Source organism: Nelusetta ayraudi, unplaced genomic scaffold (genome assembly GCF_046127955.1).
Source record: "Nelusetta ayraudi isolate G7.1 ecotype Tasmania unplaced genomic scaffold, CSIRO-AGI_Nayr_v1 ptg000135l, whole genome shotgun sequence".
Lineage (NCBI taxonomy): Eukaryota > Metazoa > Chordata > Actinopteri > Tetraodontiformes > Monacanthidae > Nelusetta > Nelusetta ayraudi.
Window position 1 is genome coordinate 20275155 of NW_027466185.1, and position 127346 is coordinate 20402500.

Sequence of the window (127346 nt, forward strand, 5' to 3'; positions counted from 1 at the left end):
TAAGCAATTAGTTTGTAGTTTTGAGTCTTAATGAATGCACACACACACACACACACACACGAGCAAACGGTGATTCATCTGTGACGAGGCAACGGCAAACTTTCACAACCTTCTTGCCGAACTCTGATCCAAAGAGCACAGAGCGACTTTCTAAAAGGTGCCCTTAAAAACCGCAGAAGAAGAAGAAATACAGGATGTGAGTGCGAGGCCTCGCTTGCTGCTAATGAGGTTAGCGCACACGCCGCAGCATCGGCCGTTGAATGAGATCTGAATGAATGGTATGAAAGGCTTTTCTCAGTGGAGCGACCGCACAGAACCTCAATCGTTCATTGGTCTCTTTCACTGAGGCCCGTGGCCCATTTAAGTCTGCTTAAATGTTTGGCCAATCGCAATCCCCGCTCAACCCGTTGTAAGCAGTAGTTAATTAATGTGTCGTGACTGCGGCCTTAATTCCGACTGGTTCTGGCAGGAGTTTAGTTGAGCGCTGACCCTCACTGGGGCTGCTCGCTACCCGGCGATGAAGCGCGTCCTGCGCTGGCGCTGGACTAAAGTGCCGCTAGGAAGCGTTCCAGCTCTTTTTTAACCGGCCCAGCCGCAGAAAAAAATGACAACAATCTGGTCGATTTTTTTTTTTTAAAAGGGATAGACGGAGTCATCACGGTTACCCCCTTGTTCTCTCATAAATCAAGATTGATTGATTACTTTTTATTGTCAGAATTCCTCCCGAAATTTGTCTCGCATCCGAGGCACCTCTTTCTTACGCTGACAAGAAAACCCCACGAAGCAAATCGCCACCAAAAATACAACATATACAACAAAAACATAACTCAAACATCAGACAACGTATAACGTCAGACATGTAATGTGTTATAAAAAGCAAAACATCAAGTCCCTGTACTAACACCTATTTAACATTTTAATAGACTGAGGTATGAAAAGGGATCCTCAGTCTGTTTAATCTAACTCTGGCTGCTCTATACCTCCTGTTGGATGGCAGTAACTGATACTCCTCAAACAGAATGTGTGTCGGGCCGGGCAAAATCTTGCCTGCCAGGGACAACATTGTTTTAGTATGCAGCTAAGATTGGCTAAAGTGTTTGACTTACTGTCTTTGAGCAGCTACTTACCAGTCTCACCAGTTGAGATTATGAGGTTGGATTCTGTCAGGTGAGGAAAGCAGCACTAGCATGCAACTGTAAACCTATTCCTAACCCATGCCTTATTTTTTATTTTTATTTTTTTAGATTAGAATAGAATTGAATGCCTTTATTTATCCCACATTGGGGAATTTTGCATAACTACAGCAACAATATACTGCAAAGATAAGAAAATAATTACAAAGAAATGAAATAAAAGATTTATAGAGCAAGAAAGGAAAAACAAGATATTCACATTTTATGCACAGATGGATTATTTAGACGTTATCTACATGACATAGACATATAGTTAAGTGTTTTATTGCGCCGTTGTGAAATGCAAGTGGTTGAAAAAATGTTTTATTTTTATTTTGGATACATTTTTGTCGGCTGAGCGGCCTCAGATCTCAGCAGCCCTGTGGGACGGTGGGTCAGACACTGTCTATCAGAGGAGTGTTTCTTGTAAAATACGATCCATCATCGCCTCCGACGCACCCGCCAGGCCGCATTTCCCAATAAAGTAACTCTCGCCGCCGGTGTTGACGGACTGAAGATCTTATCCAGATGTTGCTTTGCCTCTAAATTTGCGAGCTAGCGCGTGATTAATCTCACAACCACTGAGTCAAGTGCCGCTGTGCTCCACGTGTGTGACGCCTGCCATCTTCTCGGATGAAATAATCACTTTCACTCTGATGGAAGCGCTGTGTAAGGGTGAGTCAGATTTGGCATCTGCGCCGGACCCGTTTTTGCCAGTCAGAGTTTCCATTATGCTGCGGCAGCTGCGGCTTGTGGCGAAGTGAAGTGTGATGTTCTGTGTGACTTCTCGAATCGCACTCACGCGCTTTTCACGTCTCACGCTTCCTGTTTGGTAGAATCTTTCCGTTTTCTCAATGTATTTTTCCTATCTTAGGTTTCCTGCAGTATTGGGCTTATTCAACATGTTCTTTATGTACAGAACTTGTTGTATTGGGACATTAAAGCCGGGCTGGTTGCATGTTTATGTTGACTTTGCAATCATTGGCCCTTCTCCTGGCATGTCTGTAAACAACAGCTTACAGTTGCCAAAAACAGACATGATGCATCGATCAGGATTATTAATGATGATGACGAGATAATAGGATAGAAAAAGCAATCGCCACATATTGTCATTTGGAGGATTTTGTCTTGTTTCTTGACTTGACGATGTCGACGACCTCAGATTGGCTCATTTGCTCAGTGGACGTTTAGTGTGCACTATGCTGGTGCCTGCGGCGGTTTGTTTTGGTGTACGTACACTGCAAAGATGCAACATCTTCCTCTGGTTTCTCAGATTATTACAACAGCTTTCTGTATGTTTTGTCGTTCCTCTGCAGTTTCTCCAGCTCTCTCAAACAAATGTTTGTCTCATCTTTTCTGTTTTTGCTGGTGGGTTGGGTACTGTACGTGCCTGTTGTGTTTTATTTCTCCTGTGACTCCCATGTTTCTCATATCTCAGATTCCTGGACTTCTATGTCTTTTCTTTGGCAAGTATGTCCGGATTTTTTTTTTTTTCTTGTTGTTGCTGCAGAGCCAGGGTGCCAGTGTTCAGGTCGTAAAATGTCTTGTCTGAAATTTAACAGCACCCATATAATTGAAGGGGACTAAATCAAACGTGAAATATGCTGTCTGGACATTAGGGGTATTTTCTGACATGTTGTCGAAAACACAAGTGAGTGACATAAGATCTTTATCACAGGAGATATGTTGAGAAAAAGTGCCTACGTCTACACATTATTGCAGTTTTCAACCTTCTGTTCATCTGCTTCATAAAAAAACAATTCTCTGCATACAACACAAACACAACTATTTCAACAAGAACTGATGATGAAGCTGTGAATGAGGCAGACAATTAAGAGATGTGTGTGTGTGTGTGTGTGTGTGTGTGTGTGCGTGTGTGTGTGTGTGTGTGTGTTTGTTGCCTCTCAATATATGTCTTCAAAATTTAATTAGCCATTTTTACCCTCAGTTTTCAGTGTTTGATTATGTGTGAGCTGACCAGTTAAATATACCTTTAGGCAATTGAATTTGAGTAGTTTTTGAAGCTTGTCAGAAACAAAGGAATTGGACTCATTTTAATACATAGTAAATATTTACTGCTAATTATTCAGTAATGTCAAAGTTAAATATGTGTTCTCATTCATAATAATCAGCATTTTCACAAAACAAATCCGTGTCTTGATTTTGTATTTATCCGTCTGTTTATTTATATAGCTAGTTAAAAGAGCTGGGCAGAAGACGGTGCATATTAATGGACTTTGAAAATGTAAATATGCCAGATTTGGTCCCTGTGGCATTAACAATGAGGAGTACAATTCACAAGGACAAGTTACAGATATTACTGCACATACAAGACATTATTAGTAATTAAAAAAAGAAAAGAAAAAAGACTTTGTCTTTCACTATAACACAGTGGGACCCGAGCAGGAAGCGACTTGCATACAAAGTTTCCGGGGCTGCTGAAACGCATCCAGGGTTGATTTGCATAGTGTCTCCGCTCTACGCCCTGCTCAGCTGTCAGCCCATTTGGTTGATGACGCGCACTGTTGACAGGGAATGTTGGATGGAGTCATAAAGTTGTGAAGGGTGCCTGCCGTGATTGCTGTGTGCTTAAGCTTCGCTGGCCTGAGGGGGAGTGGCGCTGTGGGGGAAAATAAAAAACCTACAGATTTGCACGGATCCTCCCACCCCCTTCTGGCAATCTGCGTCTTGACGAGGACTAAACGGAGAGCCAGGTTGCGCTGCCGTCACCTCAGATGAGGGCCCTCCGTCACTTTGCTCGTCTGGCAACAGAGGAGCGTCAGAGTAGCGCGAGGTGTGACGCCTGTTGTCCTCAAGTGAACATCAGGGAGCGCCAAACGAAGGGTCGGCAAGCCCACGACGTACCCGTCCGAATCTCCTACATGACGCGCCTTTCTGCTCCACCCTTGGGACCCCCCATTACTTGCCATGGATTACCATGGATTATGTAAATCTCCAATACATCAAGGAGGAGAGGATTCCATGACTTAGGTTCTCCAGCGGCGCTCAATAAAACCAGAGCGCACTTCAAATTCCCGCTGATTTGCTCATTCATAATGCATGGCGGCCAATTTTCGTAACGAGGTGTTTGTGGAACGATTAGTAGCTAATGTCACGCATCGCGGCGTCCACGTAATGGCGGGATGAGATCTTCCATACGAGGTGAATACGGGTTCCTTGGCGTTTCCGTCGGCGCCGTCCAAGCGGAACCAAAACTCTGCAAGTAGCGTGAGGGACCCTGTTCTGCCGCAGTGCGTCATGAAATTATCTCTTGGGCTGATTAGCTTCAGGCATTCATCCACCAGCATATGGTCATTTCTACTGGGATTAGCCGGACAAAATATGTATTCATTAATTAATTTCTTTTTGTGTCACGTCGCCAGTGCAGGTTGCTTAAAAATCTGTACCCTGCGATGGGAGCCTGGATATGAGCACTTCCCGGCTTCAAACACAGAAGTCTGGATAAACTTCAGGAGCCCGAGGTTACGTTTACTTGAGGAGTGGGTTCGCAATAGCGTCTGCGATGGTTGTAGCTTTATCCTGATGGGATGGTGTTTTGCGGTGGAAGACTCCTGATTGGCTTTGGCAAGAGTTTAAACACCGCAGTGGAACACAGCTCGCAAGTGTTGCCCCATCATACAAGCATCTTTGCTGTATTACCAACTGGCTTAACTTTTTCTGTGTTTTTTTTTTTTTTTTTCCCTAGCTGAATACACCACTTTTAATGTGGATCATGTGACTTTGCCCACTGCCACATCCACATTGAAATACTTAACAAAACAATGATCCAAGTTCAAATTGTGGGAGGCCGTTCTTCCGAGCTCCAGCTGTTGACGACTAAACAACAGAACGCGTGCTTCTCAGCATCCAAAATCGACGTACCCTCAGGGTTCTACTTCGAAGACCCTGCAGCTCAGACTATTAACAACCTTCCTGCTGATGCTTCTGTATAATTTTGCCACATGAAAAGATTCCAGAGAAAGCGCGCCATGCCAAAAGTGTTGCTAATATATGACAAAATTCTGTGTTTTTCCCTGATTAGGCCAAATCCCCCCGCAGTGCAACGCTCAAAGCTGCGGATGATCATTACGTGGTGGCTAAATTCATTATTTGATGTGCTGCATGTTGTCTTCGCTCCAAATTAATTTCAAATGTTCCAGCCTAATTGCCCGGAGCGCCTGATGAGTGTGACCTGCGCCGCTGCATTCACATGGCTCGCGCTGATGCCGCCGCTATGTGGGACTTTGAATTAGTCCTTTTCACTTTTGCGCGACTCTGGCCTCTAATGAGGCGACTCGACGAAAACAAACTCAGCTTATTTGCCGAGCGTGTGAAGATTCCTCCCGTCGTTCCTCCCCAGTTCTCGCCTCTTATTACCTGGAAGGATCCGGCAAGATCAATCAGTGATTAATGGGCTGTTGTGATTTTGCTCACTCGAGACTTCATTTCCATGTCATCAGTCAGCCAGGGCGGAATTTTCGTCATATAAATTAACATCTCCACGCTGTCGGATGACTCCCCCCCACCCCCCCTCCTTCAAGCAGCGCCATCGTTAATATACGGTCTGACGGCCGCTCGTTGAAAAATGACTCCTGCCGCTCACCCCGGCTGCACTGGTTGTAGCTGCCAGATTATTTTCACTTTGCTGAAGTGTCCTACCGGCAGCTTGATGGAGGCCTCCACACAGATCGATGGCAATGGGCTCCCGCGGTGCTGATGCTCTCCGTGGGAGTCGCCGGCTGGTCTATTTTCTGTCCTCGGAGGGTAAACGGTGCTCACAAGGTCCGTCCCTGCGGCACGACTCGCCCCCGTGGCTTCATCCTTCAAAACAGTGAAATGAGATATTATTTGCACGCTTTGAGCGGGAAGAAAGGAGCCGCGCTGCGTATCAATACTCTCATCTTTCTTTCTTTTTTTGTAAGAAAAAGAAGAAGCACTTGTTGGATTTTTTTTACACATCAAAGTGAGCATGACTCAGCTTGTCGAGCGGTTCAGAGATATCGTCGGGTTTTTGATGTTCAGCAAAAAAAAAAAAAAAGAAGAGGGGAGACGTCAGATGTTATACCTCATTACACCATCAATGTAGTTGCACATTAAAGGCATGCGTGTGCAACAGCTTTGCCGGCAGTGCGGACCCTGCCGTCGGAAACGCGGTCGGGGCTCTTCTCGTTTCTCCACTAGGCGTCTCCTCGTCTGCTCTGTGGCTCCTGTGACCCGTGAAGCAAGGATGTCTTGCTTTTCAAAGTGCATCTGGAAGGCAGAGGATCAGGCGGGCGGGCGGGGGGGGCGTGCGTGCGTGCGTGCGCGCGCGCGTGCGCGTGTTTAGGTGTGCGTCACTTTTTGCCAGAAATCCTGTCAGTGATGTAAAAGCGGTGCACAGCTGGAAGGCACAGATATGCTCCCCCATATGAATGTTTCCTTAGTTCGCCAGGGCCACGTTCACACTGGAAACCCCATCCAGGATTGATGGAGATCAGATTTCAGAAAATGTGAAATGCAAAAAAAAAAAACCAAAAAAAAAAACCATTCAATCAGATTTTTGCAGGACGGAGCCTCGGCACATGCTTTCGGATAGGATTAGATCCAATATTTATGGATGCTTGATGGGTATGGAGATGTTTAGATGTGAATGGACTGTAAACTGATGGTGTTTGTAGAAGATGTAGAAAATGCGTTGGTATAGACCATAAAAATGGACGAATCTATTTATTAAAAAAAAAAAAAAAAAAATCTCACCCGTAAACATCAATCATCACAGTTGACACCACAATTTTAACTCAGAATCATTATGTTCATCAGAATCGCTGATACCAGCGCCCCCCCCCCCCACACACACACACATACACACACACACACACACACACACACACACATATACACACACACCATTTATTTCAGCTAAGGTACAGCATCTTCTTGCAAACCGATGTTTAGTACCAAAGATACAATGGTATTAAAATAAACATGGATGCGTTTCGCTGTCGCTGTCCAAGATGAGCCCTGCGCACCTTATTAAGTCACTCTCTGAACACATTGACATTTTTAAACATCCGTCTCGCATGATTCCAATCTGAAGTCCTTCAGGACAGTGGGGAATTAAACAGCCAGTCCTTTAAAAGGGAATAAAATGGGAAGCATTGGCGTTTAGGAATTTAGTTGAGACGCAAACCTGCAGCAGTGCCGGTGCATTGTGACAGCAGCGTAAATGATGCTGACGTGAACGAGACAACATTTCCCCTCAGTATTATCTTGAGAGAGGAGCCAAGGTCGGCACTCTGGACTTTAGTTGTTTAGCTGTGTGTCTCGTGTCCTGGTTCACTGCTGAGCTGCGATCCCACGAGTGTTGTCAACTGGCTCTGCTGCTCGTTGAAGCCATTTGATTGGCCTGATTTACATGTGAAAAACAGAAAGCTGATTTTTTTTTTTTTTTCAAGGACTCGCCTCTTTCCAAACCATCTCGACGGACCCTTTACCAGATGGACGTGTAAAATGGCTCCTGTCAAACACTCCGTCTCGCATTCCCGAGTCAATCCGCACACGCGTGACCGGTAAACAAGATGCTCCGAGGACAGAAGTGAACCCTCGTACGAGCTGGCAGAGCGCATGTCTCTCTCTCTCTCGAGCTGGAGTACAGACTCAACAGCTGTCAGTAACCTCAAAGAGCTGCCGCCTCGAAACAACCACAGCTGGAGACTGAATAAGCACCGCTGGTACGGCTCGAGCAGCAGCGGGGGAACGTGGCTAATCTGAAATAAAAGGCTAATGTCGTAAGAGAAACTTGCTCGAAAGCTTTTGTAGCCTTTTCAGTTCGCCTGACGGAAAAATTGTCAGCGTCGTCGTTACTGGCGATGCGTCTGATCTGTCGCTCGGGGGGCAGGTGTTTGTTGACTGCGTCCCCGTCGGACGAGAATGCGACCCAACGACCCCTGCGGCCAGCGGGAGGCCTTCTCTCTCGGCGCCGTCCGCGTTCCTTTGAGAAGTCGAGAGGTGGCGAAAGGCCGCCCCACTCCAGCGCAGATGAAGCACGGCGGAGGGCGGCGATCATCCAGGCCTGGAGTGGACCGACCGCGGGCGAGGCAGCGGGGGTCATTAAGCTGTTGCTCGTTCAACTGCAGTGCCTCTTTGTGGCGGGGCGGTGGGGGCCCAGGTGGCATCCGTCTTAGGCAGCTGGTCGAGGGGATTCGTGCAGGAAGGAGGAGGATTGAGAAACTGAAAACTCTAAGTAAGTGGTGGTGAGTTTGTTGGCTATTTTTAGATCACAACAACTTTGAGGAAAACATAATTTCCAAATTTGTAAACCAATACTTTGTTTTTTTTTTTTCCTTCTTCTTTTAAACCGTTCAGATTTTATTCAGTGGCTTGTTCTTCTGAGAAGGTGCTGGGCAGGCAACTCAAGATATATGGTCCAACACCAGGCCAGCAGGGTGCGCTGTGTCAATGGCGGGCATGCCATTTTCCCTCTTGCAACTCAGTGAGTCTTAAAAAAAATATTCTGGAACTTGTATTTTGAGTTAGAAAAAACCTCTTGATGTTGCTTTAAAACAGTAATGAGGGGTATCACCCTATTGCCGCTTCTTTGCCAGCTGTCATTTTTATGAACTTTGATTGCAACACTTTTTGCCACTTTGGCTTGATGCACTGGCACGCGCCAGAATGTTCTTTAACCGAATCAGCAGTTCTCAAGTTCTTAAGTCTGATTAAGGTATTTTCTTCTGGCTTGTTGCCGTAATTTGATCGAGATGGTTGAAGATGAGGCGGTGAAAGTGCAAAGTGAGTTTCAGGCTGGGGAGGATAAGTGAAATGTCTTCAGACTTCAAAGCTTGAATTCTCATGTAACTGCCTGGGAATGTTAGTTTGTTGTCGCTGCAACTGTATCGGAACAGGGATGGTTCTACATTTAGAGAGGAGCAGAAATACAAGGTTTCCACTCCCTCTCACTGGTTCCTGCAGGAGTTTAGTTAAACACTGTGCCTACATATTGTACTATTACCAACTGACTGCATTAGCAGTAAAGACATTTGATTTGCCCATATTTCATAGAAATGACAGAAGGTTGTTTGATAACCATTGTCAAAAAATTAGAATTATACTCGGATCATAATTATTATTATAACATTATTACTGTTTTATCTGCATACATTTTCTTTGAACTGTCTTAGAGGTAGAGGGCCCCGCCTCTTTCATCCCCTCTCCCTGCTAAGCCGGTACCTCTGACTCGATGTGACTGGTAAAATGTATTTGGTCTCCGTTAAGTTCCTCAAACAGTTGATGTGAAGTTGCACTTTGGTTTGTTTGAGGAGAAACTCAGTCCCCTGAGTATAGTGTATCTGCCGCTCAGCCTCCCTGACTGATTGGCTCTGTTGTATTATAATAGATGGATTTAGAGTGAAAGTAGTATTATGCTTCTAAACAAATGCTTTCCTACCTTTTCAAACTTGGATTTTGTGCTCAAGGACACGGATGTTGCAGATGAAAACAATACAAAAGGGCGGCAAGGTTGCTGCGTTAAGCTGAGGCAGAATAAAAAAAAATACAGTAGAATAAAAAAAAAAAAAAAAAACACAAAGGCACAAAATGAAATTATTATTTTGTCTGACTGCTCGCATAAATGTTTTTTCATTTTATTGAAACAACTTACTTGGTAAGAAATCCGGTTGAAATTGCTTCAGTGTTTAACTAGAGTTTGAAGAAGCAAAATGAACCGTAACTTCATTTATTGCCAGAGTTCACGAAGAAATGACTAAATTAAATTGAAGGCTTAACTATATATATATATAGAGAGAGAGAGACAATTTTGCAAAAATCTCCCTACATCTCCTGCCCCTTTCAACTTAATTCCTATTTAACACCTGAAGATCATTGACACTTTTTTTTGCAACAGCCTGCCAGTATAACCAAATGAAGAATCTAATTCATTCTATACAGGCACACCACTCAATGGGAACCTTATTTCAAGTCGCACTAAAACTGTCGGGACATTTCCATCAACGAGGCTCCTGGGAGACCTTTGAACCGCCGTCACCTGAATAAACCGGCTGTCGTAAGAAAAAAAAGATGTAAAAAAAAAAAAAAGAAAACCAGACGACAGCGTCGCAAGTTTGTGACATTCGCCTCCCCTCGTCTCCTGGCTCCTCTCTGTGCCGCCTCTCGGGCCGTGAGTCAGCACGACACGGGGACCGCAGCTGCCAAACTGTCGGGTCTTCCTAGCGGCTCGGGGGCTCGATCCAGAACTGCCCTCCCCGCTTAAAACTCGAGGGGTCGTTTGTCCGCGTGCTGCCGCGAGAGCTCCGACGGGCCCGGCGCATCTCCACGCCGAGCAGCTGCTGTTAATTCTCCCCCCGCTTGGACCCTGGCAATCATCTCCCAATCTGCAGCTCGCTGGCTGTAATGCACTCCCACGCGGTCTTATCGCGGCCACTTTATCTCGGCCGCAGAAGGAAGTGGGAGTGTGTGGCCTCCCGTACGAGTTGTTGCCGCCGAACACAGCGGCATGAAATCAGCGTCGGCGGTGCGCTGCGCGGTGTGTGGTCCGCGAGCGGTTTTGCTTTTTTGGATCCGCCAGTAGTATCTCTGATACTAAATGCGGCCCCATCCGCCCCGGAGGATGGGAAACAGAAACGCAGCACTGAGCCGAGGTTGGAGAATAAACCTACAACAAACAGCCAAACTGCCGCCGCGCTCGCGGCGCTACCCTCAGTTGTGCGCCGCGTCGGGTTTTATTTTCTCCAGTGATTATTAATTTGTGTTAATCGAAAGCACCGCGACGAGAGGCTGAGTCATGGCGGGACGCGCGATACGCAGCGCGGCGTTCACTTGTGGGATTGACGTCATTTGCATGCAGGTGTTCAGCCTCACAAAGAGATTGCGCCGCGATGATTTACGCGAGCTCAATTGGTTTGGAGTTGCTTCATAACCGACGTGGGTGTCCCACCTCGGAGGGTCCCGGCGCGGAGGAGCCCGGCCGATTAGTGAAGGTTGGCTCCGGGCTGCTGGAGGTCGTCGTGATCACGAGGCCCCTCGAACTAACATGACACGTCTCAATCTTGTAGCAACAACGGGACAAAAAAAAAAAAAGACATCGGTTTGCAGTGACCCTTGGACTGCAGGAAAATATATCCCGTTACCCGTCGCTTGGCCGAGAGGCAGCAGGGCACGTCGGACCAAGTGTCACTTTCTCTGGGGGGGGGGGGGACCAGGGTTCATAGCGAGAGCAGCGCCGCAGTCTGTTGCTTAGCAGCGCTCAGTGGCCATATTTCCCCAACACCGGCCGATGAGGTTTATTGCGCGGCGCCTCGCAGGGGTTGCAGAGTGGCACCTGGGAAGCTGTGGCAGCGTCGCCGTCGGAAGGCCGGCCGCGCGACTTTCACCATCCGGAGATCCTGACGGCCGCGCTGAGCCGCAGCTGCCGACGAGCGCATCCGGTGTAATAATCTCGGCGGAGGTTTAATTGGCTTTTCACAGGGAGCGCGAGGAGATTACGCTTTTTGAAGTTAATGACAGTTATCAACGCCGAACGCCGCCGCGCAGTCGCGCGCGTTCCTCCTCCCCGCCGCCGCCACCGCCATCCGATCGCTTGAATCCAGCCGGGTTCTGCGTCTGCGTCTGCGTCAGCCGAGCAGCGAGGAGGAAGATTATTGGTTTCAATTTTCGCTGGGGGTTCTGTCACAATCGGAGAAAACCAATATGGAGGCACTTAGCGAATGTAAACAGATGTGACACCCGGGTTCCTGAGGCCACGCGGTAGTAATACACTTAACCAATGAGGAGGAGGCAGTTTGGAGAGGAAATGATCACCATGCGCCTGCAAATGAAAATAAAATAAAAAGCACTCAGTGAGTTGAAATCAAGTGTTCGTGCATCTCTGAACGCTGTCCCGATTGCTTTATCCAATCATTTGTGCAGTTTTTCATCGTCTAAGCTGATTGTTTAAGGATGGAAATACCATCACTGGTAGCATATATGCACATTTGTTGGGAGGCACGGGTATAACCATTTTATGATGCCGATTAGAGCTGCACAAGAACATTTTTCGTCCTGGTTTAACATGCGGTAAAGCTGTAAAGTCGTAAATTGGTGCGTTCCAAAAATCGCAAACTTCTATTGTATCAGTACCACTCGCACGTTCAAGTGGCTGTTGAACTTCAGACACTAAATGCTCTCAAGGAATGATTAATTTATGTAACAGACATGGCGTGAGCCTGCTAGTTAACATTATGGTAGTATTTCTCTGTGTTGTCAGCAGACTCCTGCCGTGTGATTGGTTGTTTTGTAATAACGCACCTTGGAATTGGAGTGATACATAAAGTCAGACGTCCCAGTGCTGTTGTACTCTGTCAGCCCTTGTGTTTGCCTCCTATCCAATCCGAAGGCCTCATTAGAACTAGCTTGTTTATCATGACAAATATGTCATGGAATATTATATGATCGCAGAACAAAAAGAGCATAGGAAAACCTTAAAGCGCCGTCATGCCTCATGAAAGCAATGTGGCCAAACAATGTAACATGAAATACACTTTGGTTGCCCGAATCCCTGAACTGCCGTCTACATTTCTCCTCTTCCTTCTATTAACCCTGCATGGGGCGAGGAACCACAACTGGTCATTACCAGAGAGTTTTTATTTCACACAATAATATAGTATTAAGCATAACAATCACTGTTTTCACGCTGCAGGTTGCATGAGGAGGTTGAAGGTGCTTTGTTTCTTGGTTCCGTGCAGCAACTTGCTAACGTTCTTGAAATCTATCTCGTCTTGCTTGACTAATGAGAAGTTCCTCGTGACTAATGTCTCATTGTCCAAAAGGAAATTACGTACACATTTGGAAATAAAAACTCTCAAATGGGCTTGGAACATTGTGTGGAAACTTGTCTGACTGTGATTTAGCTTGAAAAATGATCTTTCCCCCTGTTGACTTCCTCAAAGTTTAGTTTATTAGTGTCTCATGGTTGCGCATGGTAGTCTCTATAAGACTAACACACTGAAACACAGCAGTGAACGTCTCTTTGATGAACAAGGCCCACAACTCTGAATAGTACTGCCTGGTACCATACTAATAAAAGTACGCGGTGTGGAACGCAAATATCTTTTTTTGCTTTTCAATTTCTTAATGAAAAAAAAAAGAAAAAAAGGCTTTAATTTGCACAACATTCTCTCCGCTTAATAGCCCCGATCTGTGCCGTAAGCCGCTGCAGCATTATGAGGTAATGCCTCATTTTTATTCCTCGCCCAATGCCGTTAGCGCAGTGTTGCTTTCGCCCCGTCTGACCAATACTGCTGACCTGCTGAGAAAATAACGGCGGCCGGTGTTGACGCAAGATTGAAAGTCTCCCCTGGTGTGACCTCACGTGCGAGCGCGCTTTCTCTGCTACGAACGCGGCCGAGGGCAGAACCACACTCACACACACACACACACACACACACACACTTGGAACAGATGAATAATTTAAAAACACACCAAAAAAAGAAGAAAGAAAAAAAAACTTGCTCCCTGGTTGAACTCCCAGCAAAATCCAGCAGTGGCTCCCACGCCGCCTCTGGACTGTTTGGCGCTCAGCAACTCAAACGGCTCCGATCAGAAAATATCTCCTGATTCACCGCCGGGGCCTTCGTGCCGAGAGCCGCACTGGCCGTCGGCGTTTCCTCCGGTAGCTCGGCTCGCTCCGCCCCTGCCTTTCCACCATCTCCGTCTCCCTCGTTAGGCTGGAGTGGAAGTCTGAATCATCTCATCCCTTTGTGTACACATACACGCACGCACGTACACACGCACGCACGCACGTACACACGCTACAAGTGGAGAATCATAGAATGGAAGCTTAATAAGAAAATAACCTTCCACCTCGCAGCTCAGATCTTAAGCTGCCAGCTCAGGAGCTGCTTCGCTTGTTTACACTGCCGGCAAACTCCTCTGTCAGTCTGTGTGTGTGTGTGTGTGTGTGTGTGTGAGTGCGTGTGGGGGGGAGGGCTTTAATGCTGCATGCTACGTCACGGCTTTCTGCTGGCGGCTGAGTGGGAGTGTAAAAAAAAAACCCGTGGTGAAGAATGGAAGAGGGAGGGGGGGGCTGGGGGGAGGTAAAAAACCCTCTTCTGTTTTTGGTGTGACATGCGGCAAGGAAAAACTTCAGCTCCTCTGCGGCGAGAGCGGAGCTCAAAACAGCCCCAGACAATAACTGACAGCTTTAAAGGGAGCGAGCCTTCGCCGCGCGCTGCTAATTGCCGGCCTTTCCGTCGTTGACAGTCATTTGGCATTTCCAGCGCTCGCTCGCTTGCTAGCTCTCTCTCTCACTCTCTCACGCGGCTCAGCTGTTGTTTAAGCATGATTCAGCCTCTGGAGGCAGCGTTCGGCTTTTTTCACGGTTTTTCAGAGGACGTCCTGGAGAGGCCCGTGGGCTTCGTCCAACCAGAGAGGAACTAAGGAGTTTCTGCAGAATTTTTTTTTTGTTGTTGTTGTTGTTGTTGTTTTTTACTTCTACATTTTATTGGACATTTCAACCAGACAGAACCAAAGAAATTGTTTTGTCAACCATTTGGAAAATTGCACGCTGAAGTTTGAGTTAAATTTTCTATAGTTCGAGTTAAATTTGAGTTAAAGAATGTTAAGCTCCGGGTTAGGGATGGGTTTAAGGGGTTAGGCGAAAGTTCATGGTTGGCATTGGGTTAGGGTTTCACTCTCAGCTGTAGCAAAATTGAACAAAGGAACAGAAATGGACAGAACATCAGCATTTTGGGAGCCAAATACAAACAGCTTTGACTCTGCACGGGTCAAACACTATTTATGACCCATATTCGCCAGTTCTAACACCACTGCCACCTCCCCGTGGACCCTGGTCCTAGAGCAGCAACAGTGGCAGGTCGCCGTGTCCCGTTCGTTGCAAGTTCTACACGCATTGTTTGGAGTAGCTTTTACAGCACCGCTGACTGGCTCGGCATATGTATTACAATGTAGTCAGTGGTTTTGTGTGGAGAAACACCTTTTGTGAGACAATGCAGTTAGTTTTCCACTAAAACTTTGTTTCATGATCACATGAAGGTGGCTGTTGCAAATCCTGGCAGCTTTATGTCCAATGAAATTGCTGCCTTTGGACTTTTGCAGAGGTCGCTTTTCTACATCAGATACCTCTTTTTCAAAAAGTCTAAATGCTCTTGTGTGTAATACCTCTGGAAGCTCTGCTTCACTTCTGATTGTAGTTTCTGAAATGCATTCATTTCTTTGCTAGAGTTTCCTTCATTTCTTTAATTCATCATGGTATCTGACGTGGAGGCTATAAAACTGCATCGGCCGAGTGGTTTACGCTAGAGACATCTAGGAAGTCTTCTGGATAATTGGAGCCTCATTAAAGGACATGATAAACCATCCCAATGGGGACCCTGGAGGATACCTTTATTAACACACTGTGCACATCAGAGGGGCCCAAAACCAAGTTCCAACCATTAGTTCAAAAATTGCGAGCCGCGACCCGTGATCACAGGTAAGGAACAGGATTTTGGAGACGTCACATTTATTTAAGCCAAGATGTTGGAAATGCAGCTTGAAGAAGAGCCGTCAATGTAAAAAAAAAAAAACAAGTACCCACGTGGCAAAACACTACTTGCAGAACCACCCGAACCGACGCTGCTCCCTAGTGGCCCATCGTCTCCCTCTGGGGCCTTTTCATTATTTCACTCATCAAAACAAATAAAGACACAAGCTCGTATCCAGATCACCCGCCCTCACCAGCGGCCGCCCGTTGCGAAAACCTACAATTATCACTCGCGTCTCGGTCTTGACGTCCCGCAACGCCTCCGCCAGCGTTTATCTCCGCCGCCGCCGCTGCTGCGGGTCGCCCCGTCACTGGCAGAGGAGCTACACAAACAGCGGCGGTGAGGGTGGGTGGGTGGGGGGGACTTCAAAGACGGCTCCCAGCAGGGGCTCAGGAAAAAGAAATTAGTCCCAACATCCTTTGAAATGAAATACACATGGGGGGAGGGTTGGGCGGGACCGCGATTCGCCTTGAAGGTTCTTTTCTTCTCCAACGCACAAGTCGCATTTGTTAAGCCCCCCTCCCCTCCTCCAACCCCCCACCCCACCCTCCAACCTCCAACCCCCCCACCACCCCTCGCAGTGTTTTATCACTGAAATTGCTCCTGGTGTCGTGTCGGGTCCTGTAGTTGAGAGGGAGAAGATTGAGGAGCAGCGGCACAATTACTCTGATAAGGTGCTGGCTGGCTGGCTGGCTGGCTGCTGATTGGTAGTTTCTCAGGTGACAGGTAGGCCTTTAAATCCGCTCGCTTACGTAGCACGCGTGCATGCGTGTGCGTGACTCAACACCACGAGAGGGTCACCAGGAGAGAACTGTACTTTTTTGGGGGCTATTTCTTTGGAGTAGTTGGCTCCACTTGAAGGCCCCTGTTTCAAAAAAAATATAGAAATAAAAAAAACACAAGGAGTTGGAATAATCTCCCTGATGGGAGAGGAGGGGTGGGGTTGGGTGGGGAGGGGGTAGAAGATTCGACTCTTTGTCCAGTGATCCTGAACTGATCCGGCTGATCCGGCGCCGTGTGTCCATTAGGTGTGCTGAGAGGGCAGAATCGGCTCCGGCGCTAAGTGATGAAGCGATGAGGAGTAATACGGCACATTTAATGCCCTGCTGAACGCCTCAGATTGTAGCACTCGCGCTTCGCTCGAGTACGTCCATTATGCGTCGGCCTTGGGAAAAAAAAAAAAAAAAAAAAGTGCATCGCTGGCTGCGTGTGATAGGCAACTTTCACTTTTCAAACCGACCCGTTTGTTCAAATAGAACCTGGCCTGAGCGCTCGCTTAAAAATGGTCTCGTTTCACACAAAACAGAAGACGGGTATGCCACCATATTTTCCATCGTGTTTAGCAGCTACAGCGTCTAGTTCATGACCAAAGGATTTATTGTCACCGATAGTCTACACTGTTTGCCTGTTGGCTTGAGTCCTTTGCTAATCACTTCTCCCGCTCTCTGCATCAACATAAACATGGCTGATTCGCCTCTTCACGAGTCATGGCAATAAAACAAGCGCTGCTCAGAGTTACTCCATGGACAATATGCCAGTGTGTCACAGGTCCAATGCAGAGAGACAAGTCGGTCCTTCTACTCATGCACATACATTGGGAACCCCTGTGTCTCTTCGCTGTGTCGGCTCACAGTCACGCGCTTGAAATTCCAAAACACCATTGGCGAAACCCTGCTTTGCTCAGATTACCAACCTGAATTGTCGCTTGTCCACTTTGCCGACCCTTGAACAGGCCGTGTTTTCTCTAATTTTGTGTCAACTTCTTTTGCGAATTAAGGAGGGGGAGGTGTGACTGAGAAACTCTGACGAAACCAGGAAGCAACTGCAAGCTGAATGGATCCTGCTGCAGTCTTTTTGGTTGATTGATTGATTTTTTTTTTTGATTTGTCTGTTTTTTTTTAAATCATGACTGGACAGCAGTTTCATTTAAAATGATGAAGGCAGAATGGCACATGGCACATGGCACATTGACTGGCTGTCAGAGTGTATCATGCAAGGCGACAGCACATAGTTGTGGCTAATGTTACCGCCAGTGCTGATGAGGAGCCTTTAGTATTAGGACCAAACAATGAAATAAAATATCCAATCAGTCTGTCACCTTTCCAACGTTTTTAAAATCTATTTTCATGCTTTACAAGATGGCTACAGGAGATATTTAAAGTTCGGAAAGATCTGAGATCTACACAACCATAACTTCATTTCTCATGTTTCTTTCAGTCCTCCTTCCCCCAAAAATCCTACTCCCGCTCCCTCTACCACACACCACTGAGACAGTTGTCAAGCACGAGGCCTCTGCAGCTGCTTGACTGACTCATTATCGGCCACGAGGAACAGGGGAGGCAGACGTGATAAATAATTCACACCAACAAAAAAACAAAACGGGGAAAAAAACGACCTTGAAGCCTCACATGGCGAGTCCCCCCCCCAAAAAAAAAATAGAGGTGTTTGTTTCGCCGTGGATGTGTTACATTATTCAATTTAATGAGAGGCTCCAGAAAATAGATCATCCGCGGACAGATTGTCATCGGTTTTGTCGCGCTGGAAGTTCGGAGCACAGTGGCAGCCTTCGTGCTCGTCGGGGCGAGTTGTTGCTGGCGTGCATCCGATGCTATTGGCTGTGATGTTTATTCAAGGAAAATGTGGTGTATGTCATCAACTGCCTGGTTACTGCGGTCAGAAAATGTTTATTTAACATTGCGACGAAATCCAAAACAGTAGCCAAATGTCGGTCCTGTCGTTAAGTCTCGCAAACATTCCAAATCTGAAAGAAGAGCTGAACCTGCACCTTTTTTGTTGGTGTGTTGCCAGATACCCCCCCCCGATCCCACCACCACCGCCAACCCAGGCCAGGATTTATCTGCAAACGGAAGCAACAACAAACTATTTAGTTCTCTGAATTGAAAATGTACAATTATCACAATGGCAGTCAAGGACTTCGCCACTCTTGAAAGTTGATGCAGCAACAAGTGGAAAGTTTTTTTTGTAACTCTGGCCACAAATGGAAAAACACAATCAAGTATGCTGTAATCCTCCCTCCCCCAAAAAAGGGCGATTTCCGACTTGGATGCCACTCAATCCTGTAGCGACTTGAGGGCACAACTCCAAGAACTTCCCTCTCGGATGGAATGACTTTCGAATAAGTTTGTGGGTAGTTGCTGTCGTTAAGGATGTGGATGCTGCAGTTTTATCTGGCATTTTGGCATTCAAAAAAAGAAGAGGAAACTGGTTCTGCTTTTACCCAAAGCTAGGCTAAACACATCTTCAGCCATAATCCACATTTGGTGTCGAGCCTCACACCGCTAGGAAGCCTCGGGCTGCTGCTATGTGACTCAGGTGGCAATAAAGAAAAATCGGATTTCTCTGTTTTGAACGTTTTAGAATGAGGTTTGTCCAATCACCTGCCAGGAATAGTTTGAAACAGCTTCTTATTATTGGCCGATGTTAAATGAATCCAATCGAGCTGTGGTTAGGAAATCCCTCTACTGGACAAATTGTGCTTCTGCATCCCGATGAAAACAATTTACCTGCACTATGCGAGTAGCTATACAAAAAAAATATGTAAAACAGTATTGCAGAGCTGGGGTCCATTTGTATAATGGTCAGCAGCACTGTGATTTCTTAGAAAATTAAGTTTGGGATTTGTAATCTGGTTTCCAGCAGTTAACCAACAAAACAGTCCCAGAACATTTTGGGGTTAATTGAGGTGAACTTTACTGTTTTGTTTTGTTTATTACCCGATGGATACCAGTTGGCAAAAATTGCCAAAGTAAGATTTTGAGTTGTCTCGAATTATTGTACCTTTCTCACTTCCTGCTTCTGCTCAGCTCGACTTCCTGTCAGCTCCGCTACTGTATTCTGGTTGCATCAGATGTTTTTTTTTCCCTCTGCCTCACTCCACACGGCCGTCTCTCCGGCTCCCTCGCTGTGATGGCTCCTCCCCTGCCGCGTGCTCTCTGCCTGCACCATAACTCGGTGGCATAACTCGGGCTCTTCTTCTTCTTCCTCTCGCAGCCTCAGGTGGCTTTGCTTCCAACTGAATCATTCATTGGGGGAACGCAAACGTAAGAAGAACCCGCTTCCAGAAAATGTAATACCCGGAGCACTTTCGGTCATGAAAAATAATTAATCTACATCCCCAGATGCGAGTTTAATTAAAAGGAATTGCAGTTGGTAGATATTTGAGAAGTTGCTTGTGAAGTGGATTACATACCTGACATATTTTGGCTGTGCCTCACACTCCTGAATTCTCTGAGGAGGAGCAGCATCCAACTCTCACGGGCGATACTAAGGATTACCAGTTTCTATCTCCAGGGCAGTTCGGCTTCTCGCTCAAACATTTTTCTTTCCTCGTCTACCCTCTACCTTGTCCCTCTCGGAAAAAGTGAGCTCCCGGAAAACAAACAGCCGACCGAAGGACTAAATCAAAGCTGCGCCGTCCTGTACTGTTGACTTTGCGAGGGCCTAACTTGAATTTCTTACACATACTTGGCACCCAAACAAAATGATCCGACACGGAGGGGATTTATCCCTGTTTATTTAGCCCTAATTGCTGGTGCAGTGCAGCCCAAGACTTGCTAATACAGTAACCTTGAGGACTCCAAACTTACTTTGACACAAAAATGTGTAAATGAGGATGTGAGTGGCGCAAGTTCCCGGTGCTGGGATACCAAACAAGTCATCAACAGGCATACCAACATGTTTTCAACCTTGGAAAAAAGGGATGTGCAACACATTTTTTCTATAACTATTAACATGGGTGTGATAAGGCTAAAAAAAAAAAGAAGAGGGAGGTAAGAACCCACGTGAACGTCTGGCAGAATCGATTGTTGTTTTCTTTTGCCTATTGTCAAAGTTAGCAACCAGCTAGTAAAAAGCGGATTGATCCGCAGACGGCCGGATATTTCCCTCAGGTGTTAGTGGAGAGATAAGGAGAGTGCATATTGACGGAAACACAATGGCAAATAGAGGAAGCATGTACACGCAGATCGTTTAAGTGAAATGTGGGTGTTGGATTAAAAGGTGGGTTCACTGCCCTCGAGTTGCCCCCAAAATGACTTTGTGCCTTCAGAAAAGTTTGCCGATCCGGAGCAATAGGTGCCAGTGTTACACCTTTGAGACATTTCATCAGGCCAGTAGGCAGATGGATATGACTTGTTAACCTGTCGGCGTGTGCACAGGCACATCCATACACTGTGCACGTTATTTTTCGATTTGCAAACAGGCCATCGTGTGCCTTTATTACCAACCACTGCATCTGGCCTTGTTTGAAGTCGTGGCCAGAGGTGTCAAAAGTATCAACATTCTGCACTTGAATAAAAGTGGATAAAAAACAGAAATCTGGTTAAAGGAAAAGCACTCATTCAACAAATTTACTCAAGTAAAAGTAAAAGTACAGGTTCTGAAATGTACCTGTGTAAAAAGTTAAAATTATTTTCTTTACTACAGTGAATGACACAATACATTTGTTGATAAGCTAAGGTACTCTAAAATGATCTCCCTCCAAAATGTCAACGACACAACAGAATAGTTTGAACAGGCTGTATGTCTTTTGAAAACGTATGAACACACAAATGTAAATGTAAAAAGTGGACTTTGGGTTCTCGACCCGGTAGCCTTGAATCAAAGTCTCTGTGTCACACTGAACCCTCACTAGTTGCACATCTTCTAGAAGACAGACAAGCCCTTGAAATGTAAATGTTATGTTGGCCGATTTGCCTCCCAGGGTGGAATCGCATAAGACTGAGTGGTGGAGCGAACGCCATAAACACTTACAGCACCGTCACGAAATCCTTCCTGCTTGGTCGGTTCCCTGCCTCGTCCTACTGTAACCATGGTGCCGCCTCCAAAACACATTAAGCCCCTCGTCAGTGGCGGTGAAGTCGCAGGCAGGCAGGCAGCTGAACAACATGTCCTCACCTCCACACTCCCTGCTCTCCCCCCTGACCTTCATTAAAATGCCACGGTCCCCCGGAGCAATTAATGTCGATCGCGGTGGGTTGGGGGGGGGGACACGAGCCGGACGAACCCGCAGATCAAATGAGCGAGAGGCGTCGCTTTAAACAAGCGCGTGCCACTTGTTAACCCCGTCATATGTGTCTTTTGGCTCATTGATTTGGTTGAATAGTGACGGAGGTGGTGTTTGGCTTCCGCTGTCATCCCTGCCACGGACCACGCCGGCGTTTCCGTTTGCCGTCTAACTCAGTGGCTCTCAACTGGTGGAAACTCAGGAACCACTGTTTTTTCTTTATAATTAGGTTGCGACTCATTTCTATTCCACAAATATAAAAACACAAAACCACTTTGTATCATTTCATTGAGTTGTGTTTCATGCAAAATAAATGCCCAACAATTTTCTCTCTAAATATATTTGTTTTAAAATCCCTTAAAGAAAAAGAAAAAAAAACAAGAGTCACGAGCCAATCAGAACAGCCCCGCAAACCACTTTTGAACCACGTTGAGGAACTTTGGTCTAGATGTGTAACCGTTTGTCAGTTTGGTGTAAATTTCCTTTGCCCTAATTTTTTTTTTTCTCCAGCCACCTCTTGCTAAGACTAGTTTAGAAAAATTAAAATGAAAACAAATTAAACTCCTACTTTGGCTGATTCACAAGGTTGGTAACAACAGACCCATCGACAAACAAACAAACCAAAACGAAAATCACTGTTAAATCTTTTGGGGAAGGAAAAAGATTTTGAAAATCTTTACTGTGGCGTTGTGAGTCCATTGTCTATCGCTCGACTCAGTATCATTGTGTTCTTTGTCAGTTTGTTGGCTCGTGACTGACGGACGCCGAAAAAGTGGCGATTACGAAATGTAAAGGAAACACAATGCGCGACATTGTTTGCGGCGCTATAAAGCGCGACGTGTGTTTACGTCGTGACAGCCGAGCCGAACTTCATCCGGAAAACTCGCTGAGTGGCAGCAGAAAGTTTTTTGCAAGTTACGCGGCGCGCTTGCGTTTGTCCAGTTATGGAATCAGGCTGCTGTCACTGTGTGACATAACGTGTTTGTGTGTACGGAACCTGAAGATCATATGAGGCAAATTACTTTTGCGTACGTGCGCAGAATAAATATGTCTGCGCAGGTCCTCAATCGGCCAGGACGTCTTAGTAGCGCTTGAAGAATATTTGGGGCAACTGGACTGTTTTTTTTAAGTAGAGGTGAAACATCTTTAAGAACCCCCTAATCCCCCCCCAAATAAAAAAAAAATAAATAAATAAAAATGTTTTGCTGCATCTCGCAGGAAAAAAAGGTCACACATTTGTTGTTACCGCCCCCCCCGGATTGATTTTTTTTTCCAAACGCAACACCCCGCTGTTGCGCTCGAGTTACCACGCGTTACGTAACATTTAAGTGGCCCCGGCCTCCTCCTCGCGCTCTTAACCTTTATTACGGCGCGCTGGTCTCTTTCCACCGACACATGTTGGCCCGCACGCGAGCGAGCACGAAAGGCACCTGCTCATGTCAGGGCCATGCGCTGCAGAGTAAATACGTCTGTTCCCCAGACAACAGCAGATAATAGAGTCATTATAAGAGGACAAACAGATTACACAGCGTGGCGCCGTCACACCAAAACACATCCACATTAAAGAAATACTTGAGTAGCGCAGCCCTGAACCGCACAACTTCATCATTTTCTCCTTTATTATTTATTTGGGTGGGAAAACCCTTCTTCCATTGTTTCTGTTTTTTTTTGCCTCTATACTGTATATATATCAGAGAACAGAATGGCTGCTGTTTTCATTCAAAAAAAAAAAAAAAAAGAAAAATCAGAGCAAAGTTTCCGTGGTTTTATCTTAATATCCTTTTGCTCAATCCGTTGAAAACACAGCCGGGCGGCGGATATTTGAGATGGAAAATGTCACAGACGTTTGCTTTTACAAGCAGACGAGTGTTGTCGTCAGGCCCGCGGGTCAGTCGGCTGAGTCCCGGCAGATCCCTGTTGATCTTTGTGTATTTATTGCCCGGAGGGTGCGAGGACACGGATGAGCGCTGGGGGACGAGGCTGAAATGCAAGTACCAGGCCGATATGATATCGCCCAGGGTTTAATTTATTTGTGCTTTACCTCCCCAGCCACACATTTATTATATATATATTTTTATCACTAAACTGATTGACGGCGGCTGACTTCAACACACTGCACCGCCTTGAACCATTGCGGACAGATTTAGACGTGAAGATCAGGGAATAGGAGGTAGAACGCTGGCTCTTATGCCAAAAAAAACCCCAAAAAAACCTTACTGCAGCAGGAGGGGGCGGGGGGGGGGGGGGGGGGGGGAGAGATGCTGAGAGTGCCAAAAAAGAGCTAAAAATAATTGTCTTGCGACGTCATGATAATTACCTTTGGCACCTTTGAGCAGAAAACATAAAGTTGAGTCAGTATCTGAGTTCTGGTTGGTGGCAAAATTCAGATGACAGCCGTTAACTGAAATTCACGATGCGTTTTCCTGTAGGTCCGAAGATATTAAAACTAACGCTAAATCTTGATGATAGATAGAAAGTAGCATTGTAGTCAGGGGTCACTAACGTGGTGCCCGCGAGCACCAGGTAGCCCCCAAGGACCTCATGAATAGCGTGCAGACCCCTTCAAGAAATTGCACAGCTTGTTGAGCTGCGTCTGAAATTCAGTTTTATCCAACCTTGTTAAGTCATTTTTGATAATTATTGAGAACTCATGTGCTTGATAAGTGTCTTAACGTAGATAAATATCATTTATGATAATATATAACTCAGAGAGTTTGTTATTTCAGGAGAATCTAGAGAACTGGTAGCCCTTCATACGGCTCAGGACCCATGAAGTAGCTCTCAGTGCCAAAAAAGTTAGTGACTCCTGGACTAGAGAGTTTCGAGTTTGAGACAAGACCAAGACTACATATATTCAATTCAAGTTTGCCCCTAGATTGCCTCTACAAATTGACTCGAAATAAGGGGTCGTGTCACTGTGGGTGTCAAAACCAGAGCGAAACAGCTGAAGCAGCCGGATTCTTCTCTGTTATTATCATGTCATTGTAGTGTTGGCTGAGTCTCGACTGGTCTCGATCAAAAACCTTGAGTCTGCCCAGTCCGATATCGAGACAAGACCGAGTAAAAAGCCTTGAAAATGGTCTTGAGAAAGTGCTTACAACAAATTGGTTTCCTTCACTGACAGAGAGGAAGGGGGTACAAAAGAAAATAATTGACTGTAAACAGCTGCTAGCATAAAGTGCAAGGGGAAACGATTGTACTGGGCTGATGTACTAGGAAGCAGGACTAGATGTTATGTCGACGATTGAGTTCTTATCAAAAAGCCTCATCACAAACCCACGCTTGAAAGGCTGCGCTTGAGATTTAGATCAGCGGGTGTTCAAGCGTTGACCTCCGACACTGTCAGGAAATGACATCACCTGGACGTAGACAGCACGGGCCTACCTATGTTTCATATCCGATATTATAACTTCATAATAACTTTGGAGGCTGGTACCTTGCAGCTCTCATCTCACGCTGTTTGCATGAATTCTCACTCGCCGCTGATGATAACAAGCCGCTCTGGCCGGAGGTCCGTCTGCTGCGCGCTCGTCCGCGTTGGTTTCTCGGCTGGACGCTGATAAGGCCACCTGTTTCACGTGCAGGCTCTGATGACTAGATAGGACAAACCCAGGCCGAGTCGATGAGCTGATAAAGCAGCGTCGCTGCGATGCCCGGCGCCATCGAGGTCGCTGGGGTAACCGAGCCAGACCGCCGGAACATTTGCCGGGTATGTTGACCTTGCTTTGTTAGAGGAGGCCACGTCAGAAAGCAGGAGGTAAGAAGGAACCGCGATGAGTCGTAAACGTGGCTGCCGCTACAGAGATCAGCGTGGAGACAGTTTAAATATTTGGACTTTGACTGAAATAATAATAATAATAATAATAATAATGATAATAATAAACTTAGCTTTTTTAAGTGGAAAATATGTTTTCGGTTGGCTGTGAAAATCGCTTTGGGAAGAGTTGAGTGAAACGCAGTGGTAGCACGGGGCAGTGGCACAAAAGAAATTGTGGGACCTCACACCCAATAGGAACACTCGGGCTGATTGAATCACAAATCTGATTGGCTGGTTTGAGTGCAATGGACATTCTCCTCGGTTGGATCGCAAATGTTGCCACCGCTTTCCAAGCACTCTTCAGAGTTCGCTAAAAGACGGACTTGTTATTCCATTTCGACGTACTTCATTAATCCTAACTTGTGGAATTTCATTTCAGCACTCTTACCCGAAGAAGCTGTGACCGACCTTTGATGTTGAGCATTTTGGTATTGTTTTTGGTTTGACCTTCTAGTCCAACGGGTGGGCAAACTTTTTGACAGAGGGGCCGGAGCAGGAGCAGATGGATGTGTTTCGGTGACCCACTTCATGGAGGAAAGAAATCTGTCATGGGATATGTAGAAAAACGTGCTTTAATGTCAATTGAAAATGATAACAAAATGTGTGTCTTTGAAGGCCCACAGTATTTAGCTCTTTATTAAAATGACTCTTAAAACTGAAACAAATGATGAAATACAGCTATTTTAGGACTTACTTACCGTTAATACAATTTCGTCAAGTTTGGGGGGCCGGATTAAAGAAACTTAATCGGCCACATATGGCCCCCAGGCCATAGTTTGCCCATGCCTGTTCTAGTGTCAGGGCAGGCAGAGCACCACGAGGCCACCAAGATCACATCACATATCGTAAGAAATGCGAGCATATTTTAGTATTTCATTCATTACGTGCACCAAGTGTAGGCTGAATTCCACACAACCCACTTCACACAGGCCGGCAGTGGATTTGGATGAGTGTATGTAAAATGAAATATGCCAGTTTGACAGCTGGAAGGACTGTGGTTGCCTGCGCTTCAAACATTTTGAATTGAACTCCAATCTCGATGGAATTGCTGATTCTTTGATCTTTTATTCTTTACTTTTAAGTTGCTACTCATCCAAAAGGGAAAATTTGCTATCGATATTTTGAAGGGATTGGTAAAAAAATAAAAAAATAAATAAAAACACAGTGAACCAAAAAAAATACTGCGTCTCCATTTGGCAGGCACCGGTGGGTGGTAGCGGTGCGTCCGCCAGCCAACGGTGGGAGTCTCTTGGCTGTGGTCGAGGTGTTTAATACACCCAGTCATGGGCTGCCATGGAAGAAACATGATCGATACCACCGCCAAACACCCTCCCCCTCGCCCCTCACCATTCAAAGTGCTGCATATTTAAGAGCGGCAGATTTCATTCATCCCGTAATCCCTAATGTAACGTCGCTGCCCCCCCCCCCCCCCCCCCCCCCCCCCCCCGGAAAACCGCCGGGTATCCTTCATTCTTGAAAATGCCACGCCGCGACATAATATACGAAGGCCATTGTTCCCTCTCCCCCACCCCCACCCCCACCCCCACCGGTTGATTTCCACCAGCCTTGTGTGTGTGTGTGTGTGTGTGTGTGTGTGTGTGTGTGTGTGTGTGTGACTCAGCAGCTTGTGGCCTAAAGATAAAGTTTAATTAAGCTAAAAGCTTCACTGGCTCCCCCGTGACTCCTTTTTCAATCGCGCCCCCCCCCCGACCAAACTCCTCTACCTCTCCGGAAACTTCCGACTAATTGGACGATCCACTCGCCGTAATCTTTGAGTCCCCAAATAAGATTAATGAGTGGACACATTTCTGCGGCGGGGGGCCTATTTCATATTCCTCCTGGCAGCGCTAGCCCCCCCCCCCCCCCGCCCCCCCGTGTCTCCTGCCTTGTCGTGTTTGTAAACAAGCGATGATCCGGGTGGGTGAGTGTGGGGTTGTTGGTGGCGTGGGCTTCCTGTGACATCACCGCCGCCCAGCAAGCACTTCAGCGTCAGCTTTTTCCCCCCACGCAGCCAGCAGTGTCGAAAGTACAGAAAAGAATTAGGGCCACAAGAAGACAGAAAAAATACGACAAAATACTTCTTTTTTTTTCCCATTTTGAGAATAAAGATGAAATTTCGTGATTAAAATCTCATGAATAAAGTCGAAATTTTGAGATTAAAGTTGAACTTTAATTATTAAAGTGGAAATTTCGAAAAAAATAAACTCAAAATTTCAAGGTAAAAGTAGAAATTTTGAGAATAAAGTCAAAATTTCATGATAAAGTGGAAATTTTGAGAATGAAGTCAAAATGTTGAGATGATTTTCTCTGTACTGAAAATGTACTGAACAGCAACCCCAATGCTGAGCCAATCAAAAATAATCCGCCTCTAAAATATGATCCACTTTTATATTGAACTACACAACAGTTAACAATTAACAATAAAACAATTCAAATGGCTCCACTTCAAGCAACAACAAATACAATAAAGAATAATAAGTGGATTATCTTGAACATAATTTGTATCTTTTAAACACAAAAGTAACGAGTGTTTTTTCCAAAGAAAAAAGTAAAAAGTGCAGATATTCGTGTACAAATGCAAAAGTAAAAAGTTGTCAGAAAATGAAATAGTGAAGTGAAGTGCAGCTACCTGAAAAATCCACTCAAGTATTTGCACTTCATTACTTCCCGCCTCTGCCTACGACTAACCCCCCCCACTCCTCCGCCTCCTCTCTCTCCCCAGGCTACGGCCACGCGGCACCGGGGACGGACGCCGGCAAGGCCTTCTGCATGTTCTACGCCGTGCTGGGCATCCCGCTGACCCTGGTCATGTTCCAGAGCCTGGGCGAGAGGATGAACACGTTCGTCAAGTACCTGCTGAAGCGCATCAAGAAGTGCTGCGGCATGAGCATCACCGACGTCTCCATGGAGAACATGGTGACGGTGGGCTTCTTCTCCTGCGTGGGCACGCTGTGCATCGGCGCCGCCGCCTTCTCCCACTACGAGGACTGGAGCTTCTTCCAGTCGTACTACTACTGCTTCATCACGCTCACCACCATCGGCTTCGGGGACTTCGTGGCCCTGCAGAAGAACCGGGCGCTGCAGAAGAAGCCCCTGTACGTGGCCTTCAGCTTCATGTACATCCTGGTGGGCCTCACCGTCATCGGGGCCTTCCTCAACCTGGTGGTGCTGCGCTTCCTGACCATGAACAGCGAGGACGAGCGGCGGGACGCCGAGGAGCGCGCCTCGCTGGCCGGCAACCGCAGCAGCATGATCATCCACATCCAGGACGAGTCGCTGCCGCGGGGCCGGCGGCGGAGGCGACGGCGGCGCTGCGGCGACGTGGCCGACCTGCAGTCGGTCTGCTCCTGCATGCGCTACCGCTCGCACGACTTCGGCAGCCCGGCGCCGATGCCGGCGGTGGCGGCGGCCGGGATGATGGGCGGCCTGGGCGGCCTGGGCTGCGCCTTCTCCCAGCAGAACTCGTTCAGCTCGCAGCTGAACCCCAGCCAGTACTTTCACTCGGTGTCCTACCGGATCGAGGAGATCTCGCCCAGCACCTTGAAGAACAGCTTCTACCCGTCGCCCATGAGCTCGGCGTCGCCGGGCCTCCACAGCTTCACGGACAGTCACCAGCAGCTCATGAGGAGGAGGAAGTCTGTCTGAAGACGCCGGAGATTCAAAAAAAACAAAACAAAACAAACAAACAAGGACAGACGAAAAAACGAGTCTCCAACGTTTTATACACACAAACGTGATTCAAGGTTGCTCCTTACCAAATCTTATTTCAGCACCTTTTTTTTTTCCTCCTTCCCCCTTTTCTCCCCCCTTTGAGTTGTATGTAACATAAAGAGGAAGCGACCAATGAAGGAACCCGTGCGGAGCCAAAGGGGGGGACGTAATGGAATGCAAAGCATGAAGCATGGATGTCTATTTTTTCAAGAGACTGCTTCATTTACACAAACTCTGCGATTATGCCAGATTTCCAGTACAAAAATTGATATATAATAACGCTGGTTTCATACCAAATGATGCACACAGGGGGGAGATGCTATTTTTCAAAAAAACAAACAAAAAAAAAAGCAAGTATGCTTGTTTCACCTTAACTTGAAAAGAAGAGGAAAAATCAACTAGAGAGCGTCCGGTACTATTTCATTGCCTCACTGCAGACAGAGATTTTAAGATGACTTTAAGCATCAGGTACCGTTGTTTGTTTGTTTGTTTGTTTGTTTTCCTTTCCTATAAGCAATCATATATTTCAGTGGTATCACAGCGCATCAAGCCAAAATACCGTTGCCAATATTAGCATGTGCATTTGGTGTCATTTAATGAGTGTGCCATGTTTTTTCGTGACATTCTTTAGTCTGTCCGGGGAGCCGAGTCGTTCGGGGGCGTCAGTCTTCGGAGGATCGCGCTGCTGTCGCCGGCCCTCCTGTACAATCTGGTCTTCTTCACGAAGCACAGGCCCACTTTTTAAAGTTAGTTGTTGTTTTTGTTTTTTTTTTTACATTCGATTGATTCAAAAAGTAAATTGTGACGGAAGGAAAAATCCACCATTCCAAAGACCCTGCTGCCATTTGAACATTACATTAAAAACACTACCAGTCGAAAGTTTGGACACACCTTCTCATGCAATTTTATTTTTTATCTTTACAACTTTCTACACTGCAGATAGATACTGAAGCCGTCAAATACATGAGCAAGATATATGGAATTATGCAGCAAAAGAAAAACACTTGAAATATGAAATTTGGATTTTGGAAGAATTGAAATATAAGACACGTTTGAGTTATTTTACACTTGTATTGTTTATTACATAATTCCACGTGCGTTCACACATAGTTTTGATGCCTTCAGTGAGAAGGTGGACATGAAATTTATAGGGTGTGTCCAAACTTTTGACTGGTTTTAAATGCATGAGACAGAAAGTTAATCAGCAATGCAGCCGAGGCAACACGACTCAACTTTGTGGCATAAATTATTGATCACTTATTAATCTCGTCAAATTATTGAAACACTTACCGCACCTCAGCGATTGCAGTAAAGGTTCCTGTCTGCACTGTCAGTCCCAGTGATGGACGTTGCGATAGCATTATGCCTGTCAGTTCCCAGCGGCTGCTTTACTTGGCGGCGCCTTTGTGTCTGCGCTCACATGACTGTGTCAGAGGGTTCGGGCGGTGGTGGATTTTTCTCCTGAAATCTTCCGGAACTGAGAGCAGCTGACGGAACAGCAGATCGGCAGGGTTCGATCTTGAATCTATTGGGCAACCGCTCAAACACATCGATGAAAAAAGAAAAAAAAGGAGCTGCAAGCGAAGGCGATTGGACGGCCGGCGACGTCAGCGTGATCTTTCCACCTTGTGTAAAATATCAGAGGCATTATCAGGTTTATTTGGGGGGGAATAGAAGAAGAAGGGTGTTTGAAAAGTCTGGGAAAAGTGCATGAGCCTGTGTAATGTTGGATGGGGAGAGAATTTCAGAAATAGTTTATTGCAGAGTACCTCAATTGCGAATATCCACACGATGACTGCGTTTGATGATTTGCTAAATTCTCCCTCTTCATTGTCATCAAGTGAGGTCTCTTTGTCCCTTGGTTCCAATTGTTGGTTTGAATCACTTTCATTTCTATCTTGAGGGTCCGCGCCTTGGCCGGAAACAGTCCCAGATGTCCACAAACGTCGGTCTACCAATACGATGTACATATCAAATCTTCCTTTTCCTTCATGTATAGGATTTTTTTTTCCCTTGTGGGGGGTTGTAAGGGAAACTCGAGATGCATCATCTCACTGTGGCCTGCTCCGCGCGTGATGCCGACGTGTACAGTTGTGTTTGTTTGTTTGTTTGTTTGTTTGTTTGCACCGTACGTAAGAGGCCATAAACTACAACCCGTCAACTCCGGACGTTGATGGCGGGCTTGTTACTGACGCCCACTGCGCCTTCTTCCACCCAAATGTCCCAACGCGTGGTCTTTTCGATGACCCTCTCCCTGTCTGACCTCCCGGAACGAACAGGACTAAAAGCTATAAGCGCCGTTTTTTAAACGCGCAATTTCAACTGTAAATGTATTCAATTCTGTATAGTTTTGCAAAGAGTTGCGCCAAAAGGGGGTGTTTTACCCCCTTGTGTCCGTCAAAAAGCTACACACTACCAGTCAAAAGTTTGCACACACCTTCTCATGCAATCTTTCCAACTTTCTACACAGCAGACAGACACTGAAGCCATCAAATATATGAGCAAGATAAATGTCATTATGCAGCAAAAAGAAAAACACCTGAAATAACTCTAAATATGCTTTTTATGAAAGGTGGCTATTTTGAAGAATTTAAATATAAAACGTGTTTGAGTTCTTATACACTTTTATTGTTTCCTACATAATTCCATGTGTGTTCATACGTTGTTTAGATGCCTTCAGTGAGAAACTGCAATGTCAATAGTCATGAGAGTGAAAGAAAAGACATTAAATTCATAGGGTGGGTCCCAACTTTTGACTGGTGGTGTATTTCTGGAAGCCAACAGTTCCTACACAGACTTTTATTTTCAGTAAACATGAATGCATTTAGCAGCCTTGTGCTTAAAAAAAAGAAAAAAAAAGAAGAAGAAGCCTTCTGGTGATTTCCTGGGTAGCTTAACATGCCTCGCCAGACGAAAGCCGGTTGGGGGCCAATGGCGAAATGCCACGGACTCCATCCAGACAAAACGTCAGTGGAGTGGGAGATAAGAGGCTGGGACGCATTGTTTTCATTACCGGTGGGGGACGACAGCGACCGGCCCCCCTAAGATAAATATCCTGTACAATATGTTTATAACAAACCTTTGGAATAAGAACGCCTTTTAACGGCTGAGATGCATTCTGTATTTTTACACATTAGCATACGTGCCTTTAAGAAACGAGCGGCGTGCGTTTCCTTGCCGGTTCCGTTTGTGCGAGCTGAAAGCTGACAGCGACGTACTGTACAAGCTCCGCTCCCCGGGGGGAGGAGGGGGTGGGGGGGCGCGCTGCCGAGAGCATCGACGCACACCCGGCCACCTGGAAAAAAACAACAAAACAAAACAAAACAAAACAAAACAAAAAAACGAGCTCACCACACCATGAGGCTTGAAAATGAAAATCTGATTTCGTAGTAGTAGCTTCCGTATCCACATACACGCAGTGCCAAAGCAGCTTTTGCTCACTTACCTTGCATCGGAAAACAAAAATAAGTCATAGCCATTGAGTAGAAGATTCCAGCGTTGCAGCAGCTTGGGTCTTTTTTTTGTCCATCACTTTTATTATGATATGGTCCTTTTAAGATTATGATGTCATGTTTTTGCAACGTATTTTTCATTTTAACGTACGTTTTGGCCACGTTTCCCCAACGCAACCTCCTCCACTCTTCCTGTTGGTCACATGACAGGAAATCTTCACTTCCCCGACTTGAGAGTCACATCACACTTTCAGGTTTTCACAGTTTAACAGAGTCACAGTTTCCTCTTTCCGGCTAATTACTTTGGTATGTTAATCAGCGTCTTTTTTTTTCTTAGTTTTTTTTCTTTTTCCGAGAAAAAAAAAAGGCTGTTGCAATCAGGTTATAGAGAGTGGGACTTAAAAAAAAAAAAAACTCAACAAAACTCATCCAAAACGCAGTGCGAGCAGTCAGACTGACGGGGAGCAGAACTCGGAGAGAATTCTGTTGTTGGTTTCATCCCTTTTCTCTTTTTTCTTTTTCTTGCCATTTTAACAAGGAAAATAAGGAAGTTTTCATGGTCAGACAAAGGCCCCTGGTTACTTAGAATTAATAACCTGACTTAGAAATGTATTTTAAAAAAAAAAAAAAAAAAAAATAGGATGCCTGTGCTTCAAATTTGACTAAATCTTTTTAGGATTCCAACTTTCAGGGTCGATTTAGAGTTCATGAATTTCAATGTCATTACCGCAGTGGCTTCTTCATTGGAAATGTATCCGTCCAACCTTCTCCTGCACTCAGGGTTGCGGGGAGAGGGGTGAACCAGCTGTCTCCAGGCCAAGGCAGGACGAGTCGCAGGTGTATCGCAGGGCCACATAGAAAACCTAAGAACCATTCGCACTCACGCTCAGCGCTACAGTCAGTGCTCGTGTTTTTAGACCGTGAGAAGGAAGAACCCGAGAGAGTGCGGGGGACCCGGGAGAGTGCGGGGGACCAGGGCGCGGAGTAGAAAGGTTCGAACCTGCAGCCTTCTTGCATCCAGACTTGTATCGCAGTTAGCAAAGACCAGATTTCACCCCAGGGACCAAGGACCAAATTAAAAAAAAAAAACTCCACCCACTTGAGGGTCCGAGTCTTTGCTGATCGGACGCATATCCATGAAGAGTGATGGTCAAATGGGAAACAAGAAAAGAGACCCAAGCTGAGGGAGCATCTGAGGACAAAGGGGTCGATCCGCGTCAAAGTCACGACGGGTTTGGGGGGGGTCGGGGGGGTCTGCAGTAACGGATTGTCGTTTCATGAGACGAATGAAGTGCTGAGCTTCTCGCCTGCGACTCGCCGGGCGGTTTCTCCTCGCAGCCGTCCCTCCCTCCCACGCGCCGCCGCGCAATATTGCTCAGATTTGTCTGCCGCGGCGCCGCGCACCACGTCCTGGCGCTCCCAGACCCAATGTTGCTCCGCGGAGACAGATGGCGCACGTCGTCGCCCTCAACAGGAAAAAATAAATAAATAAATGAATAAAAATGCATTTTTTTATTTTGTGGCATTTTTTTGGTCGAGGTTTTCGCTGCCGCTCTTGGCATCGAATGATGAGAATGTCTGTTATTTTTATTTATTTTTTGCTCAGCCGTGTGTCTGTCAACGCTGCCATATTAGGGATGCAGCGATATCGAGGTGTCGCGGTGCCCGTAACGATGCCTTGGCGGGTGTTTGTTTGAAAACTGAATGGCATGTCCGTCATTCCTACAAATTTATGAAGTTTTACGGTGCGTTAATGCGTTCGTATTGCTTTAAAAAAAAAAAAAAATACAAATGTATCAATTTTTACGATGTCTTACAAAAAAGTTTGTGATGCATCGTGCACAATGCATTCATATGTTTTTTTTTTGTTTGTTTTTTTTAAGTATGTTCACTGTCAAACGTGCAAAACTTCCAACCATATTTTTTTTTTTTTTTACTTTTCATCCCTCCATAATTTAAATATAAAACATTAAGAATTATGAGCTTATAACACTTCACGTCCACCGCTTTCGGTCCTTGATGGGCCTCGGTTCTATGTTGTCGTGTTTGCTTGTGAACATGTACGACCTTTGTGTTTTCTTTAAAGCATTACAAATGCATTACGATGCCTTCTGAATGCTCTGTCTCAGAGGCATTACGCCAAGACCTCCGTACAAAGTTCTACCAAATGAGTTTTAAATTTCGGAAGTATTTGCATAAAAACTGCTGCAGTCCCGCATTAGTTTCAGCAATATGGCGCGCCTATACGTGACATTTTTTTCTGCTGTGTATTTCACTCCTGGAAACGGGGGGGGGGGGCAGGAACCGATGCAGCCTCCACCCTCTACAGCTAGATCTACGACAGGCGGGCGGGCGGTTTGCAAAGAATTATGGGGAGCCGCGGCGCGTATCTGGCTTCCGTTCGCCCTTGAAGAGCGATGGCTGGAAAACGGCCGTGCATCCGCGGCGACACGGAGACTCTTTGTAGCAGCGATACCGTGAAATTGATGATACCGTTACATCCCTAATCTTTCTCTTTGTTTGCTCTCCGCAAAAGTACACATGGCTGCTCCCGCGACTCCCGCCGAGGCTGCCGCATGTGGCAGGCCGTTTTTTTTTTTTTATTTATTTATTTTTTTTTCCCCTTTCTTTTTACACCCCCGCCCCCTCCCCCACCCACCTCTGTCAGTGGCGCCACGTATTCCAGCGACAGGGACACAAACAGAGACACAAATTGCACTAGTATCTGTTTCCCCACCAAGGCTGTGTTCCATTACTTCTATTTAAACAAGAGGTTTCTTCTGTCGGTCCAATGAACAAATGACGTTACGCACCATAATCCCCATCGTCCCAGGAAGTGACCCGAGGGTTGTGCCGAGCCCGACCCGTGTCCTCTGCCACAGTCGCCAACCTGATGTCAGTACAGTTGCATTCAAAAAGGCAAGAAGGTGGAGGTTTGTTCCAAGCCTGAACATTTTACATTTGTAAGTTTGTTTATTTTTGTTTATTTTGTTTTGTTTTTGTTCTTCCTGTTTGTTCGTATGTTTGTTTCTTTCGGTGCGTGTGTGTGCATGATTTGGTGTGGGTGACTCACTGGGTTTACTGGGCCTGGGTGAAGCCATAACACACTTGAATAAAACTGATGAGCCTCCTTATGAAAACCCTCCACGTGCGTGACGTCTCCATCTGTTCGCCACTAATGTGATTTTTTTTTTTTTTTTATTGCACAATTTCACCAAATAATTTCTGAAATTGATAGAAAACTTACCAATTCATTCAAACAGTTTCAATTATCTAATGACAGCGCTCAGCATCAGATTTTCAGACAAAAATGTAGATTTTATAAACAAATCTCTTTTCATCCCACCTCCCTGTTCTCGACACAACTTCAAACAAACAAATAACCAGTCAGCCAAGTTTGGCCTTCTAACATTTCAAACTCGGGCAGCCTAACCTCCGAGCACAGCTGCTGATAAACACAAAGAGACACTGCGAGCGGAATCAAATTATCTCAGCATTAAAGAGTCAGAAATTCAGGCGAGGATCCAATAAGTGCAGAAAAATCGTAGCTGCGAGGGAGCCGTAACCCAATCACCAGTGCCTCGTTCGGCTTATCCAACTTTCACTTTATTTCACAAGTTCTGCGGAGGATAAAATGGCTACTGCAGATGTGCACTTCAGAGCAAAAAAGAAAATATGCATATCTGCTTTCCTGCCAAACGTTCTAAGAGGATTGAGTGTCGTGGCTGAAGAGTAAACATAAAGCAGCACCTGTAGCCACTTATCTTGGCTTAACCTAAAGATCTGGAGGATGCGGTGGGAGAAGCTAACCTGCCTCAGTCCAGAAGCAGTGCTAATCTGCTTAACCGCAGCTTTAAAGCAAACATTACACGACAAGAAATCCCACTTACCCCCCCCCCCTCCCACCACCATTCTCCACTTTAAGTAGAATCTTTGAAACACAACTAGCGAGAGGACGTTTTCCCAAAATTCTCCTGAATTGAAATGTTACTTAATTAACTGGCTATTGAATTGTTGAATATAAATATGACGACGCACATGAGACTGGCGTCTGTAGGGTCTTTAGATGTGCAGGTGCTGCCTCTAGTGGTCATCACTAAGGAGTGCACTACATAACAGATAGAAACCTAAAGAGTTGGTCCCTATCACGTCAAACTAATAATATGAACACTTGCAGCATATATGAATGTATATAGATGAGTAAAGAGGATACAATTGCATTTATGAGACAGTTTTTAACAGGGGAAGGATGTTTTCAAACAGCTGTGCCATCATTCATGGAAAACCATCTCTAAAAGGGAGTCATGCCAATGCCGTACTCATGAAAAATATATTTCCACCTTCATTCCTTTAACTTAGTGATTTGTCTGCACTGTTGTACGCTTTTTCTGAAAACCAAAACTAAAGTTTAACATGCACTTGAACAGCAATTGTCTGTAAAAGACGAAGAAGCCTTCCAACGTTTCAATGTACTGATGCAACGTGAATCCGAAATCTCGGAAAAGCTACACGACAGAAACAGACTGTCAAGTTTTTTTTTTTTCCAGTTAGCTTTTTAACAGCATGTTAGCTGTGCTAGCAAACGGGTGCACTTTTTCTGTATACTTGACCGCCGTTTGGCTCCTCGAAACACACACAAAGGTTGAAACCCTTTCCGCTCGCTGATGCAATGCAAATGTGGAATTGCATAAAAATGCTACATGTCAAAAATTCCAGTCAGACGGCCGTCCGGTGTCCGCCTCCTTCTCTTTTCAGCTAGCCCTTGCAGTGCAGCTGGATGTTCAGTAGGTGGGAGAATAAGCAGGCAGCATCCCTTTTTATCCCCCTCCCACACCGCACTAATTATACTGTCAGCTGTGAACGTCAGGCGAACGCAGAGGGCGACACAATAAGAACAGTGGAAGAGAGGCGTTGGGGCCAGGCCTTGGCGCCAGGCCTGTAATTTCGCATCTCAAACGATCACGTAAGCGCCGCCAAGCTGCTCGGCACCGAGACCATCACCAACATACCAATGATATGATGAAGCTGTGCAATAAGCAGGTGCCTTTTTTGGTGGGGATGGGGGTGAGGGTGGGCGATGGTGCTGCTGGCGGCAGAGGCGGCGGCGGAGGCAGAATGAGACAACAGGGGAGCAGGGGCAAGCGGGGAGATTTTCAACGATGATTGAGTGCGTCTGCCGGATGAAAAATTGATCCACTGTAGGAAGCGCAACTGCCCACCGCTCTCATCCATCGCGGCCAGAAACCCCCGCGACAGTGTGTCTCCGAACAAAATGAATGAGGCCGACGCGGAAGCGGCAGGGTCCCGAGATTTAAAACAAGCCGCTGTCTGCGGGTGATTAAGATCTGCAGATACCCCCCCCCCCCCCCCCCCCCCCGGGCAACACTAACGCTCTATCTCAACTTGTTTCGAGATATTTAGCACCGAAAACAAGTTGCAAAGCCGTGGCTTAGAGCACAATTTGGCCAAAATTGCATCCCAGAAAATGTCAGCGCTGTGGAAAAAACAACAACAACAACAACAACAACAACAACAACAACAACAACAACAACAACAACAGCTATTGGCAGCAAATTGCATCGTCTCGTGCAATTCGGAAGCTTTAAAGGTTACACATCTTGCGGTAACTTTTCTTTCCCCCGCTTCTCGTCGTTTGTGTATTTGCATTAACGTAGAAAAAGTGCTTCTTTGAACACCCGTCCCCGTGTTTGAAACATACGAAGAAAGCTGCAGTGCCGACGGAGGATTTAATAACTCTGCTCTTTCGGTGGGGGGGGGGGGGGGAGAACAGTTGTGCACTGAGGTGTTTGAAGGATTTCATCCGCTGAGATGTCAACCCTCGCGCCGTGATCGAAGAGGCGCATTTTCAGAATTCCGCGTTCATGTCTCACTCCGGAAATCACTCCGCTATTCCCGAACAGAACGGCCAAACGCGTCCGTCTCCAGACAGGAACTCCGTGGTGAATCCAATTACGCTGGTATCCAAGGCAAAAGGATTTCCTGCTCATGTGCAAATGCTGTCTTCCTCTTGTGTACTTGTGAACTGGGAGGTTTTCGCGAGAAAACAACCACTTTCTGATCGAGATGAGGAGCTCAAAGTGTTTGGGAACTTATCTTATCCCAGGGGTGGGCAAACTTTGTGGGTTCTAAAATTTGACAGAGGGGCCTGTAAATATGTATGAGGGATGTGTAGAAAATGTCGATTGAAAATGAACACAAGCAAAGATACAACAAAATATGTCTTTGAAGCGCCACGGTATTTAGCTCTTCATTGAAATGAGTCTTAAAACACTGAAAAATAGATGATTTTATGACTTACTTACCATGAATATAATTTATTCGAGTTTGCCGGGCCAGATTAAAACGCTTAAAGGGCCGCATATGGCCCCTGGGCTAGTAGTTTAGCCAGTAGCAAGTAGTTTGCCCATGCCTGGCTTATCCTGAAGCACATATCCACATAACCAAAGGAGGGAGAGATGCAGATACAGGTAAACTCCACGCGTATCTGTTGATAACTCTATATAATATCGTTACAATTGCACTGAATTACCTCAACATGAGTATGTCTCGTTTCTGATCCACCAGCTCCAGGAAGTTCTCTCTCTCTCTCTCTCTCTCTCTCTCTCTCTCTCTCTCTCTCTCTCTCTCTCTCTCTCTCTCTCTCTCTCTCTCTCTCTCTCTCTGCGCTCCACCGAGGAGGCCACACGTGCTCCGCTTCACCCGCTGAATATGCAGAAGAGGTCTCTGGCACCATCTGGCGGCGAGTCCCGGGCACTGACTTGCTCATTTGCATTTTCCCACTTGCCATTTGTTCTTCCAGCTCCACCGTGTGGGGTTGGAAAGTAAAACAAAAAAACAAAACAAAACAAACAAAGTGATGTGCAAAACGAGGCTTCGCCATAGGCGCGTGCGCGGCGGCTTCCGTGCTAACTGGAGGTGGTTGGAGATCACCGGCCTGATCACTCTGACCCCAATCTGCACATAATTACGTTAAGGCCGCTTAAAGGCCGCTGCGAGTGGCAGCGTCACTGGCTCTGTGGCCAGGTGGCACCGAGCGAGCAAAACAAACACACACGTACACCCACTGAGCACACGAGGAGGAGGAGAAGAAGGCGTAGAAGAAGAAGAAGAAGAAGAAGAAGAAGAAGAAGCGGCGTTCCTGGAGTGGCGGGAGATGTCTGCCAAACCTGCTGTGAGTATTCTGACTCTAAGGCTGATTTTTACCGAGTTTTGTTTACAAAAAAAAAAAAAAAAAAAAGACGGTTATTGGCAGCGGACGTGGTGGCAGATGTTCGTTGCAGTGACCTTGGGAGAAAGTGTGGGAACAGTCTGTGTGTTGTGAGGAAAAAAAAATAGGAAATAGAAAAATGAATATGAAGTGGAACAGCCAACAGATTTTAACTTCGTCTGGTTATTTTGAGAAGAGAACCTCCTCAGCTACACCCACGAAAAGAAAAGAAAGAGGTTTGTTTTGCTGTTTAGCTTCAGATTTGGAATTGATTGCAACTTTACAAGGAAACATGACTGTGCATTACAATTTTGGGGGGTTGCGGGAACCTTATGAAAAGCTACAATTTTGTATCCTTGAATAACAATTTGCCATTGAAATATAATTTAAAATGAAAAGCTTCTTCAAACTGCTTCACTAACTATAACAGAAAAACAAAATAAAGCAATTTGTGTACTTTCCAATGCCAATCTGTGGCAGAAACCCCTCGTGGGGTGTGAACTAATAAATCATTTATTGTCTTTTTTTGATTTTGTTTTGTAATATAAGCACTATTCTTGGATCATCCTTGTTGTTGTCACTGGGAAGCTCCAGCAAAGCAACACAGGGTCTTGGCCAGGCGACTTTGCAGGAGGAGGCTGTCAACACAGGGCTAAATATGCTGCTCTCTGGGGATCTATATTTGTACAATTAATCACGCTGAGGTTTTTGAAGAATGAAAAATGAAGAGCTAAAAACGGTTCTAATATGTAGCCTTGGTAACGGTTTTCAGGATCGTGGCCTCCGCTGCATTTGATATGTGTGTCGCTGTCTTTGTTTAGGCGGCTTCCCACCAGGACGAAGCGTCGGCCGGCCGGGTTAAAAATACCATGTTGCATCTGAACGGCCAAAACCTCAAACTGGCGGCTAAAAATGGACGCGCCTTCAAAACACCTGGCCACCATCTGTCAGCGAGTCAGGGCAAGGACCCCCCGCTGACCCGCAAGGCCGCCCCGCTGCCACCGCCGCCGCAGCTGGACACCCCGGGGCCCCGGCTCGACCGGGGGGTCGAGAAGGAGCGGGTCAGGCGGCCGGCGGCCCTCGCCCCGCTGGAACTGCCGGAGAAAGTGCGAGAGGCTCAGAGGCAAAAGCTGAAGCTGTGGACCGAACCCGAAGGCCGGGCCGCCTCCTGCAAGGCGGACGCAAGCGCCAACCCCGAGACCCTGAAGAAGAAGGCGAGGTCCTGCGCGAGGCAGCGAGTGCTGAAACCCCTCGCCTGCCCCGCCGCGTCCGTCGAGCCTCTCAAATCCCGCAACAGATCGCCGAGGCCCCGGCTGAGCCGCTGCCAACCCGCCCAGCCCGACAAGGACTGGAGCCTGGAGGGCGTGGTGTGCCGGGGAACGCCGGCCCCCCTGCACAACAAGCCGCCCTCCCTCCTGCCCTCCCTGCGGGTCAGAGCCGCGGGCGCCGGCCGGCGCCAGAGTCCCGACGCGGGACGGCGGAGCTCCAGCCCCAGCGCGCTGGAGGCCGGGGGGAGGCGGCAGAGGCTGAGGAGGGCCCAGCGCCTGGAGGAGGATCAGCACCCGGGATTAGCTGCGAAGCCGTGCCCGGGCGTCCAGGTGAAAGGACAGGGTCACGCCGGGAAGGGCGTCCAGCAGCCTCCCATCCCAGCCGACCCCTGGGAGCCGGCGGGGGTCCGGCGGGGCCGAGCGACGGGGGGCGGTCCGGGGCCCGCGAGGATCGCTCTGAGGAGAGAGTCGGCGGAGGGCGGGAGCGGCGACCCGGCGCGGGAAGGTGTAAAGCCGAGAGTTCCCCACTGGGGGGCGAGGGCAGTAAAAAACGCAGCTGCGAGCGACAGTGCGGAGCCCTGTTAGCTCTCCCGCCCTGATCGGCACATGAGTTTTAGAGCTTTTGCACTTTTGCTACAGTGAAGAGTGGCAATGTAAATATTTACGGCAAAGCCGTAAAGCACTTGTAGGGAAACAATGCGAACCTGCATGAACCTCTGACTGAAAGAAGGAAAAGTCCGACTTTACTTTTTTTTTATTTATCTATTTATGCTTCAGTTTGCTCCAAAATGCAGGAAAACAGCCCTTTGTGACATCATAAAGGGTACAATACACTGACTGGTACCTTGTGTGTGTGTTTGTTTTTTTTACCCAACCCTTACTGTATCACAAGCACCTTGTTTTTGCCCTCTTTAGAGCAAGTGGAAGGTCCAACAGGGATCTAAGACTGAAAACAGACTGAAAACAGAGGGCTAAATGTCCTGTCAAATTTTTTTTAATTAAAGATTCAAATGTCTTTTCTTATTCGTCCCAGTTAAAGGAAAAGTCAAAATGCAACATGACAGTTCCACATAAGACTGACCTGACTCCGTTCAAGGTTCCCTTGGCAAAGCATCTCACATACATCAAATGTATTAAGTGCATTAGAAAATGACATTTTGGATAATTGGATATGCAATTCCAGGCAGTACATAGTTTGGACCTGTGTAGTGCCTCTGCATTCAACTGGACTCAAAGCGTCCTCGAAAACAAGGTCTGTCAGTTCATCTTTATCCACCCATTGACATTAACACGGCAAAGATGTAATGTGTACACACACACACGCATGCACGCGCGCACACACACACACACACACACACACACACACACACACACACACACCCCAATGGACTTTGGGGTTGGATAAACAAAGTTGTGGAAGTGGTTTCAATGTTAAACTCAGAAAGTCAGAGATTTTCAGTTATTTAGATGTTTGTTTGTTTTTAAGCAGTTCTGTTTTAAAGCACAAGCTCAACAGCAAATAAAGCTATTTTCCCAAACTTTCTTTGTAACGTTTCTCTCTCCGACGTCTCACTCAGTAATATCCAGCCGCTCTCTTATTAAATGGAGTGCGGAGCGCGGCGCTTTGTTCCCCGAGAGGCGAGCGGCAAGCGTGGCAGGGATCGCTGGCTCTGAGCCAGAACAATCTAAAGTTCATTAATGGCCCGGCGCACTTTCCCTCTCAGCCCCCCCAAGCCCCCCTGGAAATAGAAAGTAAATCAATGAGCGAGCAGCGTTTCCTGAAAGAGCATGCCAGGTCGATCCAAGTCATGAATTGTCCCATTTCCAAAGACACTATTCCCAAGATCAGGGAGCTGCGCTGCTTCCATTTGGACAAACAGGCAGAATGAGGCTTTTGGCGGTTCAATCGCTCACTGTAGATGGCCGGAAAGAACAGATTTGCAGAAAAGGAAAATTATGTAAACAGAGCTGTCATGTGGGGAGAGGGAGAGGCCTTCCTTTATTGGCAGTTACTGACCAGTTTATTATTGTCTGCTAAAGCCGCGATGAAAAAGAACACCAGTGCGATGACAGCCGGAGGGATTCGCCTCTTCCGTGTGGCCACAATCGCGCGCTAATTACTCCACTGTGGCCTCAACGATAAAATAATCATTGAACGTCTCTGCCTCTGTGAGATAAGACCTGAGTCAATGCTGTCTCATTACGTCAAGTCCAGTTTGTTTCTTGACCACTATCAACCAATGGGAGGGCTGGGAACTGAGCTGCTCATCTCCTTTTTGTCGCCTCATTACTCTCCACTCTTTTCAAACAAGAAGAAACTTTGCCCTCTTTAAAGCAACACTCTGTTTTTTTGGTTTTTTTTAAATTAATATCTACTTTGAAATTTTAAATCGTAAGACACTTTTTTTAATTCAACTTCTGAGAGCTACATTTTTGAATGCACATGTCCAACAGTAATTAATTAAATGCAAAGGACACAGACGTGTGACAGATTGTTGTATCCATGAATGCGTCGCTAAATGTTGTGCTTCAACAACAGTTTGCATGTCAACCGTTCTCTTCTTCTGGCAGTTTACCTTCTGACTCATTCAGACCAAGACGATGCTGGACATAAAGGTAATGTGATGTCATTGAGACACTGGCATTTTTGTTGTTTGAGCTACACCACCGGAGTTTGGTGTCAATACATTGTTTGAGGTGAATTATATCACTGCATGAACTTTTTACATTTCCTATGCATGTCACCAAAAAGTGAAAAAAAAATTATGCCTAAGATCTTGTGAGCAGTGTAGTTTATAAATCAACTTTGTGATTGATTGAACTTGCAACAGGCAAAATGGGACCACTGCCATTGCGCAGTGCACCCTGCTGGCCTGGAGTTTGGTTGCCTGCCCGACACCCTCTTATGAGAATAGGCTTTGCTTAATGCTATGTGCCAACATCAACTCCTCCTTCCTGCTTTGAGAAGCCTTCTGCCTACATGAATTGCAAAGAGTGTTTGTTTAAACTGATTTTGATGTAGGAAAAACTAAATTTTACCCTTTTAAACCTATTATATCGTAAGTTATTTCAAAACTGGTTTGAATTCAAATACTGAAAATGAGACTAAATTAACTCACTAAGTCACATAATATGGATTTATGAGATGAAAAGTGATCAAAATAAGTTGCTCACATATTTACAACTGTCACGTGTATTTTTATTTTACGGAAAAAAAATTTAAATCATAAAAAAATTAAAGTTTAAGGGGAAAATCAAAGGATCAAAGGGTAAATGGGGAAAAACACAATGTGAATATTGAGTTGATAACACTCTCCTAGAGCGGCACACTCTGCATTACTATGAAAAGCTATTTTTGTTTTAAAATGCCAGTCCCAAAGCAAACCAGTAGGTGGCTGACCTGGTACAGGACCACACAACTTTGCATATGAAAGCTAGCGATAAAACGCTAACAAAAAAAAAAAAGTGATGCTTTAAAATCAATTGAATGAAAAAAAGCAGCAAAAAGTGTCCTCTCACTATTTAATCCTATGATGCCGAGAGCCAGACACCAGACGAAGCTTAGCAGTGCGCATCTGTCGACTGTTGTGTAAAAATAAATGTGCCTGTGTGTGGCGAAAGCGCCAAATCAAGGTTGCGAGCGCGCGCTCGTGTTTCAAAATACGGCCACTTGCGGTCGTCTCCGCGCCGCCGCCGATTGTCCCCTTTATTGCGCCGCTATGTCGGATGAGACGCCCCGTGCGGCCGGAGGCTGCAGCCAACAGGTGGCGTTTCAGACTCACACTCACCTCTTTAACCCTCCCGCACAGCGACGACTTCCTTTGGACTGACAACCGCGACTCATGACGTGCATCTGCCCCGAACCGTCAGTCGGCCCTATACATAGCCCGGCCTGCGCTCACTTTCCCCCTCCTCCTGCAAATCGGCCTGGCTGGACGCTTGTTTCCTTCCCTCCAGCAGTGGGATATTGACACTGTGTTTCAGAGATACTTCCCCAACTGTCAGAGCTCTTTTGATAGGGTGAAAGTTCACCCAGGAGCAGGTTGCACAAAAACTCCACACAATGGGTTCGAGGCACCGCGGCGATAAGAACGGCAGTCCGCACCTGGAATGCGAATCACAGGCCCGCTGTGGGGTCTGCGATTCTAATCAAGAAGTGGATGTGGTGGTGGGGAAATCTAAAAGAAGAAAGGTCGTAAACTGGGAATACGATTTGTTTAAGCATGTGGTTTTCAAATTGGGGGCCGCAGCACTCCAGGGGGCGCCAGAGGGGCCACAGAGGAGAGAAGATAAGAAAAATGCAAATAGATTAATGTAATCTGATTATTGTTTCATCAATATTGAATGTAATCTATAATGATATTTTACGTAATTGGCTTGACGTCGAGTGTGTGGCGTGCTGGCTTGCGCCCCTTGTTAAGCTGATTTACTCCTCAAACTGGCCTTGGTAGTGCAAAATGGGCAAAGAGACTAAAGGAACAGACAAACAGCCCAACTGTGGAAGACACTGCTGGAAGAAAACCTAAGAATTGGCCAACTACAGCAAGAAAATATGAGGCAGCATACGTAAGTATGACTTTACAGCCATAACAAAAATGGGCATGATTATCAACATGTGAGTTGATGGTATTCTTATTCTAAACAAATGTAAAAAATGATTACCGTAAACATTCTAAAACTTGATGTCTCTTTAAATATTCTGTCGCACTGTCTCTTGGTTTTGCAAAGGGGTTTTGGTTTTGGCCGTGTTCTGGAAAACTTTGTGAACTTCTGATTGAAGCAACCTTCTGCACTGTGCTTCCTGGTAAAAGACTCCAGCTTTATGTGTGTGTGTATGTATGCGGTGAAAGTGGCCACTTCCTGTCCCAAACCACCACTTCAGGGCACCTAAACCTTCTGGCTGCTCCCTGGGGGCTTCAGTCCACTGCCTATATGATGGCGACCAGGATGGGTCAAACTCCGAAAAGCAATTTGTTTTTCCCAAGCAAGTTGGTTAAATAAAATATATAAAAAGCCCTCTGGGCCAGATGCTGACGCTGGAAAGAAAGAAGCAACAAGCGCTTCTTTGCCTGGCTTTTAAACGCGGACGCCGATCAAAGGCGGGAAACCCTGATGTAATGGGAAACGTTTCGGATGCGACACGAGATCACAGGGACAGACTCATGACACGGAATCTGCACACATGACCAATCTGTAATCATCCCCCCCCTCCTCGCACCCTCCAAGAAACTTAAATACAGCTTTCCTAGTGAAGGCCCAGCCTGGCCCAGCCCGGCCCGGCCCGGCCAGGCCTGTTACCAGGCGAAGGGCGTTTCCGCTGTGGCTATCAAGCAGTGGTGAGGGCCGGACAGTGGAAACTGGGGGCCCTCTTTGTATTTATTTATTTTTTTCCCTCCAGCACTTCAGATGGGTGCAGCTGTAGAGAAGAAGAAGAAGAAGAAGAAGAAGAAGAAGAAGGAGGAGGGAAAAAAGGGACTAAAATACCCAGTTCAAGTCGAGTCTATAATTGGCTGTGCCTCTCGGAGCGCCCTTTTTTATGCGCGAGTGGCAGCGGCCCCGCGGAGAACACTAGAAGCCCGGGTGAAACCCTACACCGCTGCCTCCCTGCCCCCCCACCCCACCCCACCCCACATCCATCCACCTCCCTCCCTCCCACTCCGTCCGTCCGTCCGCCGCATTTCTCAGCGTCTGTCACTTCTTGACAACAGGGCTCGGCGGACTGTCACCCCTGGATTACAGCGATAATGAGCTCACCTTGATTTGCTGCACCCGCAGGCTGTGGGGGGGGAAACTTTTTTCTTTCTCTCTTTTTTTTTTTCTTCCATTAAGGATAGTCACCATCACCTGTTCATGATGCCGACCTGCTGCTGAGTCAGACGGGTGAGCGCCTGAGGCAGAAAGAGGGAGAGAGTGAGGCTGACGGTCCAGTGGCGCTGGCTGAGTGACAGGACAGGTAAGTGAAGGAAACACTGCACCAATCCCAGCTCATCTGTGTTTGTCTTAAAACTCATTCCAAGTGACTTTTTTGAACACGTTTTGCAGCCTCTTTGAAGCGATGCCTTTTGTTTTGTACATCCGCATCCTGTCCTCAAACGTTCTGTCTTTTTTTCCACACCTTGGGACAGATGAACATTTCTGCTTCTGTTTTAGACATCTATGCTCTAAGTCCCACTGCAGTCGTTGAGACGGGAAGTAGGAAAAAATGAACCTGAGCTTGTGCTCAAGTGTTGACAGAGGAAAAAACAGAGCTCGACTGTATCTGTTGGTCAAACAGCGGTTGAGAGATGACTTGGTAAAACTCGTTTTAACCTTTTTAAACGGGTCTTTTCATTGTGAATGCACTGCAATTGGAGCAATTATGGCAATTTAGCTCATTTAGCCTTATAAATAGCTCCAGTAAAAGCAGGTTGTAGAAGCAGTCGGAATAATCTGATAGAAAAGCGTGCAGCTTGAGGCAAAATCACTTTTTCCTCCAGCCAAAGTGAATAACGCACTCTCTGTGCCACACGCCGGGACAAGTCACAAGGTTTCTGCTTTTAAAGCCTGCACTCCCAAAGTCTTCTGAAGTGTGAAGCTCATGCACTATATGACGTGTTTTTAATAACAAAATGAAACATGTTTGGAGTCTAAAGTCTGTTTCTAAGTTCTTATTCATCCATAACAGGATAAAGGGGAAAAAGGACATCTTTCTGCTCCTATTTTGACATATAGTGACTGACTAACTATTTGAATGGACTCACACTGACTAAAGCTTTTTCATATATATGTAAATACAGTACTACCCAGAAAATTAGAACATCCTGAAAAGGTTGTAGTATTTCTGCAATTCAACTTAAAAGGTGAATTTGACATATTATATAGACAAATAATATGCAAATCAGTATATTTCAAGTTTTCATTTCTTTGGATTTTGCTGATCAGGTCTTGCAGCTTAAAAAAAAACTCAAATTCAAAAACTCAGAAAATTAGAATATTACATAAAGTCAAATCTTTATGAAAATCTTAATCAGCAAAGTTACAAGGAACTGCTTGAGATATGTCAATTTGCATGTAATGGCTCGATACAATTTGTTAGTATCATCTTTTATGTTAAATTTCCAAAATAAAACAACTTTTACTTGATATTCTAATTTTTCGGGTAGTACCTGTATATATATATATGTAAATGAGAACAAAACAATCCTTGTGACTTTGGAAATCAAACTGCGTCCCTGATGGGGGGCCTAAGGAAAAGCATGACAGAGTCATTTTTAAAAAAAAATAATCTAAAAAAATATATTTGAATTAAAACTGATATCAAAATTGAGCTTTTCACATTAAAACAAATTAAGACAATTTTATATTTTTTCTCCTGAATATGCATGAATGGGAAGCTTTTATGGCCTCTCACATCTTTCACTGAATGTACAAGTTGCAATACCTGTTGCTGCCGCAATGACAAAACCTACTCAACAACATTGTTCCACTAAAGGTCAGCCCACTAAACCTCAACATGTTCTTCAAATTCAGATTTTTGTTGAGTCAATGAAGAAAACCAACTCTAATTGCAATGATTTCTAGACTTAAAGTTTGAATAATTTTGTTTTCAGACAAAGTCCTTTTGCTTGTTCATATTTAAATGCATCAGTGGCCAATTTTCAGGTGCAGTGCTTATTATGCCAACTACACAGGTAAAATTAATTCATGCGTAACAGTTGTTTGGCACTAAAAATCTGAGTGTGAATAGATATTGACCAATTCCGTGAAAAGCGCACAGGAGCAGGAGCCTGACTATAGCGACTGTTATTGCTATTCAAGCTGTGCATAACTCAAACTTCCCTGGTGACCTCCCACAGTGAGACCAGCCTGGACGAGTCGGTGTTATGTCTACACGCAGCCACACGTTGTCCCAAATGGCAGGTGACACAACCTCCAGTGTGCAATGGGAGCGACAATGGGAGCAGGAACAGTTTCCGCTTTCATATGAGTGGCTTCTGTTATTGTCATCAAAGCACGATGTCATCAACGTGGCTTCATAAGACAGAAAACAGAGGGGTCAGACATTTGCACGATATTCGTGTGTGTTGTTTTTTTTTGGATTCATTACATTTGCCGAACAACTAATGCCATTTTAAATGCCCTGTGCTGTGATCTCCCCGCACGACAGGAAGTGCTTTACCCAATTTGTTCTCGCTGTTGTTAAAAAGAATTCCACTTTGTGCTTTTTAAAGCATGTTGTTTCCTTTCCACTGGTAAGTCGCCAAGCATCAGTTCACGCACATGTTAATGTCTTTCGCAGTTTGGACTCCTTTATGTGGTAGTAAGCTGAGAGAATCCAATCAACAGCGAGGCCAAGATGAAGTTTCGACTGGGATTTAGGATCACCCTGATCTTGGTTGTCCTGGCCTTGACTCTTTCTGGTGAGGGAGTTGAAGCACAGAGAGCAGGTAAAGTGAATTAAGACCTCATATTTCTTATGATTAAGAGTACAAGGTCTCGTATGGGATGATTAGATCATGCTGTCGTTCTCCCCCTCTGACAGGGTGCAAAAATGTCCACTATGACTTGGCGTTCATCTTGGACACGTCCTCCAGTGTTGGGAAAGAGAACTTCGAGAAGATCAGGCAGTGGGTGGCCAACCTGGTGGAGTCTTTCGATGTGGCGCCCGACAAGACGAGGGTCGCCGTGGTCCGCTACAGCGACAGACCCACCGTCGAGTTCAACCTGGCGAGGCACAGGACCCTGGAGGAGGTGAAGAGAGCCGCCCGTAACATTCGCTACCTCGGAGGGAATACAATGACCGGGGATGCTATCAGCTACACCACCAACAACATCTTCACGGAGCGCAACGGAGCCAGGTCCAAAGCGAGGGGCATCCAGAGGGTGGCCATCCTCCTGACGGACGGCCGAAGCCAGGATTACGTTCTGGAGCCCTCCAAGGCGGCCGCCCAGGCCGGCATCAGGATGTTTGCAGTGGGCATCGGGGAGGCGCTGAAGGTGGAGCTGGAGGAAATTGCCGCTGAGCCAAAGAATGCCCACGTCTTCCACGTGACGGACTTCAACGCCATTGACAAGATCAGAGGCCGGCTGCGGAGGAGGCTGTGCGAGAGTAAGTCAGCCGGCAGGCTAATTGCCAACACACAGCTCCAGAAGTGCGTGCCTTCTGTTTGAAGCCGGCCTCGCCCTAAATGTGCACTTAATCAAATGGCACTCTTATTTTTAGCTCCCTCAAGCGTATTCGTAGGAAAAGACCCTGACCACAAAACCCCACCCCGACCGCCTGGAGCTGCAGCCCATGCACACACTGGTTTCGTGGCTGCCTTTTTCTTCTTTTTTTTTTAAGTCAACCTGCAACGTGTTCGGGGGAGCTGTTGCAGTAACTGGCCTAAAATTGAGAGTTCTCTAACCAAGACATTTCTGTGGTGTAGCAGGCTTTTTCAGCCGCTGCCTCGGAGTTGAGGTGTTTAGCACTAGAAAACTGGTTTCAGTCTGACCTCAGTGTTTTCTCACTGGGGCCCTGTACAAAAAAAAAAAAAAAAAAAAAAAAAATCCTGGACACGTTGTACAGGATACGTGTTAGGAAGCAACAGGCTTTATACGGCCAAATTAATTACACAAAATACTCTCTAGTGTCCCATAAAGCATTGTTTCTAGCAACGTGTATAACACTGTGTTGTCCAGTAGGTGAGTAGAGTGGAAGTGTGAGACCGGAGAAGATGGATGCCTGGCACTCCAGCACTTGGAATTCCAAACTAAAGTTAGCCAGACAGGAAAAAATAGGATTCCATAGGTCTAGGCCGCAAACAGTAAAAGCGGAAATGACATAATTGCACGCTTCAGCACGCCGAGATGAGCTACAGCAAGACAAAGTCCATGCTCTGGCTCAGAGATGCCTCACATTTTGACAGGTTTGCAGAGGTACATAGTGGTAATGTTTCATGGCAAAGTGTTGGTTCTGACTCCTCCAGCAGGTCAATTTTTCATTCCTTATTTTTGAGGCCATACCGTCGTGCAGAGTGCTACCGGCATCGCAGAGAGTCATTGACCTTTAGCCTTGACACCCAGACTTCAAGCCATAAACCAATGATGTAGGTTATACCTTATATATATGTGTGTGCGTGTGTGTGTGTGTGTGCATATATATATATAAAAAGTGCCACACACAAGTCTGAAGCAAAAATCTTCAGAAGAACCAACAAAGGCTAAAATTAACACATAAAGACAGTTCTAGTGTTTTCTTTTCTGTAATCTCTAAAAATCACTATGAGTGGCCTCTAAGTATAACAGTGGTCAGGACAGCTGCCCCACTGGGAAATGTAAGTTATTTTCACCTAGAAAATTATAGCTGCCATGCTTTAAGTTGGTCCATCGCAGCTGGTCCAGTGCTGGAAAGAAAGCGTTCACCTTTTTAATCTAGCTATCTTAGCAGAATAGTTTGGCCAAAATTGGAATATCACCCATCTGGAACCCACATTATAGATGGATGCTCTGGTTCTAATCCATGTAACCATTCTGTAGTTTCACAGAGAGAATTCAGACATTAATGTTCTGTCTCAAATGTAGCGTCTTAGATTGGAAGCATGTTCTTGTAAGCATATGAGGTCGGCTGGAGTGAAGAGAGCAACAAGCCAACAGTCTATTTTGACATCTTACAACTGTCTCATGTCTTGTTTGCTTTAGTGTTTGAAACACTGTCACATACAGTTCTCAGGCTGTTTTCTGCCAAAAAGAGAGAGAGAGAGAGAATTGTAGATAACGTAACTGCATTATGTTCTTGCTGGTCTTGTCTGGGATCACATCACATCACACACTAGCTTTATTTTTTTCTTCATGAAGCAGATGAAGAAACAAATGCCTGTAAAACTCCAGAATGGTTATGTTATTAAAACTAAAGAAGTGAATAGAAAATGGGTGATTGAAAATGTAATTTTATCAACAAACTATCCCTTTAAAATATATACATTTTATTGCAAACACAAGTCCGTATCACACAAGACTACAGAGCCACTCAATTTAGAATCTTTGATGGTCATACAGCTATAAAACCCAAAGACGCTGATATATCAAAAACACATGATGTTGCACTCAACATCTGCTGGTGACCTGTGTGAGCACTGGTTTCAAAAGAAAAGTTTTATGTTGCTTGCATCTAAACTCGCCACCGCGTCCTTGAAATTATAGTGCTGGAGCCGCAAGTGCAGGGAGTAGCTCGGCAATGTAGCATGCTTAGTCTCAGGTCTATCGCAGGTCTGTCAACTCTCTGACGTACCTAGTTCCCTGAGTGGTCATTTTGTTGTAGACTAGCCGTCATTATAAACATTTAAAAGGTGTTTTTTTTTTTTCTAAAATAAAAAATATGTTCATAAAAGGAACACTAAACATAGAAACAAAGCACTTCCTTGAAAATTACAACTGTATGAATGTTGGGTTGTACAGTTCCAGCTCTTTCCGTTTTTTATCAGATGCGCTCTTTGCTTTGCGTGGGACCAAAGAAGGAACAAAAATAAACTCAACTGTCATCACACTAAAAACTGCAAGAGTTTTAAAGACTCTCACTCCCTCAAACTTGATGTTTATGGCGGCTGTATTTTAAGAAAACTGCGGCTTTCGTACTGACTGCCCTGATAATAAAAAATCACTGGGACAGTTTTAATGAGAGGCTTCTCTCACCGGATTGATTACAAACTGATGAAATGATCCCGCTTTCGCTGTCACACCTAATCAACAATCCGAGCATATGGCGCACAGGGTGCGCGGGTTTGATTCATGTTCAGTTTGTCGGCTCTAAAATTAATGCGGGGGAACAGATCACAGATCATCATCATCAAACGCCGCGGGTTTTTGCCTTTGCGCAGCTTTAATTCGATCTCTGCTTGTCGGTCTAGCGGCAAGAAGGGGCATTATTCAGTCTGGATGAGGCTGGAACTGAAACACAGACAAACCACCAATCAACCAGACTGATGAGTCCGGCTTAGTTATTTTGAAATTTGAAAACTGTGCGGGTAACATTTGGCCCTTGCTGTCTTTGAAGATCTATTCTTTTCGCATTTTAACCTCCGGCATTGTGATTTGTCAGTACAATTGGGAGATTTGTTGCTGAAGGAAGCACACTGTGACAACGCTCGTTACTTGGGAAAGCGCATTGACATGCACTTTGAAATACTCAAATTATCTGGGCCTGCCCAAGCAACAATTTGTCCACTATGTTAATGCTATCTTGCTAATCAGTACCTTTTAAATGTTAAGCCAGTCATTGGCACGTACAAATTCAACACTGAAAGCAAGGAAGCAAACTCCGTGGGTAAAATCAACCATGTGGCAAGTTGCCCTGCACTAACCGACAGCCGACAGACTCTTCTTCATTGGGTGGAAGGGAATGCCTTTTTAAAACAGCAATTTGCTTGATGAAGTGCAGTGTGTGAAAGCAAACTCGAACGAGTTGTTGTAGCCCCAATCGAACTGTGTCTACCAGACTCAGACGAGGTGAAAAACAACCTCAAATGGCAAGTGGTAAATGGACTGCACTTATTTAGAACTTTCCAGAACCTTCATCGAATGCCAACGTGCTTTTGCAAAGGCCTCTCCTTCATCCCTTTCACGTGCATGCTGTCAGTGTTCTGACCAGAGCCAGTCCGACTGTCTGCTCAGATGCTTGACACTTTGCCGCCTCCTGGTTTAAACAGAAGTAGCAAACATCTTGACCCCCATGATGGCGGCACATCACACGAGAAAATAGACCATATCAGGTGCCTCATTTGCTAGAAAAAGAGCAGTTGCCATGTGTTGGTTTTGTTCCATTCAGCAAAGGGTTGGCCCCCACTGAGTAGGACTGAACTATAGTACAATTCTGACTCCACACACATACAGGTGATTGTTTTTGTCAATTTGGCAGGGGCATTGTGACGGCTGTGCATGACTGTACAAACTCAAACAACGAACAATGACTTCGCCCATTGAGCAAGCCTTTTCCTGAAGTGTAAATGACATTGACAATATAACACCAGCGACTGCCAAAAACAGAAAATGACCTAAGGCTAAAAGTCTTTCATGCATTTTGACTACACAATAAGATACACTACACTACATACACTAATTGTTTTATTGTAAAGTCACAATGTCAAAATAATATCAACGCCATGAAAGCCATGTCGTTAATATCACCAACCCTGCAGTCACCTCAAAGGGAAAAGTACATATTGCACTCAAAACTATTTCGAGGTTTATCCAGTTATATTGTTTGGTTAAAAAAGCAGCTAGGACGAAGCAAGCGGGGAGTCGGGGATGATGGGGTGGGTGAGCTGGTCAAGCCAAGAAAAGCTCAACTTGTCACAGTTGCCTTTCCTTCTGTCATCGCCATCCAAGAAGTACGTATGTGTTGAAATATTAAACCGTTCCAGCGTCGTCCGCGCGCTTGTAAACGTGCCCCCTGCCGCCCGCGCGGTCACCCTCCGCCGGCACGCCGCCCTCGCCAGGCGTCAGACGGCAGCGACGGCGGGAAGCGGCTCTCAGATATCAAATGTCAGTGTCAAGGCTTGCGGTTCGGTGGGGCCACCGTTGCCGAAAACAACCCAGCGCATCGCGCGTCGGCCGACCCCTCGTTAAAGCCCGTCGTTTCTGACAAAACGACGATGCAAGAGTTATATTTCAAAGAGGGGCGGGGGGGGGCATCCGGTGTTTCTGCACGTCGCTGCTCCAGCCACATGCTGGTTCCTACAACGCGTCCAGCTGATCTATTGTTGTTGCTTTTCTGTCTCCCCAGATGTGCTGTGTCCAAACATGAAGTTTCAACCCGACCGGTTCAAGCCCAACAGCACCAGTTATGGTCTTGAAGAGGTGCCAGGTATGCGCAAAGTGCCGCTTATCTTGCAGAAACACGCGGCACTGCACCACGCTTGACAAAGTGTCCTCGCTGAACATTTCCTGCACTCACTCCCACACTCAGCTTGCTTAAATTTGACAAACCGTGAAATGGGTACTTTATATATTTATTTATATGCAAATGAATACATTTCTTCTGCAGATTTTTTAGTCCAATCTGATTTGAACTTGAAATTTTTGTTTTGTTTTGTTTTGTTTTACTCACGTCTTGTAGAATCAAAATTTCTTGGCACATTCAATTCACTTTATGGCGCAATTATCAGAAGCTTAATGTACTTTCAGAGAGAAAAGACTGTCAGATCTTGTATTACTCCAGTCTACCCACATAATATAGAGCTAATTAGGTAATATCTATCTATTTCCTGATTGATGATAGTCGCGATTTAGCACACTGAACGACTTAAACTCAGCGCAACTCATTACAAAAACAAATTAGCAACTTGTTGCAATGGATGGATGGACGTCGTTATGAGCTAAACTTTGTCACCAATGTTAGATTTTTTTTTATATAACTACAGGGACAACAGATAGTGGCTAGTTAAGTGAAATGAGATGTAGTTCCTATCTGTTTTTTCAAACATAAAATTTTATATTTTCGCTTTTTTTTTTTTTTTTTAAACCAACCTGAGTGCAACATTTGCTAAACTAACAGGCATGTGAATCAAGCTGCATTCCTCTCTCTGCTTTCGTTCTCTAAATCCAAGCAAGACGGTGACAGGTGCATCTCCATCAATTCAGGACTATTTTAACAAACGGAATACATTTGTTTAAATGCATCTATCCCCTCCTCCCCCCTTCCTCGCTACAAGATCAGTGGTTGACCCAGTCATCTGCTGAGCGAAGCAATACATTGCTTTCCCCTTTTCCATTTGAAGTTTTTGTCCTCCAACTTCCAAGCTGTTCCGAGGCGTTCTCAGAACTCAGAATAGCGTTTATCCAGAAAGGTAGGATGTTGTTACAAGAATGTCTTATGGGGGATCTGAGTTCCTGTCTGAGCCTCCCACACGCATCCATCACACTGAGAGAAAAAACAGATGCCCAGTCATAGCTGTTTTTAAATCCCTCTATGAGAAACTTTGTGAAGAGAGACGGAGAGGGATGCCGAAGTGCTTAAAGTTGTGTTCAGCAAAGTTTGACTCTTTTAAACATTTGGCCGTATGTTGACTCCATCCACTCCAAACGGATGTTGTGCCAGAAGTTAGAAATGTTCTGCTGTCAGCCACGATGAAGTCTTAGTGTAGTAAAAAGACAGTGCTTAGTTTTTCTTTTCTTTTTTTCCTGATAACATCAGTTCTAACTGCAGCTGCTATAATAAATAAGTCACTTTTGAGCAGTTGGTACAGAAGCGCATTGATGCCATACTAAAAAAAAAAACAAAAAAAAAACAGGGCTCAGTATCATGTTGTAATGTGAAAATGATCACGAAAAAACCTGATGGTTTCACGTTTTAATGTACAAAGTATAACGGAATTACGTGATAGTTTCACGTTATAACGTGAAAACTATGACAGAAAAAAATGAGGAATGATGTAAAGTCAATGGGGACGGATTTATTCTTCCAACAGTACAATCCCATGCGTCTTAAAATCCTCCTCAAAGTACACATACTTTGTTGAAATATTGATGAAATATTAATTTCATCAATGATGCTCAGTAAATTGAGGATCTCACCATGCCTCAAACCAAGTTTAAAGCAAAGTTCAATAGAATCACGATCGTGCCTTTCTTTGCCTTGCTTTGTTTAGTTTGGATTCGTTATCATGAAATGATGTGAACATTATCACTTAAAAACGCGTAAAAAAACGTAAAAACGTCAAAATTATCACAAAATTATGTCATAATTTCACGTTATATCGTGAAAAGTATCATGTAAAAACATGAAACTTTCACAAAATAACATTTGTTGATCACTTTCGCGTCAAAAGGTGAAACTATCACGTCATTTCGTGATAATGTTCACGTTAAAAGGTGAAGCTATCACGTTATAACGTAAGTCGGTGATCAGATGTCTACTGTCTAACCCTCCATGGCTCTTGACAAACGTTGTTTAATGAAAGCGTCTGTCATGTGTACTTCACCTTTAATTTGTATAGTGTGATTGAATGGTCGTGAAAGCACGTAAAAAGTTTTGCCGGTGAAAGTAGTTTCCTCCCTCTGTCGGCAACTTCTTTCGAACGCGTCACCTGACATCTGAGGCGCGTCAGTGCTTAGAAATGATCACCAGCCGTTGTTTTCTCAGCGCTGATGACTACCGCAAGGTTTTTTTACGACTTCTACGAGGATCGCCGTCCACGATGTAGCAGAGCAAGTAGCAGGAACCGTTGATTTGTGCAGTAACGTTTTTGGTCTGACGCTGTCTGACACGACGCTGTTAAACTTTCACTGAGTGAAGAGGTTTACGAAAGGGGTTCCAACTGATTTATTTTTTATGGTAGTAAGTGCCATACATCATACAGCAGCCCCACTTTGCACCCTCACTCCCAACGTCTGGCTTAGACAAGGCCGTCGTAAATGCGTTCCGCGCTTGTGCAGACAAAATAAAATGTTCTTGGCTAAATGTCAAGACTGTTCACTGCCAATTGAGATTTGACAGCAGAGAAACAGAGAGAGAGAGAGAGAGAGAGAGAGAGAGAGAGAGGAGAACTGAGAGCTGTCTCAAGGTGCGGAGAGCTGCGCGGTGCGTTTGTGGCCATGTGCTCGCTATCTGCTGCACGCTCTAAAAAAATAAGTTGCCATCTGCTCCGATCAACAAAAAAAAAAAAAAAAAAAAAAGAAAAGAAAAAAGAGCATCTATGCCTTTCCCCAGTCAGTGAACTCATCTGGCTTTACCCGCAGATCACCCCATTGGTCCGTCCAAAATAACTTTTTGGGTTGATTATACGCTATCCGCTGCCAGTCCAAATTACAGCCCTGAGCTGAGATGGGCCGCAAGTGGCCGAGGAAGCAGCCTGGCGAGCAGAAGTGCACCGTGCGAGCGCCGTGACAAGACTGGATTGAGGCTTCTGCGACTTCGCAGCAAGATGTCTTCCTCCCAAAAACGTGCAGCCGGCTGAGGCCTATAACGTGTCCTTGAGAAAGCAGCGACGCTCAAAAGATTGGACATACAGCGACTCCACCGTGTTTTTTTGCCCGCTGAGGTTTTGTCACACTGGCCTGATTTTGACCTCAAGTCCTTTATTTTTGGCTTGTGTGTCTCATGTATGTTTGGCATTGGTATTAGTGGCCTAACATGTTTTTTTTATTTTTTTATTAACGAAACAGGATTTTTATCTCAACAATTGCATTCGTGAATCAATCATTTGAAGCACTGGGCACTTCAATGGTGGATAATGACGCATTTGCTGTAAATCATAATCAATAATTAATGATCGAGACCAAATCAAGTGCCCAAGTTGGAGTTAATTCCCAGCTGCAGTCCTTGCAAGGCAACCATGAGGGACCAACAAGGCTGCAAAATCATCACTTTTACAAATAAACAAGGCAAACCTTAGATACCACTTAGGATCACGAGATGTGACTTTCACTCGTACTGCTTATTATCTTCTTCTTTAACTACGGGCCAGGATGCTAACAATATGCTGACCCGAGTCAAAGTCAACACCACTTCCTTGAGTTGTCAAACGGGATTGCGACGTAAGCAGCATGTCAAACGGGAAACAACACGTTTCTGTCATCAAAGAACGGTTGACAGGAAACTCATGGATTCGACACAGCCGCAGACTTGCAGTGAAAGTCAGGGCGCCACGAAAATAAAACAAAACGATGAATTCATGAATAAGTTTGTCTTCATACGTGATGAACGCTGACAATGTCTGATTCATTTTCACACCAGTGCAGGGTCTGCCCCACGGCTCCCGGTGAGTTTGGACAGTAACCCGAGTTCTAGGTCATCTTTCATCGCTAAAGTGTATCTGAGGCACCTCGGGGCGGCTTCACTGACAGAGTCGCGGTGTGGAAAGGCCATCGTCTAGGAATCAATGTGTCTTGCTTCTACTGTTATTTTTTGCTCTGTCGCTAATGACAAAGGCCTGCCTGTCTGGCCTCCCCACCTGTTTTTCCCAAGCTATTTCCAATGTCACCCGCTAAGCTTGTGTCAGACTCTCACGTTACCACCTCAGTGCTCCTCCTGAGTCCTTTTTGGAACGCATTAGTGCCACGGTCTTCATTTTTTACTCTTGGAGAACTCATATCGCCGAGATTTTTTCGTTTTTTAATCAAGGGGAGCAATCTGCTCGGCCGGGAGGGTGAGGTTCAATCTGGGTAACGTCGTGAGCCGGCCAGCTTTCAGGGCGATCCATTGGGCTCACTGACCGCATCAGAGGTGTTGAAGCTCCCGTCGTGCTGGCATTGCCATAGTTACAGCACTTGTTTGCTGTACAAGGGAGTGTCCTCCCAAACCACAAAAATATGGTCTGCAGTAACTCCACTTCAAATCACATACAGCTGAGCACCACATGCACGCGTTCACACACACGCACACACACACACACACACACGCACACACACACACACACACACACACACACACACACACACACACACACACACGCACGCACGACAGGACCCTACCAGCATTTTATTGTTATTTACTGCATGCACTTACTGCACATTCGCGCAAGAAGGAGTACAAAGACAGCGTTTGCAGGGCCTGGTGGCACCAACCCAATTTAAGTCCATTTTTCCTCCAGAAATTTCCAAAAAAAACAAACAAAAAAAAACACATTTTAACATATTGAAATTTTTGCAGTTTTTCCTAGTTGCTTCAGCACAACTTTGTTTTCTCCATTTTCATACCTTTTAAGATGTTGTACACCATTATATAGTATGACTTTTGTATGACATTTTCAGACATTTTTGTTTTTGTTTTTGTTTTTTCATTTTTTTTTTTTCATTTTTAGACATGTTGAGAGTTTTCCTTCAGCACTCCGTCCCATGCTAAACTATGGTAGACATAGTTTCGTGCTGATCCGCGATCCACCCCCTTAAAAAAAAAAAGTGACTTTTTCCAATTTTCTGACCTGTTTAGATTGTGCATCCTATCACTCTATTTCATTTCAAACTATCATGTAATGGTCACCTCAGTGAGTTTCGAGTTGATCTGTGTCATTTTCAAATGTACCCCTCGATATGCATGTGAGTTGATGTCTCCAGTTGAAATAGAATTACTGTTCTATGTTGCCACAGGTTTCGACCTAATGGAGTTCTTCAGTGTGAGGGATATTCTTGGAACCAAGGAGGATGATGGGCAAAGTTCTTACGTTCGCCTTGGTGCTATGCCTATTGTGCAGCAAACTGAGTGAGTGACTGAGCTGTTTTTACCCATTACAACAAACCACGTATCAGCTCAGAAATACTTGTCAAAATGTAATGCAGCCCTGCTGAGTAATAAATAGGGGAATCAAAGTGATCTGATCTGACGTCTTATCAAGGATGTGACATCAGGGAATTAGAACACTGAGCAAATCCACGTTCCTTATTTGCAGCAGATACTTGGTGGAACTATATGGCTGAATATTTACCAGTAGAAATGAATTAATCCCACCAAAATTTCGAAAGCGTTCATATTGCTTCCATGCCAATTGATCATTCAAAGAGTTTAACTCTGGGTCTTTAAACCGATTCACCATGGAAACAACTGGCTGCTTAATTATTCCAACATCTTTGACGCTATTATATTAACACAGAGTCCAAATCCAAGTCATAACTCTGCCTGTGACAACAATATTATTGCACTATTTCTTCTGCAGAGACGTGTTTCCACAAGGGCTGCCTGATGAGTACGCCTTTGTCACCACATTCAAGTTCAGAAAGACATCAAGGCGAGAAGACTGGTACCTCTGGCAGATCTTTGACAAATATGGAATACCACAGGTGATAAGCAATACTTTTACATGGAGTTCTTAACAAGCATCTTAGAACACCACCCAATGTAAGGGTGATAAACAGGTCTTTCCCATGGATGCCCTGTATTTACAGCTAAAGTAATTACCAGCATCATTCAACATCATGGGAACTGTGAGTGGATCAGCCCCATTTAAAGTGAAGGACTCACAAAAGATAATCGATTTAGATACTTTTAATAGTCTAATGCGTTTCACCAATTTCAACAATAGCAGTCAGCCATCCTTTAGATTTAGGATAGTAAACCTCTAATAATTAATGATATCAAAGGGAGTTCAACATTTCTCCTCTTCGACACGTCATTTTCAAATCCCACGTGACTCCCACTCCAGTCCTGCTTCCAGCTCCTCTGGTTGACGGCCCTCCTCCCCCCGACTTGACAGGTGTCCATCCGTCTGGACGGAGAGAACAAAGCGGTGGAGTACAACGCCGTGGGTCTGACGAAGGACGCCGTGCGGGCCGTGTTCAAGAACGACAGAGTCGACAACCTGTTTGACCGCAACTGGCACAAGATCGCCCTCAGCGTGGAGGCCAAGTCGGTGTCGCTGTACCTGGACTGCAAACACATCCAGACGCTGCCCATCGAGGACAGGGAGGACATCGACATCCAGGGGAAGACGGTGATCGGGAAGAGGCTGTACGACAGCGTGCCCATCGACGTGAGTCCGCAGCGGATACGTCGCCCATGTCTCGTAACTCTCCCGTATCCCGTTTGAACATGACCAGCGGCCTCTTCATTCCCCCCGCAGTTCGACCTTCAGAGGATGATGATTTACTGCGATTCCAAGCACGCCGAGCTGGAGACCTGCTGCGATCTGCCCAATGGACCGGTGAGTCTACGCGGCGTTGCCAGACAGATGGAGCAGCCAAGATATATATATATATATATATATATATATATATATATACAGGACAGGAAACAAAACAATACAAAAAGCAGTTTAAAAGCTGAGAGTTATCAAAAAATAAAACATGAATGGAAACAAACGAAAAGAAGCATCTGACACAGAATTATAAAATTTATAAAATAATAAAATGAAACACAACTAAAAGAAGAGGTCACAAACAAAAAAAAGAGAATGCAGGCAGATTTACACAAGCTCATCTCATCACAACAGGGGCCAGAAGATTTAACCTTGAAATGAGGACATTTGAGAAAAAAAATTCATACCACGGAGACCAGATAGTTTTCGATGGCCCTTAAGTCACAGCTCCAGACTGCAGACTCCTTCCTCCTCGCTCTCAAACTACTGGAAACACTCACCGTTTTTATTACGACCGCCAAGGAAATCCAAGCAAGCCAAGCTTATCGTGTTTTTTCAGGTTTTAACTGCAGTGGCCGAGCAGAAGCGCTTACAGGGAAACCGCTTGTAGGGTATTTAGCTTAGCAGTGGAGCGCGGCTAAAAGTGACGGTGAAGTTTCAGATGTCGGTTGTGCGAAATTCGAGTTTGTGCGAAAACCTCTCAAAGCTTTATTTTGTCACAAAGCATAAAATGCCAATAGATACAGGAGACTTTCGAAATTCGTCCTTTTAAGGTTAAGTGTGTAATATTTTGAGACGTTGAAGCGACATCAAGTGGTTACATTTTAGAGTGCAGTATCTACACTCACTCTCCCCCTCCTGAGCTTGCCCTCCTAAGAACCTTTCTCAGGGTAGGAAAACCAATTAACTTTTATTGTATTGCGATCATACACTTTTGTTAATGTGTTTATGGGCAGTATATAAGTTTTTACCAATATGAAAATCATAAATCAAGCCAAATATTACACAGTGGGCCTTTATATTGCTCTTTTTTCTCTTGTAACCCTCCTGCACTGGTTTGTTGTTTGCTGCTTTCTTTCCAGTGTCCTAAGGTTGTGGTTACCGAGGCCCCGCCAGCGCCCATCCCTACACCAACACCCACCGCCGTGGAGCAACAAAGGGGACCTCAGGCGAACTGCTCCTGCCCTTCTGGAGAGAAGGTAAAGCCACCCGGATTTGCTGACCTTTATCCTCCCGCCTATCGTTCCGAGCTTGAGCGCGAATCCTCCTCTGCGACGGCTTTCGGGAGATATTTTGTTTTGTCTATCTCTCACAGGGAGATACAGGAGCAAGCGGTGTTGCAGGACCCAAGGGTGAAAAGGTCATCTGATGTTGCTTTTTGTACTTTTTTTTTTTTTCATTCGTGTGACCAAATCCTGCAGAATTTTTTTTTTATCCCCATTTGTGCTCTCAAACAGGATTTTTTTTTGACACTCTGACCGTACATTTGCAGGGCGACACTGGCTCAAAGGGCGGCGCAGGAGCGGCCGGGGCTAGAGGACAAAAGGGAGAAACTGTATGACAAGTGCACATTTACACACATAATTTAGGAGGAGATAGGAACTAAATTGAATGTTTGGGGTTTATGGGTATTTGCAGTATCGTTGAAAACAACGTCCGCATGCCTCCCCAGCTCTCATTCTATTCTCCTGCTTTCACTCTCAGCCTCGATAATAATTGATCCTTGTTGATGAATTATTTGCAGGGCACTGTAGTCTCTGTCAAAGGTGACAGGGGTGAGAAGGTAAGTGAATCTGCTTCCTCCCCGAAGGCGCACGCTCCCTCTGCATGTTGTCGCTCAACTTCCTGTTTCTTCCATGGAGGGAAAACAAAGAGAAGCATCGAGTTTTATTCAGCCTTTTGTTTTTCTTTTTCACTCTTTATGTCAGGGAGTGGCAGAGCATATGCTAACAATAGTAGTAGTCGTTTGATATATATTTTTTTGTTGTTGACAGAATTACAGGACAGGTCACCACAGAGGATGTGCAGCAGAGAGCCGAGGCTACCACCTAGTTCAAATCACAGACTCTGTGCTGCCGGCCAGTGCCAGCAGTCAGTCTCACAGTGTAATTTAATCAGTGAGACATGAAGTGCGGCTTGCGCAATCCGTAGTGGGACACTTAAAAATGGCCACACGAGGTCTGGGCGACGTGACGCGGCCGCCATGCTTTGTGTTATCTAAGTCTGGCTGTCGCAACTTTTTATTTAGTTCTCACAGGTCCTGAAAGTAGATACCACTCACAACAACGTTTGGGGTGAAAAATATGGAAGATTTAAAAAGTTCATATGCTACAGTAAAGTAACGCCCAATTGTTTTTAATTGATTCATTGCTTAATTGTCAGTCAGTCAGTCAATTAGTGAGTCAGTTAACTAGTCTGTTTTATTGATTGAAGGATTATTACATCAATTAAGTAGAAGTGTGCGGTGTCGTCCCTTCAACTCAGAAACAATTTACTGAAACAAAAGCTAACAAGGGCGGAGAGAAAACCGCAAGTGCCTCAACTTCCTTGTCATGTCGACCTTTTTTTGCTTGCGATTGTCTCATGGTCTCATGATGTCAACATGTGAGCAGCATGATGAAGAGGACTCTTTAAACACAAACTGTCACCGAAGCGGAACATTTAGTGGTGGATTTATGGATCCACCACCAAACCACCACTAATTACTGAAACGCTGAGCAGCTGTACATTTGCGTTCAAGAGCTGAGAGAAGGTCGAATTCAGTTCAAGTGTCAAGGCTTTAGTGGGTTTTTGATGCATACTCAGATGCCATCAGAATGTACTTTTTTGCAAAGGGGTGTAAATCCATGAAAAGTAGCTTTCTTAAGAAGAAGCTTTGGAATTCAGACACATTTAACTTCACCTCTTGTTGTTTGGAAACCTTAAAACTGCGTTGAGCCGAGTTTCAATGCGTCGCTCTCTCTCTTTTCCATTCCCTACCTCCTCGCATGAACGTCTGGCTGCACTTTCTCCCGCGATGGGACTGTAATTTGGTTTTGCAAACTGCGCCGAAGCCGTTGCAAAACATGACGCAAACCCACACGCCGAGGTTTTCGCGGTCTGAAAACGGCTATGCCAGGCACGGCGTGGGCTCCGTCCGTCTGGAGTTTCGCTGCACCTGACTGCTTTTTCCGAACTGACTCCAAGAGGCGAAACCGCCCCCGTGCGGCAGCGCTTTTCTCCCCCCCCCCCTTCGGAAGAGAGCGGCTTCGACTCAGCCGCTCTCCTAATTCATGAATGATGAAAGGAATGACGTGTTTTGAGCGATACGAACCCGGAACGTAATTAAAGGGCGGCCCACTCTGTGACTCGTAGGGTGGTTTATGAAACGCTGCGGGTTGCGTCTGCGGTGGGCAAGACCTCTTGGAACCGTGTAATTTAACAGCTGTTTACTTTTTCACCCCGTACGGCCTTCGAATCTACGGCGCGGCGGAGAAAATCTGCACACAACCCCTGAGTGGGGATGTTTGTGAAGACAATGGGAAGACGAGAGTGCGGCCTGACGACAGCTGTTCTCACACTCTGCCTGCTTAACGTCGACTTCGAAGTCTCTGTGTGTTTTTTTTGTGCATCTTGCGTAACCCTTCACGTCCCGTCTCATGATGTGTAAATCTAACTTTTTATCGTCCAGACTTTGTTTTGTGTTTTGTGTTCCGTGTCGCCCGCCGTGTAAATAACCAAAGCCTGTTCTTTCCTAACATGGGATGCCACCAGGACACTGACACCCGTCAACCCGCCCCGCATGCCACCGCGTCCAAGTAAACACTTGCTCTCTTTCTTTGCAGGGTGATAAGGGCAGCTTAGGGTTGACAGGTGCTCCTGGACTGAAGGGAGAGAAGGTGTGCCACTGCTGGACGCGGCCGACCTTCTAAATCAAATGCGTGGCAAGTTCACGCGCTGGTGACTAATTACGTGTTCCCTGTCACCCAACAGGGTGTGAGAGGCATATCGGGCATTGACGGGCTGTCTGGAGATAAAGGAGATATAGTAAGAAGAAGGTTCTTCAAGCAAGGAACGTAAAGCAGGGTGATTAAACTGCACTTTTTGAACCGTTTCTCTTTTTGCTTCATGTGAACAGGGCGAGAGAGGAGTGGCGGGCGCACCAGGGATCCCAGGTGCAACCGGGCTGCGGGTGAGTAGAGTTGTCCTTCCTGTGTTTAACCCAGCGGCCCATTAGAAGATGTTGAAATGATCTCAATGTGGATAAAATGGGGGTGGGTGGGGTAGTGGGAAAGCGTCATTACAGTCCTGGCACTGATCTCAGAGCCACACTTGTTCTGTTAAGTGAGGCCGCACGGCGTTTTCCGGACAATTACCCCTCAGCCCGTTATCGATTTCCTGCTGAAAGTAGAGAGAGAGAGAGAGAGACAGAGAGAAGGAGAGAGAGAGACAGAGAGACAGAGAGAGAGAGAGGAGTGGTGATGGTGGTGCAGCGTTGGGTTCGGTGGACTTTCTCCTGGAGGAGGAGGAGGAGGAGGCAGCAGCTGGTGGAAAGAGCCGAGCCAAGTGAGGGAGGATGGAAGGTGGGAGTGGCTGCTGGGGGGGGCTTGGGGGGCTTGTTGCAGCACTGGAGGTCTCACTCCGGGACTCCATAACTGCCCCCTTCTAATGAAGAAAACCCACTTGATTTCGTTTACTATCCAGTTCATTGTAAAATTGCCATCATGAAAAAGGTGAATGCATAAATATTACCATAATAATATAGAAATGATTTGATGGCGAACATGACAATAACACAATATAAGGTGCTTTGTGCTTAGTTTCAGAGGGTTTGTTTTCCGTTAGATCACTTTTAAGCAGTGAAAGAAAGTAGATAGATAGATAGATAGATAGATAGATAGATAGATAGATAGATAGATTTGAGTTCTTATTTAATCTGACTTCACATTTGGCCAAACAAACATTTGACCTCATTAACCGAGACATTTATGCTGTGCAAGTCCGCTGCCTGCTGTGATTCACGGCAGCGTGGAGAATCTTTCTTCCCTCCCGGGTTGCCATGAAAAAACTCTCTCAACTTAACACACAATAAAACTTTTCTGCTGACAAGCGAAGATGAGCCATTATGGTGCCAGAAAACAGCTGAGCCGCTAAGAAAAAGAAGGTGCATAGAAAAGCAGCAGAGGCCAGAAGGGCGGCGCTCTTCTATTTTTTTTTTTTTTTAGAGCGAGAGCGAGAGAGAGAGAGAGAGAGAGAGAGAGAGAGAGAGATTTTTATAATACGCACCTGTTTTCTTTGTCTGTGGCGGGCCGGCGTGCCGGCGTGCCTGCTCCATATTAAAGGCCTATTGAAAAAGTTCTTCTTTTCAATAAGTGTGAATTTGCTCTTTGTGCCCCCAGCGCGAGATGCTGCAGCACGAACAGCTCCGCCGAGGTCCGGACGGACAATATCCCCCTGTAAAAAAAAAAATTGCCCAAGAGAATCAAGACGACAGAATCCATTAAAGTTTCACTTCACGCGTTTGTGGTGATGAAGCGTGTGATTACGCATAAAGACCGGCGGTGTAACGCTGCCTTTTTTTTCGGTGGGGGTCTTTCATCGCTGCAAAGTGTGATTAACTTGTGAGTGCGACAAACCAACAAGGCAGTCGTGGGAAAGCACAGTTTTGGGAGTGAAAAAAGAGAATCGCCGCATGCAAAAAGAAACAGTGGGTGTAAATGGGGTTAGAGGTCGGAGGTCAAGTTCTACCATGGTGGTCAGGTTAGGTTTCGTAACGGACAACTGTCGGCTCTTTTTCCGGGGCTTCAGGTTTCCTGGTTGGCCTGCTCAGTCTGAGCTCTGAGTCGGCACTCCTCCAGCTGCTGCGCTGCTGCGCTGCTTCTTCCTTCCTTCCGTTCCGTCTCTCTTCTTTTTGAGTCATTCCCGGAGACGTTCCTCTGCGGCATCAGGAATGCCCACTGATTCACTCCCCTTTATTTCTTGCAGGGAATGCAAGGCGAGGCAGGAATCCCTGGCATGCCCGGACCCAAAGGCGTCTCGGTGAGCTACTACCAACGCGACGCCACTTCACCGAGCAGCTCACGTGATTGTGTGTTTTTTTTTTTTTTTACAAATCGCTTCACCTTCTCTTTCATTTTTCTTTCTTTTTTCAGGGCGCTGCAGGAGATAATGGTGAAAGGGGAACTCCTGGAACAAGGGTCAGTTCCTCGCATCGCGAGACGCACTCCTTGATTCCGATGGGTTTTGGTGTGAACACGTCCGCATGACTGCAACAGTCCTGACAAGTTTGATTCTTTTAAGTGACCCAAGTTCACATGAGTTACCGAATAACAACAGAAAATCGGGTTTTTGAGTCATTTAAGTCACCTGACTGAATCCGCACAACTGCTCCACCCACTCCTAGGGCAGCTGGGATTGGTTCATTTTGTATGTGTACAACTCATTGAGCTGTTCATGTTAACAAGTTGTTGAACATTACCTAATAAAGCAAACAAACAAAAAAAGCAAACAAACAAAAAACAAAAAAACAAAAAAACAAAAAACAAACAGCCAGAATTGCTCCCTAACAACTCACACCTTGTACTTACAAGGTGTTCTTGCTGAAAGCCGCTCACCCATTGTAGAGAAACTCCAAAAGTTTAAAGGTGACTCACTTCTCTATTGGTGAGGTTGCCTCAGAGTGTTTCACAGGGAATCGTATGGCTCATATCAGCTTCTATATCTGGAAAAAGATGTGAGCACGAAAGATGAAATTGATCGCTCGGTAAGACTAAATAGCAAGTTTCCGGAACACGGCGAGAGGGAATTGCAGCCGTTGCGCTGTTTGCGTGGGATGTTTCCGCTCGTATAGACATAGCTAACCAGCGAGGGCCTTTCCAAAGTATGCCGATCTTTGCCAAGAGATTGCGACCCTTTGACTTTACGTGTTTCTCCGCTAAGTGCTGGAATCTGAGTCACTGACTTTAGTGAGAACCTGTGCTGAGCAAAGGTGGTAAAAAAATAAAATACATAAAATAAAAAAAACCCACTTGTGACTGCGTTGTTCACTTCTGAGAAAAAGGCTCTTCTCCTCAGAGGGAGCCGGAGGTGAGGGGCGTAATGGTGCAAACAGATGTGGCGTCCCTGATTCACTCCTCACACTTCCTGTCTGGGATTCTGCGGGGGTGCTTGGCTCTGACGCGGCCCCTTCAAACCCACCGGAGCTTTTGTTGAATTCTTCTCACAGTTTCGCTTGCCTCATCAGAGTGTTGCCGAACTAAAGTTACTCCCGCTGATAAATCAGCCAAAGGTCGGTCCAGTCCGCTGCGGTCTGGTTGGGAAAATCATCCTGAAAAGTAGATTACTTTCAGGGGTATGTCAGTACGTAGGACGGAGAACCAGCACGATGATTGCTTTGCCATACCGCAAGAGGATGTGCGGCAGGTTTCAGGCGTACTGAGGGTCCATTCAGAGGGGCCGACATGGAGTTCCAGGCTGCCCGTCAGCTCGTCTGTCGCTCAGAGGGTTTCCTGCGGCTGAAAACTGGGAAAGTACTTGCCCTGGCAAAGCGATAATGGGAACGTGTGGCTTAGAGGAAAAGGCCTCGGGGGGGGTCGAAGTCGGGCTGGTGTTTGATGAGTGACAAGTCAGGAATGTCGAATTGTATAGCTCGACCTACTGTGCACAAAAAAATAACCAAAAAGCTGCTCCGCCCTGTCCGTGGTAGCAGCCTCGTAAGAAAACGCAATGAAAAAAACAAAACATTGGATTGACTATTTTGACTATTTTGGTTCGAAATGCGGAAAACATGAAGGATTTTTGTTGCCTACCGAACAGACAAGATGACCTGGAACTAGATTGTGCAGCTTGTGCGCCAACATTGCTTGGAACCAGGACGTAGTGAATGACAATCAGAGTTGCTGTTTTGTCATTCACCCACTAGAGGTCAACTAAGATGTTTTGGATTCATTTGGTAGGGAGACTTCTCATGATGTTCCTTCAAAGATTTTGAAGGAAACTTCGGATAGCGCTCAACACAAACCGTGTGAACTCTCAACATCTCTGTTTTAGCACACTTAAGACATCATGGGGAAAGTTACCGTGGTCACATCAGCGTTGTTGTTATACTGGGGAAAATGTTGTTCCGTTCTATAGCCTCCAAGTTGTAGCTTAGCTACTAGCCTGAATTCCTCCCATTTGTTTTCACGCAAAGTCATTCTTTAATTTGCTGTTGCCTTGACATTTTACACTTGTAACCATTATTTCTGGGCTTTTAATTAACTTTACAACACAGAGATATAGGGGTTGATACTTACTGAATCAACCGGCGGTGCGTAAATAGTGACTTTAAATTAACAAAACGCTTTTGTTCATTGGTCAGGGCGAGGCCGGCTTTGACGGACTTCCTGGCAAACCCGGTTTTCCTGGGAAAGACGTGAGTTGCCGTCCTCTGCAAGACATCCTGCAAACACGGCAGAACTTCTTCCTTAGTGATTTAACTTTGCGCTGACGACTTGATTGCACTTGACCAGGGATTAAGAGGACTGGCTGGCGTACCGGGGCCTAACGGAGTCAAAGGCGACCAGGTACGTCTCCTGCGAGCGCATGCAAAACGCATGATTTCCAAGGTGACTTTTCCAAACGTCAAGGCAACATCACCCGGCTTGCGTTGATACCAATCATTTCCCAAAAAAAAAAAAAGGTATCATCATCAGACTCCGGGGACGCTGCCAGCACTCTCACACAGACATTCCTCCGTCTCCTGTACGTCCCGTTCAAAGTCAGCCCACTTATTTGTCTGAGAAAACAAGGCACAGAGTTCATTTTGTCTATGATTAGACCCTTTGATGATTCCTCGCACGAGCCGCCACACCCACGCAAAGTCGCCGAGACTTTCCGAGCTCGTCCGCGCACACAAGATTCACTTTCCCTGCGGGCCTGCAATCAGCGCACTGCGGAGCATGTGACATGTCATAATTTACGGTCGGGCTGCCGTGTCATTATCGGGTCGCCCGGGGTGCTTCGCCCATGAATGTATCTTGATTCTAATGACGGGGTTTTCATCCCGATTGCGCTCTACTTCACAGGGAGAAAGAGGCCTTCCTGGATTACCTGGGGATGTGGTGAGTACCAGAAATACGCCTAATGCCTCAAGTAATGTGTAATAAAAGTATAATGTGCGTGTACTCTTAAATAAATATAGAGCACTTGGGCGATCTGTAATTTCTGCTCTGGAAGAGAGTCAAACAGTCTGCGTGTGGTTGTGTGCAGTAGTAGTAATAGGACCATACAGTAGTGGCCCACTGGACCGCCTCTTTAAAGTATTGTACTGGATCATTGAAGCAGGTTTATACTGGATTAAATAAGAATATAAAAATGATTGCTAACAATATTTCTCATATTTGTTTTACCATCCATTGTGTTCTTTGTTCTGTTTCATTGATTTGGTAATTTGGCGCTTTTCAGTTATTTAAATAAGATTAGTGAATGTGCCAAATTTGAAATGTTATGAACAGTTTAACCAAATGTCACCGTAGATTCATTAACTGCAGGATATGCTTCAATGCATTTAATGAAACGCTGAAAAACACATTGTTTCTAAGTTGCACAAAAACCTTTCCGATGCCAACACTTTATATCCACTTTCTTTTTAAGGTACAAAAAGACGGTTTAAGGGGTGAGAAGGTGAGTGAAATTTTATTTGAAGACAATAAATTGGGGGTGAATTATAGTTTTATACTTTTGTTTTTTTTATTTATATATATATATATACTTTTACCTAGTGTCAAGTGCAGCATTTACCTCATTAGAAACCTGCCTGTACTTTTTTTTTTTTATTTCCGGATTTAGAAATTAATATTATATTATAAATATTATAAATTATTAAACAATAAACTTTACTCATGCATTCGATCCACTTTAGGGAGAAGCCGGACCACCTGGGCCTCAAGGACCTGCCGGCCCCCAGGGGCTTCCTGTAAGAGTCTCATATATATGTTTGGATTTGCCTTTTTTTTATTTTATTTTTTTATCTTTAAGTGTTTTATTATTTAGGATGGACAGATGGACAGAGTCAAGAGAGGCTGAAATCGTTATTTCTGTCCCTCAGGGTGCTCCAGGTGTACAAGGTTTCCCTGGAGAGCCTGGAGAGTTTGGTCAAAGGGTAAGAGCGTTATTTCAAATTCCTCATGTTCAAAACCTGTCCTCAGCTCTTTGTCTGTTTGATATCAAATAGATAGACTGCTGAAACTACCCTTAAAGATTGTGATGAGCCTCAACAGCCCCATGCTAATAGTCCTAGGGTAAATAGGCAAATCTGACACATAACAGATTACAAAAATCGGTGTCCAATTTATTATCGTTATTGCTGAAAACAAACAAACACAAATTTTAAACATGTCAATTTTTTCAGTTTTCCCATTTATTTCCCATTTTTCTTGCATTTTAAGTTTAGGCTGGGGTTGGGCAAAATTCTTTGTAAAGTTGGTTTACCAAAAAACAAAGATTGTTTCGTTGCAACAAGCAAGCAACACTGTGAATGCTGCAAAGTCAACACAGGGCGCAAGAAATTCACTAAACAACCGAGACAAAACCCCTGCAACTCTTTTCCGCCACTGAAAGGCCTCCAGCCTCCAGCCATGCTCCTCTTTCTGCTTTGAATGGACAAAGGTTTGCTTGTAACTGTTATGTTAAGAAGTGCTGTGATAATTTGTGGCTTGCCGCAGTTTTCCCACACAACTGCAGGGAAACTGGAAAGCGAGACAGATGTAGATTTGGGTGGGTATCTGACTGTGAATCCCACCAATCACACTGCCCTGACTGGCTCAATATAGTCGTTATTGAGTCGACATTGGGAAGTGCATTTTCCTTCCTGTTCTGGTGGCACATAGTTGACTGTCACATGGTGCGGTCACATGGACTGGGAGTCATCGGATTAAATCTCATACCAATGAAAATCACGTCATTTAAACACCCCGGTTCCAATTGGACTGGCCAGATCCAATTTAAATTTGATTGGACCGGTCGAGTTGTTGTGAGTTTGTTTTTGATTAAATCAGAGTCAATGTGAACGGCACATCGGATCACTTCTCGCTGTCCGCCCGCCACCTGACTGGACGACCGTGCGGATAAACATCATCGCTCGGAGCTCGTCGGGGAGAAGGCTTCTTTGGTGTTGCAGTTTCGAGAGAATCACCAACAGAAAAGCTTGATCCATTAAGATAACAGCACTCACTTGGATGTGGGATCACGACCTCCGCACCTGTTATGGGGAAATCCGCAACATTTTGTTCAGTGTTCATGTGAACGGGGCAATCCGATCTCTCAGTTTGAAACAGTTAAATCAGATTGACCTAACGAGCGAGCGTGTAAACGCATCTGGTGTCACTCTGAAGTGGGGGCCGGGGGGTTTGGGTTCGACTACGGCCTTTACAAGAATGATTTCCAGGAGCGTCCTTTCAAAAAAGTAGAGGGGAAAAAATAGGAGTGGAGGAGCTTGACCTGTTTTTCCGCTGCCTCAGGGTTTGTTATGCTTGAGCTGAAGATGCACAGTGTGAGAGGGCGAGAGGGTTGGGGCTGGGCCGTAGGCTGTGATAATGGGGTGGTCTCCACTGCTGCCAGAGCTGATAGAGTGGGGCTTTATGGTTGACTTGCCATAGATTGAGCCACTCTCAGCAAAAAAATAAAAAAAAAAGCTCTCATCAGCGGAGCCGAGCCCTGTGCGCTCACCTCTGCAGAGATATGACAGTGGTGGTGGTGGTGGTGGTGGTGTGTAGCTGGGGGTGGGGGGATGGGATGGGGACTGGGCCGGAGTGTGAACAGTCGTGAAGGGTGGTGAGGGGAGCGCCGCATCGACAGACAGTGAAAAACCACAAAGCGTGCTTCCACTGGCGCTACTGGGTTGGGGCTGGCTCGACCCGGCTCGGCACGGTCCGGCTCGGCACGGGTGTGTTTCCACCGCCACTTGGTCCCAGCTAAAATAAAATCGATATATCGCCTTTAAAATCGCCATAAGGAGCGAACATAAAACACAAGCCGAGCGCGGAGTTAGCGGTGGTGGCTAACAGTTTATCGACATGAGACAGTGGTTGTACTTTGCAAATAGACAGACGTGAGCCGAGATGATGAATAAAAGAGCAAGTGGCTGCACAGTGCAGTCCGCTCCTGCAGAATCCACGTGGGAATTGCAATTATACCATAAACAGAGATTTTAATTATTGTAGTTTTAAATTTTACACAGACAAAATTCCTCCTATTCTACCAGAAGCAACCCATAGGGGTTTTGTCAGTGATTTTCTTGAGTGAATGTCACTATTTATTTTATAATGAATAACAAAAATAAGGAAATATTGTATCTGTAATCTTTTTTATCTTACCAAATCATCCTGATAAAAACAATTACGTCACAAAATACTCATAAGGGTTTGGTTTCTTTATGACAAGGCCTTCTAAAAGTGTTTTGTATTGTAAAGGTGACTGTGAGGTGACTTTTAACTTCATCTTTCAGGGGAAGAAGGGGGAAAGTGGATTGCCTGGAGTGGACGGCCTCCCTGGACCTACTGTGAGAACAATATAATTATCTACCAGGCAAAATGCACTGTGTTTGTGTAGTTTAGTAGATAGGACAGCTTGGTAGTCTATCTATCTATCTATCTATGTATCTAACAATGGAGGGCTTCTGTCAAGTGGATTGTCATGACCGGCGAATCCCTTCCCTCTTTAAAGGTGCATTTCCTGTGTTGAATAATGAACCGGGCCAGATGAAAACAAACGGGTTATGTCAATTGACTTCCTTAATTGGCCCCTGGAGCAAAATAGGAACCCAGCTGCCTGCCGCCAATTGTCAAGGTTGAGTGAACGGCGATGAGTGCTGCACTAGCACCCTCTAGCGGCGGCTCAGCACACTGACAAGCGCCTGTGTGAAAACGGTTTTAACGCCTTGCTTCTGTCCTTTAAAAAAAAGAAAAGAAAAAAAAAAGAATTCGTTTCATTTTTAATTTCTTTAAAATGATTATTTGCAGGGTCCTCAAGGTCCACCTGGCCCACCTGGGAACCAAGGACACACGGGACCTCCTGTAAGACCACAACACTCTCTCTCTCTCTCTCTCTCTCTGTTTCTCTCTCTCTCTCCCTGTCTCTCTCTCTCTCTCTCTCTCTCTCTCTCTCTCTCTCTTTCTGTCTCTCTCTCTCTCTCTCTCCCTGTCTCTCTACTACACACAACACTCTTTAATATGATAACATCTATTGACAACAATTATTTCTCCCCTTCCTTTTTAAGGGTCTCCCCGGTGAGATTGGATTTTCAGGAAAACCTGGCCAAGCTGGAAAGCCTGTGAGCTGCTCCCTTTATCTGTGTCCAAAACCTTTATGTATTTACAGTTGACTGTCTGTTATTACTGCCCTGTTGACGTCTCTAAATGCCAACCTGTTGTCCCCAATATAAAAGGGTCTTCCCGGAAAAGACGGTCTGGACGGCGTTCCTGGAAACGACGGCACTATTGTGAGTGTGACCTTTGCAATGATTTCTCCTTTCATTAACTCGTTTTATATCATTTTGTCCCTTGTAGATAATGTACGTGCGTCTAAATTCCCTAGCAGCCTCCTTCTCACGACTGGCATCCACAGTATTTAGAGTCACTTACCCAAATGTTTGTTAGCCAGAGTAGAGCTTCTGGTTCTGGTAATGCAAATGAAGGAACATTGTGGGATACTAGTTAGCGTTGCTTGGGTTGTCGTGCAATGTTTCTGAGGTGAAGCAGGGTAACAAGACCAGGCACAAAAGCAGAAGAGAAAGTAGAAAGTTGGGTTTCAAGGACGGGGCAACAACAAGGGCAACAAAAAGGGAGAACTAGACAAGAATAACAATAAGAGTGAGGACGCAAACGGCAAAACAAACGGCTGTAGCAGCAACTCTAAATGAAACAGCTGTCTGACATGTTTGACTATTACTTCCTGCTCCTACTGCAACATACCTCCAAATCTCAACACTCTGCATCCTGCAGTTGGACAGTAACAGTCAACACACAATTCATTTAATTTCTTTTTTTTTTTTATGACATCTAAATGGAAATCTTGTATCTGCAAAGGGCCCCAGGGGAGAGCGTGGAACCGACGGTTTTCCCGGGAAGCCCGGCCCAAAGGTAACGTCGCCTTATCACGCCCAACAAAAAAATCCACTTGACACAACTAAAAACATGTGCAGCCTGCAAGATAGCCGGCTTGGTTTTCCATATGCAAATGTGACATTTAATAGGGTCTTCCTGCTTCCCCTTTTCCCTCCGTCACCTCCTTCAGAGTGAAGACGGGCCTCCCGGACCAAGAGGACCACCGGGGGAGAGAGTGAGCTCACAGTTGTTGGTCGCTGTCGGTTTTATGTCTGACCTTGTTTTTTTAAGTATAAGAGAATCATCGTTTTGACATGATCCACAGGGAGAGGCTGGCGCTCTTGGACAGCCAGGAACTGCAGGAGCGAGGGGCGACAGGGGCATCCAGGTAGGTGTCATTATATATATATATATATATATATGTATATATATATATATATATATATATATATATATATATATGCTTCTTAAAATTGTAGTTGTTGTCATGGCCAACCCGAGGGGTCTTTGAGAAGGTTCGAATGAATTTACCAGCAAAAAAATTGTATATGTGTATATATGTCTGGATTCTTTTAAAGGTAACACAGTAACACAATACTGGACTTTGTAGCCAATTCCAAAGTCCAAATGATGTTAAATCACTCTAAGTCAAACTTTATTTGACAAATATATCTGACAAAAAAATGAGTTGGGGGCTCTGTGGCTATTGTTTTTACTTTCGAGGTTCAGATACTTTGCTAACTATTGTCTAAAACGTCACATTCAATATATACTAAGATATATAATAATACTTATATACTATAACAAAAACATCTCAAAGATATCCGCTGCGTGTGGCACTTCACCAGGTCATCTTCCCGACATTGACGTCCCTGAATGCATTGAGTTGCTACAATGTGATTGTCTGATCAACTACTAGTGTGTAGAAGGCTTTTATATTGTCAGGGAAAAAGGAATCATTTTTTTCCCCTGAAATAAACTCCAGGGAAATTAACTCATTCCGCTGCCTACTGACCCAAAACATGCAGCAGTGATTTCCTACTGTGATGCCGTCCGGTGCCTCGTTCCTAAATAGAAAATGTAACTGTATTATTTTGCTGCTTCCATGACAGGGAGAAAGAGGACCGGGTGGATCAGTCGGACCAAAGGGTGAAAAAGGCGACAGGGTAAATAAATTAAAAAAAAAAAAGAAACTCTGAAGTGGAACTGCATGCTGTCATGTCATGGTGGTGATTTTGTCTAATTTAATTGGGCTGTGTGGTAATAGAGCAGTAAGGGTGTAATTGGAGTGGCATCAACGTGACCATATCATCTCCTGCTGTAGGGTGATTCTGGAGAGAGGGGACTGCCCGGCGCTCCAGGAAATGTGAGGAGATTTGTGCTTGATGCGACGCAGCCGTGCAACGCTTCACTCATTAGCATTTGTTAGCATCGCTAGCACATTGTTTATTGTCTACATTTGTTCAATACCAGAGACGCTTCTCTTTTCTTTTTTCCTTACAGGTGGCAAATGTCATCCCTGAGCCGGGTGAACCAGTGAGTGGTCCTCTGTTCTTCTCCGCCAAGTGGACACAAGTGGACAAAACATTACACTTTTGATAGACGTCTAATCATAGTCTGATTGAACTTCTTGTCCTCCGCTCAAGGGGAAACCCGGAGAGAAAGGCGAAAAGGGAGACCAGGGCGCACAAGGAGAGATGGCAAGTTTTCCCTGACCCCGCCCCCCTCCAGACAAAAGTTGTAGCAGTTTGCGCAGTTGTCCACTAGATGTCAGCAGCGATCCAGAATGGCAAAGAGCGACGACTTAGCCAGGGCGCGCAGGACGAATCGCTGCACGGACTCTGCTGGACGCTTTCAGATTAAAAAAAAAACAAAAAACATACAAGCAATAAGAATACGGCTGGTTTGCAGTCGTTAATACACACTGAGGAAGACCACGATGCATATGCACTGTGTTTGTGCTGAGCCAATGGCAATGGTTAAAACAGTAATCTAAACAGTGTAATTACGTTGATGTTTTTGTCTTCATGGAATATGATCAAAAGTTCATCTCCTTAACAAAAGATGATAAAATAATTAATAGTTCATTAACCCCGCCTTCATCAAACAGCAGCTGGGACTCAGCAGTAATGGATGGATAGATGGATGGATGGATGGATGGATGAATGTGAGGAACACATTGTTGAAACCTTTGTCGCTTTCCACACAGGGTCCCAAAGGGCTGCCTGGAGAACAGGGCTTCAAGGGCCCACCTGGACCTGTGGTAAGATGCCCTGCTAGCCTGCAGTTCTCTGTCCGTTACCGCCGGGTGATTGAAAAGCTGATTGCATCTGCCTCATTCACAACAGGGTCCAAAGGGGGACGCTGGACTCCAAGGAGTGACGGGCCGCGTCGGAGACCCCGTAAGGAGTCTTAACAACATTCAGCGTTCACCTTTGCTTCGCTGTACCGTCTAAACCGTGGCGTGATTCTTCCCAGGGTCCACCCGGAGCAGCCGGTGCCCCAGGTACTGGAGGACTACCAGGAAATGTGGTAGGTTTTTCTGGTTTGACTGACACGGTGGCGCCGTGGGTAGCACTGTCGCCTCCGGGCAAGAAGGTTGAGGGTTCGATGCCTGAGCCTGTGGCCTTTCCGTATATCGACATGGGTCCTATTTTCTGGCTTCTTATCACAGTTCGAACACACACTAGTGAGGGGGAATTGGGAAAAAAAATTGGCCTGAGGGTTGATAAACTGGGATAAGCTGTCGGCGTGTCCAGGGTGTAACCCCCGTCTTTCACCCAATGACAGCTGGGACAGGCTCCAGCACCACCCACCACCATGAGTGCAGGAGAAGTGGTCAGAGAAAATAGATGTAAGGAAAGAAAAAAAAAACTGTGTCTCAGTGCACAAAACCAGGACCTTTCAGAAAGACTTTTCAAAGAAGGATTACTGAAGTCTGCTTACTGATAGAAAATGTAAACAGTCAAAACCGACTTTGCGGCGTTTTCACAATAAGATATGGATGAATGAATGGTTTCCTCTGAATAACAAAAAAAGAGGTGGGGGTACACAAAGATCAGTTCATCGGAAGGTACTGACAGGATATATAGCAAGAAAAGCAGCAGACAATGAATTCAACAATGTATCCCTGTGCTTGTGTATTTGAGCGGTGCTGTCTGGTGTGGCTAATGTTCCAGAAATGCAAATGACTTGAATGACTCATGGTGTCTTTTCTCTAAGGGCATACCGGGAATCATCGGGCCCCCAGGTCCGGCTGGGCAGAGAGGAGATAAGGTCTGTCCCATTCATCAAACTGGCAGTGTCTCTGATATCTTCTGCTGTTCCTTCATCCAGTGCAGCGTAATGTCTTAGGCCTCTCAGAATGTACGTAGCATGAGTTTAAAGCGGGATGACTTGGCCAAGGCCTCCCAGTTGAAAACATTTCCCCTTTTTTCAAACAGTTTATGGTGACATAATGATCTTGAACACTAATTTATCCATATGTCATTCTTGCTAATAAGCAAGTGCACCTTATATTGTCTGTGGTATCAGCTCACATCTCTTCTGTGATCTTGGGAGCCAATGAAGTCTGTCTTTCTTTCTTTTTTTCTTTCAACATTTACGTTAGGGAGAGTCAGGTAAACCAGGGCCAGCGGGTACCACAGGCCCACCTGGAGAGCCCGGTGTAAGTGGACCTCCTGGACAAACTGGAAAGGGGAAGGACGGAGAAAGAGTAAGTACTTTTTTGTGTGTCATCAGAAATCTGATTTTATCAGCGGCAGTCTGCTCCTACAGGTGATTTCACTGATTGTTATCCCTTGTGACAAAAAATTAATGAAGAAATAAAACAAATTAAATGTCAGGGATTAAGGGAGTGAGTGTTGCAGCACACACACATCTTTAGCTTCCCGTTTCATTTGAGCCCACACAGCAGCTCAAACACAGTGAGGAAAAATCCTGGTCTTAGTTAAGCTCACCAGCCTTTTAAAACATTTCACAAGTCCAAATGTGCAGAGCAGCGTGGTTTTGTCGCGCCCATGATGTCAAACGGCTGCACCTGGCTAAACTCTGCAGCAAGAGCCGCATCGGTGCTGAGGTTTCTTTTCCTCTCTGTCACGTTGCAGTTTACTCCACTTTAGTTGAAAGTGTATTCTTGCTGGAGCAAACATGCTTGTTGCCTTTGTGTTTAAAGGATACAAATTATGTTCAAATCAATTCACTTATTCTATATTATTGATTGATTTATTTATAGTTGTTGCTGCTTGAAGTGGAGTCATCTGAACTCTGCTGTCCTTATTGTAATGGCTCACATGTTAAAACAGTTACTGATTATAGTTTGGTTGTGTTGCAGTTGAAAGAAAAAAATACCTTTAGTATTGAGCTCATCAAAGCTGTTAAAAACCTTACAGATGCTCGTGCAAGATCTCTCACAAGCACCGCAGTGCATTTCTGCAAAATGATTAACAGATGTTTCATTATAGACAAGAAAAAAATAATTATAATATATGATATAATTGTAATTATAATAAGTATCCATATTACTTAAGTACAAAGTTTGAATACTTTTGCCACCTCTGAAAATAATCCACATTGCACATCTGTGCCATTGAGAAAGGAGGACAACTGAGATGAGATGAGATGAGAAATGTAAATTATAACACTGGTAACATTACTAACATGAAAAAAAGGAATAAATAAATCCGGACTGAATAAAATAAAATCCTGAACAAACAACAAACACACAAAAGGACAGCAGTGCAAATTATGAATATTGAAACCAGCAGCCTGCTCTTGGTATATATTAACCTTTCAGGTCTGGCATCTGTTCCATCCTTATTACTGTTAGCAGTTCATTTGCAGCCGTCTGTATTCCACATGTGTCTATTCTGCCCGCAATACCTGCTCCACCGCGACGCAATATGGCAGAAAACCAGCGTGCGTGGGCGCGCTGTGTGTGCCCGCCACGGCTCGCCGGGCCTCCTCATCATTTTTTCCTCCCCAGACATGTGGCCGTGGTGCTGACGAGGCAGCGCAGCCGCAAACAGGAAGCGCGTTGTTAAGACATATCACATTAAAGCAACAGATTTCGGTTTAAGCGGGAGCTCTGCTTTTTACGGCAGCCAGGTGCTGCCCCCCTGCCCCTCCCCCCCGCCCCTCCAGGCATGGATATGTGCGTCTTAATTTCAGCATTCAGTGCGCTTAATTTCTAATGATTTCTTCGAAGCTGATGTAGCCGCTGGTTTCGGTAGCAGAGACGGAATGTGATTAATGGTGTGTGTGATATTGTGCTATTACAGGGAGAACCAGGACCACAGGGAATTCAAGGACCCCCAGGGCCAAAGGTAATATAGTTGAAAAGCATGAAGTGCTTGCATAAAAGCTGTGCTTGTATGTGTGTGTGTGTGTGTGTGTGTGTGTGTGTGTGTGTGTTTTCTTTTACTATGCACAGGTGTTCAGGTGTTGAAGGTGTCTGCTCTTTGCGCAACCGTTCTCCCAAGACTGAGAAAACGCATAATTTTTGCCGCCATCGGCGCGACTGCAAGCGCCTCTCAGCTGGGAGAACCTTGACCTGAAGGCCGCGGAAAGAGGGCGGGGCCAGCGGCTCGTTGGCTCGATTTACGGTGTCAAATCCCTCACCCCAATCACTGCAAAGTTCTCTCCCCCTGACCACCGGAGTATCGGCCGCAGATTGTATTTCACTACTTGGGCACAGATTGGAAATTGGGTTGCATATCTGGGATCAGCAGACGCTGTGAGATTTGACACTTCTGGATGTTTTGGAGCTTAAATATGCAACATTTTTTCCCCAATTATTCTGTAGGGCAAAGAAATTAGACTTTAAAATTGCACACGTGTGTTTTGAGTTGATGAGATGGTGTGACTCTATATTCCATGTATGGTTTGAAATGGTTAGTTGGTATTATGTAGTATAGGATTAAATGGTAAGGTGTGGTATGGTATAGAATTAAATGGTATGATGTAGAATTAGATGTATGCTATGGTAGCGTATGGTATGGTATTGTATTAATAATAATAATGTTTTTTATTTATAAAGCGCTTTTACAGGTGCTCAAAGTCGCTTTACAGGTAAAATAACAATATAAAACAATGCGAGAGATTAAGATAAATAAATAAATAAACAATTAAAATAGGTGTAACACAGGAATAAAATCAGTTAAAAAACAGACAGGGTTGAGAGGGCAAATATGGGCTGGGAGGTGTGGTGGATTGGAGGGGTCAGGTAGGGTGGGCAAGTCTGAAGAGGTGGGTTTTGAGGGCAGACTTGAAGTTGTTGAGTTTGTGGATGTGTTTGGGGAGGGAGTTCCAGAGGGTGGGGGCGGAGACACTGAAGGCCCGGTCCCCCAGGGTTCGGTACTTGGTTATGGCAAGGGGTGAGAGGAGGTTTGCGTCAGTTGAACGGAGGGGACGGTTTGGGGTGTGACGGACAATGAGGTCAGACAAGTAGGGAGGGGCCAGGTTGTGGAGTGACTTGAAGGTGAGGAGGAGGATCTTGAATTGGATACGGTGGACAACAGGAAAGCCTATGGAGTTGGTGGCGGATGGGGGTGATGTGGTCGTAGGGGCGGGAACCGGTGAGAAGTCTGGCGGCGGAGTTCTGGATGTATTGAAGTTTGTTTAGGGTGGAGGATGGGAGGCCGTAGAAAAGGCTGTTGCAGTAGTCCAGTCGGGTGGTGATGAAGGGTGAGGGTGAGGGTTTCAGCAGCAGAGGGAGTGAGGAAAGGACAGAGTCTGGCGATGTATTATATTGTATTGTATAGTCTAGAATTACATGTGTGGTAGGGCACATTAATCAATTTGATATTGAATTTGTACCTTTTTCATCTGTGTTGAAATTTGTATCAGATCTTTTGATGATTTATTGGATCATAGAAATCATCATGTGGGCAGGTGTGGCTCAGTTTGTAGAGTGGACCGCGAATCGATGATCGAAGGGTTGGCGGTTCAAATCCCGGCTCCAACTGTCCTCATGTTGAAGTGTCCTTGGGCAATGGGCCTTGCAGCGCCTTGCAGCGCCTTGCAGCGCAGCAGCCACCCATTGGTGTATGAGTGTGTGACTGAATGGGTGAATGAGAGGCCATTGTAAAGCGCTGTGGGGTAGCGTGAAGGTGCTGGAAAGCTTACCATTTACCATGTTGAACTGAAATACTGTATGTTTACTGGTGCACACAAGTGCTATGTGTTGTCTATGTTAAACAAAATCTCTTTGACACAGTATGAAAGAATAACAAGATGATTGTCACCTCTCTCAGGGTCAGTCAGGATCTCGGGGCCCACCGGGGGACAGAGGAGCTGCTGGTGAGGGGAAAGTGGGAGCAGAGGTACGAACCTGGATGAAAACAGTTGTTCCCTGGTCCTCCAGTGCGATGCCTTGAAACGTGCCATCTCTCTACTTTGTTTCTAGGGTCCTGCGGGAAAGAATGGGGAACCCGGACCTGCGGTAAACACCTTCACAAGATTAACACTTATAATGGGCCGATTCCAATCAAATGTCAACCTCTGATACAGTATGTGCTTGTCTTTGTTCCAGGGTTTGAGAGGCGCCGCAGGAGTTGCTGGTCCTCAGGGACCAGCAGGACATAATGTGAGTCCATTGACACAATGTAGCTAGAAAAAGTATGTAGTTCTTTAGAGCTAAATTGACATTGGCGAGTTTTTGTTTCTTTTACCTGTAGGGTTTACCAGGACGGCCGGGGGAGAAGGGAGCAACTGGAGAGCCTGTAAGCACAGAAATGCCAATTATAATATGTTATTTCAGAGGATTAGGCAGTAGGCCAAGGTGAGTCCTAATCGTGTCTCGTCATTTGGATGAACTCTTTTCATTCTGTCTTTTCAGGGAAAAGCAGCAGACATCTCTGACCTCAACCTCAAGGTAAGGAATATTCCGACCTCATCTTAATGACAAAAATGCTCCACCATCTAACTGGTTGTTGTAATACAAATCTGTGTCACCCTTTAGGATGTGTGCTCAGACTGCCCCGCAGGTCCACCTGGACCTCCTGGGATCCCAGGAGTCCCCGGAGACAAAGGACTCACGGGACCTCCTGGGAAATCTGGACAAGATGGTTTCCAGGTCGGACACGTCTCATTATCTTTGGTCTATTGCCGCTCATGAGACACTCGGACGACCGTCCTCTAAACACGCTGAAAGACGTTTTGCGAATCGTGCGCGCGCACTGCTTTAACCCGAGCTGAAGCGAGACGTTCGCCGCCATCCATCTCAGGTGGCTTGACGGGCGAAGAGGCTCCGTCTGCATCATTAACGGGCCGCTGTCTGCCTGGACAGAGACTGATGCTCTGACCGTGTCATTACAGGGCCCGCCGGGACCAGCTGGACCTCCAGGGCCCCCTGGAGCCGATGGCTCAAAGGCAAGTTTGCAACCTAACTGGCGACCTAAAGGTTCCCAAAGGGCCTTATGCCTATTATTTGCTTTCACCAAGCGCTTCGGTCTTCTCCTTCTCTCAAAAGGTTAAAGTATTTGCCTCTAATAGTTAGTATCAAAAGCGCCTCTTTTAGGAGAAAAATGCTTGTAAAAATGAGATGGTTAATGGTCAAATCATCCTCTTTATTCACAATTTTCATTTCGCCGTAGGTGTTGAGGAAAATTGTCTGATGAATGTTCTCCTTTCAGATCATGCTGAGCTACCTTTTCTTTTTCATAATAGGGTATTAAAGGTGATCGAGGACCTCCTGGAGGGCCCGGCGATAAAGGAGATAAGGTAATTTGGTGGATTTGACTAGAGATGCACCAATACTGATACCAGTATCGGTACATATCGGTAAGTATCGGTACCGATACTGGGGTTGAGTACTCATAAAATAAGTGCCAATACCGTGGCACCGATACCAGTTGTATAGGTGTGTATGACAATGTTGTTAAATTTGTGTTTGCACTGCAGTGAAAATTGTGACAGTCAAAGTAATTCTATAATGTGTAATGCCGTTATTAAGTACTCAGTATCGGTATCGATGAGAACTGAAGGGCAAGTACCCGTACTCCACTCCTTTTGTCAAAAAGTGGTATCGCTGCAAAAAATAGTTGTGTTGTAATATTTTTATTTTTCTGTTTTAACAGGGACACCCAGGACCACCGGGGCATCCAGGTGCTGCCGGCCTCATGGGGGCGCCTGTAAGTTCTTTTAAACACTGTTTTGGACCGAAATAGTGCATTTTCCTTCATAGGTACCATCACTCTCGTTAATGTCACGGTCAGCCCTTATTAGTGTGGTCAATCTGTCTCCTCAATCTCCAGGGTAATGATGGACAGCCTGGCTCTGTTGGACCCCCGGGGCCCCCTGGAGAAAAGGTCAGCATGCACTCCTGGTGCTGTCTCCTCCATAACCCACATGTCATTATTGTAGAAACCTTTTTTCCCCCCGTTAGCATGTAGGTCAGTGGCGGCGTGCTGGTAACAGTGGCCATTAATCATCCCCTTTGCTTTGGTGACGGCGACCTGCCTTGTGTTTTGTTTGCCTCCAACAGGGCAAAGAGGGTCTCAAGGGAATCCAAGGACCTCCAGGTCTCCCCGGTTTGATTGTAAGAGATATGAATCGATGCCTGCATGCGCGCTGCAGCGTTTGTTTTGTTGAGACGTCGAAAGATCTCAAGAGCGAGGCTTAGGCAATCCGAAGCTAAGTGATCAATGTGCTGACCTGCAGGGGGAGCCTGGCAAAATGGGGAAAGATGGCAGGACGGGTGAACCCGGAGAACGTGTAAGTAGATTGAAAAGAATGGCAAGTAATAATGACAGCTCTCTGGGTGTTGTATGGATACGAGGTGTATGCCACGTCTGGAAATGTTATTGCAGGGTAAGCAAGGCGAAGCTGGGCCACCAGGGAATCCAGGGCTCAGGGGACTCCCAGTAAGTGGCCCCCAGCAATCAGAAGCTCAACTGGATGAACCTTTGCAGGAGTGACTTTGTGCCACTGGTGTGACTGGTTGAATTTCACTTAATACAGGGTTTTAAGGGCCACAGAGGAGAACCTGGAGCACCAGGAGGAAAGGTCAGTTGACTACTTGGTATTATTTTCTAGAACACAGCCATTTTCTCTTTACAGACTACCATGTTTTTTAAATTATTATTATTAAAAACATTTTCTTTATTTTTGTATGTTTTATTTAACCACACATTACAATGGCGTGAATGATAAAAAAAAGATAATAGAAATATTAGAAAACATGCTTTGTCCAGCAACATGTATTACAAAACCTTTTGATGTACATTAACAAGAAATTAGCTTTAAACCTAAATTGGAAACCACATGAAACCACTTCCTTTAATTTGTTATACAGTTAGTGTGCTAGCTTGAGGTGGTTAGAGTTCTCTGTTTTCTTCAAATCAGATCTAATGTGCAAAATGTTTTTTGGCAACAGGTTTGCCACATAAACTGAGACGCATTCATCTCACATTTGCATATTCCTGAATGTTTCCCAAATTATATAAAGTTCAGAGTCTCTCTCTCAGGAATTGGAGAGTTCACATACCTCAAGAATGTGAACTAAAATGGTTAAAAAACTAAAATAATCTCAAGCAGAGCAGCGGCCCGACGTGCTTGATCAGCTAAATTGGTTTCTGTTCGGGCCAAATATGACCACGAGTCCAATGAATGACCAAAAATTAAAATCGTTTATCTTCATTCACTTGATGAAAAGGCAGTGCAAGAGGCTAATTGACTGTGACAGGCATCAGACTGTGGCAATAACGAACGGGAATGAAATTTCTTTGGTAGTATCTTAAACAGTGGATTTAACAAAAGAAAAAGAAAAAGAAAAAGAAAAGAACTGGCACCTTCACAGCAAAATAAAAAAGGGCAGAGAGTGCTGAACGTGTGAAGACTGCTCGACTGTCTCTAAAGATAGCCTCAACATCAGCTGACAATGCCAGGTTCTCTCAACGCTACACAGCTAAAAAAAAAAAAAAAAAAAAAATGAATTGTGCATTTTATATGCAGACTAGTTCTTTGGTGGAATTGATTCACCTGCTGCTTTGTGTATGTGTGTGTCTCTTTTTCTTTCACACACACACACACACACACACACACACACACACACACACACACACACACACACCATAAGGGAACTGTTTCTCGTCACATGAGCGGCAGCACGGCTCATTACGGACAGCTCCGGCTGAGCCGCAGCGAGGCAGACGGCCTCTCAGCCCTGCAGCCTGCACCGCCACCCTGACAACAGACGGCTTATTAGCGGAGCTCTAAAGGCTCTCCGAAGGCACACCGAGACTTTCCCTACACGCACTGTTCACAATTATCACAGCTAAATGGCATTATATGGAAAACTGGGCGCATTTCCGCAGGAAATTCCAAGTCAACGCGTGTGAGGAGAAGTAGAAATGTGGCCACGGCTCCAAGCGTGATTAATTAGCGGCCGATAGATCCTGTGAATACGCTCGATCTCGAGTTTTGCACTTATATAGTGAAGATATGAAGAGCCAGTTTGGTTAGGGTTTATTTTGATTTCTGCATCGCAGTGATGCGGCTGTTGATATAACATGGCTACTTAAGCAATTAGAACTTCATCTTTAAAACACCACAAGCTGCAATAGAAACATACATCCTGTCAACACCCTGTGGGAACAGATGCACAACGTGAGCTGTAGATTTCCAGAAAAGTTAGCCAGTGTTAGTTGTAGTGTCAGTAGTGTCAGTTGATAGCTACAGCTACACTGCAAGAAGGACATAGTTGATTTATTTGATGATCAGGAAAACCACAGACATAAAGTGCAAAATATAGTCCAAGCATGCTGTGTTCAATTATACACATCATATACATCTGCAAATCAGATTTTGAATGTGTTTGTTGTCCAAATGGTGTAGCTGTAGTTACCAGTGAAGAGCATCTTAGTGGTTACCTTGTTGAACCTCTTGACCTCCCTCAGACTCCAGGGCAAATTGAGATTGAAGTTGCCGGTTTGAACTCAGACCGCTCACTGGACTTTCATGTGTTCACCAGGGTGAAGATGGCAAATCGGGAACCCCCGGGCGTGATGGCAAACCTGGAAAGGAGGTATGCAGGAGTGCAGGACAATACGATACATGGATCAAAAATGTACAGAGCAGACCATCAGTCATTTGCTCTTCTATAAGGCTTCATTATTCTAAGTCTAAATCTAAAAAATGTGCACACACCAAAAGTTACGCACTGAATTTTAATAGTACTGGATATAAGGAAGACCTGTCCTTGACCAGCTGCTGCTTGAAATCAGTCAAAAACAAACCAGTTGACAGATTTGGTCTGGAGTGAATCGCTTCCCACTGACAAAATTAAAAATTCTAAGGGTGAGGAACTTTTAATACCTTTTAGCGCTGCCGATTTTTTATTTATTTATTTTTTTTTTTTACAAAATCCCTCCTTCAAACACATCTTTTGGCTGAGGCACTCTGGGACTGGGTGTTCGTGGAAACACTTCCTCAATTGTTCTTGTTACGAAAAAGGCAAGTTCACGTTTACCTCCGTGTTCTGTTTCCCAGCCGGGATGAAAGTGGTCGAGCTCAAACGTCTCCTCTGCGTCTCCTTTGGATGATGTATGAGTCAGTTTCTTTCTGTTAATAAAACTGACTATTTTTTTTTCCTGCAGGGCCTTATGGGACCTCCAGGCCGAGAAGGACTTGCAGGACCAAGAGGGGAGCCTGTGAGTCATTTTCCATCTTTTTCAGCGCTGTCTGGCTTCAGAAGTTATATGCCGAAACAAAGTGACTCTCGGGTCATTTCTCTTTCTGTCCTTTTTGTTGCTATTTTTTTCTCATTCCGTTCTGTTTGCTGTTCAACCCCAGGGTAAACAAGGTGAACCTGGACCATCTGGGAAGGCAGGTCTTCCTGGAACACCAGTAAGTGTAACCCCCTTTTTTTCTCGCCACATAATCCTAAAAGTCAGATTTCTACAGCCTTTCTCATGACTAACACGGAATATCTCTCTCTCTATATATATACATATATATATATATATATGTACAGTATATAAACGGAAATCCCCTTAAACCGCAATAATTTTATTGTTTTCACCACATAGCGAAGACATTTGAAAGGAATTCAATAAAGTAAATGGCAAAAGCTGATTTGTGACGGCTAATAAGGTAAGTGGGTCCGAAAAGGGATAAAAAAGAATGCCAAATGCAGTGGTGGAGATAAGCTGTCACATGATGATGGAATTCTGGAGTAAGTGCTGTCCTGCTCCAGATGGAAACATCCCTCTCCCCTGGGTGGCCGAGACTAAAAGGAGCTGGCTGGAAGTGATCGACATTTAATATCGCTGAGCACTGGGAGCTGGATGAAGTGTGTTTCAGAGAAGGCCCCCTGCAGCACATAGACAAGTAGCCACGCAGGACTGAGCCTGCTGACTAAGAATTGGAATCACCTGGGAAGGCAGATGGCAAACAAGGCTGATTGAGGCATAAGTCAGGGAAAGAGCTCAGAGTTTGTCGATGAGTAAGAGGTGTCTGACGAGGGCAAGTGTGTGACGCAAAGTTAAAATACAACCCTTTTATCCGGGAGGAGGAAAAAAAGAGAGAGAATCTTTTGTATATGAATTTTGATGCCAAGATAAAATCCCAAAACCACAAGCAAAACTCCTTTCGTTACCTTTAAATGTTGCACACTGACACTTGAAGGACTTTTTTGCTTTGCTAACTGCAGGGCAGATGATTTCTATCCAGCTATCAAAGAGGAGCTGATGATATCAGTGAGCAAAAGGGGCAGTGAAATAGAAATAGGCTAGAGAAGGGCGTAGGCCAGGAAGCCAGGAGCAGAAAGGTTGGGGATGGAGAGTGATTTCAGTGGAGGGTAGAAGTACTTGGATAGGGTCACATATTTGCGAGAAAATGTTACCAGGCGGAATTTAGTGGGTCACTCCAGCGATCTAGTGCGTAGAGTGCAGATTTCACTTTCGAAAGAGTGAAACAGACATCCTCTGAATTTCTGCAAGCAGTAATGAATTCCCCCACTCTGCAACGGCCAGCTTGTCTCTGGGCTCGCATGTCCCCCTGTAAATATGAATTTTAATCTCTTCAAGCTGCCATGTCCCACTGCAAGATTGCTTCCTGAGATTTGTTTTATCCGTGGCACGGCTGCATGCCGAGAAGAGCCGCAGCTAAATGTTAATCTTGTCGTATCCTCGGTAATGACCAAGGCTTTTAGGACACGGGCGAAACGAGGCCACGTGGGCGGCATGCGATGAACGGTTATGTCTGTGCTGTCGCGCAGGGTCTCCGCGGGGACAAGGGAGAGCCTGGCAGTCCGGGATTACCAGGCTTTAGCGGTCCTAAAGGCCCCCCGGTGAGTGCTACATTTGACAAACGTCGATTCAAAGATTATTACAGCTTTGGATTTAAACGGCTGCAGTTAATATTCATTTTCTGGATTTGCAGGGTCCACCTGGTCCGGCTGGCCCTGAAGGAAAACAGGTACCACTCAGAGTCAAACATGACCGATGCTACGAAATCTTGTAAATGGTAGAGAACGTCCCTCAAGTCCCTTGTTTTGGGTGTTTTATAGGGAATGCCTGGCAGAGTTGGTGATCGCGGCTTTAAAGGAGATAAGGTGAGGACCATTGTCTACTAAGTCAATTTTGTGTTGTACAAAGGACTCCTAGATTTATTCAATTTGACTATAAATGTACAATTATATCACATTTTTCAAGGGTTTACCTCACAGAGTCAAAGTCAAAAAGAGTTGATTTGCAGGGACTCATGTGCTTTTCACCAGCCCAATAAGCTCAGCTCATACATTTACACATACAACACTGATATCTTCTATCCAGGGAGACCCTGGTAAAAAGGGAGATAAAGGACACTCAGGAGAGCCAGGTATGCCAGGAAACCCTGGAACTCCAGGCAGAAAGGGCCATACGGGGATGATGGGTATGTCGGGCCCTCCGGGAGAAATGGGATCTCCTGGGCAGCAAGGACCTTCTGGAAACCCTGGTCTTCCTGGACAGAGGGTAAGACGTATCTTTAAATGTTGTTGTTACACGCTGCACATTTTGCCATGGGTAATTTTGACTATTATCAATCGCTGTTGTTTCAGGGAGAGTCAGTGTCACTGGAGCAAATGAGGAGGCTCATCCAGGAGGAGCTGGCGAAACAACTGGATGGTGAGAAGGCGGTTTCAGTGTGATGTGAACTTCAACTAGGCTAGTCACGGGAGATGAATGAGATTGAAACCACTCTCTTCTTCCACCCAGCCAAAATGGCTTACTTCATGGCTCAAATGCAGCCGGCCCACGTGAAGAGCACAATGGGTCGTCCAGGCCCACCAGGCCCTTCAGGCAAAGATGGCAACACTGGACGGCCTGGCCCCCCTGGAGAACCCGGTATGCCAGGACTAAATGGCGGAGAAGGATCAAGGGGACCGATGGGACCTCAAGGTAGAGCTCCACACACTTGGTCAACAGAAACCTTTGACTGAGAAATGTGCAGAATTGCAGAAAACCATGGGCATGGTATTCTCTCATTGTCAATCCAGGTGAGAAAGGAGGTAAAGGAGACAAGGGAGAGCCTGGTATTGGTGAAAGAGGAGAGAAAGGACCTCCTGGACCAATAGGTAACAACCAGTTTTCTATTCACTTGATATTCTCCACAGCTTATTGTTTGACTATTGTTGTTTGGATTTTAACCACTACTCTACGCAAAAAGAAAAACAAACTTATCGCAAATATATCGCCACCTATTGGTTAGGCAAGACTATTGGAGCTTTTTGAATTGCATTAAGTCGATTGAGGTGTTTCCTCATATGCTCAAATGTGAAAAGGACAATCAAAAGAGAATCATATCGATGTAGGCGTGGTGCATCTCTGTAGCTGCATTTCCATTTTACTCCCAGAATTGCGCAAAACCTAAATATCACAATAAAAAGAACACCTAAACTTCGAAAAAACGTTTTTCGCATTTGCACGTCTCCGGACGAGACATACGGAGTCATGTGACCAGTTCACGTCAAGTGAAAACACAAAATGTTTTGTACCTTCATTCCCCCTGAAAGTGGGGTCTCGCAGGACGAGATTTTTACGAGAATTATGGCTTGTGTGCTTCACACCATTCAATGGAAACACCCGCATATCTCAATTGTACTTTGTCGAAATGTCAGAAATATTGCTTTTATTTAGCAAAAAACGCAGCTTGTTTATTGCATCCTCTAATCCCTCACTTGCCCTTCCACAGGTCCAGCTGGTCTGCCCGGGTACGGCAAAGATGGAAGCCCAGGACAAGCCGGAGCCCAGGGCGAGCCTGGAAACCCCGGCCCTCACGGCCAACCTGGACCCTCGGGGCCTCCGGGCCAATGTGACCCGAGCCAGTGTGCCTATTATGCCAGTCTGGCACAAAGACCCCACACCAAAAATGTCAAGGGGACTTAAAGAAAGACGAGATCACAAAGAGCTTGGAGTCCAGCTGTATTTATGAACTTTCGTCAGCCTGAATCAAGAACTCTCTCAAGACAAACTCAGTGTGGCGGACTGACGGTCACTTTTTTTTTTTTCCCCTGTATGACGCTTTGGAGGAATGGAAATTTATCACCAAGGGACTATTTCGGATTTGACATGGGCAACGAGGGCAGCTAAACAAGCGTGTATTTGATTTCCTCATTTGCATGCTTCCTGTGAGATCTAAAGGAAAATAACAAGGACGAAGCAGCTCCCTCCTTCCAAGTGTCCCCCATCACGGGTGAAGATTCTCCTTGGCAATTATCTCTGTGGTTTTAGTTGTGTTACATGAACATATTTCATCGCTGTCTTTTTTTTTTTCTTCTTTTTTTCCAAATACTCCCATATTTACTCTGTAACATTTCACATCCCACACTGTCCTACGTCTAACTGTCAGGCTCACAACATTGATTCTGGGATCTTCCATTAGTCTATTTGCAATAACTCAGTCAAGGGGCTAATTTGATTCGATGCCATTGGTGTGAATAGAGAAGGGACAGCGTGATCCCAAATGCCTGCAGTGATTTTGCGTAGGAGGAGCGTTAATGAGTCGCTATGCAGGCGGATGAATGACCGCGTTGCTGCCCCCGAGCAGCCATTCTTCCCCACCCACACTTTGGCACCATGCGCCTCCTAAATAAGGAGCTGAAGTAAAAATAACAGTGAGGATGATTCCCATCAAGCAAGTCACTCGGCATGCAACAGCAATCAACTTCGATTTATTCACACAGAAGCGAAACCAGATTTTGCTCTGGGAACAAACTGGAGGCAGCAAAAATCACTCATGAACTCGAGCCTTGGTGCTGCTGATGCTTTGAAGCCTTGAACGACACAGGACGCATTTCATTCCAAACATTTTGTTGGTCTTGCCGCTGAGATGCTAACGCGATAACGTTGCCATCAACGATTTAAATCAAAATTGAATCCAGTTGGGTGCATGCTTCATTTTGAAATGATTTGATCTTAAAAGAGGTTTGATGTAAATGCATTTTTTTTTAAATAGTGTTTTGATTCCAGACTCAGCCTGTAAGGGAAAGGGGAATAGAGGTGTATTTGTTAAAACACTTCCTTTTTATGCTTAATGAAGTGGTTAGGACGTATGCGTTGGCGCCGGCAGTAAACAACTTTGAGGAGGTGCTGTAATCACAGCCTTTGTTCAACGTCTCTTTGAAAAGCTGCTCGTTTCACAGCCCTTTTCTTCAAATGTGTCACTTCCCTTCTGCTCGGTGAGGCTTATTAAGTTCAGACGCTGTGGCAGTGCCTGGACTGCGCAGCCTTGCTCTTTTTAAAAGGGTGACGTTGCTTTTCTCACTTGTCCCTTGGAGCCTAAAATTAGAGAGTGGCTTCCCTGCATCTTAATGACCAGAGCATTGTGGGACAACCATTTGGAAGGTGCTTTGCCTCGCGCCCCTCTCGGAGTAATTACACCTCTCTCTGGCCCTCGGGGGTTGGAGAGGGTGTTCTGGCCAAAGATCTGTGTAAAGTAGCCTCAGTAAAAAAAAAAGTGCCACGTTCACCTTCTCTCAAGAAACATGGAGAACCACTTCAGAAGCTGAAGGTTTTTCAACGCAACCTTCTAGAAAGGCGAGAGGTCATCGCTTCCATGACCTGAGCGTGGTCATCATCTATTGCGAAAGTTATCCAGTGTGAGGGGTTACGAGCTCAACTCCAGCTCATGTACTTGTTTCACTGTTTTAAGGCAGGGGGGCATCCAAAAAATGTAATTACTAAGGGAAACTAAGGGCAGCTACACTAAAATTGTTGCTCTCACAAGTAAAGACCTTTTCCCTGGCATCCATATTGACATGAAAAATGGCATATAGATACCGGTGCAATCCATAAAGTTTAGCTGAGTGAAATTCAATTTAGCACGACAAAGGCGATGATGGGATGACAGAGGGAAGGCCTATCGAATCCTTTAGCTCCATCTGATAAAGAGCGCGTAGAAAACATTTGAAACCAGCAAGACTGGATGAACCTTCTCTCTGTAACATTCAAACAGAGCAGAAATGTTCCTGCTAAGAGAAGCAGGTTGTTAAGTCTTGAGGGTTTCCCTATCGTTGCTAGAGGAAAGTATCAGCCGTACATTTCTGGCTCCATAGTTTGCCACTGTGCACTTTTGTTTATGCAGGACCCTTGATCATGCCAGTCAGGTTGACAGTAAACCCTTTTGGATAGTAAGACGCGCCTTTAGCGGCATTTTGCGCTTTCACTTCTAATATAAACCACGGCTGCTGCAGCACAAGTGAGTCTTTGGCAAGCAGCTAAAGAGACTTTTATTTTCTCTTTTTATTTTCTGTCTTGTTTGGCCTTTACTTCCTCGTCTTGCTTGATTGCTTCGTTACGACATCCACCAATTTTAAGACCCGCTGGAAACTTAATTCACCGCTGCTTAACCTAAACAAACAAGTGTGATTTCAGGGTTGAAATATGAGCAATCCAGAGGTAGCAAGCACAAGAGTCATCTAGTAATCTAAGTGGAACTGAACCTTGATTGGCATCATTGGAAAAAATCTATCTTCTGAAGACGCAACAACCTCCACTTATCAGCTTGGTTAACACAGAGGTCATTATTGGATTGGCAGCGTGCCAATTGGACATCTTTTGCCACTAGTGGATGCATGGGTTCTGTTTTTAGAGTCATATAATTGTGACTGTGCAGACTTACTCACTTTCATGTACCTTGGTGTTATTTTCCAAAGCAAGGTGGTTGAAACTCAATGCCAATGAGACAGAGCCACTCAGGTTAAGAGCCAGAACCATTAAGCATTACGAAGTTTGTTCTGAGTGTTTTGTTTGCATAAACAAATTCAACTGTTTGTTTCATACTTATATATAATTACATTTCTATTGGCTGGAGTGTTTTTTTTTTTTTTATCAAGCAACATAACTGCGTCAGTATTAATGCTTCTTACTCTTGTCAACAGTTTGGATGTGACTGTACATTGCTGCACACACACAACTCTTTCTCAACTAACTCAACTATTACTTCACTTTTTTTTTTTAATGGTGTCTTCTGCTAAGTTATTCATTGTTTCAGCCAATTAAAGATGTGTCTAAATGCAACTGCAAAACTTCCTAAACAGGTTTCCACACATCACTTTTGCCTTGTTGAATTGGTGCTAAGATATTTGACATTAATTAGTAGTCTGTTGTAAGTATTGGAAAGACTTAGTACTGTATTGTATAATAAAGATTGGGACAGATTCATTTTATAATAGAGACTATTAATTACTTATTTTGACTTAATGAGCAACGCTGTTCTAGCCCTGTTGAAAAAAAAAAAAAACGACAATGTTGAATGTCGATGGATTTCTTTTTCGAAATCCATCAATGTTGACCCGAGACAAACTATAATTAATAAACACCAACAAAAACTAACAGCAAAAACCAAAACTTCCAAACTGGACTGGAGTTGCACTGATTTTCCTGTCCTGCATTTTAGCTCCAGTCATGTTTAATCTGTGATGATGGTGTCTGTGAGAGAGACGAGAGACGATTTTGACTCTTACTTGTAACCAAGCAGCTGAAAAATGCTCCCTGGACGCCAAGCACATCCATAACAACCGGAGGAGGACGTTGCTTTTTTTCATATTAAACCCTGTCGCTGGACAACGGCAGAGGAATTTCACCTTTTCAGTTCCTTTTAAATTTTGCCTCCGGGGGGGAAAGAAAGGGCTAAAAAGGCATCCACACCACGACGCACACACTTCCAAAACATATTACTTTATTTTAATGTTTGAAAAAGAACCTCGGTGTGACAACATTTAGGAGAAACAAAATGAGAAAGGACATTGTTTGAGATTTTAGCTGGCCGTCTGCACGTTGGAGCGAAGGCGTCGCTCCTGCTTTTGCAGGTTTTGAAGGAGAGTTCCATGTCACAGGATCCTGCTGTGGTACAACGTCACTAGTGGAGAACGCGGGATCGAAATGCCGTGAGGACAGAACCATCTAGAGGGGATGGAGCAACGTTTTGGGGGAGCTTATCAGAAAAATGTAAACGCACAAAAAGGAAATAGGAGATTCTTTTTTTTTTTTTTTTTTTTTATTTTTCCCGGTATTGGAGTTAAACACCTGCTTGAATTTTGTGTTCCTGTAGGTATGGACCTGCGTACCTGTCGTCAGCTGCCTCGGCATCGGGAGCAGCTCTCACTGAACATCAGACAAGCTCTCACTCAAATCACATACGAGTTTAAAATTTCTATACAGTATTCTACAATTGTGCTCTGTCTCTGTTCCGCCACTTCCCTCCCCACACACACACATTTTTTTTTTTTTTTTGCGCTGTTTCTAGAATTCAGATGGATTTGGAGACTTCAGAACAACTGGGACGCGGCCCTAAGAAGAGTCACGGTCGGGGTGAGATCTGGAGTGTTTTTTCGAGGAGCCGCGATTGCCTCACGGCTTCCTGTAGCTGGCAGACTTCTTATCGCTGACCATGTAGAGAGGCGGGATTCTGCCTATGCAAGTGGAGGGGTCGCAGAGGCCAGGCGGGCCCGACGGTCCCTTCGGACCGGGCGCTCCAGGGACTCCAGGACTTCCTGCTTCGCCCTCGACTCCGTTCTTACCGTCCTTGCCGATGCCTGGAGCACCCGTGGCACCTGAGGTTGAGATGGATCGTTGTGGAATGGAAATGAAAATGTGTTTGTTAGGCGTCACTCGAATTTGCAAGAGATGTTTTCATAGCAAGTTTGATGGAGATGGAGGTACGGTCACATGACTAGCCAGCATGCCAGGTGGAACGTTACGTTTGGAGAGGGAAGGCAAACTTGACTTGCTTTAATTTGTCGTATGAGAAAAGCCTTTAGTTTCACATTAGTTGTTTAACAAAACTGCTGCTATATCAGCACCTTAGCAGTCACCATTGAACTGATCCACTCAATTTTAAGGTGAAACGAAAATGTTTTCACCTGGAGGTTAGCAAGATGGATGCTGCCGTATGGATGATTTTTAAAGAGCGAAATAGTCCTCAGCAGAGTTCACGGCCTTCCCCATCGACATCAGTTAATTAAAATACTCATATATTGCGACTGATATTAGCAGTGTAGCCTTTGTGTCATTTTCCTCTCTTCCATTTTGGATTCCAAGGTTGAGACAGTTGAAATAGCTCCTCTTTAATTAGAACTGCCCTTATTTTACATTCACCAGTTGGCCGAGCTCGCTGGCTTTCTGAACAGCCAGAATGACCTTGATATAAACTACAAAGTGAACGGCAGAGTATCAAAATTCCATTTAAACCACAATTTAAACCCACCAACAAAGCAAGACAAAGCCTCACCTGGTGCACCTGGGGCGCCGGGGCTCCCTTTGATTCCCACTCCGTCCTCTCCCTTGTCCCCCTTGTCTCCCTTGTCGCCAGTGTCGCCTGGTACAGAGCACAGGTGCAAAGAGAGGAGCACAACAAAGTAGATGAGAGTGCACGGCGAGGCATTGTGCTTTCACTTTACGTTACGGCCGCACACACTGGAAGCCAAGTGACTCGGCTGTGAATCATCCATCGCACAATGCGCCGCTCTAAATGCTCCACGTAGTTTTTGTTTTTGTTTTTTTGTCCCTACCCCCATGTGCTTTGGCAGCGTAGAGACAAAAGGCCTACTGCCAAGGCCCACAACGTTTTCTGAAAAAGCTTCATTTAATCTTGGGCCACAAGCATCTACTGTATTAGTTCTGGACCCTCCCCAGGGACATGAAGCCGAGGCAAGAAGCAATCAACGCGTAAACAAAGCTCTTCCAGCACAAAATATTTTAGACTTAAGAGTTCTCCTTAGCCCAGACCTGGGACCTTTCTGTGTGGAGTTTGCATGTTCTCCCTGTGTCTGTGTGGGTTCTCTCCGGGTTCTCCGGCTTCCTCCCACACTCCAAAAACATGCATGTGAGGTCAATTGAACATTCTAAATTGTCCGTAGGTGTGCATGTGCCGTGACCCTGAATAGGAATAAGCGGGTATAGAAGATGAATGAATGAATGAGTTCTCCTTAAAACGCGTATGCATAAAACCTGATTTAAAGGTGGGCAAACTACTCCGGGGCTAAGAGAAGCCGTTTGGTCTCGTCATTTGACCGCTGATCCTTCAAGAAAGGCAGCTTTCAAAAGCCTTCTGACCTTTTTTGCCCGGTGCTCCTGGAAGTCCGTAGAAACCCGGATGGCCTTTGATGCCGTTCGGCCCGGGGGGGCCGACTGCGCCCGCCGCTCCGGCTGGTCCCGCGGATCCGGGAGGTCCTGCTGGTCCGGGGATACCGGGGGCACCGAGGGCTGCTGGTCTCTTGAGGAACTCCTTCATGAACTCTTCAAGTTGTTCTAGACAGGAAAAGGCAAGGACATGATTGTAAAAATGGGGAATGACGCAAACGCGCCAAAGGTTTGATCTGGTCAACACGAGGAGAACAAAGTGAACCTTCAACGACGGCAGAGCAGATCTCCTTGAGCTTCTCGTCGTTCACTTTTGGGCCCTGAGACGCAATAATTGAACATCATCAAAAGCGACCATAACTTTTAGCAGCTTCCATATACCGTGTGTGAAATGTCATTCAACAGGTTTCCACAATGTGAACTTCACAGAATTATGAAGATGTAATAATGTAAAGAAGTAGTCATGAAATATCATTGGCATTTCATAGCAGGCAGCACTGGCACTTGACTTATACTAACTTATATTGACACTTACAGGGAGACCTCTGGGTCCAGGTGACCCCGGAATGCCTGGTTCTCCCTCCAGTCCTCTGGCGCCCATTGGACCTGCCAAACCCTCGTGTCCCGGCGGGCCTGATCTGCCAGCGTCTCCTGTGGCTCCTCTCTGACCCTTCTCTCCGCTCTTCAGGCAAAGAAAAAGGTGAAATTGTGGTGGCTCCTCTGTGTCCGTGGAAGGAAAACCGATCCTGCTGCTGCTGAAGCCTTTGAACGTCCCGTATTGGTCATAATGTACTTGACCAACAACGGCGTCTGCAGCCGACCGATGAACTTGCCATCTTCCGTTTCTTTTTATATTCACTTGTTTACAAAATCATGCAGTTTGAAAGAAAAAGCCCTTTGTGACATCACAAATGGCACAGCTAGTTCTCTGAGGTATAAGACTGTACGCTCAGGTTACATTCAACGTCTTTTGGCGCCCTTCAAACAAGTGCAAGTTCAAACAAAGCACGAGTTTTAGCAGGAAGCTAAAACCCAGTCTTTTTACAGGAGGCTGTGAACAGAGGGCTAAATACACTATGCTAATATGTATGCAACCATATTGAGCATTGGCATTACTACCATATTACCAAAAGATTAGTAATGACTTCATAAACTTAGCTTTATATATTTCTACATAGAATTAAATATTCTAGCAAATGTTGAGAAGACACCAACAAAAGCAGATGCTGGTAGGAAAACATTGTGCACAGTTTCTTCATACCTCTCCTTTATTTCCTGTGACACCAGGGGGCCCCTGAAAAAGAAATTGAGAAAAGTTTGTTTCAACACCTCAAACCGAGAGTCTTGATGTACAGTGACAATGGAAATGGGCCGCGGCTCCTCGTACCTGGTCTCCTTTGACTCCAATATCGCCGACCGTTCCGGGATCGCCCTGGTCACAGAGGATCACGGCAAGTGTGAAAGGTCAGACACGGCCGTTTTTAATACGACTGCAAAGACTCCACTCATTCTTACCTCACTTCCTTTTGGTCCCATCGGTCCAATAGCTCCCTGCACGAAAAAGACATGAAACACGGCCCGACGATCAACTGGGCGCCTCATCACTTATTCTGCACGTTGTAAAATTGATGGAGGGAAGATTTAGAGAGTCTACCTGATCGCCTTTGTACCCCGTGTGACCCTTCAGTCCTTTTGCGCCGGTCTCACCCTTATCTCCCTTATCACCCTGGGAATAATTCAAAATATTAATTGTTATCTATTAATCACATAAGATCTGTCTTTTTTCTACATGTTTTACAGTGAAGGGAAGTAGTATCCTGCACCTATAAACACCAAAGTGTAGGGCCTCCTCAGCCTAATGATACGATGGCATGGTTTGGATATGTGAACCAGTAAACGATGATAACTAACTCGTCTCTATTAACTCCCTGATTAGATCATTTCTACTTCTAGACCTCTACACTACAACTCTTTAAGCTACATGTGTTACATGGAATGGCCGTGTTTGTATTTATTGATCACATTCAGTCCTAGAAACATGAAATGTTGAGCGGCCACTAATTATTTATACTGCATGTTTAATTGGTTAAAAGTGATCATAAATGTGGAACCCTAAAGAAAGTACCACTGTGCGGTAGACACAAACAGCATTTAGGAGCCAATAATCAGAGGACTTGATTGAATGTATCAGTGCATCCTCAGGTGTCTTACCTGTATCCCCGGAGAACCTGCAGGACCTACAGGCCCTTGTTTTCCTGTTTCACCCTGAAAATGAGGCAGCAGGGCACTTAAGGTCAGCCGTTTACCAAAAGAACCGTGTTGTAAGATGCAGATAAAAACATTTAAAAAGTGCAACAAGACAACATTACAGCAATATTACAAACAAGGATACCAATATTGGTCATCTCAGAGCATAAGCGGAAGCGCTTTCTCACCGTTGCCCCCTTGTCTCCTGCTTTTCCATCCTCTCCAGGTTTTCCAGGCTCACCCTGGATGAAACAGAAACATGGTTGGGATTTGTGTTGGAGGTCAACATTCAGGCCACCGCAGTTCAACGGGCGACTCTCACCGTCTTCCCAGGAAGTCCGACTGGTCCGATGGCTCCCTCCGCACCAGTTTCGCCCTGGACGCACGCAAATAAACTCAGTTAAATAGCTTGAATCTGAAAAAATGGCAATCCTTTATGATATTTAACCAGAAGAGAACAGACTCACCGTCTCACCAGTGGCCCCGACTGGTCCTGGTTTACCGGGAAGCCCCTATTATGTAGCGTCATAGGAAAAATGAATCAACAAAACTGTGTTTGTGTGGAAACATGGAAATATGAGTGACAGCAAAGCTTGCCTTGAAATTGCAACAATGAAAAGCTGACATTTTTGAAAATAGAAAACTTTTTTTGAAGCTCAGAAGTGCTAAAACTAAACTAAATCTACAGAGCTACCCTATATGTCAATATAAATTAATATTGACAGATGAAAGCACAGCAGTAAATTGTAATAAAAATCCAGATCCAGATAGATTCTTTCTTTGAAGACAATACATGTTTGTGCGCGTCAAACAGTGGGCCTTTAAAATCGTGGGAAATGCAGCACATCCGTCCATTTCCCGAACAAACACCCTGATCGCAGAGCTCCCGACAAGACGTATTTCCCAGTGCTCAGTTTATATAAGACTGCAAAGTCCAGAAAAAAAACAGAGGAGACATCAGAGCAACTTTGGAGAAAAAAAATAGGGCGAGCGAGCCGAGGGTACAAATGTTTTTCTACTGTGCTGCTTGTGGTGTCAGTTTGACCCCTTCAATCCATATCTGTCTCCTCTCATCTCACACACTTCCAGGAAAAGGTCGATACTCCCGGCGCTAGCTTGTTGTTGTCCTTTTTTTCCCTCCTTCCCTTCCTCCTGTTGGTTTGACTTTCATGTTTTATTTATCTGATCTGCTCTGCGGTTTTTCGCGGAGCTGCTCGCCCTCCGTTCACTTCCGCTTTCTTCGGATCGCCTCGCCGTGCACGCTCGCCGCATTTTTAAAGTCTAGGAATTCATTTCCGCAGCAAGACACGCTATTCATTTATTTATTTATTTATTTAAAAAAAACAAAAAAAAAACAAAGGACTTGAAGAGTGTAACACCTACCGGAATACCCACAATCCCTCTGATACCAACAGCTCCGGCAGTGCCAGGCTCACCCTGTTGAGTGGAGACTCAAGCAAGTCAGCATGGCATTTATAATAACATGAATACATGGATGGATAGATGGATAGATAGATAGATAGATAGATAGATAGATAGATAGATAGATAGATAGATAGATAGACAGACAGACTTTGTGCAAGTATCTGAGACACATATTTGATGCGCTTCTTGTTAAAATGACTAAATTTAGAGCCCAAAGATGAAACAATATCTCATTGTGGAAAAGCTTGAGATGTTTCATCCAGTTGGAACAGAGGTTGGTTCAACCGTCTGACTGCTGACAAAAGCCAACGTAAGACTTTGCTCCACCAGTATTTCGAGTGAGTTGTAGGGTTTACAATAGAGTAACAGCAATACGGTTTTCATGTGGGGAAATAATCACAGAGCACTTGTGTTTGGACTGAAGGGATCACGTGGTGGTGTTGGGACAGTGAGAAGTCACCTTGGTTCCGTTGACTCCCGGAATTCCGTCCAAGCCGTCGCTGCCTGGTTCTCCCTGCATGTTTCACACGAGACTTTGTGAATCAGCAATCCAACAAACTGTCGACTAAAAAGTGCATTGAACTCCCGGCAGCCAACTTACAACTTCTCCCTGGTCTCCTTTGGGCCCTTTCTCTCCTTGAGGTCCAACGGGTCCCTGATTAAAGGCAAAGGTCGGTTCATTATGAATTCCTGTTTGTTTTCCAATAGAATCCACAACCACGTTGTACAGAGTCAGACAAAATAATGTATCCACACAGCAGGAATAGAAAAAGTTGCATAAATATTTCATTAGGTACTTCTATACATATAGATACCTCTTTTGAAAGGATGTTGTGTATTGCAGGAAGCCGACTACAATGGTGGCCCTCAGAGAAGCAACTGAAAATGCATGTGCAGCAATCCCATTGGACACTTTGGCCAACGTTACCCAAGCCGTAGCTCACTGTACACATACATGTCTGGAAGCCAATGGCCACCACTTTGAGCACCTCTTGTAATTGTAGAAGTAACTCGTAATAATCTCGTAATTTCTGAATAAATTTGGTATTGAAATATTCATGCAAGTTTTTCTTTTCCTGACGTGTGCAAACATTATTTTGGCTGACTGTATTTTCAGAACGTGAACTCACTTCCTCGCCTGTGGGTCCCTCCAAACCTTGACGCCCGCGGATACCTTCCACTCCCTGTCAAGAGATTTGGACCTTGTAAACACCAATCTAGTCATCAAGAAAAGACTGATTGGAAAGAAAATATATAAGAAGCTACAGGTGCTTACAGGAGCTCCAGGTGGGCCAGTGGGTCCTGGGACGCCGTTAAAACCGGGAGGACCCTTAAAGCAAACAGTGACATTGCGATGAGGCTGGTTGTGCGTTTAATATCCACATGGTTGTCTATTGTATGCGTGTCTCTCTGCTCCAACTGACTCGGTCTCCCTTCTCGCCCGTAGTCCCTGGGAATCCAATGGGACCTCTTTGGCCCTAAAAATGAGAAAAATAAAAGCACTTTAAGCTGACGTGGGTTCTTCCGCTCCCTCCCGCGCACTCGCCGGGTCTATTAATTCCACTGTGACTGTGAGGAACCACAGGAGCTTCCTTACATCATCTCCCATGCGTCCCGGAGGCCCTGCAGGGCCGTCTGCTCCAGCTTCCCCCTTTTTAGCGTAGGACAAAAGCAAGCAGGCAAGCGCAAATTAATCCGATTCCGAGGACGAGGATAATCAAATGAGGCGGCTAATGGCCGGCGATCAGATCCTTCACGATGCCGCTCGTCCTTGATACTCGGTCTCTTTGAATTGGGGCTCGAGCTGCCCGTACCTTCTCTCCAGGTGTGCCGTCTATCCCGGACTCGCCGGCCAAACCTTTGTGTCCCTGGAGGAGGAGACAAGCAGATTGATTGATGTAACGATTAGATTGTCGTCTAATTACTGTCGGTGCTCTGGGTGACCGTTTGTCATCTGTGAACGTAAAAAAAAATCTTGACAAATCTCAAGAGTTTCTGCTCTGGGTCGCTCATCCCGTTGTTGATCCTGCTGATGCTTCCAATTCCTCCTCAATTAAAACCACTGAAAAAAAAAAACACAGCTAAACAGCTAAACCTAAGCTAAGTTAGCTAAGTTAGTGGTAAGTTAACGCGTCGCCCTTTTCTGTTTGCAACCTTCACACCTCCAAGCCTCTATTTCTTTGTCCTGTATTTTTTTCAATCATCAAATGTTGAGATCTTCTCAGGCCTCCCTCCTTGACCTCATTCACAACACTTGAACACTTGAATTGCAGATTCAGGGCCAAATTCATACGGATTAGAAATAAACTGAAAGTGTCAGACGTTCACAGGTTTAAGTTTAAGTTCCATTAGCAATGGCAAAATCAGCTTTTCTTCCTTCCTCCAAATCTCAACCAAACCAACATACACAACCGTAGCATGAGAAAACTTGACATTTTGACCAGAGCCAATTATGTAAAATTGCTTAACAAAAAGATGCTGTTTTTGTATTGTATTTTTGCATAATTACATATACAGTATCTTGCTCATATATTTGATGTCTTCAGTTTCTATCTGCAGTGTAGAGAGTTGTAAAGACCAAAAAGAGAAGGTGCGTCCAAACATTTGACTGGTGGTGTAGGTAAAACATTCCTATGTAACGTTGCTCTTGTCATGGCACTGTTTCTTGCTCTGGGTCGTGTGAACATCCCCTGTGTCGACTGCCTAGTTGTGTCGGTGTGTTGGTCTGAGATCAGTTTAAGACAGTTTATTACACGGTATAATAAAGCAATATTAATACTGCTTTGCGTTGGGACAGCATCGTTGCTCACCTTCATCCCCGGCAAGCCAGGCATCCCCTGTGGGCCGGCGGGGCAGGCGGCAGGACACTGCAAAACAGGACGGGTGACAGCAAACAGTCAGGCATTGCTGAGGCCTCGCCGCCACCTGGTCCGAACCACACCGATCGTCAAGCACCCAGGAAATGTGTGGCCACTTATAAGAGAGCAAAATCACTCACAGATTCCCCAGTCCCCTCACTGCTGGCACCAGGAGGTCCCTAAAACGCAGCAGAGCGACACCCAAAGAAGACTTTAGATGCCCACACCAGAATCCACCAGAGCAGAAAAATCCCCAGGGGGGGGGCGACTCGAGAGGGAGGTGCAACGTGCAAACAGGATGTCAACATGCAGACAGGAAGTTAGCATACCCAGCTACAGCAGGTGGACGAATTGGTAGATTTAGATGAAAGAAATGCAGACAGGCTTTAAACCTCTTGGCTAAAGCAAGCAGAGGCATATCCTAATATTAGTGTTTGCTGGTATTTGGGTTTCCTCTTGAGATCTCTGCAGTCTACAACAGCTTTGTGGAAGCCACAGGGTTTTGAGATGAAAGGCTCAGAAAAAGTGTGGATGAAGCCTCTTGGTGTAAGATTTCATCCGTAAAAGTAAATGCAGCTGCACTACTATTTGCTAGCATTCATCCCTAAACGTAATGGTTGCTGTGTAGTTTATCTGTCATGCTCTATGTGGGACGTTTAAAATGCAACAGGTCACGTGTGCAATGTGTGTATTGTGTTTCCGATGCATGTTATGATTAGTAAGTGTCAGACGGTCATCGGCATGTTGCGGTTCCTACCACTGGCCCTGGTGGACCAGGAGGTCCAGGAAGCCCCCCAACTCCAGCTGCACCCTTGGGACCGGCTGGGCCCTGTGCGTGAAGAAATTACAATCACCACGTTTGTTAATAACGGAGACTTACAGATGAATACAATGATAGAGCCGTTCGGTGTAACCCAGGCTGAGCTGAAGTCAGGCTAATGTTTGCATTGCTCAGCGCCGAACCACTGGAAACTCACCAGGACAATTAAAATGGAAATAAATAATGCAAACTCAGCCACGGGGGACTTTGTCCTGCTGTGTCAAACTTTATGTTCGGTCCACCATAGTGACAACAATTAAAAAAATATAATTGATAACCTTTGCCATTAAAATATTCAAATGTAATATGTAACTACAATGCTTTCTTCAGAGATAACAAATTAAACGTAATGAGAGCCAGTGTGGAACTCAGCAGAGGGCGAAACTTCCAGTGTGAGGTGTTGACATGGGAGGAAACTATTTGGAGGTTATTTATGTAAAAAAACAAAACAAAAAAAACAAACTTAAATGAAGTCAGCCTTTAATATATTTGTATGCGTTTGAATACTATTTTTTGGGGGGATAAATGCATTGAATGATCCACTAATGATACACATCGGACATTAACAGTTTAGCAGTATAGCATATGCACGACCCATCACACTGGGTCTTCGTTTGAAGGCTGACCTCAGGTCCTATGTTTCCTTCATCTCCTGGAATTCCAGCTTTCCCTGGTGGTCCCTGTTTAAAGCAATAAAATGGTTCATTCATAAATACATTCAAATATTCAGTTGTGTTGTCACATTAGGACCATGCGGGACTGATGTTTTGTGCATAAAACAGGAAAGATCACATACAGCAGGTCCTTCACTGGCCGGGCCCTGCAGAACAGAAGGAGAATTAGAGATTTAGTGCTGATGTATGAATTAGGAGCATTTAGATACAGACACACAAACTATATACATGAAGTTTTTGAAAATGTTTTGTCGCTTATAAGAAACTTACAGCAGGACCAGGAGGTCCAGGAAAACCAGGAAGTCCCTGCAAAACAGAGAAGGGGAGAAAAAAAAAAAGAATGATTGGTGACACTGTCATAATCATGTAATTAAACGTTTACTGTTTTTATTTACCCTCTCTCCTACAGGCCCTCTGGGACCCATTGGACCAGAAGAACCCTGCAGGCAGCAGAGAAGCAAAACACAATCACACACTGGCGCTAACCGCAGGATATGACAAAGAGTGCGTGTCAGGCCAATGAAATGATGTTTCCTACAACAGCTCCTGGAAGACCGGGGAGGCCTCTCTGTCCAGGAAGACCGATCTCGCCCTGCTCCCCTTTGGCGCCCTGGGAAACAGACACGACAGGAATAAAACAACTTTATCTTTTTCCCCATCGCGCCGCGCCGTTGCTAAGGAACCCGCTTGGCGGTGACAGTCAACAATTAATCACTGATAGGTGGGGCACTTTCATTCTTCCTCGGATGACAGACGATCCTCGGCAGCTGTGTCTCTGGGCAGCAGAGAACAAACAGGTAGGACAAAGACAGAGGCGCCGGATGGAACATGATGTCTTTGGTTGACTCACGATTTCAACAAGGGGATGTTCATTTCTTCGCAATTACACATTTGTTCTGAGAGCGACATCCCAGAGAAGAACCTATCGCTGACTTGTGCAGCGCTGAGGACAATTAAGAAAAGTATGCAAATATTTCAGAATAATGTTTAGAGAAAGCAGGGGGCGAGATAATTTCCATCAATGTTCATCAAGGAGGTTTGCACTTCCGGTGCAGCACTTTGTCCTGGATTCTTGATCAGATTTGTTGTAAAAGCATCGCAAAGAGATTGACAATATTAATCTTGCAAAGAGAAAAAGAACAAAAATGTATTTGCACAAATATTTGTGGAAAAACAATTTGCATTTGCATGCGTGGTTACGTCAGCGCACACCTTTTTGTGCCCACGCATCTGCATTTGTAGTCTCACAGCAGAATAACATCATTCGGATTTACAGTGAATTAACACACCAACACCACGCTCAACATCGGCAGCCAAAGTCTAGTCTAATAACTAGTTATTAACTAGTTATTATTAATAACTAGTTATTAACTAGTTATTAGTTGGCTAAGCTAGCACACTGTAATACAGTCTCTTCGAAATCAAAGGAATTAATAGAAGTCAACAACAGTGAGAATGAATTTGCAGCTTGACTTCTCTCAGTTTCCCGCCACGATTTCATACTCACAGGAGAACCTGGACTGCCGGTGGGACCTGGGAGACCCTGGAGAGTCAAAGAAGACAACGCAGCATTTATTGCATGGCTCATATTTCTGGAACAAAAGGCCGATAACTGACAAAGAACCACTTACATCTCTTCCATCTCTGCCGTCTTCACCCGCGGGCCCTCTGGGACCCTCTGGGCCGGCAGGGCCTGGTGGGCCTTGGACTGATTTGTCAGGCTGAGATTAGATGTGAACCCATCAGCGAATGGCAGTGAAATGGTTAAAACACAGCGAATAACTTCTGGAATAAGTTCTAAAACAATGTCTTTGAAATTCAAGCGTAAAAGCAAAATGTTTAATTCCAACATTGCTGTTACTGTCTCAATAAGAAAAATAATTCATTAAACAAATGCAGTTTAATGTCATGCATTTGACTGCGTGTTCTTGAATGCAGACAGTCTAATATTGGACACTAATTGGTTATTGATTGGCATCGTGGCACAATGGCACCTACAGTACAGCATTAGCGAACATACAAAACTACCAACTAAGCATTGAGAACAGAGCAATGAGGCCATAAGCACGCTAAAGCTTCGAAGTAGATTATTGGCTCAAAATGACAAAGCAAAAAAAAAAAAGAAGAAGAAAGGAAGTAGAAGAATAAATACCTCTTCATTGGCATACATCTGAAGAAGCAAGAGAGATCAGACGAGAGCAGAGTTAGTGAAAGTAGTCACACCACCCCTCACCCAAAAAAAAAGTGTCAGCAGAAGCTAAGCGCCGCGAACGTCATGCTGCCGTTTGACTACACAGCCCGCACTACCAACGCCTGCCACCGACGGCGCCGCCACCACAGCTGGATGCAGGAGTGTTAGCCTCGAATCTAATAGAGAGCACCAGGCCAGCAGGGTCAGCGGACATCATCGCACCGTGATACCAGAAGTCCGATTTTCTCTCCGGGCTGCCAGTCTTTGTTCAGTGTTGAAGTCAGAACTTGATTGGCGGTTGCTTGATTGATTGGCATAAATACCACAATTCCTTTTTCACGATGCATCGTTTTATTTCCTAATTTTGTGTCTTGACACGGTGATGGAAAAAGCAGTAAACAAGATGTGGTCGAAAACGATTCTCGCAGGCCAGCCGGCGTTGACCACAAATATGAGTGCTCTTTTCGATGAAGATTCAATTCTATAAATCTAACAAGTCACACGAGCAAATGGGCGCGAATTCAGAGTGAATCACCAATTGTTATAGTTTCCAGTGTGAATTTCTTTGTGATGCAAGTTAACATTTTTTTTATGGAGATGCACTTGGGTTGTTCATCGAGAACAACCCTAAAGTGCATTAACAGGTTTTGTTAATCTCCAACAAAATAAGGAGTAATTGGAAAAACAAAAGTCAAAACAGTTTGTGCATATTTATTGAATGTTGTTAATGGTCTCTCTGTTGTTTTTCTCACTGAGACATTTCCCCATTGTGCTGTTTTCATGAGCCAATTTTGGCCATTATACCATTAGGCAAATAATAATCGACTGAACTTTTTGAAAACAGGGGGTGTCCAACTCCATTAGGTGGGCTTGCTTGAGCCTCATTGGTGAAAATACACCAATCTCTTCATTATGGGGATTTTCATGAAATATTTTTTCATCACACGGCAGTGATATAGAAATAAAGCAGTTGAAAGATATTCAGCAGCAGGCACAGACGGAGTAAATCAACGGTCAACGTGATGTCACATATAAAATCTAAGTCACCAACTGATGGTCCAATCAAATTAAAAGCCTACGCAGTCGTACATTCCTTCCATTTTTGCATGTCCTTGGCGCCACTGCTGATGAATTGCATGTAGGATGTGGCACTTGTGCTTTCCGTTGCGGTTGCCAATGGCGGTTTCTCGGTGACTTAAACGAAACCACAAGAATCCGGCGCATACGCAGCTTTCCAAATTACGATCGTGCACTTTTAATTTGACCAGACTTCCTCTTTTTTTTTTTTGTCCTTTCCAAAAAGCCATCAGCATTTTGCCTCCACCGGCGTTGACGGCAAAGAGCTCGCCCCTGACTCCGCCTCCAAAGACGGATTTGTCGAGCTGCTTTTGGAACCGAACCAGAAAGCGCTCAAGAAAGTATTTGTTACACTCCTGCGACTGTCTCAGCCTTAACGCACGATGTGTTTTTTGTTGCTTCTTTGTTTTGTGTGGAAATTCTATTGCCCTGAATTTTAAACTGAATACATGAATACAACACCAACCACCGCAGACACTGAGGGTAAAACCCTGTTCCTGACTGTACCTCAGTGGCCGGCAGCTCGTTGCAGCTCTCTCGCTGGGCTCTCTTGGGGTCGCAGTGAATCAACATCCACTGGAGCTCAAACTGCAAAAAGGAGGAGACGTTCAGTTCACGCTCTGTTTGCGTTCTGTGCTAAAATTTATTTTTTTTCCCTCAATTGCGGATCAATCACTTCAAGTCTGCATTGATTACATCGTGGGAGGGGATGGAAGAGAAAGCAATTTCTTCTGCGGGGTATTACAGTAAATCAGGGGTTACCAACACGGTGCTTCAAGAACCACACGGGTTGCCCGCAGGCCAGTTCTAAAAATAGCACAACTCTGTCTAACACTGAATTTTTCTTTCCTGTTGCTATGCTTTTGTAATCACACTTGCATTTATTTAGATTCGAAAATGACAATATCTTAAAAACAAAATGTATTAATATTTTTTTGTAAGTTTAGATGAACACAATCTAAAAGTCGGTTTGTGAAATGTAAGTAATAGAATTTTGCTGGATAAAACAGTTTGTCAGTGGCTCGTGAAAATGGGACATTTTTCCCATTGAAAATTTAAACAATTGCTGAGATTACAGATCTGTAGCCAACTTTGCTAAGTCAACGTAATGTCTTCACATAGATGAGTATCATAGAAATTATCTATTTAAATTGGGCAAACTGAAAAAAAATGTGCTATTTCAGAACATATTTTGCTCTTGGTTTGACTCAGTACCCATGAAGTTCTCTCAGCTCTCAGGTTGAAAAAGGATGGTAAAACCCTGCAGTAAATGATCCCTTTTTTTTCTTCTTAAACTGCCCCAACTGGCCCGATCCTCCCGTTCCTAACTTACCACGACGGAGACGTCAGGGTCGGCGTCCAGCCTGCCGATCAGGGTGTCCCCCTCCGTGTTGACGGGGCCTTTGCCCTTGATGGGTTTGCGGTCCACGGGCTGGCAGTCCACGTAGAGCGTCACCTGCTCGCGCTCCACCCCGATCATCACCTTATGCCACTTGGTGTTGAAGAGCACCGAGAGGCCCGGGAAGGTGACGGTCTGCAGGTTGCCGTCGGCGCCCATCAGGAAGTACTCCAGCGCCTGCTGGTCGCCGTTCAGCCGCAGGCCGGCCTGCTTGTTGCCGTCCTCGTCCACGATCTGCCAGACGTTCCACACCTTGTTGACGGTGCTCTTGATCATGCGGAAGGTGACCATGAAGGAGTACTCGTCGGGGAAGCCGCGAGGGAAGTTCAGCCTGGGAGGGACAGCGGGAGGACGGTCAGGATTGAGCGAAACAAGGAAATGCTCAAACGCAAGTGTCAAAATACACTCCCTGGATACATCATTAGGTACAATGTTCGGTTGCTTGTTAACCCTGAAGGTTAAGTTGTGGTGACTGGAATGGCTTTTTTGGTATGTTGAAAAGTTCTGTTGCTTTAACGTCGAGGTTACGTGTGTAATATTTGGAGATTCTGAAGAAGAAACAGCGACATCAAGCGGTCACACTTTAGATTGCAGCTCATCTTTTACTCGCCCTCGCCCTCCCGAGCTTGCCAGTGAACTACGGTGGTCTGCGCACCTAAACATGGAAACCTCATACACCTTCTTCTTCGTTGGTGTATTTGAAGATGTAAACATCCACCCTAAATACAAAATGCACTGTCAGGCGGACTGGATTGTCCAGCTAACTGGGAGCAAGACCCTTGTTATATGTATATTCTCATATATAACTTGGCAAAACTACCATGACGTCATAAAGTTAAAATGTCCCAGATTATGAAACATAATTTTACTCGATAGATGTCTATAGCCTGTCAGTTTTCTTCCCAGAAATGAAAAAAAAAATAAATAAAAAATCCATCCTTCACGTCATTGGCTTCATACATCAAAAATCATGCTGATTTTGGAAATCCGCATCTTTGCTGGACCCTGTAAACAGAGGGCTAATTATATATTTATTTTCAGCAGATTAGAACGGTTTCTCGGATATCTAATTGCATTACGTTGCCCTGCTGGACTCAGAGATTGGAAGCAAAGTTCTAAGGAACGGGTATAACAGGGGGACTTTTAAGTCACTCCCTTTTGTCCACGGAGAAACAAAGGTTTGGTTTGAAGTCATTGCATAATGCCACAGATTAAACACCACCTCAGCCGCAGCGCTGCCGCCTCCTCCTCCTCCTCTGCTGCTGCTGCTGCTGCTGCTTCCAGTGATTTTCTTTTTTTTAACAAGCCAGATTCTCAGCAGGTGGCTGCTTAATAAACGGGTGCTGCAGCCGAACTTTAACCATCTTGTAAATGATCAACGTGAGCCAGTAAAGAGAGAGAGAAAAAAAAAGTGTTTCCTGTGCGCCAGTAAAACAAATGAAGACCACGCTCGCGCTTTCGCCCTGGGGGTGAAAAAGTCTTCAGTATGAGCTGCTTTCGCCCCCTGAGGACGAAGCATGTGGAACGAGGCAACAGCTGAGAGGGTTTTTTTTTTTTTTTTTTTTTTTTTTTTTGCTACCAGGGTCAGACTTCAAAAGCGAGCAGGCTGTGCCACGAGACCTGCAGAGGAAATAAACATGTATTTACATTCACGGTGACAGTCCCCCCCCCACCCCCGCCCCCTGCACCACCACCCTCCCTGATCGGTGTAGGTGCGGAGTGCCAGCCGTTATGTAACCGTGGCTGAAATGAAAGCCGCGCTGCAGAGGAGCAGATTAGCTGAAACAGGCGGGCAGGCGGTAGGGCACGCAGGGAAACATCCAAATACATCATTTGGTTATGAATTGGGTTTCACATTCTGAGCACCTTTAAGCGAAACGCGGCTAAGTTTTCATGCTAAATGGGGCTGACTGGCAGGTGTGGGAAGGATACGTTGCAATTAGAAGCGACGCTACGACTCGCAGGTGTTTAGAGCGAGGAGGTGGAGGAGGGCACCAAATATGTGCCCTATTTTTCGCCTCCACGGCGCATTTGGGGTGCACTTCCTGTGGGAAAGAACTCGGCAAAAGTGCTCTCTCGGTGGCCATTTAGAGGGATGAATTGACAAAATGTTGCAAAGAGCCCTCGGCGGAGGCACTTCTGGTGGAAAACGCGCAGCGACGCTTCCATGTCGGCTCAGCCTCACGCTGGGAAATGGCCACCTGTGTCGGAGTGAAAGACCTGAACCACCCTGTCCTGACTGGCTCTTATCATCCACATTCTTGAGGTTTTGGTCTCACAACCTGTATACATACGAACAGGTATTTGCAGTGCATTTGCTGTACTGGAGGAATGGGGTGTCTCGATCAGCTGATCAAAAGCCTTGACTGCAGAGGGAATAAACTGTCTACCAATGTCGTCCAAAAAGATTCATAGTGTGATGCTTTTCATCAATCACAGTTTCATCTATATCAGACAACAACAACAACAACAACAACAAGGCTGGTTCATACCTATAAATCTATTTGTGTCCGATATAGATGAAACTCTGCGATCTATGTCTACCAATGTATTTTTAACTACTATGTTGCTGTGCCTTCAGTTTGCTCAAGTAAAATTCCAAGAAGGTAAAAAAAACAAAGCAAAACAAAACAAAACATAAAAACAGCAATGGCTAACTTTGCCCATCGACTGCAGTGTTTCCCATATCCTTTGGACTAATCCCATGGGTCCATGTAGTAAAGAACCCAAAGGAAGAGTTTGGACGGGGAACATAAACTCTTTGGAAGTGACTGACTGACAGTCCGATTTGTCACTTTGCAACTTCACCCCTTTGCTAGTTGCTCCACGCCGCGGCCTTTAATTTCACACTTCACCAAAGCCATTCTGGACCAATTCCAGTCGATGTTATCCACGGAGAAAAAGGCCTCAGTGTTGTCTTTGTGTTCTCATGTTAATGTGCCACTCAGCTCGCTCAAAACAAAACTGTGGCTAAAACAGCATCTATGCTAACCTATTTAGCCACTGCCGCTGCTCACAAGTTATTCTCCCTGCTCTCCTTCCTGAGTCGGTGATTTGCAAGTTTTATAGTGATTTGAAGGAACTGTTCTAAACTCAAGAGTCATTTTCCTGAAGCTAAAGTTGCGATTCCTTGCCTCCATTCCCTCACCTCGCAGACTCATCCTTAGCTATCGCTAGTTAGCTGCAAAGCAAGAGACAAGCCAACATATCACCAATTTGCAAATGCAAATCTAAGTGCACATATAGAAATATATCAAGTCAATCCTGGTTTCAGTCCTGTGTTTAGTCCTTGTTTCAACTCAGTTCCTCCCTGCTATGAGGCCGACCTACGAACAAGTCCTTCATTGACCCACAGTAGTATTAGCTATGTGACTCAAGGGTGGACTGAGAGGTTGCAAAGCTTGTGCGCACGTATAAATTTCCGCAAAATCTGGGTGACCGACTTACTGCAACACGTAAGCTCAAGTCAGTGAAAAAGTGTTTCCTGTGACTATTGAGAGCAGCAGTTGCTTCCACCTGTCTACACCAATGGAATGCAACCTCCTTTAAATTTTATTGCACATACGACACAAAAGTGGGACACTTTACCATACTTTTTTTTTTTTTTTTTTTTTCTTTTACAGATTCCAAAACGACCAGCCTCTCTGACATGCCTTTTCTCCATCTTCACGTCTACAAAATGTCAAATATATGTCCAGACATGCTTCTTTTTTTTTCCCCTACTCCACCAATTATGCACCGCAGTAACATCTGCGCCGGACGTGTAATAACGCAACACCTGCGCACGTAGCCCACCGCCGCCTGCCGACACCTGTACGTGTGTTTTTCAACACCCCGTACTGTACTTACATGGTTGGAATTTGGAAGTTGGCCTCCTTGTCGAGGCGGTACGCCACCTGGAGGGACGTGGAGCCGTCCACCTTCCGCACGCCTTTCAGAGGGATCACGTCCAGCTGGAACTGGGTTATCAGATCGAAGCCTATAGGGAATGCATGGGATCACGACAATTTCGACAATGTGCTTGTTGCGTGAAGATTGATTAGCATTTAGCGATGTCTTGGCAAACTTTCAGCAAAGCAGACGGTCAAAAAAGACAAAAAAAAAAAACATTTTAAATGTTTGAGTGGGAGCAAATTTTTGAACGTTTGAAAATTTGCTTTCAAAAGTGAAAATGTGAACATTGCGCTTCCATTGCGTGGTTAGATGTTGTATTTGATGTCGATTTTTACAGAGTAGAATTGTGCTACGTGGCAACCAGAAGGAGCGGACGCAAACCAAACCAGCAGAAAATTGGAGAATTCTTTTTCAAATTTGAAATAAATTTCAATTATCCTTACAGCCCAGGTAGCATTGACAATGAGGATTACTGCTCTTAGACCAAGACAAAATATTTCACATTCTTATCCCCTCTGGGTTGTAAATGTCAAACTCGAGTGAAGCGGTGTATCAGACTCCACGTTCGCAGCAGCGTTTGTTCACGATCACGGGCGTAATCGTTTGTTAGCGGCGAATCCGAAAATGAACAATCTGTCTGCTTAACAACGCATCACTCGGACGTGCTGAGTGAAGTCGGCCGTTTGACTCGGGGCTGCGGCGAGCAATTACGGCCTCGTTGGCTTTTTTTTCGAGCAGTTCCAGATTGACTCTCAGTGGCTCAAACAGGGCGTTTTATTTGCATCATTTGCAGTCTAACGCCGTCTTGGCGCATTAGGCAGCCCACCCGGCTCCGCTAATGAAATGTGCCAACTTCCATTTGATGCTCCACCATTTCTTAAAGGGGAATTCGGGGTTGCTTGCTCACGCGCAACGCTTCTGGGTTTTATCAAGAACTTTATCCGCTGCTTTTTTTTTGGCCTCACCTGGAAGGTCGTCCTGTCCACTTCTCATTGGCGGGCAGACGGAATCGCCGTCCAATCGGTTGAGGTCGAGTTCTGAATGAACGAGATACAAAGTATTGATTTGGTTGCAAGACACACACACGAGAATAAATAAAGAAATAAAGCTAATGCCAAAGTCCAATTCAGTCACACACTTATACGTAAAAAGTTACAAGATACGCAGAAATTTTAGAACGCACCTAAAAGTAGCTATAAAATGTATTAAGGAATTCATTTGGCCTTCTTAATTTTTTCTTTATTTATGTTTTTTTTTTTTTTTTACATTATTGAGTTAAATACTTCCAATTTTTTGTTGTTGGTAGCATAGTTACAATGTGACAGAACTCAACTTTTCTATTGCAAATAAACTTGATGATTTTTCACACATTCCATTGCATAAAGACAGATCTGTCAACACAATCAATGTCACTTATAACGCAACTTTCTGAGAAAGTCTTTATAAACAAGGATGCTCTATATCAATGTTTTTCAACAGGTGGGTCGGGACCCCAAAATGGGTTGCGGAGCTGTTTTGATTGGGTCGTGGTTTCATGGGCATGGTTTCCCTCCATTTTTTTGTTATTTCAATTCAAGAATTTCAATAATTTATTTACTAGACATGATGGAAAGTGGGCCATCGTTTTTATCTTTGTGGAGTAAATTTGGTTGGCGACTTCACGATGAGGAAAAGAACGTGGGTCCTGAGTTACCAGGAACATTTAATTGTAGAAAGAAGTCTGTTAACAATATTCATTGTAATATTTTGTCTCCTATTCGTTTTGATTTATATATACAGCTGTCGTGTGCGTTCAGATTTCTCAACCTCATTTGCTCATTTTAAAAGGACCAAATTCCTCAAAAGCCGGATCAGAAGAGGGTGCAATTCTTTTGAAGAGAAAAGCCTTATTAAAGAAAAGGGGGGGTGGGGGGGGGGAGGATGCTAGGTGACAGCCAAGGGGGCCTCCCCAGTGAAAAGACCCGAGTCAGCTCATTATTCACGGCGAGCAGCGTGAACGCAGCACATCTGGAAGCCGTTGGCCGATCCCACACGACTGCTGAGAAATGAGATAAAGTGGTGAGACGGTATTTATAACGGCGTATTTGCCCACCGCTCGACACTTGTCTGACTGTGCATGTGCGGCCCCCAAGTTGTTAAAGCCACTACCCGCCGCGGCGTGGGCTCGAGAAAGCCCGTAATTATGTAATGAGCGGCAGATAACCCGCAGTTAGGATGTCACATGCCGGAGCATGTGCGCGCGCCGTGACAATGTGGGCAAACTACGGGGGGGGGGGGGCGGGCGAGGCGGGAGGGGAAAAAAACCAACAAAAAAAAAAGACAGAAAAGAAGAAAAGCTGTTCTGTACCTGGTGCTGTACACTGCGTGCATGTTTTAGCTTTGCTGTGACCCTGCACGTCAGAGAATGGGGCTTTTTTTGTGATTATCAGAGGGAAGGTTTAATCTGATTTAATCCTTACAGCGCACGTACGCACGCGCACACACATTGTGCAGACACACACAGAAGTACGGTGCGCTGGCTATTTCTGGCACTGGCTTTGTGTGAGTTGTGATAAAAGAGAATGACCTGGCAACAGTCGACATGTGGGCGTTATCATTAAGCCCCAGGCCTCCTTCGGTCTGTGTTTACAAGACAAACAATGTCCCATTCACGCGTAGTTGCCCCCCAACCCCTTCTTCTTCTACTTTTTTTTTTTGTTTGTTTTTTTTTATGGCACACCACTTTCTGTGACGCGCGACCGGGATGTATGTGACTCACGTCCGAGTGCCGGCGACAGGAGGAGGGACATCAGACCGATGCAGATGCAGGCCATTGCCATCGGTGGACGCCGCCACTGCCTTCTGTTGGGGCGGGAGAGAAGGAAAGGAGGAGAAATCAGCATTCAGAAGTGCCACTGAAATGCGCACTCTCGCGCACTCTCTCTCTCTCTCTCCCTCTCTCTCTCTCTCTGAATCAATAAAACACCAAAGGGGCGACATTAAACACTTTGCTGCCGAGGTCCCGATCACAGGCTGCTGCTGCTGCTGCTGGTGCTGGGGATGGTGGGTATAAATAAATAAATAAATAAATGAGATTGCATTAAACTGAAAGGGATAATAAAGCAGCACCGTGGGCGGAATATGGCAGCGCACGATAGAAAATTGATAAGAAGAGCTTTGGGCCAGTTCTGGCTAGACCTTTGAAGCTAAGCTTGCAATCTGATCTGGAGCTACACAGCTTCACATCAGCTCATGTGAATCAAGGTCCACGCACTTTTTATTCACTGTGCTATGGTGCTATTTCAATTATTTGTCATCACTGACATATAGTCCTTTCACATTTTCTCTATGGACTTGTGGAAAGTCAGCAGAACAGAGCCGTACAACCGTTTCATTATAATTTGATGTATACGACATCCTACATTTATATACATCCTAAATGTTTATATTGATATACCTCAAATACTTATGTGTCTTTCTGTATATCTATATATGAATTATTGATTTGATTGAATTATTTATTTTTATATATCTACATCTATATTGTCAGGCAAGCCGTCAGCTTTGAGGCTAGGTCGTCTAGTACTGTTATCGTATGTTTGAATTACTGAGATGCTCTACTACTCATCATTTAATATCATAATATAATTTCATTGCCCCTTCCCATATCCACGTCTAATTCAGCCAAAGTATCATTTATGAGGCCCTATTGGCTTTCTTAACAACTCCAGCCAGCGCAGAGCCGATTCATTTCCTGGAGAAACCACCCTCGCCATCTCGTCTTCAATAAGCATACAGTAAACTGTAATCTTAAACAAACAATATTGTAATTAATGACGTCCCCCACTGCCAGGTGCAGGTGCCTGTCTCTGCACTGTTCGCCTTCTACGATGCACAGTCAGTCACCGTAGCTTTTTCCCAAGGACTTCACAGAGCAGCAGGACAGAAGGTAGCTCTGTTAATCATCCTGAAAAACACGTCTCCAATGTCGCGAAGGTCGCGGGGGAGCACGTCTTATCTGGTTCATCTAATTTATCTCATTGCTAAAGAAACAAGAAAAAAAAGTGGGTGTCACAGGGGCTGAGCGTGTGGATTGTGCGGACTGTGGCGTATAAGTGTGTGTATGTGTGCGTGCACTGTCAGAGGGGGAAGACTAATGGCTAAGTTAGCGAGGTCTCCTCGGAGAGGACGCCGGGAGCTTCAACTTTATGCCCTTCACGTTAAGAAGCCTTCCCACAGGGCTCCTGGAGGGAGTGGCTGTGTGCTCTCCATGCTGATCCATCTGCAGCGCAGGCCGCTGCCACCGCAGCACCGACTGCACGTGACTGCCGCTTAACCTTTACACTAAACGAAAAAAGACTAATGGTTTTCGGGAACAGATAAGAGGCAGTGAACTCACCTGCGCGTCAGTTACCGTAAATATATTGGAAACGATGGGGAAAATGTTGTCATGAGCTCGGGACTCAACAAGGAAGTAGCCTTGAATGTTGCATTTATGCAAGTTATTGGTAAGTGTTGCCTCTAATTTGACCTGAAATAACCATCTCTGCTTAATGGTAATAAAGGATGACTTTTAATTATAATCACCTGATGATGCCTGTTTCTATTTCTGCCTTCATTCTACATTGACCAGAATAAAACTTACCTGAGAATTGGTGGTGCCAAACAGCAGTAAAACATAAGAATGTGAAGACAAAAAAAAGGATCATCCAATTTTTACCTAAAATGCGAGTGACTGAGTTGGCAGTTTGTAGTCTGTGAAATTGTTTTCCTACTATGCTCTAGGCTTTGGCTGTTGTCCATGTATACAATAGATACCATATTGTTAGAATTTAATATTGCCTACTTCCCTAAATGGTAAAATGTCAGTGGAATTCTGGAATAATTTGCTAGCAAGTTTGAGCAAATTAAGAGGTCCTGCTATAAGAAGCCATGCATTTCAGTACAGGAGGAGTAAAACACAGCCGTAAAAGTGGGGCATGAATCATAACTTTAAATGTACATGTTATAATGTGGTAACTCTGATGACTTGACAACATATTTGACAGATCCAAGGACGGTAAGAACCTTCTCATTAAACATGTAGGAAGCAAGTTAACGAGGAGCTTCCCTGCAGCAAATTCACATTGGTTCCTTTTTGCCACAACACCACGAGTGCCGCGCCTTCCCGTTTCATTTAGCCGCTGTGGCCTCAGTGCACAACATTTGGGAATAACTGTGCAAAAAAAATAAAAAATCGAATCGATTGATCTCTGAAGACGCAAGATGGCAAAATACTTTCAGAGGGCGCCAGACTGTGGTTGGCCACAGCAGCATCTTGGCAGAAACAATAATGAGTTCTTCTTGGTTTATGTTTTCTTTTTTTCTTTTTTCACGGCTGTAAAAGAAATCCTGAGGGTGAGCTGAGCCGTAATAACATGAAAGACATCTGAAAATTAGAGGATTTGGAGTTGACAGCTGCTTAATTGGCCCGGAGCTGCAGGCACCGGCTGCTAAACAGCAACTGGCTACAATGCTGTAAAAAATGCTCGCAAAACACACTCATAGCCCGCTTATTATATGATGGGAAACATGTAACTTGCATCCAATGAGATCGCAGTGCTTTAAAATTCAAGGGTTGTTTTCCAACTGTTGCCGCAGCTGATATACGCTTGAAAAGACCCCCTTCCAAAAACTTTTTTTTTTTTTAAACTTTACGTTTTTTTCTTGAAATAATATTCAGCCCAATTACATAATGGCACCCTGTCAACTCAGAGGCCCGGCGTTCATCAACCTTCGATGGAACCTTCCCCTTTAATTCTGCTCGCATTGCCATGCCCCATCTTGCCTTTTCCCTCTGAAATCACACTGAAACAAATCAAAGCATCCGTCTTTACAATCAGGCCACGCGAGAGCTGATGTTGTGGACGCGTTAACTTAATGACTGTTTTCGGCCAATTAAACAGGACCAGTGAAGGGCTAAAAGGTCAACATCTTCTTTCTTTTTTTTTTTAGTGTGTTTGTCGACATCTTCCTGTTCCTCCAAAAAAAACTTGTTTATGAGGATGTTAACGGGCAAATCTGTGATGGATACAGACTGTTAACTTCTTCCCAGTTAAAGTTTAAATACACCATTTAGTGCTGCTTAAAGATAACAAATAACAGAATGGCTTTATTTATCCCCCACTGGGGAAATTTAAAATAAATAAACCAGATGTATTCTCTCGAACAGACAGATAATAACAGAATATCTGTTCTGGAGGTGTTGATTCATTTCCAACCCCCCCCCCACCCCACCCCACCCTCAAAAGACAGAGAGACCTGCTGGAGAAAAACAGGACTTGAATGGTTTTTACCTCGTGGGAGCGGAGCTGCGGAAGGCCATGTTCTCACCAGTCGAGCGCAGCGGTGCAGCGGGAGCAGGAGGAGCAGCAGCAGCAGACCTGAGATTTTTTTTTTTTGTTCCCTCCTCGGCAGTCGGTCCTACCTGCGCATGTTGAGGACTGAGCGGGAGCCCCGAGGACGAGGGGATGTTCAAGCGTTTTCGGAGGACACATAAAAGTTTGCTGGACGGCCTCCCATTGGCCAGGAGGTTCCTCGGGAGGTGGCGTCTTGACTTTTTTCTTTTTTATTGCCCGCACTTCAAAAAAAAAAAAAAGAAGATGCAGAAGCCCCGTGGGCCACCGTGTGCAGCCCCCCCCCCCCCCCCATCCCCTCCCCACCACCTCCACCTCCACCAACTCCCCCACAACTCCACCTTCCTCTTCTCTTTACAGCGCCTCCTAATGACACGTGTGCTGTATGTAATTCTCTTAATAATTATCGTCGGGACAACGGAGGGAAGCCGACAGAAGGGGGGATTGCGACAAGGTGCCGATTCCATAATGGCGTCTGCTCATCGGGGCGGCCGTGGTGTTGACAAGAAGGAAGCCTTGTTATTACCCAGAAGGCCTCGGGGTGGCTCGCTGTTTATGTATCCTGCGTGTTACGTAACTGATCGCGCACGTTTGATCTGTGCGTTCGGCCGCCTCGGGGGCGAACTGCACTTAGCGTCGTTTTATTAAGTCGGGATGCACTCGTGGATGTGACGTTAACGAACTCTGAAGTTGACTCTCAACAACTCCCCTGTTGATCTTAAGCCAGAGTTGGTTGGAATTGTTGGGTATGTTCAAGTTTTGGAATGCGACTACTTTTTGCATGTCACAGTTGGATTAATCCGATCAGCATTCCCGCGCAGTGAACTCAAGTAAATTTGCCACTGATTTGATGTTGAGATGTCAGCTGCTTCACCAAACTGGACATTTTCTGGGTAAAATAAGAGCAAAGAACGGCCTTGCAGACTTTTGTCCTCTTTAGCCTGTTTCTAGCTTAACCCTTCGTAGGGCGGGGGACCACATCTGGTCGTTTCCACATGGATATTATTACACACAATAATGTAAATGAATGTTACGTTGACTATTTTCTTGCTCGTGGTCACATGAGGAGGATGAAGTCGTGAGAAGTTCCTTATTACTAATGTCTTCATGTCCAAAAGAAAATAAATGGTCTTATAATTCGGAGTTTAAAAAAAAAACATTTGCAAGTTAGTGTGTTTGCAAATGTCTCCTTCTTATATCTGCTATTCCAACTAAGTTTAGTTTTTGATATCCAACTGTTTCACTGAATGCCCTACAAATGGTTAACTGGTCGGGAAGAAATCCAATAGGCCCATTTTGAAAGTGAAGAACAGAAAGTTCGTCCAATCACCATCCAAGCATCACACACACTGTTCATGCTTTTCCCCCCATTAGGAGACAGGTTTTTTGTAAAACATTCCAAGTTAGTGGTTGCCACTTTGCCAAAGGAAAATTTGATTTTTTTTTTTTTTTTTTTATTGTTTCAACAGACTTGCAATTTCCTTATAAACGTCTGCTTTTAAGTGGCTGTAATTGACATCTTTAAGTGATAATTGCTGCAATTAAAGAGCTCAAGGCTCACAACAAATCCGGCGTTGTGGCGAGAACGCAGCTTTTCCCATTTATTTCCAATCAGACACAGCACAACACCAGCAAAGCACAAATGCAATTGAACGGTGAGCGCGCAGTCCGATCCCCCTTGCCTCCACCCGCCCACCACCACCACGCTGCAGAACCGCCTGCACAAGCCTTTCTTCTCTCTGCGCTGCACTGCATGTAGCGTGGCTGCAACGACCACAATGACTCACACGCGCCCTAATGCTGTGGCCAAGGACTCCCCCCCTTCCTACATACCGGGCCTTCCCACGGTGCGTTTGTGTTGCGTCATTGGTTTATTGATTCTGACACTTTCTGTCCCTTTCTGTCAAAAAAATACACACACACATTTATATATACATATATATATATATATATATATATATATACATATATGATACGCAGCAGATTTTAATACTGAAAAGCAGAGATGCACTGATGCCACTTTTTTACAGAACCAGTACAGTACGAGTACTTGCATTTCAGTACTCACTGATAGCCAGTGCTTAATAAGGCCATTACACATTAAGGAATTACTTTACTTATACTTTATAGATTTTTTTTTTCATTTTTCCACAGATTTTCTGTTATTAGAACTACATTCCTCAGCATGTTTCTCTATAGCATGAGCGACTGTCACAAGTTCCACTGCAGTACAAATACAAATGATATATATATGTATATATACATATATACACATACATGTCGTCGAGGTCGAGGTATCGGCACGTATTTTACGAGTTTGAGTAGAGTACCCAAGCCCAGTATCAATACCGATATCCGGTACTGGTATTGGTATCAGTTAGGGTTGTGCATCTCTGGTCTGTGGCCGATACGATACGTATCTCGATACACTACCAACGATTCGATACATTAACGATACGATCCGATCCGTATATGTACGATACAATACGATACGATCCCCCCCCCCTAATACGATGCAGTGCGATTCAGCACAGTTTGATCCAACCCAATGCGATTTGATTTGAGACTCCGATGCAAAGGAATGATGCTATGCAATTCAATGAGTTTGATTATTTATTCAGCAAAATACAAACATTCTGTATTTTTCAATTTAAATTTAAAGGTCTTTTGTAAACAACTGGTTCACAATTAACAATAACAAGGCAAGTGCAATAAACTTCATGAAAAATAAATTAACCTTTCCTTATTGCTTACAAATGGAATAAATGTAAACTCTTCTTGCTGTTGCTGTAAACAGACACCAGCCTAACTGTCATAATAAAACAGTCACGGCAGTGAAATAGCTTGGCTGTGATGAGAAATTGAAGACAGAAAAACAGAAAAACTCAAAAAAAATAATAATGTCATGGTTCCTTGAACTCAATCCAAATTAGTGCACAATGCAATTACTCATTGGTGTGTGACTTTCCGTCCATACTGTATTATTCAACCGACATGTTCCACTCTAAGGTTTTTCTTTCGGAATATCAGTTGATCCACATGATCGGGGTGAAGCAAACTGGTGCTGTGCTGGAAGTTACAGCACAGCACCAGTTCCGCTGCGCATGAATTCAGGAGTCCGGCAGTGGCCAGTGTTCTTTGTTGTTGGGCACTTTTGGCTGTAGAATCGTTCCACGAATAGCCGCGGAACGATGGTGTCGTTCACGCCAGACTTGAAGCGGCACGCACCTCCGTGGCCGGCTCGCGTAGCGATCGCTTCGGCGTCTGGTCTAATTTTTTTATTCTAACTGCGCTGTGCTGTCACAGCGCTGTGCAGTGCTGTGTCTGTCTGTGACAGACCGATGCATCTAGATTTAATCCCAAAATTGCATCGATTCGCTGCTGCTCTATCGATGCACTCGCACCGTGCCCGCGTATCGATACGTATCGGTTAATCTTCCCATCCCTAGTATCAGTGCATCGCTCCTAAAAAGATTAAAGCGTCTAAGTCTGTTTTATTGCGTTACGTCGCACAAATGTATTGTTTTCTACTCTCCTAGGGAAACACGATACACTGCACTGGGTCTCCTCAGAGAGCTGGCAGCAGGAGATCATGTGACCGACGTGGATAATAAAGAGCTCATGCTCCTAACTACAGAGCACAACACGGACGGTGCCAGGGAGGGAGAAAGAGAAAACAGGTTGCGACTGTGCACCCGCCCAGCAGGCCCCATGACCGGCGCCCTTGTGACCGCAGTCACACTCTGTGCGCCTTCCAGAGAGAGGCCTTGATGTAATAATGGAAATCCAACAAGCATTGGGGTCGTGTTGACAAAGCCTCGATAAAAAAGCAGTGGTCTGCCAAATTGTGAGCTACTGCGGGGGGAAACACACCCAGACGCAGTGGAAGCTCTGCCGTGAACCACTACATTAACCTCGGCCATCTGAGCTGCAGTAACTTAACAGACCGGATGGAACCTTTACTCAAAAAGAAAGAATCAGATTTATTTCACATATCCATCTGGAAGATAACCTACAGGAAATGGCTGGGAAACATTGGGACAGCCACTCTGTCTATTGAATTTACAGGAGACCAATTTGATTTTACCTTCAAAGGAAAGCGGCAGCTTGGGGCTTCCTATTGGTTCAAGGGTTGACATTAAACAAGTGTCGATAGCCTTTGGAAGCTACACTAAAGCCAGAGAGGAGTAAACCTAAAATGTATTTTCCTTCTAGCTGTCTTTCCTTCAGTGTATTATTATTGATATGATTATTTTGAAAGTAATTCTGAGTAAACAGCTGCAAATACAGCGTCCACGCTAACCATCATAGATAGGACACTTTTTTTTTTCCTCCTGTATCTTTTAGGCACTGTCCTCTAAGTTCTGTCATGACTAATAGAAGAAAGCAGATTGTTAACTCAGTGCCCAGAACAAAGACAAAAACAAACCATGAGATTGAAACTTGGCAAGATGGACGTGTGAAAGACCAGGTGATCCAGCTGCGTTGAAAGGTCGGCAAAAGTTGAAGCCGCATCCTGTATTAGCATTCAAACAAGCATTTGCAGTTCAAGTTTGGGTTTTGGCAGGGCCGCTTGCTACAGATTTTTTTTTTGTTTTTCATAAAAGGGGGAGCTTTGCTTGCGTTTTAATGAGAGCAAATGGCAAAGCAGAGGCAGAGCGCAGTCTTTTGGCAGACGCTCAAGCAAACCTGAAGCCAATGTGACATCACTGTGTTTCTTGTCTTGTTGATCACAGCAAATTAATTTATATTACTGGTTTAATAAGAATTTGCGAGTCTGTCACTGCCCACCGCCTTCATGTCGTGAGGGTGTGGATGATCAGCTGGGTCTGATATTGACTTTCCCTACTGCTTGCTCTAAACCGTCTAAAAAATTTCTGCCACTTTATTTTTCAGACCATTTGGCCATCCAGGTTCTGGCAAGGGCTGGACAAAGGGGAGGCAGGGAGGGAGGGGAATCAATAATGCTTTTCTCTTAATCAAGATTGTGTTGGAGCTTTTGGCAGAATGCCAGTGAAGAAGAAGCAGCAATCGACTTTGGGGGTTTCTGAGAGGGAAGGTGAAGCCGACTCCAGAGGAGGAAAACATTCATTCTGAATGAGGCTAACGGAGCTGGAGGGACTCAAGACCAGTGATGGTTAAAAAGGTTCTTTTCGGTGAACTGTATCACTAGGACCAGTATGGTAACATCATTTTTTCAATAGGTTCATTCACTGAATCGTTCAATTTTCCAATGATTTTCAAATGATACCAGCATCCAGAAGTGCTTTTTCTTTTACAAACATTCCAAAACATTTCAAAGATTTACTTGCTGAATATGGATTTCTTATGCTGTTAAGGTTTTTCAAACTGACCTCCAGTTTGGCATCACTTTTCAACTTAATGTGCTGAGTGACGAGGTCATCACTCAGGTCTGAGGGATCACATTGAGTCAGCGAGCAGTACGTTCATCGAAAGCAGTACTTTCAGTCAACAAACTAGTCAAAATGCACTTGATATCACTGGCGGTAACTGACTGTCTCAGCCAGCCGTTTAGTTAAGTTAAATCTAAAAGTTAAAAAAAAAGCTAAAAGCTAAAGCTTAAAGATAAGTTAGGGCTGAACTGAGTAATGAACGAATCCTTCAGTCCAGCCAAACGATTGTTGCTTTCAAAGAAAACACTCGAAAATGTCACAACACTAGATGGCACTCAGAGGCATTGATTGCCAACAGCTGTTAAATACACAGCTTGTGGGACATTTTTATTCATTTGCAGTTACATAAGCTTCCCCACCCACCCCTTCTTATCTGACAAGTGATTAATCTGTAAGGAGTTGTTTAACCAGGACAGATGGCATGTTAATTTCAGCACCTGACTGCCAGGAACAAATAGGACAAGTTCTGCTCGGTTCATCTCTATTCATTGTTACTCTGCTGATATTTTTCCAGCAATGTTCGGCCACATTCTCCAAAGAGCTGAAATCAACGATATATAATTTTGGTTTACATACACCAATATTGGATTGAATTTGCATACAAATACGTGGATGTGAATGCATTCATGCCATATAGTAG

At 45.1% G+C, this 127346-nt stretch overlaps 4 protein-coding genes across 8 annotated transcripts; 3 read left to right on the forward strand and 1 right to left on the reverse strand.

The window, feature by feature from the left end:
• The first annotated feature begins 27891 nt into the window (after nt 1-27891).
• On the forward strand, nt 27892-29802 carry kcnk9 (potassium channel, subfamily K, member 9). Its single transcript, XM_076011772.1, has one exon. It carries the CDS (start codon nt 28300-28302, stop codon nt 29173-29175), a length of 876 nt encoding a protein of 291 aa, XP_075867887.1. The 5' UTR covers nt 27892-28299; the 3' UTR covers nt 29176-29802.
• Nucleotides 29803-39621: 9819 nt separating this feature from the next.
• On the forward strand, nt 39622-42172 carry LOC142877119 (uncharacterized). The gene is made up of 2 exons (XM_076011502.1): nt 39622-39885; nt 40743-42172. Exons 1-2 carry the CDS (start codon nt 39868-39870, stop codon nt 41772-41774), a joined length of 1050 nt encoding a protein of 349 aa, XP_075867617.1. The 5' UTR covers nt 39622-39867; the 3' UTR covers nt 41775-42172.
• A 4674-nt stretch (nt 42173-46846) lies between these two features.
• Nucleotides 46847-95422, forward strand: col22a1 (collagen, type XXII, alpha 1). 3 transcript variants are annotated; one of them, XM_076011384.1, is made up of 65 exons: nt 46847-47142; nt 49468-49615; nt 49711-50277; nt 54928-55008; nt 60231-60342; nt 60794-60917; nt 61331-61606; nt 61697-61777; nt 62794-62910; nt 63027-63071; nt 63204-63266; nt 63456-63494; nt 65536-65589; nt 65684-65737; nt 65829-65882; nt 67676-67729; nt 67843-67887; nt 70050-70103; nt 70201-70254; nt 70756-70791; nt 71324-71353; nt 71592-71645; nt 71778-71831; nt 74175-74228; nt 74689-74742; nt 74946-74999; nt 75114-75167; nt 75754-75807; nt 75962-76006; nt 76097-76159; nt 76884-76937; nt 77096-77137; nt 77275-77307; nt 77418-77471; nt 77981-78034; nt 78120-78173; nt 78250-78303; nt 78994-79047; nt 79382-79486; nt 81051-81095; nt 83025-83093; nt 83177-83212; nt 83303-83356; nt 83448-83492; nt 83609-83644; nt 83732-83845; nt 84088-84141; nt 84439-84492; nt 84849-84902; nt 85026-85079; nt 85256-85309; nt 85432-85485; nt 85581-85634; nt 85732-85776; nt 87743-87796; nt 88368-88421; nt 88564-88617; nt 89990-90061; nt 90154-90189; nt 90281-90325; nt 90546-90725; nt 90812-90878; nt 90969-91151; nt 91250-91327; nt 91945-95422. In XM_076011384.1, the coding sequence occupies exons 2-65, from the start codon at nt 49525-49527 to the stop codon at nt 92136-92138; spliced, it is 4860 nt and encodes a 1619-aa protein (XP_075867499.1). In that variant the 5' UTR covers nt 46847-47142; nt 49468-49524; the 3' UTR covers nt 92139-95422. The 3 variants fall into 3 exon arrangements, with proteins under 3 accessions (XP_075867499.1, XP_075867500.1, XP_075867502.1); XM_076011385.1 differs by lacking the exons at nt 63027-63071; nt 63204-63266; nt 63456-63494; XM_076011387.1 differs by lacking the exons at nt 63027-63071; nt 63204-63266; nt 63456-63494; nt 65536-65589.
• Nucleotides 95423-95914: 492 nt separating this feature from the next.
• On the reverse strand, nt 95915-121397 carry col9a1c (collagen, type IX, alpha 1c). Of its 3 annotated transcripts, XM_076011599.1 has the most exons (38): nt 121233-121397; nt 117677-117759; nt 115884-115955; nt 114874-115003; nt 110959-111355; nt 110133-110213; nt 108510-108527; nt 107989-108078; nt 107865-107900; nt 106896-106967; nt 106753-106797; nt 106628-106663; nt 106480-106503; nt 106310-106363; nt 105621-105692; nt 105004-105042; nt 104816-104872; nt 103820-103873; nt 103603-103656; nt 103430-103483; nt 103282-103335; nt 103136-103189; nt 102607-102660; nt 102466-102519; nt 101964-102017; nt 101048-101092; nt 100903-100956; nt 100769-100822; nt 100545-100598; nt 99988-100059; nt 99849-99884; nt 99721-99765; nt 99595-99627; nt 98869-99015; nt 98599-98653; nt 98307-98501; nt 97483-97569; nt 95915-96805 (listed from the first exon to the last, which is right to left on the reverse strand). In XM_076011599.1, exons 1-38 carry the CDS (start codon nt 121259-121261, stop codon nt 96603-96605), a joined length of 2847 nt encoding a protein of 948 aa, XP_075867714.1. In that variant the 5' UTR covers nt 121262-121397; the 3' UTR covers nt 95915-96602. The 3 variants fall into 3 exon arrangements, with proteins under 3 accessions (XP_075867714.1, XP_075867715.1, XP_075867717.1); XM_076011600.1 differs by lacking the exon at nt 108510-108527; XM_076011602.1 differs by lacking the exon at nt 105004-105042.
• Between the last annotated feature and the right edge of the window lie 5949 nt (nt 121398-127346).

Bases quoted from the DNA above. Each gene is read 5' to 3' on its own strand.
- col22a1 (XM_076011384.1), top strand. From the start codon at position 49,525: ATGAAGTTTCGACTGGGATTTAGGATCACCCTGATCTTGGTTGTCCTG. The intron at 62,911-63,026 runs GTAAAGCCACCC...TATCTCTCACAG, and splicing joins CCTGCCCTTCTGGAGAGAAG to GGAGATACAGGAGCAAGCGG. The intron at 63,072-63,203 runs GTCATCTGATGT...GTACATTTGCAG, and splicing joins CAGGACCCAAGGGTGAAAAG to GGCGACACTGGCTCAAAGGG.
- col9a1c (XM_076011599.1), bottom strand. From the start codon at position 121,261: ATGGCCTTCCGCAGCTCCGCTCCCACGAG. The intron at 115,004-115,883 runs GTGAGGCCAAAA...CATTCCCTATAG, and splicing joins TGGACAGGACGACCTTCCAG to GCTTCGATCTGATAACCCAG. The intron at 101,093-101,963 runs GTAGGTGTTACA...GCTACATAATAG, and splicing joins GAGGGATTGTGGGTATTCCG to GGGCTTCCCGGTAAACCAGG.
- kcnk9 (XM_076011772.1), top strand. From the start codon at position 28,300: ATGTTCTACGCCGTGCTGGGCATCCCGCTGACCCTGGTCATGTTCCAG.